The sequence below is a fragment of the Heptranchias perlo genome, chromosome 22 (genome assembly GCF_035084215.1).
Source record: "Heptranchias perlo isolate sHepPer1 chromosome 22, sHepPer1.hap1, whole genome shotgun sequence".
NCBI classification, from domain to species: Eukaryota; Metazoa; Chordata; class Chondrichthyes; order Hexanchiformes; family Hexanchidae; genus Heptranchias; species Heptranchias perlo.
In genome coordinates, this window is record NC_090346.1 from 44,095,607 (window position 1) to 44,239,785 (window position 144,179).

At 40.9% G+C, this 144,179-nt stretch overlaps 3 protein-coding genes across 8 annotated transcripts in view; 1 reads left to right on the forward strand and 2 right to left on the reverse strand.

Annotated features, from left to right (window-relative positions):
* Positions 1–617: 617 nt before the first annotated feature.
* On the forward strand, positions 618–21,658 carry b9d1 (B9 protein domain 1). The gene is made up of 7 exons (XM_068003432.1): positions 618–764; positions 6,824–6,892; positions 13,706–13,817; positions 14,025–14,121; positions 15,721–15,783; positions 19,257–19,324; positions 20,277–21,658. Exons 1-7 carry the CDS (start codon positions 702–704, stop codon positions 20,399–20,401), a joined length of 597 nt encoding a protein of 198 aa, XP_067859533.1. The 5' UTR covers positions 618–701; the 3' UTR covers positions 20,402–21,658.
* Positions 21,659–22,531: 873 nt separating this feature from the next.
* Positions 22,532–77,113, reverse strand: epn2 (epsin 2). 4 transcript variants are annotated; one of them, XM_068003427.1, is made up of 9 exons: positions 76,788–76,986; positions 64,021–64,817; positions 53,981–54,093; positions 39,181–39,288; positions 37,927–38,083; positions 37,084–37,248; positions 35,694–35,789; positions 30,116–30,334; positions 22,532–28,274 (listed from the first exon to the last, which is right to left on the reverse strand). In XM_068003427.1, the coding sequence occupies exons 2-9, from the start codon at positions 64,616–64,618 to the stop codon at positions 27,955–27,957; spliced, it is 1,776 nt and encodes a 591-aa protein (XP_067859528.1). In that variant the 5' UTR covers positions 64,619–64,817; positions 76,788–76,986; the 3' UTR covers positions 22,532–27,954. The 4 variants fall into 4 exon arrangements, with proteins under 4 accessions (XP_067859528.1, XP_067859531.1, XP_067859532.1 ...); XM_068003431.1 differs by lacking the exon at positions 22,532–28,274 and adding an exon at positions 28,456–28,986 and having other exon boundaries at positions 76,788–76,993; XM_068003430.1 differs by lacking the exon at positions 37,084–37,248.
* Positions 77,114–98,261: 21,148 nt separating this feature from the next.
* Positions 98,262–144,179, reverse strand: part of LOC137340951 (uncharacterized) — a 47,522-nt gene continuing 1,604 nt past the window's right edge. The window contains exons 3-8 of one of the 3 annotated variants that reach the window (XR_010966919.1): positions 136,409–136,508; positions 133,984–134,202; positions 124,170–124,325; positions 120,565–120,649; positions 119,163–119,332; positions 98,262–98,527 (exon numbers count right to left, since the gene is read on the reverse strand). Coding sequence is in view for 1 of the 3 variants with exons in the window: in XM_068003763.1 (XP_067859864.1) it covers positions 134,000–134,202; positions 136,409–136,508 (303 nt within the window). In the remaining 2 variants the exon portion in view is untranslated. Of the gene's footprint in view, positions 98,528–119,162; positions 119,333–120,564; positions 120,650–124,169; positions 124,326–129,759; positions 132,379–133,983; positions 134,203–136,408; positions 136,509–144,179 lie in introns of those variants that run through there. The other 2 variants (XR_010966920.1, XM_068003763.1) reach the window with 2 other exon arrangements.

Sequence of the window (144,179 nt, forward strand, 5' to 3'; positions counted from 1 at the left end):
CTTGGAAGTCATCACAGAAATAGTCCTGGCTGGTATTAAGGCTTTTAAGGGAGATCAGGCTGCTGGACCTGATGGCATTCAACTTAAGAGTGCAAAAAGAAATGGTGGTTGTATTATGTGAGCCACTGTTCCCAGAGGTGGGCCATGTGGGACCAATATTTAAGAAAGTCAATCAGAACCTGGGAAATATCAGCCAGTTTGCTTGCAGCTCAACATTGGTCGTATCAGAGTACAGATCAGCCATGATCTAATCGGCTGGAGGGGCTGCATGACCTACTCCTGTTCCTATGTTCCCAACTAGGAGGTCGTCTTCGCGCATTCTTGATTGGAGACTAATGCATGACATAAGGGTACGGAGAAGGTGATTGCGCCTAATTTATCTCTGGCATTGAAGAATTTAACTAGTGCCATAAATTTTGAACAATAATTAACCATAATTTTATGTCACCACGAATTTACAGAATATTTTGGAAAAGATGTTTAATCAAGTAGTGATGAAGTGCAGAATATTAATTTAAGTGAAAGAATTAATTAGGGAAGTAGCTAGATTCAAGATTGCTACAACTCTCTTGATGTGAGCAGAGCCTCACTGCTGTCAATCACACATCGCGCAGGCGCAGTGACGGAGGCGGGCGTTGACGTGGAGACGACGACGCCGACAGCAGAGTCGGCTGTGCATTAAAAGCTCAAAATCCAGGAACATGTTGGCCGTTAAACCTTCCGTTTTCCTCCTAATGGTCAACGGGCAGATTGAAAGCGCAGATGTAAGTATTTAAAAAAAAAAAATAACAATAGGCATTTTAACTCACAGCGTTTGGCGCATGACGTCCTCTGGGAGTTGTAGTTCTTTTCCTGAAACTCTCGCCGGAAGTGGGCGGACAACGGAACTCGGGGGGACTACAGCTCCCAGAACGCCCCGCGGCCCGGGCCTGGTGGTGGTAATCGCCAAGGCAACCAACCTACTAACTATTCGGTGAGGCTAATTGCACTGAGTGATCTTCATTATTTCGATATATCCTCATTCCTTCAAGGACCATCGTTACTTTGTGAAGAGTAAACGTGTTTTATCAAAATTTGTGTTTTATTATCTGATCTAAACTGTACCCCTGCAACATACGAAATTGAGGGGCTGGAAAAGACCAGCTGGTCTATCAAGCCTGCCCCGCCTTCACGGCCAAATATTTCCCTCTCCACCCTCTCCCTCCCACCCACTCCCCCTCCAGCAGCCATGTAATCTCCTGGGAGAGGCAAAAAAACAGAAAAAACCCAGGCCCAATAAGGGAAAAAACACTCTGTAAAATTCCTCTACAACCCCCCCCTTCCCCTCTCAGGCGAGCAAAACCAGTCTAGGAGATCACATGGACCAAGTGTTAGCAATAAAGACACCTACCTTCCATATGATGCGATCTCTGCCCCAGTCAGGAACTGGTCCAGCTCCCTCTTGAAGGCAGAGAGTCAGCACCCACCACACCAGCTGGCAATGTATTCCAGAGGCTTACAATTCTCTGGGAAAAGAAGAACCACCAGTCTATTCCTATTCTTCCATCGTTTAAACTCGTGTCCTCTCGTCCTCCCCAATTTGTTAAATTGGAATAATCTATCAATAGAGATGTTATCCAGCCCTTCAATTTATAGACCTCTATCAGGTCACCTCTAAGTCTATGCTGTTCTAAAGTAAATAGACCAAGGGCCTTGAGCCTATCTGAGTAGCTGAGGTTCTTTAAGCTAGGAATCATTCTTGTAAGGGAGTAGCAGAATAATTAAAAGGTTGGACCATTTGGAGTTATACTGTGTGTGGTCTAGCAAGCAATGGTTTATCTCTCCATTAGGATTTTTATTGTCCTAGGAATAGCTCTTACTATTACATTTCACATATATCAAAGCCATCAAAAACATGATCTGGTCATTTATCTCATTGCTGTTCGTGGGACTTTGCTGTGTGCAAATTGGCTGCCGTGTTTCTCTACATTGCAACAGTGACTACAAATCAACAATATTTCAATGGCTGTGAAGTGCTTTGGGATGTCCTGAGATTATATAAATGCAAATTCTTCACATCGTTACAGAGACCTGTCTACATCTGACCCAACCTCTGTCCTGCCTCTTTCTTTCCCACGGTCTTCACCGTTATTTTCCCTTTTCACACAGACTGTCTCATTTTGCCCCTTCCCCCAAATTTATTTCTTAGCCTCTACTTCTTCCTATTGTTCTGTATTGCATTAAGCAGTTTTAAATAGCTGCAGTGTAACAAATCCACTCCTTGACTACTTACAGCTTTCTGCTGATTTCCACTTTCCCAGATACTCTGTGTTATGTTGCCTTCTCTCCCACTTTCACACAATAAATTCCCCCCAAAACAGGACAACTACTTGAACAAACGTTTTTAACCAGAAAATGTAGCATAGCGACTGACATAACTGCAAGAAAAGACTATATTTTTCAACCTCCCTAATGATACATTGGGGAGTACATCTTGTGATTTGTTGCTGAGCTATAAGGATCAGGAAGGTCCCTGGTTAGTGATGTGAGGTAATCTTAGCTTGTATACCTGTTAGTGAGCTGCAGTTGGCCTCAATACCCCTGTGCAAGGGTCCTCATCACTAAAAATATTTGTGTATGGACCTTAGATGCGGATGAGATTGACTATGATGCTCCTAATTGGTGAATAGCCTGTTGACGCTCACTGGCTCATGTATAAAGAATGGCAACTTGGGGAAGGGACAAGAGGGCTGCTGAAATCTGGAATCATACTTCACCATTGGTTACTTCCTTCAGACAAGGAAGGAAAAAAAATCTGTGAATTGGGGGGGTAAGAGAGGAAAAAACTTTCTAAAAAATTGGTATTTATATTATGATCACTGAATCTGACAACTTCATAGGAACAGGAGTAGGCCATTCAGCCCCTCAAATTTGCTCTGCCATTCCTTTAGATTTGAGGCATTCTATTATGGCTCAATTCCATTTTCCCGCCTTAGCTCCATCACCCTTGATAGAGATGTTATCCAGCCCTTCAATTTATAGACCGCTATCAGGTCACCTCTAAGTCTATGCTGTTCTAAAGTAAATAGACCAAGGGCCTTGAGCCTATCTGAGTAGCTGAGGTTCTTTAAGCTAGGAATCATCAGCTAGGAAAAAGCTTCTTTCCCCTTTTCTCTCTCCCATTCTCTCTCTCTTTCCCCCCCCCCCCACTTCTCACTCTCACTCCTCTTCTCCCCCCCGCTTCTCACTCTCCCTCCTCTTTCCCCCCTGCTTCTCTCTCCCTCCTCTTTCCCTTACTAAACAAAAATCTATCAATCTTGGTCTTGAAAGCTCTAATTGTTCTAGCGTCCACAGGCTTTTGGGATGAGAATTCAAGATTTCTACTACCCTCTGTTTGGAAAAAGTGCTTCCTGATTTCACTCCTAAATGGCCAGGCTCTAATTTTAAGATAATGTCCCCTTGTTCTTGATTCCCCCACCAGAGGAAATAGTTTCTCTGTATCTACCCTATCGAATCCTTTTAACATTTTAAATACCTCAATCAGATCACCACTCAATTGTCATTTTTGTTCATGCCAAAAACTTATTTTCCTCAAAATTCTTACCATATTATAAACCTAATGTCCAACAAGAATTTAATACTGCTCTTGAATTTGGATAAGCTCATTTAATACTCCTCTCATTGTCTTGGACAGGATACAAGAAGGTTGCCATCTGAAAAAGCTTCTTTCCCCTTTTCCCTCTCCCATTCTCTCTCTTCAACCCCCCCCCCCACTTCTCACTCTCCCTCCTCTTTCCCCCTCCGCTTCTCACTCACCCTTCTCTTCCCCCCCCACCCCGCTTCTCACTCTCCCTCCTCTTCCCCCCCCCCGCTTCTCGCTCTCCCTCCTCTTCCCCCCCCCCCCGCTTCTCGCTCTCCCTCCTCTTCCCCCCCCTGCTTCTCGCTCTCCCTCCTCTTCCCCCCCCGCCCCCCGCTTCTCACTCTCCCTCCTCTTTCCCCCTCCGCTTCTCACTCACCCTCCTCTTCCCCCCCCCACTGCTTCTCACTCTCCCTCCTCTCTCCCCCCCCCCCCCACTTCTCACTCTCCCTCCTCTTTCCCCCTCCGCTTCTCACTCACCCTCCTCTTCCCCCCCCCGCTTCTCACTCTCCCTCCTCTTCCCCCCCCCCCCCTGCTTCTCACTCTCCCTCCTCTTCCCCCCCCCGCTTCTCACTCTCCCTCCTCTTTCCCCCTCCGCTTCTCACTCTCCCTCCTCTTTCCCCCCCCGCTTCTCACTCTCCCTCCTCTTTCCCCCCCCGCTTCTCACTCTCCCTCCTCTTCCCCCCCCCCCGCTTCTCACTCTCCCTCCTCTTTTCCCCCCCGCTTCTCACTCTCCCTCCTCTTCCCCCCCCGCTTCTCACTCTCCCTCCTCTTCCCCCCCTGCTTCTTACTCTCCCTCCTCTTCCCCCCCCCCGCTTCTCACTCTCCCTCCTCTTTCCCCCCCCCCCCGCTTCTCACTCTCCCTCCTCTCCCCCCCCCCCCCCCCGCTTCTCACTCTCCCTCCTCTTCCCCCGCCCCCGCTTCTCACTCTCCCTCCTCTTCCCCCCGCCCCCGCTTTATACTCTCCTTCCTCTTTCACCCCCCCGCTTCTCACTCTCCCTCCTCTTTCCCCCTCCGCTTCTCACTCTCCCTCCTCTCTCCCCCCCCCCCCCCACTTCTCACTCTCCCTCCTCTTTCCCCCTCCGCTTCTCACTCACCCTCCTCTTCCCCCCCCCGCTTCTCACTCTCCCTCCTCTTTCCCCCCCCCCCGCTTCTCACTCTCCCTCCTCTCCCCCCCCCCCCCCCCGCTTCTCACTCTCCCTCCTCTTCCCCCGCCCCCGCTTCTCACTCTCCCTCCTCTTCCCCCCGCCCCCGCTTTATACTCTCCTTCCTCTTTCACCCCCCCGCTTCTCACTCTCCCTCCTCTTTCCCCCTCCGCTTCTCACTCACCCTCCTCCCCCCCCCCCCCCCCCGCTTCTCACTCTCCCTTCTCTCCCCCCCCCCCCTGCTTCTCACTCTCCCTCCTCTTCCCCCCCCCGCTTCTCACTCTCCCTCCTCTTTCCCCCTCCGCTTCCCACTCTCCCTCCTCATTCCCCCCCCGCTTCTCACTCTCCCTCCTCTTTCCCCCCCCGCTTCTCACTCTCCCTCCTCTTTTCCCCCCCCCGCTTCTCACTCTCCCTCCTCTTTTCCCCCCCGCTCCTCACTCTCCCTCCTCTTTCCCCCCCGCATCTCACTCTCCCTCCTCTTCCCCCCTGCTTCTCACTCTCCCTCCTCTTTCCCCCCCCCCCCCCCCCCCCCCCCGCTTCTCACTCTCCCTCCTCTCCCCCCCCCCCCCCCCCCGCTTCTCACTCTCCCTCCTCCCCCCCCCCCCCCCCCGCTTCTCACTCTCCCTCCTCTTCCCCCCCCCCCCGCTTCTCACTCTCCCTCCTCTTCCCCCCCCCCCCCCCCCGCTTCTCACTCTCCCTCCTCTTCCCCCCGCCCCCGCTTCTCACTCTCCTTCCTCTTTCACCCCCCCGCTTCTCACTCTCCCTCCTCTTTCCCCCTCCGCTTCTCACTCTCCCTCCTCTTTTCCCCCCCCCGCTTCTCACTCTCCCTCCTCTTTTCCCCCCCGCTCCTCACTCTCCCTCCTCTTTCCCCCCCGCATCTCACTCTCCCTCCTCTTCCCCCCTGCTTCTCACTCTCCCTCCTCTTTCCCCCCCCCCCCCCCCCCCCGCTTCTCACTCTCCCTCCTCTTCCCCCCCCCCCCCCCGCTTCTCACTCTCCCTCCTCCCCCCCCCCCCCCCCGCTTCTCACTCTCCCTCCTCTTCCCCCCCCCCCCGCTTCTCACTCTCCCTCCTCTTCCCCCCCCCCCCCCCGCTTCTCACTCTCCCTCCTCTTCCCCCCGCCCCCGCTTCTCACTCTCCTTCCTCTTTCACCCCCCCGCTTCTCACTCTCCCTCCTCTTTCACCCCCCCGCTTCTCACTCTCCCTCCTCTTTCCCCCCCGCTTCTCACTCTCCCTCCTCTTCCCCCCCCTCTTCTCACTCTCACTACTTTCTCCTCTTTCTATATTGTATATTCAATGGCGTATGCTATGTGTCCGTGCTGTGGACAGGAGGATGATGGAAATGCACTCAAGTATTTTATAGTGAATTTTGTTGCTCTCCATGTCACTGTTGTGCACTTAATGAGGACTCAACCCCATAGTTATGAGTCGTCTAACAGTCAATTAGTTTCCCTACATTACAACATTGACTACATTTCAAAAGTACTTCATTGGTTGTGAAGCATTTTGGGATGTCCTGAGGTTTTAAAAGGTACTATATAAATACATGTTCTTCCTTCAGCGACTGTCCTCCACTGGGAGGAAGTGGATGGGGGTCTCTTTGGGGTCGAGATGGCTCCAAAATAACACATCCGGCAACGGCAGTTTGGAACTAAGTCAACCTTCAGTGCCAGCACTTGCTAATCTGCTACCTGAACCAGGCAAGTCTGCAGAACTAAAAGGCACAAGTTATACTGTACATTATAAAGAGTTCAGGATTGCTCACAACAGAATGTGCAAATTATCCTCAAAGAAATAAAAGTTGATTGGCAAATCTGTACAAGGAGGCACACGCACAACAATTTGTTTTTTCACAAAGCTATTTGAGTGTATATGCCATGATCTTAACAATGCAAGTGAATCCCAGAGCTGATACAGAACTCACAACGATGTACATGTATGGTATTTTAATGAATACTAAGCTCGCATCACTGTCAAGAATACAACTTCAAGGTTTGATATTTGACATTTTGAAACTTTTGCAATTCTATTTTTTTTGTAATTTGCATGTATTTTCTTATTCTAGTTTCCTGAGTTTGATGAGCTGTATTGTAAATACTGCTATGTGTATGGACATGACTGGGCTCCAACAACAGTGAGTATTAAACTTAGTTTGTTCAGATTAGCGCAATGACAAACATTTCTCCCATAATAAATAAATGATTGCAAGTTTATTTGCTATGACTATCTGATTTCTGTGTTTGTCCAGTGTGGCACAATTTGAACCCTAGTCCCTGGGATGCAGAGTCACTGTGGAATTGCAGCTGCTTTGTAGCACTATTCTTGCATTAAAGTAGCTAATTAAAATCATAAATCCAAATGAAATGTTATTTTAGTGGTGACATAAATGTGCTTTCGAAGAGAGTTTTCTATCATTGCAATCCAATGCATTTTTTAATGATTATGTGCTGTTTTTAGTCATCCAAGTATTTATCATAATTAATACAACATTTATTCTGTATTTCAAAACTTGGAAATTGTCTGAGTTCAGGCTTTTTCTTCTAATTTTGAATAAATTCTTAATGAGATAAGTGCAAAGTACAATGTGTTTCTCTTTATGCAGAACAATTTCTATACACCATATATACAAAATGTACTGTAGTATAAAATGAATTTTTAAAATGTTGTGTTATAATAATTGAACAGTTTGGGACACCTTCTTGACATTTATACTGACTAGACTTGTCATGTAGTTTGACTAATGAGGTAGCTTGATGTAGTGTAGACACATTAACATTTGGAAAGGTCATAAATTGGCACTCTGCAGTGCTGTTGCTTGCATTTCAGTAAAGCCTAATGGTGGGTATGTGAAATTTTCATACTACATCCATTTGATCTGTGAAAAACAGTTGTAGACTTATAGATTTTTAACCTTCCAAGCTTGGGTTGCATTTGGAGAGAGCATTTGGAACTATTTCAAACCGGCTGGAAATTTCTGGAAATGGAATAACTGCCAAGTTACGCCAAAATTGATGTCAATCTTCCCGTCAGCGAGTTATACCGAAATTTCCTGAGAATCATATGAATGAGACCTGATGGAAGAAGATGAATGTTTAATTTTGCACATGAATATTGGGGTGGGGTTACTTTTTTGTATTAATCATGTGCCTGCTGATGCACATTGCATAGTATCACTTAAGCCAGTGGACTTTTTCATTTTCAACTTTCAGCCCATATCATTTCTCATTTGTTGCTGTCTTGTGTTATATTGTGAAGTTTTTTTCTAAATTAATAATAAATTAATTGCCTCATATACATGGGTAACCTTGAAATGGATTATGGTATCACCGAGTTTTACATTGAACAGAGTTGGCTTTCTGTCTCTCAGTCAAAGAAAAGCAGGAGAGAATAAAAATCTACAAATATTTTTTGGAGAAAATTGTTTAAAATGGAGAGTGCTGGTTCAAGTCAGGCTCACAGTTTGACATGTAGTCATTGAATTACTCTTTGAGTCATTCTGGGATCCAGCAATTTCAGGTTGAGTTGCTTGCTTATTGTAACTGAACTTGAATTTCACAGATAAGTGATTTTATTTATAAATATTCTTTGAAATCATTCACCATATAAAAGAGTTGTGACAAATTAATGGGGTTGTACCTGAGTTACATTTCTTCACTTGTTGACGGATGCTTTAGATTAATTTGTTTGAAAATTAGCTTTTCCTCAAGTCATTTGTGCTTTCTAAAATTGCTTGATTAAATGCTTATATTCCTGTAGAATATGATAATGTCATGTCAGAATAATTGTTCTACCAGTCTGAAGCTGTTACTACTTGAAGGATTTCTCAGTCTTAATTACTGAGGGCAAGATTTTAATTTTAATCCATTTATCTTGCTAAAATCAGGGCAGATTTGTGTTCATGCCTTCTTCTGTGTGCCTGTAATCATTCTGAACTTCACTAGCTTACACTTCAGGGCAAATCTGACCAGGAACTCACTGTTGTGGATTCTTATGGGCTGTTTGCACTAGAGGGTATAGTTTCTGATTGTGTTCTGATCATGTGCTCCTGACTCAGAGCTTCGCCCACTGGGAACACATATCGGGGAAAGCGCACAATTGGAGAATTTACCTTTACGAGTTTTGTTTCCGTTTTGCAACAACTTGTGTATTGTCAATCTGGAGACTACTCCAGGATGCCTCACTCCAGTATCAGGTCAAGCCCTGATTCCAGATTTAGGCTGTATTTACATTATAATCTTAATGTTGGTATGAAATTAAACTGATTTGTACCAACGCTACAGTTGCAGTTTGAATAGACTCATAGGGCCCAATATATCCATGGCGGCGGGGGGTCAATTGGGCGCATGGGTAACGTGCCCGGTGAAATCAGTCTGCTCCGCGCGCAATCGCAGGCTGATTGGATCCACTTACCTGTTCTTCCGGATTCCCCACTGCTAAGCTGTGCGGCGGGCCGACTGCACATGCGCAGTAAGGTCTGTCAGCTGGAGGAGCTCTATTTAAAGGGGCAGTCCTCCACTGACTGATGCTGCAAGAAATAGGAAAAATTACAGCATGGAGCAGTCCAGGGGGAAGGCTGCTCCCAGGTTTCATGATGCCTCACTCCAGCTCTTATTGGATGGGGTGAGGAGGATGGGGAGGACAGAGATTTCCCCCCCCCCCCCCCGGCGGGTGGGAGGAAGCAGCCTGCCTCTGCCACCAAGAAGGCCTGGCTCGAGGTGGCAGAGGAGGTCACCTGCACCACCAACATATCGTGCACCTGCATACAGTGCAGGAGGCGCTGCAATGACCTAAGTAGGTTAGCCAAAGTGAGTACACTTACTCATTCCCCTGCACTCCGTCTGCCACATCACCACCCCCACCCCACATCTCCTTCTGCACAGCCAACACTACCCTGTCACATCACTCCTCACACCCACTCAAACCTCATCCTCATCTTACCTGCACTTACTCACCTCGCCAGTACTCATCCCGCCACTACCATTCAACCCAATCCTCATACAATCTCATGGCTCTATCTCATACCCACCCTCTCATGCATCTCTTTCACAGTCAGCCTCACTCAACCTGCCACTACCTGTGCTGCAGCCACAGGGCATGCATCACATATGTGCAGTAGGAAGCGTAAGGCATATGTGTCGTGAGCATGAAGGGGATGAACAAGGGTGTTTGAGGGTTTGTGATGGTATTTACCTATATTTAATTTCTGATCAACTCACATTACATATTATATTGTCACCACTACTGCCACATCTTTGCAAATCTTGTCTGGTTTGTGCAATAATTCCCTTTCCTGAGGATCACTATGAAGACCCACAACTGATGCCACCCATTGTGTCACCGCAGAGTGTATTTGCAGGGCTCTTTTGTGCAGACGACTGAGAGACGTCGGCGATGTCCCCGGTGGCACCCTGGAAGGATGCGGAGGAGAAGTTGTTGACGGCAGTGGTGACTTTGACAGCGACAGGTAAGATGGTGCTCGGGCCAGCCGGGAGCAGCTCGGCATGAAGGAGGCTGCAGATGTCCACAACTGCATGTCGAGTGACTCTGAGCCTCCGTGTGCACTGCTGCTCAGAGAGGTCCAGGAAGCTGAGCCTCGGTCTCTGGACCCTGTAGGGAGGGTAGTGCCCTCTGCGACGCATCTCTCTGCGGTTGCCCTCCCTCCTGCTGTGCAGATGGATGTGTCACAGCACTGTGTTGTGGAGCTCCACGTGTCAGAGGTGGCCGGCGAGGCTGGTGATGCTGTTCGTCCTCCGAGGAGGTCATGACTGCAGCTATGGCGGCCCCCATCCAGAAGATGTACATTTGAGGGGGTCTGCAAGGTAGGTACATGTGTCTGGACACCGGGGTAAGAGTGCAAGTTGGTGAATTTTATTGTTAGGAGGAGGGTGGTGGTGGTCAAACTTTGTCCAAAGTGACAGAGTGGCCTCCTGCAATGAGTGAGGGTCTCTTTCCCCCCCCCCCCCCCCCGCACCTGTCAAATGGATCTTTGCAGCTGCCACAGGCTGATGGCTGCAACATGTCCATTTGAACTGGGAGTGTTTCCCCCAGTACAGGAAACAGTCCCAGTCAGTTGCAAAATCCCATCCCTGCTAAAATAACAGGTCAGTCAGGTCTGTAAACAACCTGAAGTACCTGTTCAATTACTTTAAGTGGCTTTAATTGCCGGCGGAAGTCCCAGATGTGGGGGCTGCGCACGCATGTGAGCGCGTCAGTGGGGAGCCTGGAAATGGGGCGGGTTGGAGCCGGGCTCCCGACTCGCCCCGGGAATCCCCGATTTTTGCAGCCCCCCCCTCCCCCGACAGGAACGCACCCGATTGCGGGTGCGAAAATCGGGCCCATTGTTTCACCTGGTGAGTGAATTAGTAATGGTTCTTATGTATATTTGTGGGTCTATAAGGTGCTGGTGTAGCCTCTGTTGTTAGACATTGTTGTGCTTTATTTGAATTTCTAAGTGATTGTTTCTCATCAGACTATTGTTTAAAAATGCAAATTTCAAGTACTATTTGTAGTACTACTTTGAATATATGGGGTGTGTGTATATATATATGTATGTGTGTATATGTATGTATGTGTGTGTATATACACACACAAAGAAATTGTTGAAAATCTATTCTGCAAAATGAGAAGCACATTGTACTTTGCACTTATCTCATTAACAATTTATTCAAAATTATAGGAACAAAAAAGCCTGAACTCAGACAATTTACGTTTTGAAATACAGAATAAATGTTATATTAATTATGATAAGGATTTGGATGGCTGGCTAACAAAAACAGCACATAATCATTCAAAAGTACTACTTTTTTCTTCCTGTCCTGTGCAGAAGGCACTGATTCTTGCTTGAGTACTGCTCCATAACTATTGGCAGCCTTCCAGTACCTCATCCAAGTGGCCATTCTTCATGTGTGAGCCTATGCAGGAAGTGTGGACCATGGAGGGCAACGCATCTAACCCCGATCCAGTCCTCACCCAACATCCACATGCATGCCCTTTCCAGGAGATTATTAGACAGAAATCAAATGATTTTTTCCCCTATAGGTGCAAAGGTCAATAGGAGCGTTCCAACAGCAGTCCCAGCTGAAATCAGCTAAGCTCTTCACAGCCCAGAGATCCGATCTCAACCCTTCTGGAATGCATTGCTTAATGATATAACAGGCAAGGCTTTTATCCTTGACTGTGCCATTAAGAGAGCCCAGTTAGGTTTCACCACAGAAAATGTCTTACTTTATACTAAAAGTTAGTTCACATGATAAAGCTAAATTTAGGAACATAACTTTATATCTGTGCTTTCTTGATATTTTGACTTTTTAAATTATTTCCACATCTGTTCAAATACACTACACACAGACTTATTCCTTAAGGGAATACAGCAATAAAAAAATACATTTCCTATTGGAGCTGGTTCAATGTCAGGTTTCCCAACGCTGAATGTCATGGATAATATCTTGAGAATGAGTAAAACAAAGTGGAAATTTATAGTAACACTTTACATATTAAATCTTTGAAAATAAAAGCAGCAGCAGTGCAGACCAACAGCCATTCACTGTGTATGTGTATAACTTTTTCATACTGTTAAATTCATAATACATGAATTTCCATTAGGGGTTGTTCTCTGAAGCCTCTTGCCTTAACCATGTTAATTAAGTAAATTTTTACTCTGAAAATATGTTGATAGCATATAAACATTTAATTATCTTTTACATGGTGTGATAATTCCCAGAATCTGTTACATCTATGAATAATTAAAAAGCAACTAGTGATTATGACCATTTCCGAGTGATTATTCACATGTATTACTAAAGGTCACTCATGCAATAGTTAGTTCTAAAATGTCAGACAGGATAATGAATCTGCCTGTTGTTCCAGTTGGCACTTGGGTATTGTAAATTATTCCGGTGCTTGACTGCTTTCTCAGGATATTTTAACTTAAAAGAACATCTGAAGAAATGGTTACTTTAAAGCTGAGCCATGAGAATGATTAAAAAAATGTGAAATCTATGGAGATCGGGTATTTCTAACTTGCAGCTCCAGGAAGACAGTCAAATTTGACTATCTAAAGGAAGTAAATATTGAAACAAGATTTCTGTAGGCGAACTTGTGAAAGGGGCAATTTAAAGCCCTTCCCCTTACTCCAATCAGTTGTGCGATTTCCATATTTATTTCCAGAAATGCTGGTTATTACATTACAGTGCATTGTGCAGTACTAATTCAGCAAGCAAAAAAGATTATGCAGCTCATCCACTTTTCCATAATGGGTTGAATTAAGTGTCAAAATTTAAATAGCAAACCAGGGAAATTAGATCTTGCTTTTAATCTAACACCATCCACATGGTACAAAAAGGATATAGACCGTCACCTTTGCAATCAAGGTTTTGAAACATGGGGGCTTGAATAGTCAACATCTGTTAATGATCATTAAAAATAGATTGCATTCATTAGAAATAATTTTGAAATTTATACTATAGTGAAAATGCTCTCATTGTTGTATTCTTACTATCTCACATTTGAGGGCAGTAGAGAACCAGTAAAGAGTGCACACAATGCTGTTACAAGATTAAAGGTGAAGGTTAGCCATCCAGTTCTGCAATTTGACAATCTCCAGTACTTTCTATCTGCAGTTCATTTAATCCAGTTTACAGATGTCTGTTGAGATGATTGTTGTGGTATTGATGCGGTGTAGCATCGTGGAGTTCAAACAATACATTGTGGAGAGGTAGAATGCAAGTCCACATCAACAGCCAGTTGCCAAATTCAGCTATGCTTCCATGTGGAGGCACCAGGCTTGGAAGCCAGTTATAAAACATTAGCAGCTGCATAAGACATGTGGAATGGGAGATTATCTGCAGGAAAAAGAGGGAGGAAAAAGCTTACTCCTCCTTGCAATAGCAGTTGCTATTTTATTAATTGTTTGTTTTTGGTAGTTGTTCTTACATACTTTTACTTTTAGGGTCTGGAGGAAGGGATATCCCAGATTACCTCTAAAAGTAGGGATTGTAATCAATGCTTTGTGTGGAACTTCCCTATGGAGATCACATTCAAGAGCACCAACCCATTTGGCTGTAAGTTTGTCTCTTTTTAATCCAGCAAAACTTTTATTTTTAAACAAAAAGCTCGTAACTTATAAATCTTGAAATTGACAACCATGAGAATGTTACTTACCTCCACATTTCATGAAACAGGAATGTCTTCAGTAAGTGATACATGATAATTGTCATTTGAAGCCTGTGTACTAGCTCAGTACCCGTGTTTGTCTTTCTTTTCTAAAGGGCCACAGATAGTAATAAGTGTGTATGGAGCTGATCTGTTTGGAAATGATGTGGTCCGTGGCTATGGAGGTGTTCATGTTCCTATAACCCCCGGAAGGTAAGTCAAAGTTTATTTTTTTATTCACTGTACGTTCTCCCCAAATGTATGGTTAGTATTAGAATAATTTCAAAAGCTTTGTAGACCCAGTGACTACATATTTTTAAGTTAATTTCAAAAACGATCAAACATTATCCTTAATGTGGCCGGTGATTACCCAAGTGACTCTGGTAGGCCGGTTTAGAGATTGGCTGATTTTTTTTTTTAAATGGCAAAATTCTTCTATTACTACAAAAATCATTTTACAGCCTGAGCATATATACCCTTCCAGTTCCGAATAAGCCCTGCCACTCGCATTGGCAGAATCCAAAAGATGCATAATGGGAAGTTCGGTACCATCTCCTTGAAACTAACAATGGTAGCCCTACATCTAAATATCAACTTAGCCTAGACTTTCAATAGAGGCTCAAGGCTTTCACATTAGAAATTCTATGAAGCTACAAAAAAGGCAACTTGTTAGGCAAGTTTGAAAATGTTACTGTGAAATGTAATTTTTTAGAAGTATTTTTTATTTTGTTAGTGCCTTTTGCTATTTTATGATTATGTAATTTCAGCCAATCTGGTTGAAATGTGATACACTTGCCCTAAGAAGGTGGTGGTGAGACTTGTCTTTGAATAGTCCTTGTTGGTAATAGTGTGTTGAATAGGGAATTCCAGTAACCCAGTGACTATGGAGGAAAGAGGCAATGTGTGCCCAAGTCAGAATGGTGTTCCTACGACATTGATACTCTTGTCAAGCACGGGGCTGAGAGATGCTGTCGAAGTAACTTTCGAATCAAGTATGACTCCAGTCATTGGAGGGTTTTTGTTTCCATGCCCATGATCTCAATTTTGCTGGCTGGTGCCAGCCAACTACTGTCTTGATGTCGAGGGCAGCAACTCACCTCTTCGGGCATTCAGCTCTTGTGTTCATGTCTGCATCAAGACTGTGATGAGGTCTGAAGCGAAGTGGTTCTGTCAGAACCCAACTGAGCATCTGTGAGCAAGTTAATGGTGAGTAGATGTCGCTTGAGGGCAGTATTGATGACTGCTTCCATCACCTTACTGATGATTGGGAGGAGGCTGATAGAATAAATCTAACCTGGTCTTTTTTTAGTGGATAGAATGTACCTGGGCAATATCTGCCAGTGTCATAGCTGTACTGGAACAGCTTGGCTAGTGGGGCAGTTGCTCTGGTGCACAGGTCTTCAGTACTATAGCCGGGATGTTGTCAAAGCCTTTGCTATCTTCAATGCATTCAACTGTTACTTTTTAACTTGAACTGCTATATTAATAAGGTATTTTTTGTTGGTGGAGAGTTTCTCTGTACATTAAAAAAAACTGCATGTCATTTGTAAAGAATGTTGGAAGAAATTTGCAAATCGGCTGCAAGAAATTTGCCTATAATTAATTGTGACCGAGAAGTACGATGTGAATATAAGCAGCAGTAATGCTGCGATTTCTACTGCTCACTACCAGAACAAGGCATTAAACCTCCTTAAATCTCAAGAATTTATACACAGTACCGTTACAATTTGTAATTTAGTTGATGTTCTTATAAGTGCAGCATCTTAATAGCACAAAAATGTGTTTTTATGAAATATTTACTTTTTTTTGTAGGCATAAGAGAACCATTCCAATGTTTGTCCCAGATTCTTCATCTAGACTGCAAAAATTTACAAGGTAATTACACTTTTGAATATTGGAATTTAGTCAGATTATTTCAAATAAAACATTAAACTAATGGGCATTCACTTGCAGAACTATAAAATGTGAACAGTAAAAGTATATTGCCTGATTACTTCTAAAAGTAGTTTACAACTATTTTTTTAACCTTACACTGCCATATATATTTAATCAATTTGCCAGTATCCACTTCAATGTGCTTGTAATAGAAATTATTACTAGATAATCATCAAAAACTTCAGGATTATTTACAGTCTTTATCTACCCTCCCGCCCCTGCCTTGAACCAGTTCCCAAAGAACAACAACAGTAATAACACAGATTGCAGCAGTTCAAGAAGATGGCCCACCACCATCTTCTCAGGGCAACTAAGGATGGACAATAATTGCCAGCCTTGCCAGCGACACCCACATCCCGAGAATGAATTTTTAAAACGGTCAGGAGAGCTGACTGGTATCCCTCTACTACTCTATCAGATCAGAAGTACGTAACATTTCCACTGACTTGTCCTATTTTTTTTTTTTTAGCGTTCCATCCAGAGGGGAAATGCTCTTCCTTCACTCCCTGTCTCCCTGACTTCCTAGCTGAGTTTCAGTAGCTTGATACAAGATTTATGACATTAGCTCAGTGATTATTGTACTACACATGATCTCTGATATTTTTTGTATCTCCTGGAGGTGATGTCAAAATTGAGAACATGTTGGGGTAGATTTTCCCTCAGTGCGATTTGTGGCCAGCTGGTGGTGCTGACCTGCCGCCCGATATTGCCGACTGGAGGCCTGGTCCATTTTGAGGTCCAGAACTCATTAACATGGGCCCGGTGAGCAGAAAAGGAGCACCCCGGGCAGCTCACCAGCTCTGGGCCCCCTGTAATATCAGGCCATCCGGCCAGCCCCTGAACTGGTATACGTTCAGCGGTGGAAGATCCTGGCAGCGGCCCAGGTGGGCTTTTGGAGCCCCGAGGGGCCCTCCTGTTTCACCCGGCTCCATAAAAATAAATGAAAACTCACCTCTGGCTTCCTCTTCGCTGCATCTAGATGAGTCCTAAAATGGCAGTCAGGGTCCTATATAATAGGACTGCAATTTGCATATTATAAGGTCTTCCACACTGATGGCAGGAATGGGGTCTGACCCCCAAATTTTTTTGTGGCACCCGTTTCCACCCAGCGGGCAGCCTGATAATCTCCCTAATTGTGAGGGGGTGGGGGAAAAGGTTTAAACATGCCAATTTAACTTTCATTTAAAATTTACATCCAATTATTACCACCTTTTAATGTTACTTGCATGGTTGAAATGTGTCTTTGTGCCGCGAGCTGTTCCCAGCTCTGGGGCTCTGCGGTGTTGCTCTTGGTCTGACTGTCAAATGTGGGAGCAGCCTGAGCAGACGTCCCCTCAGTAGGAAGAGTCATAGATACAACTGGTATTTCACTTGTGACACTGATCATAACCTGGTCTCGACTTAATCACACGAGTTGTCAGGTGGGATTTTAAATGTATCCTATAAGCTCATGTATTCTATGTATTGTATTATTTGCTCTCTAAACTCAAAATTAGTGTGAGTATGATGTTAAATTGAAAAGAACTGATAAAGGAAAGCAATCCAAGAAATTGAAAAGACTGGTCTGTAGGAAGGATGAGAAAGCAAATGATCGAGCAGTCAATGCACAGCAGGTGAAACTATGGTAAGGAGGGAACTGAAGTAAACAATGAGAGTGAAAGGAATTAGGTGTGCGCAAGTTGGAGAAGTGATTAAAGGATTAGCTGTTAGTGGCCCAGTACTAGTGTGCATTTGAGTCATTAATAATGTTGTAAATTAGGCTCTGGGTCACTGAAACTTGCTTGCCTCAGTAACAAAGGTAAGGAACATAGACCCAGTATCAGGGTAGTAGATACTGCCCTGTAGATTCAGTTGTAAATTAGGGGAAATAAATTGTATTGGTATACTAGGGTAACAGAGTCTACAATATGTTACAAGCAGTAACTCATCAAAGGGCTGGGGATGCATTATGGTCACCACCTCAGAACAGCTAATTCAGTTTAACATAACTCATGTTCCAGTTTTTGTGTTGTTGCTGGTGAAGTTGTCATGATGGACAGGGAATGGCAGGCTGATGTGATCCAAACACATAATTTGACAAGCAGTGACATCAGAATTTATTTTACAAACACTGGGGAAAGTAGAATCATAGAATGGTTACAGCACAGGAGGCCATTCGCCCCTTTGAGCCTATGCAAGCTCTCTGCAGGAGCAATCCAGCTTTCCCCCGATGAAATGATGCCTTTATAGAAATTAAAAATAAACGATGTCATCAGATTTTATAGTGACAAAATTTTGTGACATACATTTGGATTCTTGTTATTGCAATGCTCTTGTTATAACAGATTTTTTCCCAGTACTGGAGTACAGTCACATTTTAATTCATTGTCCTGATGTGTTAAGACTATCGGTAATCAAAGCACAGAAAGAATGTTCAAATATGAGGTTTTGTACTTGGCTGGATTTTTAAATATACTTTCTCGAACCTGCTCCACTGAGATTTTTTTTCCATCCTTGCTGTAGCCTGGTTTATTGTGGCTATAAGCTAAGGAAGTTTTCAATTCACAAGAGGAGAAAAATGTGCCAGTCTCAGATTGCAAATACATTTTTTTTTGATCAGTTTGAATTTCTGTAATACTTATTATCCATGTTAGATTTTTACATGTCCTAGGAAGTAATTGAAGGCCTGTACCATTTTACTTTTCCCTTTATAGTTAATCAATACATTTTGGTAGGAGTTGTCTGCTTGGAAGGTCACTGTATTCAAAATGAGTGGTGGGTGTGACTTGGAGCAGCATCATAAATCCTACAGACGCTTCCTGCTAAAAGTCCTGGAGGCAGTTTGAATGGATCTGAGTGATAACAAATCACTTACCCTAAAATGAGAAGTAACAGCAGAAGCTTCACAAATTGCTTTGGGAGTCCTAATTTAATTATCTAAACTGTTTCCTGCATTATTTTGAGTCCTAGGTTTATCAACAGTAATGGAAAACACAAAGGGTTTGAAGATTACTGCATTTTTTTCCCTTTTAAAATTTACAATTTTCTAACTCTTCATTGTCTCATGAAGATACTGATTTTTTTTTTGCTGTAATAAGGGTCCATTGCATTGATCATCCTCTGGCACCTTGCTGAAAGTTGAAAGTTTACCCCATGGACTCATTCAGCAGGAGTCACTGGCTAATGGTCGTGAGCAGGAACCCTGGTAGATTCTCTTTCTTAGCCCTGGGGCTGCTGAGGCTAATTGCAGTCATCTTGCTACTGCCTAGGCTAATTGCAGACTAGAGCTTGAATCTGGGGCTATATGGCTCAGTTTGCCAAGTTGCCAGGGCACAGCAGGAATTTCTCTTCTATTCCCCAAAAAAGTCACCTCCTTAGGCTCCATTTGCGATACAATGTCCCTACTCAGTCTGTTTTGTTCTTTTTTTGTTTAGCTGGCTCATGGGACGGCGTCCAGAATTCACAGATCCTAAAGTGGTTGCACAAGGAGAAGGAAGAGAAGGTCTGTCTGCATGAAGTTCATTTTCCAGTTTTTGTGTTGTTATGATGGATAGGGGATAGCAGCTTCATGTGATCAAGTCACATGATTTAACAAGCAGTGGCATCTGAATTTATGTTACAAACACTGGAGAAAATGATGCCTTTATAGAAATTAAAAATAAATGGTATGTCATCAAATATAACAGTAACAATTCTGTAGCATCTAGTTGGATTCTTGTTATAACAGACTTTCCGCCAGTACTGGAGTACAGTCACATTTTAATTCTTTGCCCTGCTGTGCGCCTCCATAGTCAACAATATTGCTAATCAGGTGACAGAAAGTATGATCAGATAGGAGGTTTTGTACTTAAGTTAATTCAATTCCAAATCCCAGCTGCCATTGTTTGCACATCTGGCACGTTGTATGTTCCAGCACAAGTACGACTAACACTTGGATGGTGCATGTAAGGGATTTCTCTTCATGTTGCAACCTTGATTTTCCTGTTTTTAGGCCTTCGTTTCCAGGATTTTGTGTAGAGTCTACTGCTTACAGGTGTTAGTTGGCTGATTTGACCATGGATGAGGTGACTTGAGGAGCAGAGATACTACATAACCATGTCATATGCTGACAACAGAATTACTTTTCTTAATTTGTTTCAAGTCACTTGGCAATTTTTTGCTCTGTTAGAGCATGTTAAGTTGTTCTAACTCACTCAGCCTGCCCTGCCTCCCATAATACTTAAGACAGATGCCTATTTATTTAAAATACAGATCTTTCCCTATAGAGGCTAAAGATGGTAGGATGACATAAAGGAAGGGGATTCCTTTGCATTGCAAAAAGTGAACTTGTAATATTAACATTGTTTAACCTACTGTATTCCTTTAAAAGTTTCAAACTTTTATAGCAATTGTGTTGATGGAAACAAAATTAGAACAATATTCACATGCATTATGTTTTTCTTTTGTGTTTTTAGTTACAAGGGTTCTGTCACAAGGCTATGTCACCATCTCTTTCAACATTGTCACAAAGGACTTGAAGAAACTTGGATATGATTCAATGCCTACTAATATTCAGAATCCTGTATTATCTTCTGTCTGATGTCTAAGTGGAATCGCAGCCTGTACATGAAACATAAGTTGAATATTTGAATTGTATTTCTGTTTTTACTAAACTGTTCAGAAGACACTATTTTATAACATAAATGCTTGTATGTCTGTGTTCCACATTTCACATCACTGCAGTAGATATTATCAGGCTCAGTGCCACTCCTAGAAATGGACCTCACACACACCCGCCCCCATGATCAGGAAAACACCTTTTACTGCCCAATATCTAGTTAAATGAATAGTGTTACCTTGGGATCATAACATAGACCCCTTGTTATGTATCTTGATATTATATTGCACCTGTGTTCTCCTATCTTTAGGGAAGGTAGACTGAAAAGCACTCCAGGCATGAATATGAATGAACAGAATACAGTATTCACAATACAATCAATTCCCAAAGGTCCTTGTACCATAAAATATATGGCTTTATGACAATACCAACTATCCCTGAGCCCACCTTTGTTATGGGTTGTACACATAGGTATGGCCTAGGGTCACTCAATCTCCCTGTCCAAGAGTAAATATTTTCTCTCTTTCACTGAGAGAAAGAGATTATCCACTGACTCCTCTCTTAATTCTGCATGTTGAGGATTGTTCTGTCAAGCTGCCAATCAAAGTTACCACCTTAAATGAAAAGTTATCCTCTTTGTAAGCTGAATCTGACATTATGAATAGCACAATATACATTAAAACAAAAATCTCTTCCAAGCCATATAGGTAAAGTTGCCAAAATAAAGGGGTAAGGGCTATAAGTGCACAGCTGCAGAACATGTCAACTTTGAACTTGCCCACAGCAGATGCAGATTAAATCCCATGTTCCAACAACATGCCTCAGTCGTTCCTCAAAATTTCTCTACTTCTAGGCATCAGTTATGGCTCAGTAGTAGCACTCTTGCCTGTGAGTCAATGCTGTCCAAGAGATGAAAGGATGAGCTATCCAGTCCCATATCAAACATTTTGAAAAGGCAAAAGGGCTGCACCAATTGACTGGATTAAGACATAGAAAATTGTAAATTCATTCATTGATTGTGAGTGTTTTTCTTGATGTCATTTGGTAATGTGATTGAAATAGCGACACTTCAATCCAAAATTAACTGAACAGAGAATTGTTCAAGTTTATCCAGTAACTATAGTTATGATACAGGGTGCATTTTTACATGATAAATATCTATATTCAATGTGTATTATACAAGAACTTCACTACTTTTTTTTAAAAGCTCAATTTAATTAAAGAGACCGTAGAATTTGACCTTTTCTATCCATGTGTGTTTTTGTCACTAATAGCAATACTCTCAGATTTCACACATTTTAGAATTACGTTTGTATTAAAAGTTTTAATTTTGTTGAGAGATGTGTTTATCCCAATCTTCAGTTTTGCGCTATTTGGGAGGTGAGTGTAAAGGTGTAGCTCAAAGTAATTGATTTAGCTCTCAATTTCTTATCATTTAAATGTTAACTTTTTAGTAGGAGTGGGGAAAATAAATGTATGTTCTAATTATAGGAATGCCATCTACAGATTGCATCAGGTTAGAACTGAACGTTAAGGTGGTATCCTGAATATTTTGCTTGTTGACTTTCAGTGTTGAAGTAATTTGACAGTTTTCTTATCCTAGAAATGCTACCTTGGTTGATAGATATCCTGAAAGATGCAAAGAGCTTCTGCCGATAGCTCAGTGCGTTATTGAGGTACACTGACCAGGAAAATCCCTCAGTTTTATATTCTGTAAAGGCAATTCCAATGTTCAGTGAAAATGATAAATGCCTAATACACATGGATATTTCAATCCATGTCCTGCAAATCTGTAGAGAAAAGAACTTGTATTTATTATAGCAGCTCATCATTAGGATGTCCCAAAATGCTTCACAACCAGTGAATTACTTTTGAACTGCAATCACTGTTATGTTTTGTTAACAGTTAAGTCTACTCTAATGTCGGACATTTGCACCCAATGCCCAAGTGTCAATACTACAATAACACACATGTATAATGCAGGTTATATAGTTAAGCAAAAATAAGGCATAATCAAGAACAGAAATGTGGGATTTGCATAGAAATTCATAATAGTGCAGCATTAAAATTGTATGTTTCTTATGGAAAATAAATGAAGTATCAAAACCACAGTAACAGATACCAACAATTTAATTTCATTTAAGCAACAGGCCCCTGATCTTTGCTGCTGTTCAAATGGCATAAACAATAACATTGTGTGACTTGCTACAAAACCATTACATAGAAAATAAAAGATACAGAACATATGTTACAATAGTACAAATGATAAATTATATTATACAGTAATGACAGTTGAGCACAATACCATAAAAAGCAGCCTGCTCCCAGCATCATGAATGAGTTTGGTAGATATACAGAACATAATACATGAAAAAGGTAGGTTACTCACCATTATGTGCAGTAGTCCTTATTCTTTAAATGTAGTTATCCTTTGCCTTGTAATATGTAAGCCACATAACTGGAAAATCAAGACGTACTAGTCCCGCTACTGGGCTTTTTAGTTAAAATCTCAATGACTTGCTTTTCTCACAGCATAATACAAGTGCCTTTCACCTCCACGTCCCACCAGAAAGAAAAATGGGTTATCTTCAGTTTTCTTTTTAAAAAGTTGTAAATTAGCAAATGTGAGAAGACCAGACCGCATCAGCCAATATCTGGTATTGTAACCTAGGTACATTAAGCATTCTATGCTGCATTTTCACTCCGTGACATAATGTGGTATGTAAACACCAGTACAGGAGTGCAAAACCTAAAGCAGCTTTGGCTATATTACCTCCACTGTGATGCACTCAAGGTGAGGGTTTGGTGGTACTGTAATAATGTGGCAGCTCCAGGTTAACAACTAGAGTTGAAGCAACACCCAATCCAACCTGCATCATGACAATCACACTCCAAAGTGTTGTTAATAGCAAGCTATTGATAAAACAATTAATCCCATGTTTCAAGATTTAATCCACCATCTCTTTCATTTTTTTCCTTTTAAGCCAGTTCAAGTTTTGGAGAAAGCCAAAGTTCTCAATTGTGTGTGGTAACTATAACCATGCCATGTTATGCAAAGCACTCATTCCAACAGATTAGCTACAATAAAGAGACACTTGCATTTGAAAAGTTTCAGGCCTTTTAGGGCTTTAACATGCCGCCCCATTTCAAGGCACTGAGACACGGGTTTGCAGCAAGTCTGCCACTCTCCTAAGCTGCTGATTTCAGCTATGTTTCCCTAAAGCAGGAAAGGAAAGTCACCACTCATTCACTCTTGTGAACCTCTTAGTAGTAGGCTGAAAAGCAGTTTTGACAGTAGCTCAGTAACAGAGTGCTGGGTCACAGATACTACATAGCCTGGAGACCTAATAAGGGGAGGAAACAAAGAAGATATACACAAATGCTCATAAGTTTAAGCATTTGAGTTTCCACAAGTTCCAGAAAGTATTTTTAATTCAAAAAATTCTTAGTAAGCTCCTACATTATAAATAATGTAGATCAAAGTGGAATTTTTCTAAACTTGTGAACTCCTAGTTCATGTATCTTTATTAAAGTAGAAATGTCTTAATAAATTATCTCAATTAGAGGATAACAAAATAAGTGTGTGTGGATACTTTTGAATGAAAATGTAAAGCACTGAGTGAAAGCAATTATAAAACTAGCCCATATTGTATCCTAGACTAAATTCATATGTAAAACTATAGGTAATATTTTTTTTGAAGGAGTGCAAACAATAAAAAAGTATTGGTGACTGAGGTAGTTTTGCTGCGACCTTACTGCTCAATGTGAGTACCACCAGTCCTTTTTTCAATGTCCAGGATACTGCCCTCTGGTAGGGCAACTAGCCGTTTTGTTTTCTGGAACCTAGCTCCTATAAACATGTCTTTATAAGGTATTTTGTAGGGTTCTCTCCGGATTCACTAAAAAGGTCTACCAATGGTTTACACCACCTAAGTTTTCTCCAGTCTGATAGCCTGTATATGGGTAAATATGTAAACTCTTGAAATGCAGATACACAGCAATAAACAAATACATGGTGATGACCCTGGGTACTGAGACCACAGAGAAGAGAGCATCTTATACTGCATAACAGAAACATCATTTGACATTCTGCGACTAACAACGAGGTATCCTTTAGGTCCATGCCTACCAGCCATGGAAAACTGCCTGAATACTGGGTTAGCATGATCACGTAAAATATTTTGTTTTGGAGGAGCTCATTTAACCCTGGAACTACTCTCCAGGTCTTCCTAAAACCTGGTGAGAAACTGGGCATAGGGAGCGTCACTGTGATCACTCAAGATACTGTATCTCCTCCAAACCTGTCTGGAACATGGGCTTGGTCCTGATCTATCACAAATAAGGGATTTACTACAGAGAATAAACTCAGCCAAAGTCACACAAGTGGCAGCTAAGAGTGGCTGCCATATAAAGTACAGATTGGATCATGTGAAAAAAAGTCTAGATAGGCATGTGTGGGGGCGTTGGATTTCATCTCGCAGCAAGGGGAAGTCATGTGCGTTTCAATTGAGATGTCTTCCTTTGATTTTCCAGTTCCATGGTTTACTTAATTCATGGTGTGTTAAGGATACTGAGTAAAAAAGGACAAGCATTTAAAGTTCTTAACTATGTAAGTGACCATCAAAATCCTACTGTACGACTTCCTGTAGTAAAATTAATACATAGCTACATTACACGTGAAATTACACATTAACAGTTACAGATGACAGACTACCATACATTCACATTTATGCAAAGTTATGTAACAGAATGACAGCAAAGAAATTTTACAGTACATGATGAAAACAGTTGTCGATACAAATCTTACCAGAAGTTTTGTATAAATTTAGTGACTAAATGCAAGACTATACAAGTAGTGGCTGCACTCTTAGCATGCATACTCTCACGCACTCACATGAACCCTTCTAAGAACTCAAAATAAATTCAAAATATATGGACTTGTACAATATAAATATATATGTGGTAGGTCAAATAGAATCACGTTCCAAATGAACTTGCTTAGCATGAATTTTGTTTGTGGCCATTACCATATTTGGTATGTAGATGACCACTTTCTGTATAAAAAATGCACATACTAAAGTGTCAAATTAACTTCAAAAGTAATACAATTTTCATATTCAGAAATTTGGAAAAATTCTAAGTTACATAATGTGCCATACTTGTATTGCTAGTAATGACATTTTTTTCATATAAGGTGCACACCACTGTAGCCTGTATATGCTATAACTAGATTAGTTTGACATATGAATTATTCCACACCCATATTTTAAAGAATTATTACTGCAAGTATTTTCTTTCTCATAGCCTGTTGTCTGCATCTAAGCAAAATGATATCTGCTGGAACTCAGCATCTCACTTAGATAAGGATGACAGGTGACAAAACAAATCTATCCAATTTCTGAATGCAGATCTGTACAGGATAAAAATTTAAAAGACAGATTATTCACAATAGTTATCCAAAGTGGGCATGAAATATTTTATATGCATATTGGAAGAAATGGTACCTGGCAATTGATATCTACATTGAGCAAATATTGATCACTACCATTACAACGCCAGATTGCTCACTATCCACTGCCCTGTAAAGCACGCCAAGACATCTCTTTGTACTTAATGAATGCTACAGAAATGTAAATTATTGTTTTTCTTTATAAAAGTAAATGAATTTGGATGAGGAAAACAAATCCAAACTTTTCACTTCCAAGGAATACTAACTTGCTGTTGTCCATGTCTACGAAACTCATTTCCTAGCCAAAAAATAAGCATATGAACTTGGCAAAACACACACTCTCAAATATCATAATCCACTCCTGCCACCTTAAGAGAATAGAAAATTCCAATTGTTCCTCATCCATTAAAAGCAATGCATGGACTGGGCACTGTAGTCTACCCATTTAAGTTACTAAAATAAAAATGTAGGACTACTATCTATCTTCTCTGCATAGCAATTCATCCTTAAGTAACCTGGTCATCCATTCATTCAAAAAGAAAATCTGTTTTCAAATTCATTACAAAACTTTATAAATTGCTATGCACTTAGTGTTGAACCAACAAGACACACTGAACACAGTACACAGATACACTCAATGACTGGATTCCCTTTTCTCTTTCTAAAATACAGAGCTTAATCTTTCAACAATGAAGCAAAGATACAATTTGGACCGCACATTTCATGGCACCTGTCAACACAATGTTTTAAAGCAGATTAAAAAACACGCTTGCAAAATTTTACCAAAATCCCTAGACAGAAAGGTTAAAAATAGCATAAACTTTTGTAAACTACAGTATGGTTGCAAATTGCAGATTCTAAAACTTGTTTATTTTACCTTTACATGAAGACTCATCTATTAAAAAAAGCTGTGCAAAGTGTACAGGATTAACTGCATATACCGATGTCGAGTCTGAATTAGCTTAATGTTTGTTTTACTTAGTAAAATCTAAAAGAAATAAAATAAAAAGCACCTAGATTCCAAAGTTACATTGATGTAAGTTTTTTTTTCCCTTTAAACTATATTTTACTAAATATCTGATGTCTACTTTGTTGCATTAACAATGGTGAATACTAAAACCTCTCACCTAGACAAGTGTTTTTAAATATTCTAGCCATTGTCATCATTAACGAATCTTAGATTTCAATAACAGAAACAGACTGATGCATGCAGCTTTCTCCCACTTAAAAAAAATTCTCTCCAAGTTACTGAAACTTTTGTAAATAGTTTGTTCATTATCATTGCAATGATTTTTAATGATCACAACGTTACAAGGAATTTCAGTCCCAACATCAGTACTGAACCATGATTAATTAATACTGAACAATAACTGATACCATCTGCTTAAATAGCATCCAGTGCCTAGAACGTTACTTCAAACAGAGATTAAAAGGTGCATGCAACAGTCCAAATTCAAAAGCAACTTTGTAACAGCCAATTCAGAACACAGCACAATCAAAAATTCCTTACTGCTATGAACAGGTTTGCAAAATTATCTTCAATTTATCAGCTATGAAATCAGGGTTTTGTAGGTTTATTGGTGTTGTGATTTTGGTTATTTAAGTTCCATATTTGCTTTTTTGATTAGGAAGCAAACTTCCAATTCCTGAAAACAGTCATTGTGGCCTTCATAATTTTTTTTTCGAACAGGTCAATAGCCAAGTGACTTAAGTGAAATATGCAAAAACAGTGTAAACAGTGAATATACCACACAAAACACTATGTTACCTTTGGACAAACTGTAATATGCACTTAAGGATTGGAGGATTCAATAGGTGTGAATATTAGATTCACAATACTACTATTCAACTAAATGTTCAGTCGCCATATGATACCTCCATTGGCAGCAAATAGCTTCTTTAGAAAATAGTGAAAATTAACCACTGTCAATATGTACTTCATAAAAACCAGCACAGCAAAATCCGAACCTACTGTGAAGGTTTCCTCACCACACCCATAAATGCAGTCTAGAATACATTTAACTCAGCTAGCCACGCTCCTATCTAGGTTTTTTTTCTCTGTAATGAAGATATTTCCTCTGGTCTTTTATAATAGGAAAGGATTAGTTGTAGAGGTCTGGGAAGTAGGTGGAGGGATGCCTGTTGATATAAGTGGCTGGGGCATTGTTCCGGCAATGTTCATTCCTGTACTCATCTTACCAATTACTGGTACTGGTAACATGCCCATTGCCATTGGTGCTGACATGGAGGTGAGTGGCATTGGCTCCATACTGACTGCAGGCATGGTACCAAACGTAGACTGTCCTGGGGCCATCAAAGGACTTGCTCGCATTTGGTTCAGTGTAGGAGGCTGTGGCTGGTTAATTTGGAAGGGATTAATCTGAGTGACCTGGACAGGAGTTGAACCTACAAAAAAAGTTATAATTGAACATCAGTGAAATAAATTTATGTTTTTACAAGACACACAAATATTACTACATTAAATAACAAGTCTTTGAAAGTAGACAATCTAACTGCCAATTTTATACCTTTACAAACAGACTCTTATAATGGCCTTACTTTTATTTGGCTACCAAAGGATAGATTAAAATACTGCCTCTCCCCACAAAATATACACGATTGAATTCTTTAAGTATATCACAGCATAACGTAGGAATAACACTGAGAAACTCACTTGGGTTCTTTTACAATGGCAATGCACCTTTGCATTTGTATAACCCACTACAGGTTTAAAATTTCTAATTCTAATCCACATACCTTGGGTCTTTTGCTTGGCCTAGAAATACCATTTTGTAAATGAGAAGGAAAGAAGTTCATAAAAACAAGTTAGCATTTATATAGCGCCTTTAATGTAGAAATATGTCCCATGGTGCTTCACAGAGGTGTAATCAGACAAAATGGACGTTGAGACAAAGAAGGAGATTTTAGGAGGTGGATGATGTTATGGAAGTTGGCAGTAGGCAGTCTTTATGTTGGAAAGTGCATGGGGTTAGAAGCTCAGCTTGGGGTCGAATAGGATGCCAGGAATGCACACAGTCTGGTTCAGCCTGAGACAATGGTCGATGAGGGGAGTGGAATTAGTGGCAAGGGTATGGAATTTGATGTGGAGGCCTGCAACCTGTTTTAAGGCAAATCAGAGTAAGTACAGTGAGGAATGCAGGTTTCCTTTATTTCAGTTTGCCTCATATCAGGAATAGCTCAAGACTTACATTAAACACCAGGTTTTGACATTTAGGCTTGTGCTGGACCATAATGTAGAGTACAAGTTCAAACAATGTGCAGGTAGCCAATCTCAAGCTATCCAAACTATATGTATCCAGCACTAAGGTATTGGCCTTCATGTGATTAAGATGCAACAAAATCCCAGAAGAAAGCAGACAACCCTGCCTCCATACTGATCCAGCTAGTTAGGAGACCTCTAGTTGGATGAAGAACAATTTCTTATTTACTTTTTTTATGTGTAAGGACCTAGACTGATGCTTCTTATTCCTCTTTTCTTTAGTTGATTTATTCTTATCAAATTGAGTGCAAAAAAAGTGTGCAAGTAGGATGACCCTGAGGGGTCAGCACATTTAACCATGTTAGTGGTTAATGTTTGGGTCATTCATTTGTTCATATGCTCCTACAACTTTTCAAAATGGTACTTCCCCAACCTTTTCCTGAACCTGTTGCAGAACTCATACAATGCAAACTGCAACAGACTGATGAGGAACAGCTCCCACTGCCAGAGCAGTAATGTTCTATGGACTTAGAAGGAGCCACAATAATCACAAACACTTACTAAAATGCCAATTTCCTGAGCTGTTGTTTGACAAACAAGCCAGTTTAACCCATCTCTCAGATGTGGTGGAAAATAACCAAAATTTCTCATTGTATGTGCACATGTTCAAGTCACTGCTTTTAAAATGGAGAACATATAGTAACCATTTTAAGGAAAGTACAAATAACAACTGCAGCAAAACAAGTGTGGGGCATCGGGAAATCCCTAATTTAATTATTTCTGATTAGATCTGAAATTAGCCATCTTATGGTTGAATGCTAGTATGAAAGTCCCAAGAATGATGGTAAGCACAAAGGCTACCTTGAAACATACTCATTCTATTTTCAATAAATTCCATGATATAGAACTAAAAAGATACAAGTCATGACACAAAATCATAAGAGTTGTGATTTACAGAGCATCACCACTACAACTAGAACAGGGAGCGGAGTTCAACATAAAAGGTAAACATTTCTGAAATTCATACCTGAAGCCAGGAAAGGATTAGATATACTGGAAGGTTGCACAGGCTTTGATAACAGGGAATCCAGATTCACCAAAGCTGCATTAGGGCCCAGAAAGGAATCTGGTGTTTTCCGAGCTGCAGTCTGCTTTGATGGCCCTGAACTAGTGAGCTGAGCGTCAAATAAATCCGGGCTAATTGAACCACTGGGCTTAGAACTTCCTCCCAACATGTCAATCTCACCTAAAGTAAAAATTGACAAACATTTAACTCAAAGTTTTATAAAAACCTGTACTTTAAAATAATTCAATAATGCACGGTGCACAGCTATCCAATGTTAACAGTAATAACTTGAACTTGTGTCCTTTTATATCCACTGGTCTGTATCATTTCCTGTGTATAGTAACCTGTATTAAACTATTTACTGAAGTACAATACTGCATTTTTAGTATAATGCTAACTGTCCTCTGCAGGTATCAATAGTGCTTACAAATGCTGCATGCACTACAAGCTACTAGATCAACACATTTGACTATAAAATTCACAATGCTGCCCAACACCCTCACAGTTTTCATATTTAACATTTGTTTATTGATGACAACCATCACTGATCTTCTAAACATGGAAACAGCATTTATGGTTCGGAAGCAGCATAACATGAATGCTCCTTATAATGGGAAATTTCATAACTGTTGCTACTGTATTTTGTTTAACCAAGAACGTAATTTTTTCTCAATGTCAATATTAGCTCACAAGGTGATACTGAGATCTTCTCTTTGGAGGCTGGTTCTTATTGCTTTCATCAAGAAACAGATTTATCTCCTTGAACTGTAGGCCACATCTATAAATCCTGTAAGATTCTCCAAAATTTGATATAACATAGGTGATATTGCCTCAACATCTTCAGCTGATAAAAACTGTTAGAAATTTTAAAAATAAATTTTCTACTGAAGGTACAAACTAGCATACACACACGATGGGCACATTGGAAGCCTTTGTATTTCCATCTTAAAAATGATGACAGTGAAAAGACACAATACATTAAATTTGAAAATCTGAAAACTTTTAAATTCTGGAAATGGCAATACAGTCTAGGAATATACAATAAGCTTCAAAAATGTCAATTTTCAAAGATATGAGGAAAGAAAATCTGAAAAGGCTGCAATAGTCTGCAGCTTGGATGTGTCAACTTATTGTTTCTAAATGTAATGTTAGAGCAAACCGTTCCTCAAACATCTGCCTATAACATATTAAAAATCTGGTGTATGGCAGGCACTTCCTAGAACTCTATTTTCATAAATGGATATAGGACTTTTCTGGGAGTTGGATTTTTACAAATGGCTTTCACTGCACTGGACTGGACCAGGAGCTGTGTTTTAGTTATCAAAAGAACTTATTCTGTAATTGCTAACTGTATGCCTTATAAAAATTTTTTTGGGGGGTGGGGGGGGGGATTTAGATAGAAAATAGATCTTATTTTCTGTCAGCTTGCTTCTGCCCCAATTCTCCTATCCCTACTTATCCAACACCCCAGTACCTCTTTCTCCAGTATTTCTGCACCATGCTCCCACATCCCCTCCACCAATGATCCCAGACTGCAAAACACCCCCTGGTAGTCGCACGCTCACAGACCTCATGTCGCTGCTTGCTTTCAAATCTGACAAACTGGCGATGCGCACAGACTCCATAACTAACTACTTAGTACTTCCACACCCAGCAACACCCCCCCCCCCCCCCACCAATAGTCCCACTCCCTCCCACCCCCATCCCAGTGCTCTCACACCACAAGACTGCCACAGCCCAGTAACCCCTCCCACAACTTCCAGTACAAAGGGATCTGGGGGTCCTAGTGGAAGAAAATCAAAAAGTTAGTATGCAGGTGATCAAGAAGGCCAACGGAATGTTGGCTTTTATTGCTAGGGGGATAGAATATAAAAACAGGGAGGTATTGCTGTAGTTATACAAAAACTCAGTACCCACGGACCAGTTGAACCAGGAACACTTCTCACCACGATGGACGTCTCGGCACTCTACACCAGTATCCCCCACGATGACGGCATCGCTGCGACAGCATCAATACTCAACACCAACAACAGCCAATCTCCGGAAGCCATCCTACAACTCATCCGCTTCATCCTGGATCACAATGTCTTCACCTTCGATAACCAGTTCTTTACCCAAACACACGGAACAGCCATGGGGACCAAATTCGCACCCCAATACGCCAACATTTTCATGCACAAGTTCGAGCAGGACTTCTTCACTGCACAAGACCTCCAACCAACACTATACACCAGATACATCGACGACATTTTCTTTCTATGGACCCACAGCAAGGAATCACTAAAGAGACTACACGATAACATCAACAAGTTCCATCCCACCATCAAGCTCACCATGGACTACTCCTCAGAATCAGTTTCTTTCTTGGACACACGAATCTCCATCAAAGACGGGCACCTCAGCACCTCACTCTACCGCAAGCCCACGGACAACCTCACGATGCTCCACTTTTCCAGCTTCCACCCTAACCACGTCAAAGAGGCCATCCCCTATGGACAGGCCCTGCGAATACACAGGGTCTGCTCAGACGAGGAGGAACGCGATGGACACCTACAGACGCTGAAAGACGCCCTAGTAAGAACGGGATATGACGCTCGACTCATTGATCGACAGTTCCGACGGGCCACAGCAAAAAATCGCATAGACCTCCTCAGGAGACTAACACGGGACGCAACCAACAGAGTACCCTTTGTCGTCCAGTACTTCCCCGGAGCGGAGAAACTACGCCATGTTCTCCGCAGCCTTCAACATGTCATCAATGAGGACAAACAGCTCGCTATGGCCATCCCCACACCTCCACTACTCGCCTTTAAACAGCCACCCAACCTCAAACAGACCATCGTTCGCAGCAAATTACCTAGCTTTCAAGAGAACAGCGTCCACGACGCCACACAACCCTGCCACGGTAACCTCTGCAAGACATGCCAGATCATCGACACAGATACCACCATCACACGAGAGGACACCACCCACCAGGTGCATGGTTCATACTCCTGTGACTCGGCCAACGTTGTCTACCTCATACGTTGCAGGAAAGGATGCCCCAGAGCATGGTACATTGGCGAGACCATGCAGACGCTGCGACAACGGATGAACGGACACCGCGCAACAATCGCCAAACAGGAGGGTTCCCTCCCAGTCGGGGAACACTTCAGCAGTCATGGACATTCATCCACCGACCTTCGGGTAAGCGTACTCCAAGGCGGCCTTCGAGACACACGACAACGCAAAATCGTCGAGCAGAAATTGATAGCCAAGTTCCGCACCCATGAGGACGGCCTCAACCGGGATCTTGGGTTCATGTCACGCTACACGTTACCCCACCAGCGAACAAATGTTATCTGTTTTTAATATAATGGGTCATTTGCTGGCTCTCTCTGCCTTCCGGATGTTTCTGCCTCTCTCTGTTTTTTTTCTCTGTTTTTTTTTTCCCTGTTTGTTTTTTTGTTGAATGTGTATTCGGGGGTTCTGCAGGTGACACCTCTCTGTCTGAACACGGTGATTGCCTTGGCAACGGGCAGTTGCAGGGGCAGTCTGTAAACACCATGTATTGTTCTATATGTATAAATGCGTAGGCTTCAAGGAGCTCCTGAAACATTTACCTGAGGAAGGAGGAAGTCTCCGAAAGCTTGTGAATTTAAAATAAAATTGCTGGACTATAACTTGGTGTTGTAAAATTGTTTACAGTAGTTATACAAGGTATTGGTGAGACCGCACCTGGAATACTGCATACAGTTTTGGTCTCCATACTTAAGAAAAGACATACTTGCTCTCGAGGCAGTACAAAGAAGGTTCACTCGGTTAATCCCGGGGATGAGGGGGCGGACATATGAGGAGAGGTTGAGTAGATTGGGACTCTACTCATTGGAGTTCAGAAGAATGAGAGGCGATCTTATTGAAACATATAAGATTCTGAAGGGGCTTGATCGGGTGGATGCGGTAAGGATGTTCCCAAGGATGGGTGAAACTAGAACGAGGGGGCATAATCTTAGAATAAGGGGCTGCTCTTTCAAAACTGAGATGAGGAGAAACTTCTTCACTCGGAGGGTGGTAGGTCTGTGGAATTTGCTGCCCCAGGAAGCTGTGGAAGCTACATCATTAAATAAATTTAAAACAGAAATAGACAATTTCCGAGAAGGGAATTAGGGGTTACGGGGAGCGGGCAGGAAATTGGACATGAATTTAGATTTGAGGTTAGGATCAGATCAGCCATGATCTTATCGAGGGGCCGATTGGCCTACTCCTGCTCCTATTTCTTATGTTCTTATGTTCTCAACATATCACTCCCAGAAACTGGACTCCTTTTCCAATTATTCCAAGGCCAATGGTCCCTGCTCCCCAATATCAAACCCTCTCACTGCTCCCAGATCACCAGATCACCTTCCAGGACTACCAAACCATACGAACAATCCACTTCCACAGCACTGATGCATACCTTCCAGTCACCTGCATCATCTTCCCTACCATCTTCCTGTGCATTCTGCACTTTTAAAAAAGGGCAGACATTAAAATTATTGCAAATGGAAAAGTTTAATAATAACCATTGCAATGGATTGACAGTTTCCATGAAAATATGAACCTGAAAGAAGTTTTTTTTTGAAAGAACAGAAGAAAGTTTGATGGAAGTACTATAAAATGTTTCCTATTAATTGGTTGCACACACATGCCTTATTCAAAAGGAAAATAATTTGATTTTTATTGAGTTACTGAGTGGGCAGATGAGCTGAGTTCTAAGGATACTACGGTAAATGGGTCAAAATCCGATTAATTTTTTTTCCCAAAAATTATAAGAAACCTGCATAAATGATGAAAGACCAGAATTGGATTATCGTAGGCTGTATGATGCCATATATCTCCAGGTCATATGAAAATATCACTATTATTACCCTTTCACCAACATTACATTGCCTTGACCATGCACCTGTACTACAATGATTCAAGTTAGGAACATAGATTTTTTTAAAATACTAGTTTTTGTTTTAAAAATAGCGGCACTGAATTTAAGGCTGCACTTTAATCCTGGGGTTCTGTCTTTTGGAAACTACTTGATGTGACAATTTTATTTTGACAATAATAAGCATTTGAGTGAATTATAGCCTTGCAACTCACTGCCTACCATCTATAAATATAAAATGAATGTTCAATGGAAAGTTGTTGAATATCACAGTTAACTCTCAAATAAGGGAAATTAAACAGCTCACAAGCACTGCGGCTACAAGTCTGTGTAGGTCTCATTTACTTGTGGGATTAAAGTCCATATTCTAAGGCCTCACACTGAGTATTTTGTACTACAAAAGTGTGTCATAATCAACACATAACAATGGATTTAAATTACAGCATTTATTTGGAGGAAAATGTGTTGGAAATGGCACTTTTGAGACACCTTCTACTTGAATACGTTAATGTCAGCTGGGTTAACATCTAGCAGGGTTAAGTGACTACCATGCTGAAGAATCATTTTCATCTATGAAACAGAATCAAGAGGGAAAAAGACGCTGGAAACATAGAACATAGGTGAACAAAATAAACATTTTATTACCTGGCTTTTTTGATGAAGCTCGAAGGTCCTCAAAATCAGCAAAATCATCCTTTGCTGCACCATTTAATGTGCTGAAGGGATCAAAAGTTGTACTGCCTACAAAGATGAAAGGGGGGGGGGGGGGGAGTTGAGGAAGGGAAATCACAGTAGATTATAACTAAGATTTACTTCAAACTTCAATTCATTTAAATCAGCTTTATTATCTTGCAACATAAATAGTTTATTAGTGTTTAGACTGCGATTAACAAATTACACAGCTCAATTCTGTTAAGCAACGATTAGAATACTACAGTCAAAGGCAAGCATACCAAATTCACAGGATTTACGTAAGCTAAATCCATAGTTTTATTTTTGAAGAGTTTTCATTTAAGTATGTATTTGTTGAAAAGTGCAGTGCAAAGTTTTGCTGTCAATTGTCAAACTATCAAGCAATAACAGATTTGTTTTAAAATTTACTGTTTAATTTGTAGTTCTGCAAGTCTAAATCTACAATTCTAAAACTATTTAGACTTGAGTACAATTTGCAATTGGGTACATAGAGTTAAAGCAGAGGCAGTAACGATGTACTGTCCCTAAAAGTCTCTGATATACTTTGTAAATAAGATCAGACACAATATTTACTAAATGTTTCAGTTACATCTATCAGAACATCAGTGAGGCATCAGATTTAAAGAAAAACTGATAGGCTTTTGAAATTATGCAGCTTGAATGCTATATTAAAAGGCTGCATCAATTTGTGTAGCTAGGATCTAATTAAAATATGAAGTTCACTGAATGAATGCCATTAGACCCTGAACATACAGATAAATCTACAGCTGGTTTGATTTTAAAAAGTCATGTTGAAATGACAAACATGTCAGCAATTTCCAACTCATAATATTTCTTTGAAAATCAAAGTAGTAAACAGAAATAAGTCATAAGATTTTGTAAAAATAATTGAAATTCTTTCAATTTGGCAGAATGGGCACTATAATAGGGTTGCATATTGTCCTTTCACTTCTGGACATGGGCTTGAATTTTGGCCAGACAGATGCAATTGAGCTCGCTTTTCTCTTAACTTTACAGAAAACAGAAAGAAATTATTTTAAGCTGTCTTGACTCTGTGTCCAATAGGAAGTAAAAAGCTACTCATAATTCAGCACTAATTGATACTAAATCAAGTTTCATTCAGAGGGGTAATTCAAAGGTAGATGATGTTGGAAATAAAAAAGTTCCACTGGTGCAGCAGAGTATCTTCAGAAGATGATGTGAGGCAACTTCTAAGGGAAGAATAGAAGACCTTTACTATGCATATGCCTAGATCATACATGCCCTTAGAGTGCATGATATTGACAATAGGTGACAAACTGGAAAATTATAATTTCACCTCCAAAGGACTCAATGGGCTTACCAGAAATAGAATCGGCTGAAGGACCTGGTCCCCAGGGGTCAGCTAAAGACTTCACAACAGCAGAGGTGGTCTGCGAAGTCCATGGGTCTACACTTTTAGGAAGTGGCTGTGTGGCAGATAAAGCAGAAGCACCCCAAGGATCAACAGCAGCAGTCGGTTTGGTATCTAGAACCAAATAAGACAGAAACCTTGGTGCCATCTGAAAAAATGCATTTTATAAATGCACAGTTCAGGTGAGAATGAGATAATCAGTCAGATGTGACTCTAGACTCCCATCCTGTTACAACATAAATTGCTATTTGAACTTGGTTACCTACAATGAATGAATATTGCCAGTTCCTGGCCAGGCTATTTGATGAAAAACAGGATGATTACCACCTAAAAATAAGTCTTTTGAGTCCTACTTCAAAATCTAAATTTCAACGGATATCTGGCACTGATTAATTATTAAATGCTTCTCTGAATTGAGTTTACATACTATGGCACTTCCTACAGAATAAGTCCCTACTCACACATAAAAGAAATTATCCTATTATATTTGGCTGATTGTTTATGCTTTAAGTTGTACTTTAACTGCTTAATATTTTGTAGAAGCTATTCAGATGTCTCTTCATTTTCAATATATTTAACGGGTTATTCATCATTGTTTATTAAATTACAGTCTTCTAATAAAGTTATTTTTGCACTGAAAAAGTTTAAAATATTCAATAATTTGCATTAAGCAATATAGCAAATTTAATGCTAAAAATTTTAATTGTCAGATAAATTAATTTCCAAAAGGACCTGCAACATTATCACGACACGTAAACACAAAGGGCACTTTCACTGTGCAAATAATCTTACCAAGCGATTGCCAAGGGTCACATGCTACTGGGCTTCCTACTCCTCCCCATGGGTCAGGTTTCTCTGCAGGAACAGCTGAGACAGATACTCCCCAGGTTTCATTTTTGTGTGATGCTGCAGCTGGCAAGGGATCCATGAGGGTAACCAAGGATGCCTGCTATTTAATTGGGAGGAGGAGAAAAAGAAAAAGTTGCCTGACAGAAATACTGCAAAACAAAAAAAAAATCTAATATTCTGACCTAGGATAAATTCAGGCTGATACATCATTCAAAGTAGTTTTCAGATTTTTAGAATTCCAAACTGGAGCACATTTTTAAAAGTGTTTCCTCTCTATGTTACATTTTTTCTATAATTAAAAGTGAAATAATTCATACTCTGCTTTCCAGACTGAAAAATTATTGAGCAAGTGTTTTTTTTTTGAAAGGGGCAGATAGTAGGAAGCCTCCCCCACTGGTACTTATTCTTTCCTGTACCATCCACAAGTGAAAGGGCAGGCAGGCAAATTTCACCCAATATCACTTTAAAGTGGCTGCTGAGAGGTGTGCAAGAGGCCCAATGGAGGACTTTTGCATGAGGACTTTTGATGGAAAAGTCCTCCCTTAACAGCATGACTAATATCGAGAACTCAGCATATGGAGATTGATACAAACCAGTGTACCGCGACTCCATAATACAATACCAATCAGTATCCTGATCTAGTAGCTGGATCAGTTAATTTTTAAAAAATATACATCTGGCATAGATTACACACCTCTACTGCTAAGTAATTAAGTTATATACTCATCAGTCTCCATATAAATAATAGCAGCTACGACAGGGGATCAGCATACATGATTATTTTAATAAAGTTAAGATTTTAAACCAGTACTGCTGGAGGAGTTCAAAAATTATTGAGCCTTTTTGTAGAGTGTTCTTTTTTGTAACCAAATTTTTAAAATAAGTCATTAAATAATGTATACCCTCTTTAAATGTTATTATTTGCTAAGCGAACCCCCACCCCCCCCCACACCAACATAGTAGCCTTAAAATATTTCCCTTAATTTCAAGACAAACTTATCTACAGACCAATGGGAGTGAATGGGAAGGGGATTGGTCCATTGGGATTGGTCCATTGGGATTCTATACCAGCACGGACACGATGGGCCAAATGGCCTCCTTCTGTGCCATAACTTTCTATGATTCTACGACCATGAATATTGAAATAAAACTCACCCAAAAAAAAAGTTATATTCAGAAGCAGAGCATAACCCTCACCTTTTTCTTCTTTGGAGCTGTGCTACCCACTATTACAGCTGAATTTTTGCGACTCTCCTCCAAGGCCATCTGAAGCCGAAGATCATCACCACGGCGAAGGCGATCCTCCTGACGAGAATTACAGTACAAAATTAGTTACCAACAAAGAATCCCCTTAATTTACAATGACAAATTAGTTGAATTATTTTTTAGAACTTTGATTAAAAAGAAAATGGAGATTCCTAACCCAAGAGAGAAAGTGGGTACAAGGATAGCACTAAAGCAAGAGGAAGAAGAACCTGATCAAGTACATCCTATAGTTAGACTCAAATAACAGTCTAAGCCAAAAGGGCTGAATATTCTTTGCTTGTCCCTACCTTATGTTCGACTCAATTGTTAGACATTAATAAATGCATGTTTGAAGACTATCTGCTGGTATTTTAATCTGATCAGTGCACAAAAAACACACAACTCTTCTCTTGTATTCAGCTGTTGCGCTGTATATTTTTCTATTTATAAAATCCAAAATTCATTTAAGTATACCGATAAAGGAATTGGTAACCTACTGTCAAAATGACATTGAATGTAGTGATTTTCACTTACAATCCAAAATCTGGGGTTACACAAATTCAGCACAATGCAAGTTACTAGCATGTAGTGTTATCAAATTTTGAATTTTGTCAGTAAAATTCCTTTGCAATTTGTCCCAATGGTCAAGCATTGGATGATATGCTGCTCAGTTGCAAACCAGACATACTAAAAGTAAAAGCAGAACTAAGAACATATCTTCGCTCATATCTGAGGAGGCTCTTCTAGCATCTCTCATACGTTCCTAGATAGAATACAAGAGAAAGTTGTCATCAGGTGGACAACCCATTTCCTATATCTGGCTTTCAATCTCCCTTTCTCTGCTCCAACCTATCTTGTCTTATTCAATTACATCAATATTGCTATGGTCAGAGCTCCTCTGAACTTTCTTTCCAAATACCATAAAAGCTGTGCTACACAATCTTACTCATCCTGACATCCCCACTGTGTTGAAATTGGGATTTATCACTCATTACTATAACTCATTCTTTCCCTAGGCCTCAATCAGTCTTTTTTTCAGGTTTCTAAAATCTAAGCTTGACATCACCTAATCACTTTTCTCCGATTTACCTCATCTTTTCTTTTGCTCTTTTCAATCTTGGTGATGTCCTACATAATGGGCATTGGCCCTTTACCTTGGTTTCTCAAATTAAAAAAACCAGAGTATGCCTATTTTAAAAAGGTAATACCCAAGTTTGCTTGTAAGTTAGTTAATGTAGACTGTTATCCACAATGTCTTTCATCCCTCAATGTCTTACTCTTCCATACAATATTCCTTCAGCCAAGACAGTAAACAATCCAGCCTGTGGATATTTCACAAAGGTCAATTTTGTCCTTTGGATAACTTATTAAGAGGTGTGCTTCCTGAATGCAGGAAGATACCCCTTCACCATCACAGTGGAATTCACTATGTAAGGAAAGCTCAAATGAAAATGCCAGTGGGTCTGCCAGCTGAATACTCAAACACAAAAGACTACAATGCAGTAGGTAGTACAGCACAATTATATTGTCCAACCTATGTACTCCCAACTTGCTACTGTCTTGCATTAAAATAAATCAGGTCAATTCCAATCTATCTTTCATTCAATGGCAGATACAGGCATTCATTTTTAAAATAAAAGACCTATTACAAATCAATGAGACATAGGGATCCAAGTTTAATTTAAACATTAAATGAACAAAAATAAAGTCTTCGTGAAGACTGGTAGAAAATCCAGCACTAAACCACGAATTACCAGCCTTGGAGAAAGTTTAGCATTAATCCTGCTGTACACTGTAAACCTTTATTACACGGCATGTTTTCCATCTTACATTATATCAGGCAAACATTACTGCAAATGTATATTAAAATATTTGGGCTATAAATTGGGCCACGTAGTGCCCGTTTTATTTAGGCCCTATGCGGCCTTCTAAGGTCCCAAAATGGTGCCCGGAATGCAGGTGCATGCTTCCAGCGAGACATGCGCCAGACGCCATCTTGGTAAAGGCGTTTGTGCACACACAGATGTAAAGTAAGGAGAATGCGCATTAGATCAGTGTGCAACGCTGATTTAAAGGGATATACACCATTTTTGGCACTCAACGCTCCAGCCAATGCACTGTCTTAACAACGAACAGCTGAACATGTCGTAGATGGCCTGGAGGACCCCCCACCTGTGCTATTTAAAGGGACTATGCAGGATTTACAGGTTAGTTGTTGGATTACTGTTTCTGGCTGCTGATGCATTTGTACCTGTTTTTGGCTGTCTCCTATACTTGAGTACTAGGACTAAGGGACATAGCCTAAAATTTAAAGTCAAGACTTGCAGGATTGAAGTTAGGAAACACTTCTACACGCAAAGGGTGGCAGAAGTTTGGAATTCTCTTCTGCAGATGGCAATTGATGCTAGCTTAATTGTTCATTTTAAATCTGAGATTGATAGATTTTTTTTTAAAACCAAGGGTGTTAAGGGATATGGGGCTAAAGCGGGTATATGGAGTTAGGTCACAGATCAACCACGATCTCACTGAATGGAGGACCAGGCTCGAGGAGCTAAATGCTACCGCCACTTGCTGCTTCCTGTTATGCGCCACCTTCTCCTGCAAGAAAGTGGGACGTGTGTCGGTGAGTGTCCTGCAGGATGTTTGGGTGATATGCCTGTCATGGTTGCATAGCTGCCCGTGTGTGAGACCTTTGAGTTTTGGGTGTGCAGCTTGCAACGGTGTTAAATGTGAGGGTGAGAGGAAGCATCTGATTGGAAGAGCTGAGTACTGATTGAAAGAGTTTGTTGGTAGGTGGGTGATGGGGGGTGTAGCACGTGGAGCAGTAGATGCAGCTAGTGGTGCAGTTGGTAGGAGATGCCACTTGACAGAACATTTTGGAGGGGGAGGGCGAACAGCCAGCTGTCGTGGTGCACATAGGCACCAACGATATAGGTAAAAAAGGGGATGAGGTCCTAAAAGCAGAATATAGGGAGTTAGGAGGTAAATTAAAAAATAGGACCTCAAAGGTAGTAATCTCAGGATTGCTGCCAGTGCCACGTGCTAGTCAGAGTAGAAATAGGAGGATATTTCAAATGAATACGTGGCTAGAGGAATGGTGCAAGGGGGAGGGATTCAATTTCCTGGGACACTGGAAACGGTTCTGGGGGAGGTGGGACCAGTACAAACCGGATGGTCTGCACCTGGGCAGGGCCGGGACCGCTGTCCTAGGAGGAGTGTTTGCTAGTGCTGTTGGGGAGGGTTTAAACTAAAGTGGCAGGGGGTTGGGAACCTGAGCAGGGAGAGAGAGGAAAGCGTAACAGGAAGGGACAGAAGGTATGGAGTAATAGGTAAAGTGTTAAAAAAGGAAAAAGCAGGAACTAAGCGTCACAAAACAGATTTGAAAGTTCTTTATCTGAATGCACGTAGCATTCGTAATAAAATGGACGAGTTAACGGCACAAATAACTACGTATGGGTATGATCTTGTGGCCATTACAGAAACATGGCTGCAGGGTGACAACGACTGGGAATTAAATATGCCAGGGTATTTAACAATCAGGAAGGACAGGCAGGAAGGAAGGGGAGGTGGGGTGGCTATGTTAATAAAGGAAGGAATCACTGTAATACAGAGAAATGATATTGGGACAAAGCATCAAGATAATGAAACAGTTTGGGTGGAGATAAGGAATAATAAGGGGAAAAAAACATTAGTGGGCGTAGTATATAGGCCTCCTAATAGTTGCAACTCTGCTGGAAGAAGTATTAATCAGGAAATAGTCGGGGCATGTAATAAGGGAACAGCCATAATTATGGGGGATTTTAATTATCATATTAACTGGACAAATCAAATTGGGCAGAGCAGCCTTGAGGACGAGTTCATTGAGTGCATCAGGGATGGATTTCTTGAGCAGTATGTAACTGATCCTACAAGGGGGCAGGCAACCTTGGACCTGGTCCTGTGTAATGAGTCAGGATTAATTAATAATGTCCTAGTTAAGGATCCCCTTGGAACGAGCGACCACAACATGGTTGAATTCCATATCCAATTAGAGGGTGAGAAGGTTGATTCTCAAACAAGCGTACTGAGCTTGAATAAAGGAGACTATGATGGTATGAGAGCGGAATTGATTAAAGTGGACTGGGAAAATAGATTAAAGGGTAAGACGGTACATGAGCAGTGGTGTTCATTTAGGGAGTTATTTTACAACTTTCAAAATAAATATATTCCACTGAGGAAAAAAGGGTGTAAAAGAAATGACAGCCATCCGTGGCTAAGTAAAGAAATCAAGGATAGTATCCGACTAAAAACAAGGACATATAAGGTAGCCAAACTTAGTGGGAGGATAGAAGATCGGGAATTCTTCAAAAGACAGCAAAAAGTAACTAAAGGATTGATTAAGAAAGGGAAGTTAGATTATGAAAAGAAATTAGCAAAAAATATAAAAACAGATAGCAAGAGTTTCTATAGTTATATAAAAAGAAAAAGGGTGGCTAAGGCAAGCGTAGGTCCCTTAGAGGATGAGACCAGGAAATTAATGGTGGGAAACATGGAGATGGCAAAAATGCTGAACAAATATTTTGTTTCAGTCTTTACAGTAGAGGACACTAAGAATATCCCAACACTGGACAAACAGGGGACTCTCGGGGGGGAGGAGCTAAATACGATTAAAATCACTCAGGAGATGGTACTCAGTAAAATAATGGGACTCAAGGCGGATAAATCCCCTGGACCTGATGGCTTCCATCCTAGGGTCTTGAGGGAAGTGGCAGTAGGGATTGTGGATGCTTTGGTGATAGTTTTCCAAAATTCCCTGGACTCAGGAGAGGTCCCGGCAGATTGGAAAACTGCTAATGTAACACCGTTATTTAAAAAGGGTAGTAGGCAGAAGGCTGGAAATTATAGGCCAGTTAGCTTAACATCTGTGGTGGGTAAAATTTTGGAGTCTATTATTAAGGAGACAGTAACGGAACATTTAGATAAGCATAATTTAATAGGACAAAGTCAGCATGGCTTTATGAAGGGGAAGTCATGTCTGACAAATTTGCTTGAGTTCTTCGAGGATATAACGTATAGGGTGGATAAAGGGGAACCAGTGGACATAGTGTATTTAGACTTCCAGAAGGCATTCGACAAGGTGCCACATAAAAGATTATTACTTAAGATAAAAAATCACGGGATTGGGGGTAATATTCTGGCATGGGTGGAGGATTGGTTATCGAACAGGAAGCAGAGAGTTGGGATAAATGGTTCATTTTCGGACTGGCAACCAGTAACCAGTGGTGTTCCACAGGGGTCGGTGCTGGGTCCCCAACTCTTTACAATCTATATTAACGATTTGGAGGAGGGGACCGAGTGCAACATATCAAAATTTGCAGATGATACAAAGATGGGAGGGAAAGTAGAGAGTGAGGAGGACATTAAAAACCTGCAAGGGGATATAGACAGGCTGGGTGAGTGGGCGGAGATTTGGCAGATGCAATATAATATTGGAAAATGTGAGGTTATGCACTTTGGCAGGAAAAATCAGAGAGCAAGTTATTTTCTTAATGGCGAGAGACTGGAAAGTACTGCAGTACAAAGGGATCTGGGGGTCCTAGTGCAAGAAAATCAAAAAGTTGGTATGCAGGTGCAGCAGGTGATCAAGAAAGCCAACGGAATGTTGGCTTTTATTGCTAGGGGGATAGAATATAAAAACAAGGAGGTATTGCTGCAGTTATATAAGGTATTGGTGAGACCGCACCTGGAATACTGCATACAGTTTTGGTCTCCATACTTAAGAAAAGACATACTTGCTCTCGAGGCAGTACAAAGAAGGTTCACTCGGTTAATCCCGGGGATGAGGGGGCGGACATATGAGGAGAGGTTGAGTAGATTGGGACTCTACTCATTGGAGTTCAGAAGAATGAGAGGCGATCTTATTGAAACATATAAGATTGTGAAGGGTCTTGATCGGGTGGATGCAGTAAGGATGTTCCCAAAGATGGGTGAAACTAGAACTAGGGGGCATAATCTTAGAATAAGGGGCTGCTCTTTCAAAACTGAGATGAGGAGAAACTTCTTCACTCAGAGGGTGGTAGGTCTGTGGAATTTGCTGCCCCAGGAAGCTGTGGAAGCTACATCATTAGATAAATTTAAAACAGAAATAGACAGTTTCCTAGAAGTAAAGGGAATTAGGGGTTATGGGGAGCGGGCAGGAAATTGGACATGAAGCTGAGTTCGGATCGGTCAATGCCCTGTGGGTGGTGGAGAGGGCCCAGGGGCTGTGTGGCCGGGTCCTGCTCCGACTTCTTGTGTTCTTTAGATTTGTGGTTGGGATCAGATCAGCCATGATCTTATTGAATGGCGGAGCAGGCTCGAGGGGCCGATTGGCCTACTCCTGCTCCAATTTCTTATGTTCTTATGACAGTTGACCTCACTCTCCTTGGCCAATCATGTCAAAGCATTGAACAATTTCCTGTACTGCATCCATGTTCATGGTGCTATGCGTCTGGCATTGACTTTGTCCCCTGCTGCCTCCCACCGCCTCTTGAGCATATGTCTGGAGTGCCTCTTGCCCTCCTACGGATAAAGGATGCCCCTCTTTCTGTCCACCTCTTGCACCAAGGCCGCTAGCGCATCAGCAAAGAACCTTGGTGCACGCTCTCTCGCAGGCCTGGTACAAACTCAGATCGGCAGATTGGTGGGGTCTGGCGTGCAGATTGGAGGATGTGTGATTTAGTACCGTGCAACCTTTATTCAATGTTTTACATAACTCATCAGTTTGTAAACATAGGGACAGGACCTGCACCTGTGTTTTACATGTGCAATGTCTGATCTCCGTGAGGACCCATATCTTATATTTTGCACATAAGAGGTGCAGGCTGCCTTTACGAGTTGCAAGGCGCTCACTCAATATCGGGCTCCCCTGCTGGTGAGAAGTCATTCAACAGCGCAGCTAGGTCTGGCTGCTCGCACTGGAATCAGATAAATGACCAGGCAGTACGAATCTCAGGTGCTACTTGCATCGGAACGACCGGGCGTGGGTTAATCGCTCACCACGACCCCTGCGCCTGGATTCGGGGGTTATCGAATTTAACCCCCTCTGAATTAACTGAACAGGTGGAGGGTGCAATACCTTTATGTGTTTCAGTGAATGCAATCCACAACTAATGAAAACTCACTCTCTAACATCTTAATGTCCTGAGAAAATACTGTAAATTTAAAAAATGCAGAGAAGCTTAATTATTGGATTTTAATTCAGTCTTAATCTGCAGGTTTCTCATCCTACTGCACAACATTATTTTCTTCTATGAAAAATACATATGATTGAATGCTACCTAAATGTACATTGCATTCTGTATATTGAGATTTATGTTGAAAGTTTCACATTTGACAGTTTTATAATAGCTGATCACAGAAACAGAGAACAATGTCAACAGCTTTACAGTGTTTGGTTATTAGAAGTTGGAGATTCAAAATGGCCATAATACAGAGTTCATAGCTCTATTTACCATGCATTTTTCCCACCCGAATTTCTGTGCAGAGCATCACCATAGCAAAAGATGCAGATTGTTTAACACGATCTTCACTTAAGAGTCTAAAAGGAAATAGCAATCACATAAAACCACCAATACTCTGAACTCAGTTATTGAGTTTCTATGCATTCAACTTTTGCTTGGTATTTGACTAGCAATTGTAAAAGATTTATAGGAGGCATTAAGTGGAATGTAAGTAGAATACATAATCCAAAATGTTTAATGTAAAGATAAGGAAAATAATGTAAACAGTTCATATAAAGAATGCGTGCATAGCTGATTGTAGAATTAGAAGCGCAGGGTGCACTTCAATTTTTCATTTTAATATTTCGTCATAAAAATGTACTGAACAGCAATTTTACTTGGCAAGAGAAGTGGGAGCATGGAAAGTAATGAGAGCAGCCAAGGCCTGGGCCATCAGTGGCAATACCCAAATTGTCGTGGGACTGCTTTTCTGAGGTTAGTGAATCGAATATTGTTTGATGCAGATATGCCCTTGGTACTCTATCCACAAGAATCCTGGTGAGGCCAAAAACTATTGAGTAAGCTTGCTATCTGTGGCTCTTAAGATAATTCTTCAGGATGTTGCAGCATGTATATTGGGTGCCCTGGAAGCCTGCAAAGTAATCAGTAATGAACAGACTGGATTCTGCTCTGTAGGACAGGGTGTGACTTTATTTGAAAAAGCAAAGTGTCACAAGGCTCGAGAAACCCACTTACACTGTCTACTACGATTGAGTTGCAAAGGGGCAAGCAGCTGCTGCTGAAGCTCCACACCACCAACTGGTGAAACCACCAGTGGGATATGATGTGTCCACAATGTGGTTAGGTGGCAATGCATTCAAACTTAGCAGTTGTGTTACTCACCATTCTGCTTGTGAGGAGTTCCTAGTACCCAACTGTGCACCGAATGAAAGCTCAAACCTTTTCCTCTCAGTTATGACCAACCACTGACTATCCTCCTTGTAAACAATTCTACAACACCAAGTTATAGTCCAACGATTTTATTTTTAATCCCACAAGCTTTCGGGGGCTTTCCCCTTCCTCAGGCGGTGTGGAAGTGACAATTTCGAATCCTTCGCATTTTAAGATCACATAACAAAGCCTGGTGATTACTGCCTGTTGCCAAGGCAATCACAGTGAGCAGACAGAAAGGTGTCATCTAAAAGGCCACTGAATATACAACCCCCCAAAAAAAAGGAAAAAAAAAGGAAAAAAAAGAAAAAAAAAGAGACAGAACGAAGACAGTCAATGACCCGTTATATTAAAAACAGATAACATTTGTTCGCTGGTGGGGTTACATGTAGTGTGACATGAACCCAAGATCCCGGTTGAGGCCGTCCTCATGGGTGCGGAACTTGGCTATTAATTTCTGCTCGACGATTTTGCGTTGTCGTGTGTCTCGAAGGCCGCCTTGGAGTATGTTTACCCGAAGGTCGGTGGCTGAATGTCCATGACTGCTGAAGTGTTCCCCGACAGGGAGAGAACCCTCCTGTTTGGCGATTGTTGCGCGGTGTCCGTTCATCCGTTGTCGCAGCGTCTGCATGGTCTCGCCAATGTACCATGCTCTGGGGCATCCTTTCCTGCAACGTATGAGGTAGACAACGTTGGCCGAGTCACAGGAGTATGAACCGTGCACCTGGTGGGTGGTGTCCTCTCGTGTGATGGTGGTATCTGTGTCGATGATCTGGCATGTCTTGCAGAGGTTACCGTGGCAGGGTTGTGTGGTGTCGTGGACGCTGTTCTCCTGAAGGCTGGGTAATTTGCTGCGAACGATGGTTTGTTTGAGGTTGGGTGGCTGTTTAAAGGCGTGGGGATGGCCATAGCGAGGTGTTCGTCATCATTGATGACATGTTGAAGGCTGCGGAGAACATGACGTAGTTTCTCCGCTCCGGGGAAGTACTGGACGACGAAGGGTACTCTGTTGGTTGCGTCCCGTGTTAGTCTTCTGGGGAGGTCTACGCGATTTTTCGCTGTGGCCCGTCGGAACTGTCGATCGATGAGTCGAGCATCATATCCCGTTCTTACTAGGGCGTCTTTCAGCGTCTGTAGGTGTCCATCGCGTTCCTCCTCGTCTGAGCAGACCCTGTGTATTCGCAGGGCCTGTCCATAGGGGATGGCCTCTTTGACGTGGTTAGGGTGGAAGCTGGAAAAGTGGAGCATTGTGAGATTGTCCGTGGGCTTGCGGTGTATAGTGTTGGTTGGAGGTCCTGTGCAGTGAAGAAGTCCTGCTCGAACTTGTGCATGAAAATGTTGGCGTATTGGGGTGCGAATTTGGTCCCCATGGCTGTTCCATGTGTTTGGGTAAAGAACTGGTTATTGAAGGTGAAGACATTGTGATCCAGGATGAAGCGGATGAGTTGTAGGATGGCGTCTGGAGATTGGCTGTTGTTGGTGTTGAGTATTGATGCTGTCGCAGCGATGCCGTCATCGTGGGGGATACTGGTGTATAGTGCCGAGACGTCCATCGTGGTGAGAAGTGTTCCTGGTTCAACTGGTCCGTGGGTACTGAGTTTTTGTAGAAAGTCTGTAGTGTCGCGACAGAAGCTGGGGGTTCCCAGCACGATGGGTTTCAGGATGCCCTCGATGTATCCAGAGAGGTTCTCACACAGGGTTCCATTGCCTGATACGATAGGACGTCCGGGTGTGTTGGCTTTGTGTATCTTTGGGAGGCAGTAGAAATCTCCCACGCGGGGAGTACGTGGGATGAGAGTGCGTAGGATGTTTTGAAGGTCTGGATCGAAGGTCTTGATCAGTTTGTTGAGCTGATGGGTGTGTTCTTTGGTCGGGTTAGCGGGTAACCGTCTGTAGTGTTCCTGGTTGTCCAGTTGTCGGTATGCTTCTTTGCAATAGTCCATTCTGTTCTGTATGACGATGGCTCCTCCTTTGTCCGCTGGTTTGATGACGATGTTGCGGTTGGTCTTGAGAGCTTTGATGGCGTTGCGTTGTGCTCGGGTGACATTCTGGACCGAAAGCTTGTGGGATTAAAAATAAAATCGTTGGACTATAACTTGGTGTTGTAAAATTGTTTACAATTGTTAACCCTAGTCCATCACCGGCATCTCCACATCATGGCTACCATCGACACCACAAACTGCCGGCTCACAGTGGAAAGGATATCCAAGAAGATCGCGCATTTAGACACAGACATCAAGTTTTTACAGAGCTGCAAGAAAGCAGACAAGATCCCGAAAGGACTACAGATCACAAACCCACTCAAGTCCACATACAACTCGGATTATGCTGAGAGACTCTGCCGCCGTACCTCTCGCACACTCCGCAACCATCTCATACACCAACTCTACAGCAGACGCCACAACCTCGAAACTAAGATAGAGTCCATACTCTCAACCTGTACTCAGGACACAGCAGACCAGCTACGAGATACCGCCAGACAGACGAGGCAACGGAACTACGCTGCCGACATGAAAACCAAGAGCAGGAAGCTTGAGAAACTCGGCATCACCACCAGCATCGACCAAGCTTCCCCTGGTACCACAGTTGCAACCACAGGGAAGTCTATCGTCAATTTGTCCGACCACACCCTTCAACCAGACGAAATCGAAGTTCTCAGCCGAGGGCTCAATTTCTGCCCCACTACCAAAATGGACCCCACTAGTCTCGCGGCAGACACAGAGGAATTCATCAGGAGAATGAGGCTCCGGGAATTCTACCATAAACCACAAAATTTCAGCAGCGAACCCAATGAGACAATCAACGATCCGGAACAGCAGACAGAGGGATCCGCGATACAGCAACCGAAGAGGAAAGAGTCTCACTGGACTCCTCCAGAGGGTCGCTGCCCTCAGCTTGACATGTATGCTCAAGCTGTCAGGAAATGCGTCTATGCCAGATTCATCAGCCGCACTCGGAAGACAGTCCAGAATGTCACCCGAGCACAACGCAACGCCATCAAAGCTCTCAAGACCAACCACAACATCGTCATCAAACCAGCGGACAAAGGAGGAGCCATCGTCATACAGAACAGAACGGACTATTGCAAAGAAGCATACCGACAACTGGACAACCAGGAACACTACAGACGGTTACCCGCAGTCCCGACCAAAGAACACACCCATCAGCTCAACAAACTGATCAAGACCTTCGATCCAGACCTTCAAAACATCCTACGCACTCTCATCCCACGTACTCCCCGCGTGGGAGATTTTTACTGCCTCCCAAAGATACACAAAGCCAACACACCCGGACGTCCTATCGTATCAGGCAATGGAACCCTGTGTGAGAACCTCTCTGGATACATCGAGGGCATCCTGAAACCCATCGTGCTGGGAACCCCCAGCTTCTGTCGCGACACTACAGACTTTCTACAAAAACTCAGTACCCACGGACCTGTTGAACCAGGAACACTTCTCACCACGATGGACGTCTCGGCACTATACACCAGTATCCCCCACGATGACGGCATCGCTGCGACAGCATCAATACTCAACACCAACAACAGCCAATCTCCAGACGCCATCCTACAACTCATCCGCTTCATCCTGGATCACAATGTCTTCACCTTCAATAACCAGTTCTTTACCCAAACACACGGAACAGCCATGGGGACCAAATTCGCACCCCAATACGCCAACATTTTCATGCACAAGTTCGAGCAGGACTTCTTCACTGCACAGGACCTCCAACCAACACTATACACCGCAAGCCCACGGACAATCTCACAATGCTCCACTTTTCCAGCTTCCACCCTAACCACGTCAAAGAGGCCATCCCCTATGGACAGGCCCTGCGAATACACAGGGTCTGCTCAGACGAGGAGGAACGCGATGGACACCTACAGACGCTGAAAGACGCCCTAGTAAGAACGGGATATGATGCTCGACTCATCGATCGACAGTTCCGACGGGCCACAGCGAAAAATCGCGTAGACCTCCTCAGAAGACTAACACGGGACGCAACCAACAGAGTACCCTTCGTCGTCCAGTACTTCCCCGGAGCGGAGAAACTACGTCATGTTCTCCGCAGCCTTCAACATGTCATCAATGATGACGAACACCTCGCTATGGCCATCCCCACGCCTTTAAACAGCCACCCAACCTCAAACAAACCATCGTTCGCAGCAAATTACCCAGCCTTCAGGAGAACAGCGTCCACGACACCACACAACCCTGCCACGGTAACCTCTGCAAGACATGCCAGATCATCGACACAGATACCACCATCACACGAGAGGACACCACCCACCAGGTGCACGGTTCATACTCCTGTGACTCGGCCAACGTTGTCTACCTCATACGTTGCAGGAAAGGATGCCCCAGAGCATGGTACATTGGCGAGACCATGCAGACGCTGCGACAACGGATGAACGGACACCGCGCAACAATCGCCAAACAGGAGGGTTCTCTCCCTGTCGGGGAACACTTCAGCAGTCATGGACATTCAGCCACCGACCTTCGGGTAAACATACTCCAAGGCGGCCTTCGAGACACACGACAACGCAAAATCGTCGAGCAGAAATTAATAGCCAAGTTCCGCACCCATGAGGACGGCCTCAACCGGGATCTTGGGTTCATGTCACACTACACGTAACCCCACCAGCGAACAAATGTTATCTGTTTTTAATATAACGGGTCATTGACTGTCTTCGTTCTGTCTCTCTCTCTTTTTTTTCCCTTTTTTTTCCCTTTTTTTTCCTTTTTTTTTGGGGGGTTGTATATTCAGTGGCCTTTTAGATGACACCTTTCTGTCTGCTCACTGTGATTGCCTTGGCAACAGGCAGTAATCACCAGGCTTTGTTATGTGATCTTAAAATGCGAAGGATTCGAAATTGTCACTTCCACACCGCCTGAGGAAGGGGAAAGCCCCCGAAAGCTTGTGGGATTAAAAATAAAATCGTTGGACTATAACTTGGTGTTGTAAAATTGTTTACAATTGTTAACCCCAGTCCATCACCGGCATCTCCACATCATATCCTCCTTGTGGTTTGGGGAGGGGGGGGGGAGGGGGGGGACAGGGAAGAAGCATACAGATATCTTCAGTTCCAAGATGACATGCCTGGCGATGAACACGTGGAAGTAAGTCAACTATTTATGGCAGACAACGCAAGCCGAAACCTTAATTGGACAGGTCTGCAGTATTCTAAGGCACAACTGATGATTGACTAGCCTGGCTCACTAATGAAACCTGTAGAAGTAGCCTGTCACTTAGGGATGGGATTCTTCCCATTCAACTCCAAGTAACCCTGCAAACTACTGCCCTAATGGATAGCAGCGGAAAACTTATCAAGCAGTAGGGATATAGAACAGCCAGGAATTAAACAGTACATAAAAGGATTTTAAATAGAAATTAAGAGTTGTAAAGACAGAGAATGGCAAACAGAATCTGGTATAGAAGGCAGGAAGGAGAAAGAAACAGTAGGATTATAATATAATTTTCTTTCTACTGGACACTAATATGGTAAAGTTATGCAAAAATCTGGAAGCAAGTCTCATTTAAAATTTATTGAGCCAGCCACATCTGCTTCCTGCTTCAGGTCCTGCTCAATCTACAAACTTCCCTTCATTTACCAGGAACAAGAGTTTTTCTTAGTTTTAAAAATATTTCACCGTTTATAAAAAGGTGTAAAGATCAATAAGCAGATCTGTGCACTATACACAGGTTCTCATTGTCCATGAAGCAACAATTGACTTGAATGCAGTTTAGGTGACAACATGCTCCACATCCATTTTCAGGCTGAAATTGATGCCTAATTTTATCCACCTGATGTCTATATAGACTTATTAACATGATTAAAAGAGGTTTCTGTTTCGGTATCATGTGTGTAAAGTGATTAGAATAAATCCTTTAAAATAGGCACAAACTTACTTAAATGATATTAGTTAAATTTAAAAGGACTACAGTAACCAGTTATAGTATTTCAAACCTTTATTCACAACATTTCCTTATTTCACTGATCAAAAAAAAGTGAGTTCAAGTTCTCCTGAGATGATGGAGAGATTTTCACAGGTTGTATTTTTGTACAGAATACCTGAAGTTAGAAGACCCCTTAAATTCATCAACGTCAAACTGTTTTCTAAAGTCTTTTAGAAGACTTTGATGTATTTCCTAGAGTCCCCAAACTTTGTGGAACTTCAGAGATTTTTTTTACAAAAAATGCAGTCTGTTAAAAATGTATAACCTCAAGTCATGCACAGGTATAAACAAATCATTGCCCATTGTAAACAGGATCACACAATCTGATTGTCAATAAATAACATACTAGGGGCATGGAGTGAAACTAATTGTGTGGGATGTACCTGTTCTGCTGCTTCCCTACTCATGGCTAAAGCCAACTGCAGCTGAAGTTCTTCCTCCCCACTGGTCTGTGGTCTAGCCTGTTCCAATTCTGATGAAGCTCGTGGAGAGGTTGCTAAAAAGAAACAAGGGATACATTCACACTAAAGGTCAAAAAGAAAAGGTACTGCACCGCAACTTGATTGTGTATGACACTGCAGGTTTCACAAACTACAGGTACATGCAGTAAAACAGAATGTCCATTAACTTTTAAATGCAGTGAAAATACATCCACTTTAAAGCAAAATAAACACATCCTATCAATGTAGCTGTACCAAAATTCTAACAGATATTCCTAAAAGGAAAATAAGCTTAAATTAAAAAATGATTTTTCAAGTATATTTGGGTTTTGACATCAGCTAGAAAGGCAGTTTTAACTTTGATCATTCGTGTGGTGGAGGAAAGATAATGAGGCACTTTTCATTTTTACTTTTTAATTTATTTTCTATCATTTCAATGCAACCATGGATTCTAGAAAAATTGTTGGGACGGTCACACATTTATGTTTTTAAACTGTTTACTAATAAAACAATTTCTGTGGAAGCTTAAAAAACTGTACAAACTTCTACCCAGAACTCCCCAGGCTTAAAATGTGCTCAAACTACTTGTGAATTACAAACTGGAAGCCTAAAGATCACAGCATCAGAGATTACAGGAGAGCTGTTCAAAAATTAACAGCTCAAATGTATTATATACTTATATACTGTTGCACAAAACAGTGTGACAGGAAGTCATACCTAGCATAAAGGAACATGGTTGTGGTTGTTGGAGGCCAATCATCTCAGCCCCAGGGACATTGCTGCAGGAGTTCCTCAGGGCAGTGTCCTAGGACCAACAATCTTCAGCTGCTTCATCAATGACCTTCCCTTCATCATAAGGTCAGAAATGGGGATGTTCGCTGATGATTGCACAGTGTTCAGTTCCATTCGCAACCCCTCAGATAATGAAGCAGTCCGTGCCCGCATGCAGCAAGACCTGGACAACATCCAGGCTTGGGCTCATAAGTGGCAAGTAACATTCGCGCCAGGCAATGACCATCTCAAAGAGAGAGTCTAACCACCTCCCCCTGACATTCAACAGCATTACTATCGTCGAACCCCCCACCATCAACATCCTGGGGGTCACCATTGACCAGAAACTTAACTGGACCAGCCATATAAATACTGTGGCTACAAGAGCAGGTCAGAGGCTGGGTATTCTGCAGCGAGTGACTCACCTCCTGACTCCCCAAAGCCTTTCCACCATCTACAAGGCACAAGTCAGGAGTGTGATGGAATACTCTCCACATGCCTGGATGAGTGCAGCTCCAACAACACTCAAGAAGCTCGACACCATCCAGGACAAAGCAGCCCACTTGATTGGCACCCCATCCACCACCCTAAACATTCACTCCCTTCACCACCGGCGCACTGTGGCTGCAGTGTGTACCATCCACTGGATGCACTGCAGCAACTCGCCAAGGCTTTTTCGACAGCACCTCCCAAACCCGCGACCTCTACCACCTAGAAGGATGAGGGCAGCAGGCACATGAGAACAACACCACCTGCACGTTCCCCTCCAAGTCACACACCATCCCGACTTGGAAATATATTGCCGTTCCTTTATCGTCGCTGGGTCAAAATCCTGGAACTCCCTTCCTATCAGCACTGTGGGAAAGCCTTCACCACACGGACTGCAGCGGTTCAAGGCGGCGGCTCACCACCATCTTCTCAAGGGCAATTAGGGATGGGCAATAAATGCTGGTCTCACCAGCGACACCCACAGCCCATGAACAAAAAGAAAAAAAGTTAGTTATTCATGCTTAGAACAATAATCCTTACCCATGATCTTCAGGATCAACAAGTAAAATATTAATTTTATTTACATTCTAGGGGGCTTCTGTTATAATACTGTGTTTATACCTGCAATCGACTGTGGAATACAACCATATACAAGAAAGAATAGGTAGTGATTCAGTTTCAATGTCAGTAACTCGTACCAGTTTCACTCTCATAATTCAGGATGTTACCAGAAGGACTCAACTGAATTACTGCCTTATAATTCACTGCCAGCCATCTACTACAGACAGAGATTTATTACATCTGTGGATTTTTATATTCAACCATCTGTATCTTTAATGAAAAAAAAATCAAGATGCTTCACAAATGAAGATTGAGAAAAGACACTGAGCCAAGGAGAGAGAGATTAGGTGGAGTGACCAAAGGTTTGGTCAAAAGGATGGAGTTTGGAAAGGTTTTATTTTAACAGGAGGGGAGAGAAGCAGATGGCAAACGATTAAGGGAGGGAGCACCAAAGAAGTGGGCACCAAGGCAGCTGAAGGCTCTGCACCAATCATGGTATTTACTTCAATACTCTTTCAGACATTTAATATGTTTGGGAGCTAATTAAGGTCAACAGGACAGGGTCGAGCACGATTTAGTGTTGGACAGGATATAGTCAGCTGCGTTTTGGATAAGCTTGAGTTTACGGAGGGTGGACAACAGGAATCTAGAAAAGGCGGCGTTAGTGTAATTGAGTCTAGAAATGACAAAAGCATTGATAAGGGTTTCAGGGTAGAGAAGCTGAGGTAGGGACGGTGGTGGGCAATGTTGTACAGGTGGAAATAGGTAATCTTGGTAATGGATAGAACGTGAGGTTTTGAAGCTCATCTCTGTGTTGAACAGGGCACCATGATTTTGCAAAGTCTGTTTCAGCCTTAGCAGATGGCTGCAGAGGAGGATAGAACCATGGCAAGGGAGGAGAGTTTATGGCAGGGGCTGTAAACAACAGCTTTGGTCTTCCCAATGTTAAGTCAGAGGAAGTTGTAATGGGTTCAATACCTGACGTTGACCAGATAGTCTGACAGCATGAAGTTGTCATGGGATAAAGGCAGGTGATGGAGAGCTAGAGCTGGATATCATCAGCCTACATATGAAAGCTGACCCCATGCCTCCAGACAACATTACTGAGGGTCAGTATGTAGATGAGAGGAAAAATAGGAAACAAGGAGTCCCTGGGAGAATTCCAGAGGTGACACTGCAAGGGTAGAAAGAGAAGTCATTGTTGGAGGTGTTAGAAACTGAAATGAGGTCCATGTCAAACAGTTAAAATATAAAGTTTTGTGCTCCCAATGCTGAACTTAAATTTGGTGCGAGAATTCTAAATATGGCCAAACACATAGCTTAGGAGGTATGCAAACAACACTTTGCAGTAAGTTATAAGAATTGTTGAAATTCTCACCAACATTATTCCTTTCCTCTCCTGAGGGCAGAGTTTAGGTTGACAGGCATAAAAATTAAAGAAAATAAAAATTCCCCAGTTATTTTATGAAATACTGTTTTACTGTTTGGAAGATACTGTGGTATTATTGAAAATCATGTGTTCACGGATGGTTATTATAGCTAAGCATATATTGTATTAAATATTTTGGGGGTGAAATGTGTAAAGGGAAAAGGCAGCAGAATGGAACTAAGTGGATAGCTCTTTTAGACAGGGAGCATAGGTGTGAAAGGCCGAATGGTCTGCTGTGCTGTAAAATTCTATAATTCTAAAGGTTATGTCATCACAGAATACAAGAATTTATTAAAACTTTTCCAAATTGTGACAGTAGCATGGCAACAACTAGGAACAGTTTCAGCTAGAACACAGAAATATTTTGATAAATACTGAAAAAAAAAATCAGCAAAACCCTGCAGACAATATAGGCTAGTCACAATTAAAGCTTAATTTTAATGAAATTTATGTATTCCACTTTGTACATTTCAATTTGCTGTTATTGTTTCCCACTTTTGTAATTAATCTTTTATTCAACTAATTTTTTTGTCCAACTTTTAGCTTCAACTAGATGCTGCTTTTAAAAAACACAAGCATTCAGTGGTTCACAGTGCAACAGATAAAATGTGCCTTGATGTCAGTAAAAGTGGAATCGCATCGTATAGCTGGTGGGTAGGCGGAGGGTGGGGGAAAGAAGAGATAAATTGAAGCCTCTTTACACCCGCTCCCTCACATCTCTAGGGGTACAAAGATAAAGTTACGGTAAAAGGGTACTTTCATATATATTGAACAAATTCTTCCCATCATCCTGTTAAGAATCTATATAGACCGTTTACAAGCTTATGCAGCAGGCAATAACCTATTTATTATGCACATATTTTTACCCAGCCTCTTTCACCAACACCAATAGTAAGCAGCTAGGGAGTGAAGACCGGTCCCGTTAATCCAACCCAATCCAAAGAATATTCATGCACCGAATTCTCCATTTACAGTATAAGGACAGTTTAAATACAGCACCTTCCTTCTTTGCTTTATTGAATTATAACTGGCAATGTTCACATTGCTTTTTGTGGGAATACCACGGACAGAGAAATGAAGTACTGGACTTCCCCCTTTAATTACCCATTTTTGCCTGCCATTCTATTAGAAGAAAATGTGGGAGTGGGAGTAGATCTACAAAAACAGGGGGTAGCTCGTGTAGAATTAAATTAGAATTTGATGCAACATATGTCAACACATGATATTTCAAAAAATTACATTACAAAACTACAATAAATGTCATATATATGGTATTCCCATCAGACATTTAAAAATACTTAAATTCACAAATGCATACCATAAAGTACATTAAAATGCAACACGAACAAAGCTTGTAAAAGATTAGCAGTTCCTCATTTTCTTACAGCTACATTAACTTGCATCAGTGGAAGATGGCAGGAATTGTATCTATATCAGCTAACTGGAATCTTGTTGTAGAGAATGAACAGATATTAATAGCAAGTAGGGACAGTAGTACAAAATGGATCAATTGACATTGGGGCAAATTTTCACTTTTACCGGCAGGAGGAAAATGGGCAGTAGTGGATCAGCTGCCTGTTTTACACCCTGCCTGATTTTCCTTTTCATCGAAGTCAATGGGAAAAAAATCATCCCATTGAGTAGCGAACGCGCATGTGCGTACGTTCCCATTGATAATTAATTAATTAAGGAGATTTCTTTTGTTAATTACAATCTTAACACCACACTCACTGTTAAGATCAGATTCAGACTGTGTTGCTACTCTTGTATTATTCAAAATATCTGCAACATGCATATTTCTGGGATCAAATTGCTTTCAAAAATTCAAAATTTTACTAAAAAACATAAATGGAAAACTAAGCAAATTCAAGGCAAATTTCAAATATTTAAATGAAAATATTATGAAAATCCTGAAAACAGCTCCAAATTCAGTAAAACAGAAACTTGCCTTGGCTTTACTTTCTTCCAAACATCTAGAATTCCATTCAAAATAGTAACTATTGGCTGATCAAAATACACAGCAATTGATCAACATGACATCAGCCATATGATTACAAATGAGGAGAACTCACTCAGCTGAAATCCGTTCAATGGTAGCTTTTCCAACAGGAATGATATCCTAATTTGTCAAAGTTCTGTTTATGTGTCGTGAGAGATATCTAGCTTGAGTAGAGAATTTAACATTTTGTGCTGATTAGGAGCACTGGATTTATCCCAAATGCCAAGCAGATAGCTCCTGCAAATTTCTATTCACCTTTGATGACATCATCATCATCCAGATCTCCAACAAAAAACATTTTACAAATTGGCCAAACAGTGAATGAAGACTTGCGAGAGCTTGCTTGATTTCTAGATTTGACTCAGCCTCATGAACCACAGACATAGGTACCGGGTAAACAGCAATTCACCTCAATATTCTTTGGAAGACAAGCTTTCAGCACACAGCATCACAGAAGGACCAAGAGATTTCAGAGATTTCAAAGACAGATTTTTCAACTCTCAACTTTGAAAACCAAAGATTGAGCAATGTTACCTGAATTTTTCTTCACAAAAGTTATCAGAAAAACAAATCTCTCACAATAACCCAACAGAATAACAATTTGCACCATTTCTTTTGTCTCCAATAGCAAAGCACCATGAGTTGTGACACTCAACTTGTACATTACCACATGGGAATGACCATTGAAAAATATACAATATTATCACAAAGATCGATTCTCGCAGCAAACTTACAGAGCAGAGTGTAGAGGCATTAGGCAGCTCATGGAGACTGAGTTAAGCCAGTTCATTTTTTCTACGAGCTAGATTTTCAGCTTTTTGTAATGCAGTTGCTGGGAACAACTGCTCTCCAACAGATCTTTTTGCTTTCCCAACTTGACTATCCTCACTTGTCTGAATATGAAACTACAATTTGCTGTGCTTTTTCAGTTTATTTTTTCTTCTTGTTCCAAATAATGTGGCTTTTCTGATAACTGCCTGTTGGATTTTTTATGACTCATCCTTATATCCAAAGGCATCTATTTTCCAATAAATTTCACTTGCACTTCCTACCATTTTCACTCATTAATTCTCAAAGAAAAAGCATGTTATAGAAATAGGCAGATTTTGTGACTTTCAGCATTATAGAATCATAGAAGTTTACAACATGGGAACAGGCCCTTCGGCCCAACATGTCCACGTCGCCCAGTTTATATCACTAAGCTAGTCCCAATTGCCTGCACTTGGCCCATATCCCTCTATACCCATCTTACCCATGTAACTGTCCAAATGCTTTTTAAAAGACAAAATTGTACCCGCCTCTACTACTGCCTCTGGCAGCTCGTTCCAGACACTCACCACCCTTTGAGTGAAAAAATTGCCCCTCTGGACCCTTTTGTATCTCTCCCCTCTCACCTTAAATCTATGCCCCCTCGTTATAGACTCCCCTACCTTTGGGAAAAGATTTTGACTATCTACCTTATCTATGCCCCTCATTATTTTATAGATTTCTATAAAATCACCCCTAAACCTCCTACTCTCCAGGGAAAAAAGTCTCAGTCTATCTAACCTCTCCCTATAAGTCAAACCATCAAGTCCCGGTAGCATCCTAGTAAATCTTTTCTGCACTCTTTCTAGTTTAATAATATCCTTTCTATAATAGGGTGACCAGAACTGTACACAGTATTCCAAGTGTGGCCTTACTAATGTCTTGTACAACTTCAACAAGACATCCCAACTCCTGTATTCAATGTTCTGACCAATGAAACCAAGCATGCTGAATGCCTTCTTCACCACCCTGCAAATTAGAAGCACAAAACTTTATATTTAACTGTTTGAAATGGACCTCTTCAAAAGAACACTATCAGGTCTGTCAAGCATATCTTCCTTTCTGAAATCTATGTTAGCTACTTCTTATTATTTTTTCTTCACATAGATTGATTCCAGGGATGAGGGACTTTAGTTACGTGGATAGATTGGAGAAGCTGGGGTTGTTCTCCTTGGATCAGAGATGATTGTGAGGAGATTTGAGAGAGGTATTCAAAATCATGAAGGGTCTAGACAGAGTAGATAGAGAGAAACTGTTCCCATTGACAGAAAGGTCAAGGACCAGAGGACATAGATTTAAGATGATTGGCAAAAGAAACAAAGGTGACATGAGGAAAAACTTTTTTTACACAGCGAGTGGTTAGGATCTGGAATGCACTGCCCAAGGGGGTGGTGGAGGCAGACACAATCATGGCCTTCAAAAGGGAACTGGATAAGTACTTGAAAGGAAAGAATTTGCCAGGCTACGGGGAAAGGGTAGGGGAGTGGGATTAGCTGGATTGCTCTTGCATAGACTCAGTGGGCCGAATGGCCTCCTTCCGTGCTATAACCTATGATATTTAGCAAATTTCATCTTTAATTAAAGATGCCAAAATTTTCCCCACCACAGATGTTAAATTAACTGGCCTGCAATTACCCAGGTTAGCTCTGTCTCCCTTCTTGAAAAAGGGTACTACATTGGCCATTATCCAGTGCTTCGGCACACACCCACTCTCAACAGAAATCTAATATAATTTCTAGGGTTTCCACTATTTCTTCCCCATTTTCCTCAGGATCTTTGGATGTACCCCATCAGGCCCAGCACTTTGTCCTCCTTTAGGTTAACTTAACTTAATTTATAATATCTTTCATTTCGCTTTTAACCAATTCAGGATTTACCTTCTCCCAAATATCCTTTTATAAACAATGTTGAAGAATGTTATGTATTCCTGCAAATTTCCACTTACCCTCTGAGACTAACTCACTATCCCCTCCTTTCAAGAATCCAACCTCATATTTAACAATTCTCTTTTTAATGATATATTGTCCTTTTTTTAGGTTCTCTCCTCGCTTCCCTTATCCTTTCTTTATTTTCTCATTCTCTTATTTTCATTTTTATCATATTTGTAGACCCCATATGCCTTCCTCTTCAATTTGTTAGTTTCCAACCTTTTTATTTGTCCTCAGCATTCTGAAACATAAAAGTCTTTTTTTTTTAAATGGTATATATTTAATCTACAGATTTTGTAATCTTTTTTAAAAAATTCCATTGTTGATTGACAGTCCTTTGTGCTCATTTCTATTTCCACCTCACCTAGATCACTCATCTTTCTAAATTCTGCCCTATTCCAATCTGGTGTCTTTCTTTTTGTATTAACTTCTTCCTTTTCTACTTGAACCTAAAACCTTATATTATAGTCACTACTTTCCAAAGTGCTCACCCACATTTAACTCATCCAGCTGATCTATTTCATTACTCATAACTAGATCTGTCAATGCCTCTCCCCTTGTAGGCATATCAATGTACTGCTCAAAGGCAGCGACCTGCACATTTTAGTAATTCCATTCCTTTTTCTCCATTTACACCCTCCCTGTCCCAATCAATAAGTGGGTAATTATCACCGACTGACCACCCATTACCAACCCCAAATACTCATTATTCCATCCAAATATAAGTATTACCTCAAATAGTCGATTCCCCCAAGCCAAATTCTCACCACTCCACACAACTCACCTGCGTAGTCATTATTCCAATCCCCCCCAACTACTCACTACCAAAAGTATCCCCTACCTTTTCATTTACTTACAACCACTTCACTAAACATGATTCTTCCCCAGTTCCTCAAACTACTCCCACACCACATTTTGAATCCTTATAAACCCAATAAAATCCCTCCCAAACAGCATATTCTTTCAATTAAAATTATCAAAGCCATAACAAAACCACTTATGAAGCATCATATATTCTACCTTCCAATAAACCATGCCATGGGAGATCCATTGGTAATTTACATTAAAATCTTGTGTAGTCAGTACTCTCGCTATCTCTTGCCACTCCCACTCAACCCAAGGGTGCATGACTTTCTCCCTGCTACTGAACCCCTAATGCTACGATATTAAATGTATAGTAGCTCTGGACAACTTATACCCAGTTCTCTGGTCACAACATGAATGTAGCACTACTGCTTTTCTCAGTGAGGCCATGCAACCCCTTCCCATCCACCAAGATCCACCATCTACTTCTACCACACCCACCAAGCCCTCTCCCCAGTGCACCTACCCCCATCAAGCCCTCTCCCAATATTTCCAAACCCTAGCTCCACTATCCGAGTGCTCTCACCACTTCTATGCTCCTAGTACTCCCACACTTTGGAACCCACTTTTCCCACTACTCCAATATCCAAAGACCGCCCCCCACCCCAACACTGCCACAACCAACACCTCTGTGCTACTCTCTCACCCCAGCATCTTCTTCCCACTGCACCCATACCTCTAGATCATCTTCCCAATTCTACTGAAACCATATCACTCCCCTCATACTGCTTCTTCACACCTCTACCTACCTGTAATCTAGAGCATCTTCCATATAATTTTATTCTGGAACCTGGTCTTTAAAATGAAGTAAGCCATAAAATTCATTATTCATTACAGCTAAACAAACAAAATGATCAAGTCTACTGAATTATGATTTTCATGAAAATGTAGCCATTTTCATACAAAGTAAACCACAAAATACTGCCAACAGTGCCATGATACTTGTTTGAAAAATACACAATTTCAGTTATGTAATCACCATAAAAAACCCTAAAATATTGTGTGTTATAGCATAATATATAGTGTATCCTTTTATACATATTTTATATTAACACAACTTTACTCAAACTTACAAGGATGCAATAACCATCAAGTAATAGCAAGAAATTCCACAAAATTCAAAAAGTTTACTTACAACCATGGTACGAAGCAGGTGATCCTCCTGATTTTCCATACTCATGTTCTGAATAGCTTGTGGACAGGTTAGGCTGGCTAGACCCACGACCAAAACTAATTTGGTTGTTGCTTCCTACTCCTGTGGCTACTTGAGCCATACGTTCTTTTGTCTTAAGAGCCTGGGTTCTCTCCGACTTGAGCCGTTCATCGTCTTTCAACAAAGTGACAAGCTGCTTTGATTTCTCGCGTACATTTATGCCTTGATCTTTACCATCACGATCAATATACTGGAAGTCTTTCAGAGTTTGAATGGCAAATATGTTTTCTTTGCACTGTTGTGCAACTCTTTCAGATCCAGTTTTTATCATATAGTCTAACAGTGTCAGAGCCTTGTAAACATGTCGCCAATTCTTGCCATGATCGTTGAGACGTTTCCATATCATACTCATTATTTCTGAGAATGCCACTACATTGTAGGTTAGGTCTGCAATTTCAGTCATTAAGGAACTAGAAGGTCCCCAAGGGTCATTGGAGGTTGCCTCACGTACTTTAATTTCAGCTTCAGAATAGTTGTTAACAATGTTTTTCATCTGCCGTCTAATAGCTGATGTAGTCATGATGAACCCGGTCACAAAGAGAAATCTAGTAGAAAAAGGTTTCTTTCAATTACTCAATGGTACTGAAGATTTTTACACCCAACAGCTACTGTTGGGAACACTATTCATAAAATCTTTGTATATTTCAATGCGTGTTGTAGGTCTTCTGGTAAAATCATTTCCTCTCTTCAAAGAGAATTCTCATTGTTGGGCAAATTACCTGTGAAAGAAAACAGCTTTAAATAAGAACATTTATTAAGTCTACAGTATTTAAAAGTGTATTTCAAAAACCTATATTTATCAAATCTTATATAAAATACTGCCCAATGATTTTCTATGCATAAAATTTAGCCACATTAGTACCAATTAAACAATTTTTTAAAAATATGCTTGTAAAAATTATAATGAAAATGACCAATGTTAAAATCCGATCTTGTTGAGGTGTTTTCATGTTTAATAACATGAAATTATCATGGGTTAATGACCACCTCCAACAATATTAACTCAAATTCAACCAAGAAGGTCATCAGCATCAACTTTTTTAAAAAAAAAGAAAAATCAAATGTTAATCATAAACTTTTGCAACTTCCATATTTAAAAAGATCCATTTTCTATTTAAAAAACCACATTGCACTTTATTCACATGTTCAATATTATTTTCCTGGCAAAACAAATTGGTTTTCGGGCAGCATTATCCTACCATCAGGGCCTCGGAGCATCTACATTTTTAATGTTCAATTGAGAATCTAAATTTACTACTGGCGTCTTCATTTAATCCATAGAGGTTGCTAATCAATGTTAATTGGTGGTTATAGGGAGATAAAACATGGAACCAGAAAAGGCCATTTGCAAAATGCACTCCTCCCATGGACCACATACAAATTACTTTATCATGGCTCTACCCCACTTATTTAACCTTGAGGGAAAGGTCTGGTCAACTTTCTGCCTCCTCAAATATAATCAAGCAGAATTAAATTTCTATCTTTACACTTTTGTTATACAATTCTGGCCTTTTGTTTAATTATATATATATATATATATATATATATATATATATATATATAATTATGTTCCACCATGGAGAAGAAAAAACTCTTCTACCCTCAAGTCTTGTTTGAGGCTTGTTAATTTTGTATCCTATAGTTCTCTGCCGATAGTTCAAGTTAAATAGTATGTTTAAATACACATTATTCACTTCTCTCATCATATATCATCTGAAGTTAAGGCAGGAGTACACGGGTTAAATAATATCCAATGGTTGGCAAACATGCAGTATTGCTAAATGCATTCAGACATAAGTTTGAAGTACTACCGGGAGTGGAGGAACCATAAAAGAAACTAAAGATATTAATAGATTCATTTTTTGACAAGTGAGATGGGCCACATAATTTTAAAAATTGATTTAAAAGATAGACATTTCTACATTTTGTTTATATTGTTAGATACAAAACCAAATAGAAATATGTATGGTAAATTGCAAATAGTACATGCACATGTATTAGAAATTAATAAAAAGCAGAATAAAGATGCAATTTCATTGCATGGTTAGTGAGATTTTCTGGAGACCTGTCACTAAAATAAACAATGGGGACAGTCACAAACTGTGCTGAGAAAATGAAGTCACCTTATCATAGGTCAAAACTACAAAGACATCTTAATGAGTCCAACTATAAGGTACACCTGTGCAAATATAATGGGATATGTCTCAGAACTTGTAATTATGTATTGTCATCAGGCTTATTTACTGTACAGATACTAGTACACCATGTGAAAAAAAAATCACATTTAAACAAATACTCTGATGTTATGTGGCATCCTTAATTCATTACATTAAATTGTTTCTGTGATCAGTAAAGAGAATTTAGTGGAGTTCGAAGAAGTTGAAACCAATTCTAATCTGCAGAGTTTGGGAGCGACTTCAGCAAACAGGTCTAATCCCTGCTGATGTTCCTCAGTCTGACTACATTGCAGTTGATTGATTCTTTCATCACCAAACCTCCATTGAAGTCTTGAGCCGACATGAGTCAGAATTAAATAACGAAATTAATAAGGATAGCAAGAATTTTGAAGATGATAACATTGCTCCTGATCCTCTGACTCCAGTCACCTGTCTCAAGATGTTCGCTTACATTCAATATTACATACAATGCGCATCTAGCAACTTGCTTGACTAAAAAAATGTTGGCTAGTCTAGCAAAAATTGAAGAACCAATCGCTCGCTATTCAATTTTGAGAATAAAAATCCAAAATAACTGAGTTTTAAAAAAATCTTATTAAAGTAAAATATTGGATATGTTATATTTTTCTCATACTTGAAATTGCAAATGCCTTCAAACCATCTGGAAGTTTTTGCAAGTGTTTATAAGGAAAGTTCCACTATTGTTATAGTACATATAATTTTATAATTTTTTCCTGTCTGACAAAGTATAAAATTAGGCAGACTCAACAGTACAAAAATAAAGGATGGAATGTGATCTTAAAATGACATCTGCATGCCCTGGTCCAATTATTCCCCATCTTCTAACCCCACTCTACCCAAAGGCTACATTTGGTCTTGACTCTCTGTAAGCATCACAGGAAATTGACTAGTATCTTATTAAAAATTTTACATCTGAACCCACTTCTTGTTTACAAAACTTTACTTCCTGTTGTCACACTTTTGCCAACTTTTCCATTATAAATGCCAATGTCCATTTTGATGAAACAGCTCACATGAACTCATCACTGTGTAATTGCACAATCTGACCACCAAGTAGCACTGCATTATCTTTTATCCACAAATCATCCAAAATGCTTCCAGAAAAGTTTTTCCAATAAGATTTTTTCCAGAGTAACTGACATTTCTAATGTCCAAAATAAAGGTTTAAACAAAATACTCTTTTTAATTACATATTTCACAACAACATGATTAATTATATCCACAGAATTGTCTTTTGTGTATTTCAATGCTTTCATTAAAGTTTTTAATTGAAGGCCTCAGCCTCTCCCAAAACTCTGGGCTTGGAGTTGATTTTTTCCCCCTGAGTTATGATACTGTTAGCTGAACTTGGATTGTGCAGATTGACCATGTATAGTGTATCCAATTTCCCAGGATGTATCAGTACAGTTCAGCAAACTACACTGTTGAAAATTTCTCTTTGTATTTTAGCAGTTTCTTTTCAAAATTATCTGAAGAAAACTTAAAGGACAAATTTAAAAAGTTTTATTCAGGTAAAATTTACTTGGGTGTTTTTAAAACAGAGTCTTTGTGCATGACAATGAGAAAAAATTACAACAAATTGATTGCACACTTGTTGCATATTTCGTTTTGCAATCTATAAACTTCAAAAAGCGTATTAAGCTTAGAGAGAGTCTTTCCCCATGTTAATTTAGGTTAAATTTAAAAATACCAGTCAAATTTTGAAACCAACTAATTATCTCATGTTTTTTGCTAACAGGTAGAAGATGTCAATATTGTAATTGCTAATATCTATGAGGCAGAGAACAAGAGGGAGATATAGAGAGACAATCTTTCCTGATTCTAATTTGAATTCTTTCTTAAAGTTGAATTTTGAAAGCAAACAAAGCCTCCTTCAGGAAATCAGATAAGAGGCTTGGAGCAGAAGGAAACATTGGTGGGTGGGTGGGTGGTCTCACCACCTTACCTTGAGGGAAACGAATGGGAGTGAGAGGCTATTGGATGATTATGGGAGATGAGTGAAAGTGAAGCAAGAGGGAAGGGAGGATGTAGGGGTTGAATGGAGTTCAAAGGAGGAAGAGATAGGGGCAGTGATGGAAATGAGGACGTGGAAGACGACAGAACAGTGAATCCTTCCCCCACCACCTCCCAGCTGAAAGGAAAGAAAAATAGAAAAAGATGGAGAGATGCAGAAGAGAAAGAGAAAAACAGAAGCAGAAGAGGGGAGAGGCAGAGAAAAACCAACACAAGGACAAAAAGACACCAAACTCTCTGACTTATTGTGTGCAACATCACAGGAGATCTACTATTATACTAAAAATCTTATGTCTGTTGCACTTCCTATTTAGAAAACCTCATTTTCTACTGTCACATTTTTGTATCAATTTAACGAACCCATCTAAGCAAACTTGTCACGCAATAATTAAATCCTCTTGGTGGTGGTGGTGTTACACCTCAGATTTGCATTTTCAGCTCCTTAGCCTGTATTGTAGAGAAATTCCCATGTTCCAACCAACTGTACTTCTTTGATTCCCAAATTATAAGTTTGCTATTTAACTATATTTTTTTCTTAAATCTAAGTAATATTTAAAAATAAGGACAGAATGTATGATTTTAAAATGGAGACTAAATGATGCCTGTATGCACTGGTCCAATTATCCCATTTCTAATCTTGCTTCACCTGAAGACCATAATTGGTATCAACTCCCTGTGTGCAATGCTATGGATTGCCTAATATATAAAAAATCCTGAATTTGGCAATTTTTGTCACACCCCAAGTACATTGTATATACCTGGTGTTATTACTTCCTCCAGAGGTGGCACTGTAACCTATAAAACAAACATTACCACAATCTGTTATTCTTACTTGTTCCAGAGGTGGTGGTGTAACCTCAGCCTGTTACAACAAACAGCATTTCTTCAGATTAACTGAGCAAGACCATGGAGATCCATTCATATGAAAATTTGACAAACCACTTATGCTTTATTGAAATTCTAGTGACAGCGTAATAGTTATCGGTAAGACTATATTACAAGTATATTACTGGAAAGCATTCAAGTCTAGAATTTAATGTTAACTTAACACAAGGAAATGTATACAGTAGATGTACTCTTCAAAATAAAAGTACTAGATTTAGCTCAGCAGGAATGAATTCAAAGTCATCATAATTCACTCAAGAACCAGCTGAACTCAGCCAATGTACAATACCCTCCAATTACATAGATTACAGTGAAGCTCAATTATATATAATGCACGAAGAATAGACAAAACACCTATACATAACCAAACTTGCATACGAGGGGCTTACATATTATAAATAACTCAGGACATGGGGAAAATAAACCTGCAACAGAATGTGTAACCAAGTGGATCTCAGTGTACTCAGTTGCTATTCCACTAACATAATAATGTAAAGAAAAAAAAGACATAGACCATTTTTAAACAATACTCCAGGTTAATATTTTACAAAATTATTAACCACGAGTATAAGTGGGATGAAACTTCCCTCCCCGTCCATCCAAGTTTTAAACTCACCTAATGATTGGGGCAACTTTCCAAGCTAGGCTGAGGCACAAAGTTTTGGAGCTTGGCCTTGGCTCTGAGGGAGTCCCAGCATCACTGAAAACAGTAATTCCCAAAAGTGTCTACAGCCAAGGGTAATGAGTGACATAAGGTCTACCCTTAAAAAAGCTGCAAATGTATCCACCCTGCTTGTGAAGCCAGCCAACGGAGTTTGTTTTCAAATTAGATATATATTGGGGCTTGGAGTTCCCACAAATATGTAAACATAAGATAGGTCTCTATCCTGAAATAATCCTTTTAAAAAAGCACTTGATACAAGTATTGATGTCAAACATTTTAACTTGCTCAATAAAAGGGATACCATTTAGAATCAGCTTTACTACTATAGTTCAAGATTTCAAGATTATGTAAGATGGTGTTTATTTGCAGCAGCAGCTGTGCTGCAAAGAATCAGGCTGTTACAAGTGACTTAATATCAAAGTGGAATGAATTAGTTAATAAAGTTGTTCATAGCGATCAAATTTCATACTTGCCACATTTAGCATGGTGGTACAAGCAGGGCCTACGTACGTGAAACAGAACAAGGCTGCATCGAAGTCAAGCATATTAGGTTAAATCAATCTGATGATCAAATTATATAAGGAGTATGGCACCAAACCATCAAAAGTATTTTGTAAATAGGATCTGTGTTGTCACCAGGCTTATGTAGCATAGGGGTATCAATACACTTTAGGAAAAACTGAATTTAAGCTAATACATTTTGAAGTGTTATCTGATCACCTCAAATTGTTCCCTCCAACAATATTTTATCCTAGTATCATATGGCTGAAAATGCTCTCTTCAGTCACAACCTAAGATTTGAAGCACAGAACCTATAATTGTACTGCTGGGCATTTTTGTAGTTCAAGTGAACACAGCACAAGAATTTCACACTCCCATCGTTATGCTTTAATGAAGTCCTGGTTACAAAACTGCAGAATACAATTTGGACATACTATTTTACTGGTACTGCAAACATATCAGAATACAATAAATTATACTAATAAGCCCTTGGTCTGACTGAAACACCTCCAAAATTTCCTACTGTAACCCCACCATATATTTGCAAGAATACAAAATTTGTGATTTTAATTCTAACTTTTATGCCACACGTGTACTCTGGGTAGAGGTCAGGGAGCCTGCCTCCAGTGATAATGCCCCGAGGCCAGAAGGTTGGCTGGTGTTCATGTTAAATAGCAGGCAGAAGGCCCTCCCCCTACATCCAGGAGATGCTCGTCGATCAGGGGAAGGGGTGGGAAGCCTAGGTCAATTAAATTAACACTTGCCTACATAGCCTGCTATTGCATTCCAAAAGTAAGTGTTAAGCACTTTGAGACGTTATAACATAATAAGGTGCTATAATAAATGTAGGTGCTTAGTCAATTTAAGGTTTCCATTTGCAACAATCAACTAAAAAGTATGTGATCCAAAATGGTCATGGTTTGAGTGCAAAATATAGTGACATTCCATTATTTAAGAAGGGTTAGTCTAACATCAGTTGTGGGGAAGTTACTAGAACTAAGGACAGAGTGACTGAGCATTTGGACAAATATGAGGTGATCAGAGAAAGCCAGCGTGGATTTGTAAAGGGTAGTCATGTCTAACGAACCTAGTTGAATTTTTTTGAGGAGGTAACAAATGTGGTAGATAAGGGAGTGTCTATGGACATTATTTATATGGACTTTCCGAAGGCATTCGACAAGGTTCCACATAAGAGACTTAACAAAATTGAGAGCACATTGAATTAGAGGCAACCTACTGGCTTGGGTAGGAAATTGATTAGGAGGTAGGAGTCAGGGAGTAGAGATAAAGGGTCTGTATTCAAATTGGCAGGATGTAACTAGTGGTGTCCCCCAGGGATTCGGTCCTGGGACCGCAGCTTTTCACTATATCTATAATTGACTTGGATAAAGTAATACAGAGCTGTATATCTAAGTTCGCTGACGACACAGTAAATAATGTAGATGGGAGCAGAAAGTTACAAAGGGACCTTGATAGATTAAGTGAGTGGGCAAAACTGTGGCAGATGGAGTTCAATGTGGGAAAGTGTGAGATTTGGATTTAAGAAAGATAGATCAGAGTATTTTCTAAATGGCAAGCAGCTAGCAACTGTGGATGAGCAGAGATTTAGGGGTCCAAGTACAGGAATCACTAAAAGCTAGTGGACAGGTTCCTAAAATAATTTAAAAGGCTAATGGAATGTTGGCCTTTATCTCAAGAGGGCTGGAATATAAAGGGGTGGAAGTTCTGTTACAGCTATAAAAAGCTCTGGTGAGACCCCACCTGGAGTAATGCATTAAGTTCTGGGCACCGCACCTCAGGAGGATATATTAGCCTTGGAGGGGGTGCAGCGCAGATGATACCAGACTAAAAGGGCTAAATTATGAGGACAGGTTACATAGACTAGACTTGTATTTCCTTGAATATGGAAGATTAAAGAGTGATCTAATTGAGGTGTTTAAGATGATTAAAGGATTTGATCGGATAGAGAGATAGAAACTATTTCCTCTGATAAGAGTCCAGAGCAAGGGGGCATCACATTAAAATTAGAGCTAAGCCGTTCAGAGGGATGTCAGAAAGCATTTCTTCACACAAAGGGTAATGGATATCTGGAACTCTCTCCCCCCAAAAAGCTGTTGAGGCTAGGTCAATTGAAAATTTCAAAACTGAGATTGATAGATTTTTGTTAGGCAAGGGTATTAAGGGTTATGGAGTCAAGGCGGGTTGATGGAGTTAAGATACAGATCAGCATGATCTAATTGATTGGCGAAGCAGGCTCGAGGGGCTGAATGGCCTACTCCTGTTCCTATGTTCCTAGTACCAAAATGCTGTGTCATCATCGGACATGGGTTCATGACATTGATTAGCCACAACTAAAACGTATAATTTTAGCTGCCTCACCTATTTCCTTAACAAAAACAATTTAACATGGCTCAACTTAGGCACGTCATGCTTTGCATGCACAGAAACTGAAAAGTGAAATGCATGGGTGTGCTCTCAGCCACAGAATGGGAAAGGGAGATAATGCACTTAAAATAATTTTGTTTTTTTCTTGCAAAATTTTATTTTAGTGTAAAATATATGAAAAGGTTCCTAGGTGTTTACTTTTTCCCTTTAGTAGACTCAACGTCAAATATGTGCACCCATTGCAAAGCTAATAGGATGTTGAACTACATAGCCAAAACAGTAGAATGTAAGATGGGCTTTTCAGCTTGGAACTGTGGCATCTGAGGAGTGATATTATAGAGCTCGATCAGATTGTTAAGGGTAAAAGTTAACCCAGAATATTTCTTTCAATTAAACTGGAAGCAAAACTAGGCAACACAGGTTAAAACTAATAAACGGTAGTTTTAGGATTGATGATCAGTAAATTCTTCTTCACACAAAGAGTGATCAACACATGGAATAAACTTTCAGAAGAGTAGTGGAGGCAAAAGCCCTGAAATCATTTAAGAAACAACTTCTGACGCACAGGCAGTACAATATATCAACTTGACTCAGTTGCTAAGACTCTTGTCTCTAGGTCTGAAAGTTCTGGGTTAAAGGCAGTCCAATGCAATACTGAGGGAATTCTACATTATCAGGGTGCCATCCTTTAGATGTTAAACCAAGTAAGTTCTGCTTGATCCAGTGATTCATATTGAAGATCCCACTATTCGAAGAACAAGAGAGTTTTCTCAAGTGCTGGTCAACAAACCTCTCAAACAGAATCACCAAAAACTGATTATTCACCTAATTGCTGCTTATGAGATCCCGATGCTCGCAAAAATAAGTGCCACATTTACCTAGATAACAACAATCATTGCACTTCGAAGTTATTCACTGTATGTCAAGCACTTTGAGATTTAATAAGGTGCTCTATATATGCAAGACTGTGTGTGTGTAGTGGACATGCTTTTTTTTTAAGTATTGTAACAAACAATTCTTTACGGCATTAATCCTTTATGACCCGCTAAAACATATCACGAAAGTTACTGTACCCTTTTCTTCCTCCTACTATCTAGAGGCATCTGTCATGGCATTCCCACTGCATCCACACACTGTCACGCTGTAATCACAGTCTCGCACCAGGGGAGGTGCTGTAACAGTACCACTAGCAGGAGAGTATCATTAAGTGCGACAAGTTTATATAGGCAGTTTCTATTGTGAATGTGGGCAAAGGAATTTATACGGGAAAAGGTTGACAGAAGTCCGTGCAGACTTAAGATTTTTAATACATTATATTTTTAACATAACACACATGGATGCCCCTGTTGTAATCATACCTTATAGCTGGCAGGCTGCAGAAGAAAGCCCAACAGCTGCAAGACGTTGCTACAACCAGGATTCAGTGGACCACTTCTGCTGAGGGCCACAGGTGAAGAGAGGAAGGCTGCATTATAACTACCAATGATCTTTGGTTGTTACATTGCCTTTCGCTGGTGGTCTATTCGTTAGTTTTCAGCATTCACTGTGGTCTAGAATCCTGGGTCAGGCAAATTTGTATTTTGGATGCCAGTTTGGCTTAGTTGGTAGCACTCTTGTCTTGGAGACAGATGTTTGTGGGTTTGAGCCCAACACCAGAACTTGGATAAATAATCTAGACCGACACTTCGGTGACCCACCGAAGGAATGATGCACTGTCAAAAGCTTGTCCTTCAACTGAAGGATGTTAAAGGTGCAACAGAAAGACGGTACAGTTGGAATTCTGGAAGGTTAAAATTGTAGGGCCAATAGTTCTTCCTCATCCAAACCTATCTTGTGACATTGTAACAGCTCATCTAAAATGAGTACCATATGTAACACAATCTCCTAGTTTATAACAGTTCTGAAATCAGAATTGCTCAATTACCTTATACCTTTGTCACAAAAGTCAATCTAACTTGTATATAAACTGTTCGGTAATATTTTACTGTCATGATAAAGGATAATCCTTATTAACAGTCAACAACTACCAGCCACATGCAGTGCTCTACAAAGCTCATAGAAGAACATTGAAAACATCAAACAAAATGTTGCACTGTTGATACTGAGTTCCGAAGTAGAAGATGTTCTTTTACTCACAACACAGATCTTAACTCTACTTACTATATGGGTCTTTTATACTTGATGGATGTGAGCTACTAACCTTCCCCAAGTTCGAAAATGCACTGCATCCAATAAAATCAAATATTTATATGAACAAAAACCATAAGTCTTAAAAATATTAGTTAAAATCAAAACTACTATAAAATAACCTATAGTAAGAAACAGTCGCAAGGAGACAGCTGAAAATTTTTAGGTTCTGTAGGTGCTAGCACCATTGCACTTTCTACAGATAACAAATAAAACAAGTGGAAGCAAATCATAAATAGTTATTACATGTAAAATTTTATGCTGGGGTGTGTCTGGACAGATTCAATTTATGAACATATGAAAACACTCCTTAGTTACTGTTTAAGGTGCGTCAGATCTGAGAACATGATTGCGAACAGGCAAGAATTTACTCAATAGAAAAAGGCAAATATTTCTGTTCATACCTAATTATTTACAGAAGAATTCTTAGAATCTGGGTTGTCCTGTACATCACAAATTTCCTAACTCATCACTGTCCTACCAATAGCTTTCAATTTAAAACTTTATCATCATTCTTGGCTAAATATAGTTGACCTATATTCATAAAAAGTGACAACAAAATATATTCTCTGAAAGCTTTAAATCAATACAAGTCATTTTAACTTAATTTTCCTTACATTACAGCAGTGACTACATTTCAAAATTACTTTGTTGGCTGTAAAGCATTTTGGGATACCCTGAGATTGTGATGGGTGTTATATAAATACAAGTTCTTTCTTTATATGTTAAACTCTGTAAACACATCTTATAGTTTCATCCACAATATTTATATCCTTAGATCACCTCAACTACCCTGAAAAACATTTCTTCCAGTTTAAATCCTGTGAATTGTTCTTCCTTTGCCCAAGTACAGTGACTACCAAGGTTTACAGTGACTAAATAAGTCAAATTCTATTTTTATTACAGAGGATTCCAGGATTACCACCAGTGTTTTGGGGATCAGATTCCCCAAATACATTCGTTTTTATGTGAAAACTGTAAAATCAGTTGCCTTGGTAATTACCCAAAGGATGAACTGGAGAAAGACAGTCATGCCTTCTGTTATATTTAATAAAACAAAGGAGAGAAAAAAAACAACCGTCCCAGGAATACATAGTTTACAGAAACAGCTGAAAGTTAATGAACACCCAGATAAAATCTTTTGGGGAAAAAAATGAACGTCTAGTACATGACTACATTGCCAAAATGAACTTCTTTTCAGGAATTGCTTAATGTTTTTAAAACTTTTTTTTTAAAATTACTTATAGGCTTTGATTTTAAAAAACGATTTGATTAGGACAACTGTAGCAGGATGATGGTTTTTACAATCACAGTAAACTTGGGAGATTAGTCGGTAGGCCTGCTATTGAAATCATTTAAAACGCACCTCGTCATATTGACAGCTTGGAGCCACTGATTTGGGGGGGGGGGGCACAGTTAATGACAGAGCCAAGCCGGGGAATACCATCTCCAACTCTTTAACTCCCCGGGAGCCTGTAACAAGTGGAAAGTTTCCTTTTCTCTCTCTTCAAGGGGCCGCCCCGGTTCGAGACGCCAACAAAAACAAACCCACAAATAATTAAATCCCCGGGCAGGCCTGGCTGCTGGTGAAGCCTGCACCACCACCAACCAACCACCCACCCACCCACCCCTCCCCATAAATCATAGCCTGGCTCGTCTCCGGGTCCGAGAGTCGCTTCCACCCTCCCAATGGATAGGGAGAAAGATGGTGGGAGGGCAGTCGGGCGTGGGGGGGGGAGGAAGGAGGGATATGGGACCTGCTTCCCTCACTGTCTGTTGTTGCCGCCAGAGCTGCCCCCCACCCTCCCTTCCTTCTCCGGTCCGATCCTCTCTCTCTCTCCCCTCCCTCCTCTTACCTCCGTGTCAGCTCCGTCCCGCCGCACCCGCACGCGCCGGCGCCTAGAAGGTTCTGGGCGTTTTCCTTTGGGTTCTGAGGTAACGGCCGAGCGCGAGCGGCGCTGGAGCTGGAGTTCCTGCTGCTGCAGTCCGCCTGACGACAACATGGCGGAGGCGTGGTCTGCCCACACACACCGGGGGACACGCAGAGAACGACCGAAGAGGAGAGCAGCGCAAAAAGGAGGAGCGGGGATATACAGCCGTCTCGGGTAATACCCCCCCCCCCCCCCCCAGTTCTTCCTTTCTTTTTAATGGTACGTAGAGACAGGCCATTCAGCCCCTCGTTCCTGTTCCGCCATTCTATTAGATCATGGCAGATCTGTATCTTACCTCCACATCCGGTGGTAAGTAACACTTCGGTTTTCAGTAACTAACCCTCAGTTTTTCCTTCCTTTCTTCTTAATGGTACATAGGAACAGGCCATTCAGCCCCTCGTTTCTGTTCTGCCATTCAATTAGATCCTGGCTAATCTGTATCTCAACTCCATCTACCCGTCTTAGTTCTGCAACCCTTAATACCCTTGCCTAACAAAAATCTATCAATCTCAGTTCAAAATTTGAATCAGTTACCTCTTCATCAGAATCTTACAGCACAGAAGGAGGCTATTCAGCCTATAGTGCCTGTGTCAGCTCTTTGAAAGAGCTATCTAATTAGTCCCACTCCCCTGCTCTTTCCCCACAGCCTGGCAAATTTTCTCCTCTTCAAGTATTTATCCAATTGAAAGTTTTGAATCTTTTGAAAGTTGCCAATGAATCTACTTCCACCACCCTTTCAAGCAGTGCATTCCAGATCACAACAACTTGCTGCGTAAAAAATTTCTCATCTCATCTCTGGCTCTTTTGCCAGTTACCTTAAATCTGTGTCCCTCATCCCTGGTACCATTCTAGTAAATCTCCTCTGCACCCTTGACATCCTTCCTAAAGTGTGGTGCCCAGGATTGGACACTATGCAAAACATTTTCTTTGTTGAGTGTGTTTGCGGTTGAGTTATTCCCACTCTTTGTGCTTTAAATTTTTAGGGCTGGATGGGGAGGAGGAGGCCTCTCCCTCTGGTAGCTTGAGGTTGGTACCTACGTGGGAAAGATTGTAACCGAGGACAAGGTAGAATAAGAATAAGAAGGTGGGAACTTGCATTCATATAGCGACTTTCGTGACCTCAGGACATCCCAAAACGCTTTACCGCCAATTAATTACTTTTGAGGTGTATCACTGCTGTAATGTAGGGAACTCGGCAGCGAATTTGCGCACAGCAAGCTACCACAGGTTTTTGAATGTCTGTTTTCAGGAAATTCAGGGCCTCTGTGTTAGATAAAATATTGGTTTAATAGTGTTGTGATAGAAACATCCTGGGGAGACGGACATCATAAAATAGCAGAGCTACAAAAATTGAGCCTCATTTTTGGTTCAAACTGAAATTTCAAAATTTCAAAATTCCAAATTGCACACAGACAAATCAATTATGTCGGTTCCTTAAAGTCAAGGGGGGTGAAATGCAACTTTGGCATGGGTGTAAAATGGGTGATGGCAGATGGTCGCCTGCTATACACCCTGCCTGATGGAAAGGAAAATCAGGCAGTGAGTGTAATGGGTGGCCGATCTGCTACTGCCCATTTTGACCCTCTGCCAAAGTTGAATTTCACCCCCAAGATATTTAGCTTGAAGTCACAGTCACTTAGTCCAATGCTAATCTCCTTGGAAAAAACTTGGGGTGAAGCAACCATGAAAGAAATGTTTTAAATTAATCAAATTTTAATTCCAATCACTTGAAAAAGTGAACCATTAATAAAAATGACCTAAAAGATGGTATACGGTTGCCTTCATAGTGATTGAATTAGGATCAGGGAGTGATTAGGATTGAATTGATTAGGGAGTAATATTTGTTCAAAGTAGTTCCCTTTTTATATTAGAAACAATACTCATACCTGAAATTTCTTTTACTTTTTGAATATCAATTTTGTTGCAGCCATAGAATGTTCCTCTGTGCTAGGCTGCTCTGGTGACATCAATTTATGAAGCGTGTCTTGGAGTGTCTCCATTGTAAACGGCAGGGAGAGCAACTGCAAACCAGTCTGAGAGCTGGTCTGGAGCTGCCTAACTAGGAAACCACGCCACATGCTGGTAGCACCGCTAGTTTGAAGTCACGGCACCTGGTGTCTGCAATGGAGCCATTCTGGGATGCTGTCCATAAATGGCATCAATGAAAGGAGACTTTACAAAACGAAGCTCCAGTCAAGGTTCTGGTTGTCACTGCTCCTCTTTCTCCTCCACTCCCAAACAAATGTTGAGGAAAAGAGAAGTAAAAAAACACAAACGAACACAAAATGGACAATTTTGTAAGTCTCTGCACTGCTATTGGGTAGCGTTGCGGACTGTCGTTGCTTATTGAAAATTCAGATGAACTTTCCCTATGAGTTGAAAAATTGTGGGCATTGTGTCTGAATTTCCAGTATGCACTGTAGTCTGCAGGGCTCCCCACTGACAGTGTGGACAAGTAAAATTGGACCTATTAAGTTCAGAGATAATCAGCTTGGCTAAAGATTTGCCAAATCTGTTTTTAAATTTATTAATATTCATCAAATATCTTAAATAACAGGGTTTCCTATCATTCAGGTTAAAAACAACCTATGGTTATGTAATCATTTTTTCCACTTGTGCTTGTGAAATCTCACCCCTGTAGTGAATTGAGATTGGCAGCTATGTAAATTTAAAAATAATAAGGAGGCTTAAATCATCTATCTTAAAGTTTTTCAATAATTTATTTCCCTGAATGTCCTTGATAGTAATATAATCATGAATATTAGTTGACACGTATAGAGGACCTGCCGTTTACTGTTGCATACAATGACTATACAATATCCTAATTTGATTCCAGATTCTGATATTTTAATATCACTCCAACCCTCCCCTCAAAAATGGTGTAAAATCTAATTTGTTATTCAGTGTAAACCATAATAGTAAAATAGTACTGCCTGTTAAGTGGAAAGAAAGCGATTTTGGTGGAGTGAGGCAATGTATGAAAAGTAGTATGACAGGCCCCAGTAAAGGAAGGAAATGAGAAGTTTTATTATAAGGAGTAAAATGGAAAAGTAATAAGAAACAAATTAACTAAGGAAATAGAGGAACTTGAAAAAGACATGTAGTAAAATGGTGATGGAATTGAGCTGAAGATAGCCCAAGTCAAATAAAAAGTATTTCTCATTTAATTTAATAAATTTTTTGAAGTAAAAAAAACTGCATTTCTTAATTTGCCTCATCAGTAAAAATTGTAAAGATATTAAACCATCACTAATGATGTTCAGCCGATTTATTATATATTAAAAAAGCTGTGTGGATCACAACATTCCATCCCAACCTCCTATGTTAGGCTTTATCTATGGGAAAAACATTTTAAAAGTGTCAACATTTACCTGCAGTACCTGTTACGTCTGAAGGTGGCATCATGATTGGAATTTACAGTGACGTAACATTAGGGCAAAGCAAAAAAAAACATTAGGGCAAAGCACTCCACTGACGCTTTGTTTCAACAATGAGACTCTCCATCCAGCTCTAGTACACAGACAGTGGTTTTGAGATTATGTCGCGGTATTGCAGTCTTTTTGGAATCTTTTGTCCTCCTTCTTCCTCCTCCTCTTCCATCTCCTCTCCCTTCTCTCTATCACAATCTATCTTGTCTTTACTTTATAAATACTGCTATGATTAGTAGCCCTTTGAACATTCTTTTCTTATCCATCTTAGCTTCAAATACAACATCCTACAAGACTTCCTCCTCCTTCCATCCCCACTATGTTGAAAGCAAGACTCATTGCACATTCTGACTAATTTATTCCAGGATTTTAACACTCTGGGATTCATCACTCCCTTAGTCTTTCCTCTGTCCAACAATCTTCAGGCTTTTAAAAGTCAAGCTTGCACGTTATTATGGACTTTGCACTTGCAGCTTGCTTTTTGAATTAGAAAAAAACTATCCCTTTTCTATCCTTTTTGGTAAGATTGGGCAAGGAATTTTTTTTAGCACTTGTGCTGCTGAACTCTGCTCTTTGCCTCAAGATTATAGCATCAGAAGCAAAGGGACAGACATCAGCAGTTTAAATACACCAATCACGAGAACTTTTCTGTAACTGTCTCTGCATCAGGTAACAATTGATGATTACATCTGACAAGCTGAACCAACGAATTCCCCATCTTGTACTGCTGTTGGCCTACAAACCAGCTTTCAGCCAGCCAAGTGCCTTACTATACGACAGTGCTTCAGCTGTGCGCATTTCAGTGTTTTTCAACTTTATCCCAGTAATGTTTTTGCCTCATCCCAAGTGATGGCTTAGCACATCCCAATTGTGCATTGCTATGTCATTTACATTCTACAGATGCTAGATTCAGCAAAGTTATGTATATTGTGCTGATCTGCAGTCTAATACATTTAATATCAACATATGACTTTTTAGAAGTAATAAACAATAAAATGGTCTGAACTAAATTTCACAAAAAGCATATTTGCACAAAATTAGTCAGTAGTGCCGGAGGACAGGAAGCCTTTTTTTGTTTGACCTAGACTTTAAGCTACCAGCATGAACATGGTAAAATGTCTTTCAAAGACCCTATTTGACCTGGATTTTAAGTTGACAACAAGAACACTATAACATATCTTTCAAAGACCTTTAAGTAAAAGAAGGCAACTATTTCTAAAAGCATACCCTTTACTTTGGCTGGGATTAAGCTTTAGGAAAAGTGGCTACACATCAAGGAGATTGTGATGGTTTCATTTTGGTAGTTTTAACTTGTTAATCTATAATAATGTAGTATCAAAGATAACACAAGATATTCACCAAAATATTATATCAAATGCAAATTCTTGAGGGCACTTCAGTATTTTCAGTACATTTACAAAAGCTTAACTGCACCAGCTATATCAACATTGTGGCTACAAGGCGGAGGCTGGCTATCCTGTGATATGTGCCTCACCTCTTGACCCCTCAATGCCTCTCCACCATCTGCAAGGCTCAAGTCAGAAGTGAGCTGGGTATAGCTGCAATAACACTCAAGAAGCTCGACACCATACAGAACAAAGCGGTTCACTTGATTGCCACTCCTACCATTGAACTCAATATCCACACCCTTCACCATTCGCATACTCTGGCTGCAGCGAGTACTATCTACAGCATACACTGAAGCAATTCACCAACTTTACTTTGATAGCACCTCCCAACTCCCAACCTCTACCACCAAGAAGAACAAAAGCATGGGAACACCATTGCCTCTATGTCACTCACCATCCTTACATGGACATACACAGCCATTCCTTTATTATTGCTGGGTCACAATCCTTGAATTCCCTTCCTAAAACCACCATCGGAGCGCCATCAGCACAGGGACAGTAGTGGTTCAAGAGGCTCACCACCACTTTCTCGGGGACAACTAGGAATGGAGAATAAATGCAGCCTTGCCAGCATCACCCACATCCCAAGAACAAAAATACAGTACAGATATAATGTATTGGGTAATAGTGAAATAAATATAAGTTAGGTATCTTGGGCTTAATCTTCCAAAGTATTACACCAACACAATTTTTTTACACCTCTATGTAAAGAATTACCTTTACATACAAAACAGCTATAATTATCGGGGTACTGTATCTCCTTAATGCTATAAGTATGCAGGGACAGTATGGAGTACTGTGAGCAGTTCTGGGCACCGCACCTTCGGAAGGACATAAGAACATAAGAACATAAGAAATTGGAGCAGGAGTAGGCCAATCGGCCCCTCGAGCCTGCTCCGCCATTCAATAAGATCATGGCTGATCTGATCCCAACCACAAATCTAAAGAACACAAGAAGTCGGAGCAGGACCCGGCCACACAGCCCCTGGGCCCTCTCCGCCACCCACAGGGCATTGACCGATCCGAACTCAGCTTCATGTCCAATTTCCTGCCCGCTCCCCATAACCCCTAATTCCCTTTACTTCTAGGAAACTGTCTATTTCTGTTTTAAATTTATCTAATGATGTAGCTTCCACAGCTTCCTGGGGCAGCAAATTCCACAGACCTACCACCCTCTGAGTGAAGAAGTTTCTCCTCATCTCAGTTTTGAAAGAGCAGCCCCTTATTCTAAGATTATGCCCCCTAGTTCTAGTTTCACCCATCTTTGGGAACATCCTTACTGCATCCACCCGATCAAGACCCTTCACAATCTTATATGTTTCAATAAGATCGCCTCTCATTCTTCTGAACTCCAATGAGTAGAGTCCCAATCTACTCAACCTCTCCTCATATGTCCGCCCCCTCATCCCCGGGATTAACCGAGTGAACCTTCTTTGTACTGCCTCGAGAGCAAGTATGTCTTTTCTTAAGTATGGAGACCAAAACTGTATGCAGTATTCCAGGTGCGGTCTCACCAATACCTTATATAACTGCAGCAATACCTCCTTGTTTTTATATTCTATCCCCCTAGCAATAAAAGCCAACATTCCGTTGGCTTTCTTGATCACCTGCTGCACCTGCATACCAACTTTTTGATTTTCTTGCACTAGGACCCCCAGATCCCTTTGTACTGCAGTACTTTCCAGTCTCTCGCCATTAAGAAAATAACTTGCTCTCTGATTTTTCCTGCCAAAGTGCATAACCTCACATTTTCCAATATTATATTGCATCTGCCAAATCTCTGCCCACTCACCCAGCCTGTCTATATCCCCTTGCAGGTTTTTTATGTCCTCCTCACTCTCTACTTTCCCTCCCATCTTTGTATCATCTGCAAATTTTGATATGTTGCACTCGGTCCCCTCCTCCAAATCGTTAATATAGATTGTAAAGAGTTGGGGACCCAGCACCGACCCCTGTGGAACACCACTGGTTACTGGTTGCCAGTCCGAAAATGAACCATTTATCCCAACTCTCTGCTTCCTGTTTGATAACCAATCCTCCACCCATGCCAGAATATTACCCCCAATCCCGTGATTTTTTATCTTAAGTAATAATCTTTTATGTGGCACCTTGTCGAATGCCTTCTGGAAGTCTAAATACACTACGTCCACTGGTTCCCCTTTATCCACCCTATACGTTATATCCTCGAAGAACTCAAGCAAATTTGTCAGACATGACTTCCCCTTCATAAAGCCATGCTGACTTTGTCCTATTAAATTATGCTTATCTAAATGTTCCGTTACTGTCTCCTTAATAATAGACTCCAAAATTTTACCCACCACAGATGTTAAGCTAACTGGCCTATAATTTCCAGCCTTCTGCCTACTACCCTTTTTAAATAACGGTGTTACATTAGCAGTTTTCCAATCTGCCGGGACCTCTCCTGAGTCCAGGGAATTTTGGAAAACTATCACCAAAGCATCCACAATCCCTACTGCCACTTCCCTCAAGACCCTAGGATGGAAGCCATCAGGTCCAGGGGATTTATCCGCCTTGAGTCCCATTATTTTACTGAGTACCATCTCTTGAGTGATTTTAATCGTATTTAGCTCCTCCCCCCCGAGAGTCCCCTGTTTGTCCAGTGTTGGGATATTCTTAGTGTCCTCTACTGTAAAGACTGAAACAAAATATTTGTTCAGCATTTTTGCCATCTCCATGTTTCCCACCATTAATTTCCCGGTCTCATCCTCTAAGGGACCTATGTTTGCCTTAGCCACCCTTTTTCTTTTTATATAACTATAGAAACTCTTGCTATCTGTTTTTATATTTTTTGCTAATTTCTTTTCATAATCTAACTTCCCTTTCTTAATCAACATATTGGCCTTGGAGGGAGTGCAGCGTAGGTTTACTAGAATGATACCCGGACTTCAAGGGATAAGTTACGAGGAGAGATTACACAAATTGGGGTTGTATTCTCTAGAGTTTCGAAGGTAATGGGTGGTCTGATCAAAGTTTAAGATATTAAGGGGAACGGATAGGGTGGATAGAGAGAAACTATTTCCGCTGGTTGGGGATTCTAGGAGTAGGGGGCACAGTCTAAAAATTAGAGCCAGACCTTTCAGGAGCGAGATTAGAAAACATTTCTACACACAAAGGGTGGTAGAAGTTTGGAACTCTCTTCCGCAAATGGCAATTGATACTAGCTCAATTGCTAAATTTAAATGTGAGATAGATAGCTTTTTTGGCAACCAAAGGTATTAAGGGATATGGGCCAAAGGCAGGTATATGGAGCTAGATCACAGATCAGCCATGATCTTATCAAATGGCGGAGCAGGCACGAGGGGCTGAATGGCCTACTCCTGTTCCTATATTCCTATGTAAAACTATTCTTTTCATTACATTTTAGATCCCCCCCTTCCTAAATATTTTTACATCTCAATGTAAAAAAATTCTTTAAACACAAAACAATTATAAATATAGGGGTATCTCCTCAGCTCAATGATAACAATTCAGACTATATTTGCTGCATCTACAATGCTACTTTTCATACTCATTTTATTTTTTACTACAGTGAAAATAATGTTACGACTTCCAAAGATATGCTGGTCAATTTTGGTCAAGTTTGAGGCTGTTCCTGCAGTATTTGCAGCAGAGAGAATTGATTGCAGGACCAGAAAACAAAAAGGCAAGGTGTCTTAATGTTTTGTTCTTTCCATATAAGCAATGCACTGCAATTTTGTAAATTTGAACACATACCAACAAAAATAAATACTGTACATTGTTCTGAGTATTTCCAGTTCTTCCATCAGCCATTAATTTGATTTGAAAAACCTCCTTGTTATTTATTCTCCATATTTGTGCGTATTCTCTGTATGTTCTTGTGCACATCAAGATAATAAACAATAATATTGGTTACTGGAAATTTTCTTCAACATACACCCAAGGACAACATTGAGCCGCCTTATGTCCTCCACCAGATGCATTCCAGGATCTATGTCATCCTGACAATGTACTTCAGCAATACCCTCAGAAAAGCAGCCCTATAACTGTAATTTCATGACCATAATGGCATGATTTTTCAATTTTCCATATTATTTCTGCCTTTGATCTTTCTGAATTACTGCCCAATTTAGGACTAATTTTGCCAAAATTGAGGGCAGTTCTTGTGCATTGCATCTTCTGCAAACTAAATTGAAACTGTACAAACTAATTTCCTTTAGAAACCATTAACAGCTGTCAGACGAAAAGACATTTCATGTGGTCTGTCTGGGTTGATCTCAGACCTTAGTCTCAGAGTTTAAAAGATAATATTTTATAACTACACCACCCACTTATTGTAGATCCACAATTTTGAGAATAGACAATTAAATGGCATGGTCTAACTTTAAAGGGTCTAACAAAATAATGGGGGAGAAATTGGTCCTCTTTTCATCCGTTTCCAGGCAAAAAATGACATAATCGGGGCCTGATCTGCTTTTTAACCTGAGGCTTGAGTGTGGGAGTAGTGGTTGCTTCCCTGCCAAGCAAAACCTGCCGGGGACAGCAGCCAGGGTCAGAAGAGGCAAGTTTATAATTTTTTTCTTTATATACCTTGGGCATCCTTCCCGGAGCACTTAATGTGCTGGGACTGTTCCCCTGGGTCCCTGGCGGCAGCCTCCTGCCGCTCGAATTTAGTGGCTGGGCAGCTGCTTCCCGCCGACTTCCCAGCTGTTTTCATTGGGAAGTCGCAAGAGGCATATTAATGAAGCCCGGCCGTTAAAATCGGCCGAACCTCCCTGCTGCTGCTCCCAGATGGGCCGGCCGCATGCTTTGCAATATTCCCACTCAGGAGTTAAAATCGAGCCCATTCTCTCCTCATTTGCTCTAGCACAAGGGAAAGCCATCGTTAGTGTAGTATAACGAATGATGTACATATGCCTTGTGATCCATTATTGCTTGATATGTATAGTTGCAACCATCTAATTTAGAACTCATGGTATGCATTATTTTTAAAAGAAGAATGAGATTTTTTTTTACAAAGTTGTGACATAAACATTTTAATATGTTTTATTTAGAAAATAGCACAGCTGTAGCCATGTATGTATTTCACTTACGAATGTTACTGTGTCCTATAATGAGGCAAAGCTGAGTTTAAAGCAATTGCTGGATATACATCTAGTCATTAAATTAAATAACGCTTGTTTTTAATTTTCATTATACTTTCTACTTATGCTGTGAGCGCTGAATATAACTTCATACATAAAATTCAATATACTGTAGTCTTCACTTTAACTCCTCTGGTTAGAAACTATAATATTGCTTAATCAGGCTAATTTTTTCATGTATATAAATGAGTTACTTCAGAATATTTTTGACCACTTAGTCTGTGTTGTATTTCATTCCATATGATCATTATTTCCATCATATGTGTTTTATTGCTTTTGATGTTTTTATGTTTATTTCAAAATGTGATGTATATGTTCCAATTTTGCCCTGTAATTTACCAATTTTATTGTGTTATTTCACTGTATATTTTGTTTATTTCAATAAATCTCTTATTTTCGACGCATTGTGGTTAACTGAATTCAGTTTAAAAAAATGTTTCTCTGAAAATGAGAACTTTAAATAGTCACTCATTTGTTTCCTAGAACAGAAATAGACAAACTGAATTACGCCTACACTAAATATGCTACACTGCATTAACCATCTCTGAGAGAACAAGTTCATTCAACATTTCCATTCCAGTTGTCCAGAATTGCAAACATGTATTATTTTCCCTGTTTTTAACCACTAATAGAAAACAAAGCTACCTTCTTTATCCTTTTTGAATGATTGCTCACCATTCTAGTTTATTTTCATTTGAATCCCGATGAGCAATACTTCTTAGGCCTGGGAAGTTGATAGTCAAGTTTCCACAAATCTTACTTTGCAGAACACACGTCAAGTATAACCATATATAACACATACAAGTTTTACTATTGATCCTTGAGAGGCCCCTCCCAGTATCAGAAGTTCAGCTTTTGCATTTTCCCATCACTGCTACAGCAAGGTTCTTTGCATTAGTTCTCTGTAGCAGATTAATAGCACATTGGCAATCGATTCTTTTGATATTTTAGTTCTACAATTGTTTATTAAATAGGCTTTATTGTCAAATTAAATTGTTTTCCATGATTGTTTACAAGGTATGATTGATGGCATAATCAGTAAACAATTGTCTCACCTGAAGGCTGATTGCAATGCCAAGATGAACTTTTTTTTTGAAGGTGAGGAACATAAATGGTTGGAAATTGGCACTTTGATTTTGACATTGTGTCAGAAATGGAAATCATTCCCAGATTAAATACAGCACATATAAAGTAAATCATCCTTTACCCAATAGTATGCCTCATCCTTAATCTCAGAACATTTCCATTTTCTCACACCAGCTGTCCTCCTGGCCTTTCAGAGCAAGACTGCCAAGTTGTTTTTGTGCCATGAACTCATAAGCACCAGGAACTGGGTTCAGACTGCCCAAATTTGTTTCAGTTAAGATCTTATCTTCATCTCAACTTCTCTCCAACCTACAGATGTGAAAGGACAATATTCTAACCACAACGTCATTCAGGCTCCTGCCAGGCTGAAATTTGAAAATAAATCAGTAGTACATTCTTTGCTCTAAAACCCCTGGGTAAACAATTGTACTAAAGCAGGTAGAACAATCCTATATTAGCTGATGACAATCTGTGTGACCATTCACAGCACAAACCATTTCTGATCATTTCAGAAATCAAGTATATCAACAGAACTTTCATCAGCCACTTCCAAGGGACAATGTACTTTAAATAAATCTGAGACAGTCCATATCCTGAAGAAACGTTTGACAGAATTATAGGGTTGATTTTCCGATTATGGGAAAAATGCAGTTGCAGTTGTGATGCTTGTGTGTGCAGCTGTGCTGATAGAGTAGGCTGCAGACCGCAATGGATTGGGTGAGGTCATCTAATTTTAAATATCCTCCCTGTGTATTTTCCATGTGTGGAGGGAGTCTTATGGTAGCAAGTGGGTGGGGGATGAACCCTTAAAGCGCTGCTGCTTTTAAATGGCCGCTGTTCATTTTTCTTGCCGGTTGACTGTTGGAGCATACTATGGTGAAGATGTTTATACGCCCTGAAGCAGGTGTTGGGAACTGTTCCCTTCGATGATGAGAGTCTGGATGCACTGCCAGAGGAGGTACACCAGAAGATGATAATTTCTGGGACACTGCCACTCAAGCAAATGTGCAGTAAGCATGGCAGAATGTAGCCACCTGAGTGAATGCAGTCTCCTTGTCCATAGATTGTGGGAGCAAATGAGAAAGAAGTTCTCCAGACTGGGAAAGAGTGCCAAGGTAAGGTTGACTAAAGTGCATTCACTGAAAGGAAAGAAATGCCTATATTATGCATGCACCAAGCAGTGATCCCACAGCATGGAGTCACATGAGCATGCAGGAAAAATGATAAAAGGAATGAAGGAGGAGACACTAAACTATGATGCAAGAGTTAGGAGAGGTGACTGAAAGCTTGGTCGAAATGATTTTTTTTTAAGAAGACTGAATGAAATTGCAGGAATATGTGGAGCAAGGTCATGAAGAGATTTGAAACCAAGGACAAGATTTTAAATGTAATGCTTTGGTGGATAGGAAGTCAATGTAGGTCAGTGCCAGTATAAATGCCAATCATCAGCATTTCATAGTGACAGCATTTTGGGGGCCTGGTCAGTGTGTCAGCATTTACTGATAACAATCAGGACAAACTGGGCCCTTCTCTCTCCAGTGCCACTTCTACCTGAGGTTCCTATGGTATTGGACCAGGTCCCCCTCTATTCTCAGCCATTGCTAGTGTTATAGCAGGGATTGCAGTCTCTATACTGTAGGCAGATCTGTGCTGAGAACAGGAGTTCCCACTTATGGTATACAGACGTGGCAATCCCTACCATAGAACTAGTAGTGACACTGAGAGGAGAGAGGAACCTTGCCTGGTACATTGGCAGCTGGACTCAGGTAAGGGCTGGACTGAGTGATGGTGGTGGGGAATGGATGGCAAAGAAAGGGAGAAGTGGATGGCAATTGAAGGGGAGAGGGAGGGGGAAAGATGCAGCAGTTGAGAGTGGTGTTTTGGGGTGGGAAGGAGAATGCCAGCATTAACTGAGAGGATTGAGGAAGGAGATTGCCACCCAGACCTTGGGGTGAGAGGTGGTGCTAGAAAGCCAACTTGAACTGGGTTGGAGTGGAAGAATGGCAGTAGGAACTGGAGGGTTGAAGGAGAAAATAGGTCTTTGTGAAAAGGTGGGGAGTTGAATGGAGTACATTATCTCTGTGAACTTGGTCTGGAGAAGGTAAAGTTCTTTTGTGAATTGGGTTAGTAGGGGTTGCATGTAGGACAATGAATGTTGAAGTAACTTTTGGGTGAGTGATGGTCCAATTGATCTTCTGAAAATCCAAATGTCACTTTTGTTTTTCTTTTCTTCAGATTAAAAATCTCATAATTGCGAAGTATAGAAGTTCTTAAAATGATCCAGAGTGCATCATTTTAGATGGTCAAGCAGCACACACAGAGTTCAGATGCCATATAATATGGGGGATTCATTGTGGGATCTATTTAAATTAATCTACATGAATTTTGGCACTATAATGAGGCTCGTGCATGCTCTCAAAGCAACCTAAAAAAAACCTAAAACTGTCAATCCTGCTGAATCCAGAGCTCAGCATCTGATATTTGGGCCTACTTGTCTGGTTCCATACTACCACTCCCTGAGCACAACATTAAAGTATCGAGTTTCGGCTCTAAGACTCAAGTGAGCAGGGAATGTTGTTCAAAAGGACGAAACATTTTCCATTGAGAAGTCCCCTGTTAGATTAGCCATGATTATAATCAGTGCCGATGCCCTTTCAGCCAATATTTTTGGGAGATGTTAGATCATTTACAACCAGACACCAGGCTAAGTGCTAGAATATGAAATCGTTGTTATCACCTAAAGTTGAGTCACTTAACTGACTCAGCATTTTCATCTCTTTTACAAGAATTCTATGATTAGCAGCCTGGAAATTACCATGAACAATGTTATTGTACAAATGCTTAACACACTCATATCAAATAAATTGTAAATAGGTTAATGCCGCTATTAAAACAGTGGAGAGGGGAAAATGGCATGAATGCATTAAGTGTTAGTATGATAACATCACTCTTAGTAATTTCCAGGCTACTATTCCAGAGTCGTTTACTAATGTATGTAGAAACTACTAAGATGGGAAAACCAAGGCTGGCAATGTTTTGTTTTGGAGCCTCAGATCTTAGTCTAATCATAAAACTTACACAAGGCTACATAGTCAATATTGTGTTTACACTGGCCTCAGCTTTAACCTCTTCAACCCAAAAAACTCAAGAATAACAGGAATTCCTTCTGAAAACAATGGAAATTCCAGAAATATTTAGGTAGGGGTAGACACAGTAGACATTTTGCACGTATAGCGAATTATTTAGTATTTCTTGAGTGTTATAAACTTGAGATTCTAAAATTAAAGCTATATTTTCAACAGTTTGCTAATAGCTAAAATTACTATTAAACATTGAAAATAATGTACTTAAACATTAAAAAGTTTATATGGCCATGGGGGTCACATTACCTGTACATTCCCAGCAAGAGTCACTGGATAGTGATCAGGAGTAGGCCTCCCTTGAGCAGGAAAAATAAGGCCAACCATAGCATCACAACCAAAGAATTTTTATAAATCGTTTTGCAGTCAGTCACATTTATAGGGTTGCTCTGTGGAGCTCTGTGCACGTTTATTTCACTCAGGAGGGACATCATGGGATGCTATGGTTGTATTTGCTGTGTATGATTGGTGACATAGCTATTTTTACAGTCCATTAACTAACCAAATTTGATCTGTTTAAACACTTAAATTATCCCTCCAAACTTCCTCTCCTCCTTTCATGAAGTTCAGACTGATGTTGACTCTAGGGGTGCCAGCCAGCCTCCAGTACTTCACCCAAGTAGTTATTCTTCATGAGAATCCTGGAATTGAATATCAGTAGGCTATTCAGCTATGAATGCATCATAATTGAGTTTGATCCCTTTCCGATGCTATGCCCACACATGCATTTTTCAACAGGGATAACTGGATAGATGTCAGGAATCTTGTTCCCTTTGTAAAATGCTGTGGCCAATTATAGCTCCCCTATCAGGCTGCGATTAGCTAAATTGAACACAGTCATTAAAATAATCTATTTTCTAAAAGTAAAAATCTATAGAGGCCGTCTGTGAAAAGATTATAAAGACGCTATTGTACCAATGATGTTGTGGAGATACACTGCAAGAGAATCCGCTTGCCTTACAATTTCTGAACTTATCCTTGGGATTTTTCTAGCCTATGTCTTCATTTATCAAAGTGTCTTCATTTCACCCATGACGACTTGACTACTTCAAACATTTTTATCATCTTTAGTGATGTTAAGGCACAATAACAACGTGTTATTTCAGGGTGATACCTTGGACCTTTCAAAATACCAGGCGGAGGAGTATATCAATTAAAATTATGAAGATTAATCAAACCTTATAACAAAGGCAAGATATCAGGAGTCATATTACTACTTCTGCCCAGGAGTTAATTAAAACCTTAGCACAGGAATGCAAGTTGTGAAATGAGAAAATCTGGAAGTTCCTCCACCCCCATTGCTTTTTGAACTTTGCTACAGCTGATAAAAATGCAAGGCTGAAACACCCTGAAATAGTCAAACCTCAATAACATATATCTCATGTTTTTCATCTGTATAGTGCACAAAGGTTGCATACATCTATCACATAATGTTGTGCACATCCATCATATATTCCAAGTGCATTTTATATACAATGTGTTGCACTTTACATATAAAAGTGTACATGAACCAGTGTATCATTCTATGATGAAGCATACTTAACGCAGACATATAATGATTATGTCTTGCACAGAATTACTACTGTGTCATTGACACAGCCAGGAGGTATTTCAACTAGTCATTTCAAGTTGCTGCCTCAGATTATGGTGAATATAACTATAATTGATTGTATTTAACTTTTATACTTAATACTGCTATTTAATTTTCCTGTAAGATTTTCTAGTTATTGAAGTAAAAGACATTTTAATTTTCCTCACTTTCATCCTCAGTGCCAATCTTTTCTTCCATTTCATATGTTGCTGTTTGCAGAACCTACTACAGCAACTAAAACTAAATGCCTTTAACAACGACAATTCGTATTTATACAGCGCTTTAAATGTAGAAAAATGTCCCAAAGCGCAAAATCCACAAGCAATTGCCATAAAACTGTTTCTCTTTCCAACTTTCCCTGACCGTAGCTGAGGGTTCCTTTAATTTGCGATGGAAATGGCCAACTTGCACCATCCATGATCGTTGGGCCGGAGTAGGAACTGGCCCTAGTCAGGTGGGCTAAGACAAAAATGGCACCAGGGGCCCTATCTGCATATATGCATGAGCCTCTCGCTTGGTTCAGACGGGAGATTTGGACAACGCAGTACGTCAGTGCTTCCACCTGTTGCGTAATTTTGGTCCCGTTACCGCCCGTTTTTAAGCACAAACGAAGTGCTAGCGACGCGGAAATCGCCCCCTACAGAGTAAAATTTCTGTCGTTTACGCTGTTTCTCTGCCATTTCTGCCAATCTTCCATCAAAGTCATGGTGGGGATCAAGAGGAGCTCTGTGGAAATTTTAGGCGCACATCGCTAGTCAAATAACTTGTTTCCTTTACACTGACAGCAGAAAAGCTGGGTACATGATATTATAGAAAGAGTTCTTAAGGTGCAAGTAGCTTTATTTGTACCTCTCTCCCCACAACCTCTTATTTCCAATTATTTACATTATAATTTTTTTACCTCTGCTTTCAACAAAGGATTTCCAGTATTTGATTAAAGTGCCATTTTATTTATTTATTCTTTCCTCCTGCCTTCCTAAAGCTTACTTCTTTTTTCTCAGTTAATGAATAGATACAGAAAATGTCCCTGTCTTCCCCCTTACGTCGCACTGTAGATTTATAGTTCTTGCTGAGGCTGTATTTGGTGTAGTACTGCGCAGGGACGTTTACCCCTCCCTATCTCCAGTGACCAGCACCTAAACAAGTCTGGGCCTGGTTGATTGACCAACTCCATCTTCAACCTTGGAGGTTGGTATCAAAGAGGCTCATAAACATCCCCCTCTGACCCTGGAACAAACATCAATCCCACTCAGCAATACAATATAACCCTCGTCCCAAACTACACCATTGACTCAGAATTTTTATTTAATGGTTTAAACTGTATAAATATTTTTTTCCATGACTTGTGCTTCACATTTATTTGGAAACTTTATGCCTGGATGTCACAAGACGCTCTGGGCATTGTTCCACAGAGGTAGGGAGAAAACGACAACTTCCATCTATCTTGTCACACACATACACGCACAATTTGTTCATAACACTTGGATATACCCAGCACACAAAGGTTGGCTGAAATTTCTAATTCAGCCTGCAAACAGAAAACACAGGCGTATTTAGGGAAACTTCTTGCCGGCATTTTTAACATTACTGAGTTTATTGTGTGATTTTTTTGTTTCTAGAAATGTATTGCTTGATATGCCAGCAATGTTATTTCTTTGATGCATTGACTTGGGTGAAGGAACGAAAATGGCAGCTGAAAATAATGTGAAGAAATTACTTGAGTGATTTGATTGTTCGGTTCTGTGGTACTTCCTGATTCATGAATGAGAGCTCAGGTTTCTGCTAATTACTCATGCTTCATTGGTACTTACAGGTGTTAGTGGTTGTGATAATTACATGACCCCTCAGCTAAAAACTTCAGATCTATATAAAGCCATGAGTCTGACACACATAGCATCATACTTTTTTTAACGTTTAAATTTGGTTAGCAAACAGTGGTTATCTAAGCTGATTATAATTGTTTGCCATATGGACAACAACTACTTGCATTTATATAGCACCTTTAACGTAGTAAAAAGTCCCAAGGCGCTTCACAGGAGCGTTATCAAATAAAATTTGACGCCTAGCCACATAAGGAGATATTAGGACAGGTGACCAAAAGCTTGGTCAAAGAGGTAGATTTTAAGGAGCATCTAAAAGGAGAGAGGTGGTGAGACGGAGAGGTTTAGGGAGGGAATTTCAGAGCTTAGGGTCTCGGCCCCTGAAGACACGGCTGCCAATGGTGGAGCGATTAAAATTGGAAGTGTGCAAGAGACCAGAATTGGAAGAGCGCAGAGAGTTGTGGGGCTGGAGGAGGTTACAGAGATAGAGAGGGGCGAGGCCATGGAGGGATTTGAAGATAAGGATGAGAATTTTAAAAGGTGACACTTTCAGGTGTGACACCTCTCAGGCCACACTTTCAGATATAACACCTTTAAAAGGTATGATGCTAAGAATGTGCTTCATGTGAAGTTCTTAGCTGAATGCTCATATAATTGCCACAACCTCTACAATTGCAAAACCTGGCCACAAAATGCACTCAATATTTTTTTGAATGTGGAAGCATTCTCGTGAAAATTTCCGTTAGTTTCTTTTTGGATCATTTGGTAGTATGGTGCCTCGTGTCTTTAGGACATTTACATATGCATTGGTGATCCCCTTCAATTTATTCTTCTTAAATTTAGATCTGAACTACAGATATTTTCATATTCAAAAAATGTGTTTTCTTGCTGCTGGAGACATTGGAGGTTCCTTTCAGCATGACACTAGGCATACTACACTTTAGTTTGTACTGATACTGGTATTATCCCAGTGTGCAATTCAGAACCAGAGGGCAAACTTTCATACCAGCATCATGGAATCGAGGGAAAAGTACTGACTTGGTTAGGAAGTTGGCTGAGCGAAAGGCGACGGAGAGTAGGGATAATGGGTAAGTATTCACATTGGCAGGATGGGACTAGTGGAGTCCTGCAGGGATCTGTCTTGGGGCCTCAATTATTCACAATATTTATTAATGACTTAGATGAAGGCATAGAAAGTCTCATATCTAAGTTTGCCGATGACACAAAGATTGGTGGCATTGTAAGCAGTGTAGATGAAAACATAAAATTACAGAGCGATATTGATAGATTAGGTGAATGGGCAAAACTGTGGCAAATGGAATTCAATGCAGACAAATGTGAGGTCATCCACTTTGGATCAAAAAAGGATAGAACAGGGTACTTTCTAAATGGTAAAATGTTAAAAACAGTGGATGTCCAAAGGGGCTTAGGGGTTCAGGTACATTGATCATGAACAGGTGCAGAAAATAATCAATAAGGCTAATGGAATGCTGGCCTTTATATCTAGAGGACTAGAATACAAGGGGGCAGAAGTTATGCTGCAGCTATACAAAACCCTGGTTAGGCCGCACCTGGAGTACTGTGAGCAGTTCTGGGCACCGCACCTTCGGAAGGACATATTGGCCTTGGAGGGAGTGCAGCGTAGGTTTACTAGAATGATACCCAGACTTCAAGGGTTAAGTTACGAGGAGAGATTACACAAATTGGGGTTGTATTCTCTGGAGTTTCGAAGGTTAAGGGGTGATCTGATCGAAGTTTATAAGATATTAAGGGGAACAGATAGGGTGGATAGAGAGAAACTATTTCCGCTGGTCGGGGATTCTAGGAGTAGGGGGCACTATCTAAAAATTAGAGCCTGACCTTTCGGGAGCGAGATTAGAAAACATTTCTACACACAAAGGGTGGTAGAAGTTTGGAACTCTCTTCTGCAAATGGCAATTGATACTAGTTCAATTGCTAAATTTAAATCTGAGATAGATAGCTTTTTGGCAATCAAAGGTATTAAGGGATATGGGCCAAAGGCGGGTATGTGGAGTTAGATCACAGATCAGCCATGATCTTATCAAATGGCGGAGCAGGCATGAGGGGCTGAATGGCCTACTCCTGTTCCTATGTTTTCCTATTTTGGCAATATAATTGGTTTGCACTACCAGGCTTGGAATTGAAAGAAGTATGATATGCATTCACTGGGACATTAATATGTTAATGTGAATACCTGGTACAGCTGACACCTGATAAATGGATACCCAATCCATTCATTGAATTCCAAACCACTTACCATTCATTCCAAACATAATGCTTAGAAATGATTGAAGTACAAAATATTCTCATTATCTGCCAAATAATACTCAATGCACAAATTCACCCAACGTAGCTAGTCCACTATTAAATTTCGCTTGAAAACAATTTAAGAGTAAAATTATTAACAGTTTTGTATTTAAAAAAGCTTCATTGTGGTGTTTTAATTTTGAACTGTGAAATTAATTATGAAATAGGCCATTTTTAACTGCCGTTTAGACACCCTGGCCAAAATATACTTTAATGCTATATTCAAATGTAAAAGTATCACAACAATCAGAATTTGCTCCTTAAATTGTCACAGTTTTCATTGTTTCTATATGTAGGGTTCTCAGTCTGCATGTCAGCAATTCTGTACATCCCAGTTGGACACCTGTACTAGTTTTAGCATGCTGTCAGTGGACAGTGTGGATTTATGCTGCCTGATCAGGCAAAACGGAGCTCTGTGCAAGCGTCCTCAAGCGTATGCACAGAGCTCAGTTTATCGGCCTCCAACTGGTGGTGTAATCTTTAAAAATACGAAAGGGCTTGCCATCCTGTCAACTCCTCCTAACATTAAAAGCTTAACCTTTATTAAAAGGTGGTTCAGTAGACTGCTTGAAGACTTTCAACATTTAGCTTTGCACCAGCTGCATCTATCCAGTAACAAGCGTAAAGCTGAAGTTATGTGACTCCCCCAGCTGGTCTCGCACCGCTAAAGAAAATTCAAATTGCTTGTGGTTTGCTGCAGAGAAGCTGGATTTATGCTGCACTTCCTGCATCAGTGTGACATAGTTTTCACCAATGAAGGAAATGTAATATAACCGATCGCTTAGCTGACTGTATTTCCAAATGTTATGCACTGTCACAGGTTTAGAGCCATCTAGTTTTCTTATAACATTTTGGTAAATACTATGTAGAGCAAAGGACCCTCTCACAACACAGATTAAGGACCTTAATAATGGTAACCACAAATTAAAAGGAAACTCTCTAACAACAAATTCCAATCCAAAACTAATTGAGTTATTTGAGTTTTTTCTAAATGATAAATCCAACCCATAATGAAAAAGGTATTTTACACTATACTAAATTTGAAAGAAGGTTGTTAATTTCATGTACTTTTCTTATTCTATTACATTCAATTGTTTAACTACTGATTCAGCTCACCCCAACTTTTTTACAACCATCTGTTTCCTCTCTTGCACTGTACTCGATGTAGGATAGACAACTAATTCAAAACATCGCACTTGTTCTTTTTTGACAGTGTTAATGGAACAATTGTAGCCCCTTCTCGATCAGAATTGGTGACATCCGTTGAATAAAATCCATTTGTTCTATTAATAGTTTCAAGTACAGCTGGGGGCTATTTAAAATATTCAGAAATAATGTTTATATTTGTAGCCAAAGCAAAAGTGATGACTGCATTTTAATATGGAAATACAGAAATCATGCAATGCCTCACTAAAAATCTAATGAAGTGCTGTAACAAGTTTCAATGATTGCTTAAATCCATTTAATTAGTCAAGAACTATTATTTGAATACCTTTCCTTTTCAACAACGTTTGTTTAAATGCAGAATCAGAGACCAATTTCCTCAGTTTATATTTGAAGGATGAGTTCATTCCCAGTTTTTGATCAGATGGATGAGTTCATTCTCAGTTCTAAGCAGAGGGATGACTTCATTTTTAATCAGAAAGTGACTTCATTCCCAGTTTTTCTCAGCAAGGGGAATTCATTCCCAGTTTGGTGCCAAACTGGAACTGCTGGCTTTTTTGGTGACGCTTTCGCATTCTGTAAAGATAGAAGCATGAAAAGAAACGTGAAAACAAAAACATGTTATACTTTTTCACTTAGGTCAACCAGGTGTCTGATGTGTGCAGAAACCCTTCATCATTCTTGAGTTATCAAACGAAACAACCGTGAAATCCACAATAGCAAAGTTTCCCTCTGCCCAACATGGAGTGTACATTCTCTCATCATAAAGATGCACCCCACCTACCTAAGCTCAGAGAATTTAAGCGCAAGTTGGCAGGAGCCAAGGCTTAGGGACCAACTGTGTATATGGGTCTACTGGAATGTAACCTCCTTAAAGCTGCACAGCTTACTAGCACACAGCACTGCTAAACGTTCTGCTACTTTCAGCGCGTATTTGACCCATTTTAGCAAGGTCGCAAGGAACTGTGTCTAAACTAAAGTTAGCAGTTGTACCAACCCTTAGATACTGAAAATGAATTGATATATGGGCTAGGTGGCCCTTGTATCTTCAAATAAATTACCTTTGAGATGTCTCTTTTGAGCTATATATGGCCAGAGTACTGCACCCTGGGGCAGCCACCGTACCCCACTAGTTAGCCCATTGTTCAAGATGGCTAGTCAAGTGCACTATATCCCCAGGCGAGGGTATCAACAGCACCTTGGTGAAAAGAAGCACTGCAATTCTATCAGAAATGCCTGGAACACTGGTTCTTCAATACAGAGAATGCAATTGCCTAGGATTTCCAATTTAAACACCAATGGCAACCCATTCATTTTAAATGGGTAACTGTTGATGCCATGATTGGAAAACCTAGGCCAATATGTCTATCCTGCTGGGTCACTTATGTACAGTTTTTGAATGTCATAAAGTAAAGTATATTTTGTTGGATATTGTTTGACATTACTGAATAGCATAATGTCCCTTTTAAAAATGAGCAGCTAGCACTATTTAACAATATTATCATTTTATTCACAGAGCCTTCTCGGTGCCATGCAATAGATATTTCTTGATTAATCCAACTCACCTATTATCCTTGTATAAAGGCACATTCATCATTCCACCTGGTACACTGTACTACTGAAAATGAGATCTCACACTGGTGTATTGGAATCAAATAGATTATTCAATTCAAATAATGGCCTTAACAGTAGAAAATTTAATAAAACAAATATCCATCCCTGCAATCTTGAGTAAAAGTTCACTCACTGTTTCAAGCAATATGTGTTTCCTTTTCATTCACTAGCCTTAATACTTTTTACAGTTTTTAAAAATAAAAACACTTGCCTTGTATTTCAAAAGAGAGATTTGCATTTATATAATGCCTTGTTACATCTCAGAAATATCTTAAACCATTTCACATACAATTAATTTGATTAGAAATGACTATATTTATGTAGGCAAATGTGGAAGCCATTTTGCACACATCCATCAAACAGCAACATAATAAGAAACAGTTACTCTGTTTTTGGTGGTGTTGATTGAGGGAGGAATGTCAGCCAGAACACTTGAAGAACTTCCTCAAATGGTGTCATGGGATCTTTAACATCCACTCAAACCCTTGTAACAGGTAGACAGGACATTAGTTTAAAATGTCATCCAAAGGATGGCAATGAGGCATATCCTCAATAGGAGTGTCAGCCTAATTTACATGTTCAAATCCCGGAGTGAGACTTCAACCCACACCTCTGACCCGATGTAAGAGTGTTATCAACTGAGCCAACCTGACCAAAATACTGAAGTGAAAGTAGTTCCCTAAATTTAAACTATTCTAATAATAACTACTCACACCCAAACAAAAACAACTGAATTATGCTGAGAGGGTTGGTCTTGTGGAGGGATGATCTTAATTGATCATCATTAGCATGGACAGTATAGATAATCGAAACCTTAGGCCTTGAATTTCCACAGCGGTTCTCCCAATCATCCGCGGAAACTCTGGAGAAATGGTGTAAACGGTCTTTACGCCATTTCTCTCAGGTTTCCGTAAATCTTCTGCCGAAGTTATGGCGGACAATCGGGAGAACTGCCGCAGAAATTCAATCCCTTAATGTCGCTTTAGTTTCCAGTGATCTATCTGTAAGGTTAACTTTTGCTAAACTCAGTACTGACCAGTAGATCTCTGACCATTCTGAATAATTTAGTATGGGGATTGAGTCCTGCAATGTTCAATAGAATGGAAGAGGAAAACAGCACTGATAAAGTCACAGTATATTAGGAATGATTTGCCAAAAATTAATTAATCTCTAGAAAATAGCATAGTTTGCGAATCATGGATTAAAACACATTGTTAAAAAATATTAATTTTTGAAAAGTTTTGAATGTTTACTTTGACTTCAAACAATCCCACTATAAGCACTCCTGCATTGCAAAGTTGTATGAGCAGTGATCATAAGTAGGTCATTTGAACTGGGCCAGATTTGGTTGAGTTCAGCTTCCCACACTCCCACTCTCCACCATTCAGTGTGCTTGGTTCAAATCAATGTAGACACTTCTGTCCCACCCAGGAATACCAACAGAGATAAGACCAATTATTCCTTACAATGAATAATTAAGAAATCTGAATCCAAAGCTCAGACTTGGAGATCCAGTAAAATAGTTTTCCAAATACAAAGTATGAACTATCCATCGAACTCAAGCTATCATGTTAGTTTGCAGGAATTTTGCAGAATAAGTCCTGAGCAATGAGTGCAAACAATGTTACAGGTGTATACAAAGCAGCAAGATCTGGACAACATCCAGGCTTGGGCTGATAAGTGGCAGGTAACATTCGCGCCGCACAAGTGCCAGGCAATGACCATCTCCAACAAGAGAGATTCTAACCACCTCCCCTTGACATTCAGCGGCATTACCATCACTGAATCCCCCACCATCAACATCCTGGGGGTCACCATTGACCAGAAACATAACTGGACCAGCCACATAAATACTGTGGCTGCAAGAGCCGGTCAGAGGCTGGGTATTCTGCGGCATGTGACTCACCTCCTGACTCCCCAAAGCCTTTCTGCCATCTACAAGGCACAAGTCAGGAGGGTGATGGAATATTCTCCACTTGCCTGGATGAGTGCAACTCCAACAACGTTCATGAAGCTTGACACCATCCAGGACAAAGGAGCCCACCTGATTGGCACCCCATCTACCACCTTAAACATCCACTCCCTCCACCTCCAGCACAGGGTGGCTGCAGTGTGTACCATCTACAAGATGCATTGCAGCAACTCGCCAAGGCTTCTTCGACAACACCTCCCAAACGCGCGACCTCTACCGCCTAGAAGGACAAGAGCTGAAGGCACATGGGAACAACACCACCTGCACTTTCCTCTCCAAGTCACACACCATCCTGACTTGGAAATATATTGCCGTTCCTTCATCGTCACTGGGTCAAAATCCTAGAACTCCCTACCCAACAGCACTGTGGGAGAACCTTCACCATACGAACTGCAGTGGTTTAAGAAGGCGGCTCACCACCACCTTCTCAAGGGCAATGAGGGATGGGCAATAAATGCCGGCCTCGCCAGCGACGGCCACATCCCATGAATGAATAAAAACAAAATGGCATGAAAATAACTGACAATATTTGAAGCCTTTCTGTGATGCCAAATACATTTTTCCACAGGCAGTAACTCCTCATTATTGTTAACAGAGATTTCATTAGTAGAATAAAATTTCCTTCATGCTGAATGTTTTTGGAGCTGAAACATCAACAATGTGAGGGCATGATGACAGCTTAATTTTGTGTACACGAGTGACAGTTCAATTTATACACAGCATTTTCCAGTGTGAGATGCTGAATGGCTTTGCCCAGTTTACACATAGGCTAACAACAGAGATTAAGGGATTCGCATCTAGCCTGTGATATTCAGTTGAAGCTTGATTAAAAGGCCCCTTGACAACAAATCGAGATTATCCTTGGTGAATAACTCACGGTAATGAATACATTGTTGACAGGAGCAGCGATTTCAAAAGAAAAAGGAACTTGATTTACTAATCGTGGCTTGTCAAAAATCCATCTTATAAAAATATAACCTATTCATTTCAAGATTAAGTTCCACTATAAAATAATTAAAGGTAGTTTTTTTTTTATTCGTTCACGGGATGTGGGCGTCGCTGGCGAGGCCAGCATTTATTGCCCATCCCTAATTGCCCTTGAGAAGGTGGTGGTGAGCCGCCTTCTTGAACCGCTGCAGTCCGTGTGGTGACGGTTCTCCCACAGTGCTGTTAGGAAGGGAGTTCCAGGATTTTGACCCAGCGACAATGAAGGAACGGCAATATATTTCCAAGTCGGGATGGTGTGTGACTTGGAGGGGAACGTGCAGGTGGTGTTCATAGAGTCATAGAGTTATACAGCACGGATAGAGGCCCTTCGGCCCATCGTGTCCGCGCAGGCCATCAGCCCTGTCCACTCTAATCCCATATTCCAGCATTTGGTCCGTAGCCTTGTATGCTATGGCATTTCAAGTGCTCATCCAAATGCTTCTTGAATGTTGTGAGGGTTCCTGCCTCCACAACCCTTTCAGGCAGTGAGTTCCAGACTCCAACCACCCTCTGGGTGAAAAAGTTCTTTCTCAAATCCCCTCTAAACCTCCCGCCTTTTACCTTGAATCTATGTCCCCTTGTTATAGTACCCTCAACGAAGGGAAAAAGCTCCTTAGTATCCATCCTATCTGTGCCCCTCATAATTTTGTACACCTCAATCATGTCCCCCCTCAGCCTCCTCTGCTCCAAGGAAAACAAACCCAATCTTCCCAGTCTCTCTTCATAGCTGAAGCGCTCCAGCCCTGGTAACATCCTGGTGAATCTCCTCTGCACCCTCTCCAAAGCGATCACATCCTTCCTGTAGTGTGGCGACCAGAACTGCACACAGTACTCCAGCTGTGGCCTAACCAGTGTTTTATACAGCTCCATCATAACCTCCTTGCTCTTATATTCTATGCCTCGGCTAATAAAGGCAAGTATCCCATATGCCTTCTTTACCACCTTATCTACCTGTTCCGCCGCCTTCAGGGATCTGTGAACTTGCACACCAAGATCCCTCTGACCCTCTGTCTTGCCTAGGGTCCTCCCATTCATTGTGTATTCCCTTGCCTTGTTAGTCCCTCCAAAGTGCATCACCTCGCACTTTTCCGGGTTAAATTCCATTTGCCACTGTTCCGCCCATCTGACCAACCCATCTATATCGTCCTGCAGACTGAGGCTATCCTCCTCGCTATTTACCACCCTACCAATTTTTGTATCATCAGCGAACTTACTGATCATACCTTTTACATTCATATCCAAGTCATTAATGTAGACCACAAACAGCAAGGGACCCAGCACCGATCCCTGTGGTACCCCACTGGCCACAGGCTTCCAGTCACAAAAACAACCTTCGACCATCACCCTCTGCCTTCTGCCACTAAACCAGTTTTGTATCCAAAGTGCCAAGGCACCCTGGATTCCATGGGCTCGTACCTTCTTGACCAGTCTCCTGTGCGGGACTTTATCGAAGGCCTTACTGAAATCCATGTATACCACATCCACTGCGTTACCCTCATCCACATGCCTAGTCACCCCCTCAAAAAATTCAATCAAATTAGTCAGACATGATCTTCCCTTGACAAAGCCATGTTGACTATCCCTGATTAATCCTTGCTTCTCCAAGTGGAGACTAATTTTGTCCTTCAGAATTTTTTCCAATAATTTTCCTACCACTGATGTTAGGCTCACTGGCCTGTAGTTCCCCGGTTTTTCCCTACTCCCCTTCTTGAATAATGGTATTACATTAGCGGTTCTCCAGTCCTCTGGCACATCCCCTGTGGCCAGAGAGGTTCTGAATATATGTGTCAGAGCCCCCGCAATCTCCTCCTTTGCCTCACACAGTAGCCTGGGATACATTTCGTCCGGGCCTGGGGATTTATCCATTTTTAGGCCTGCTAAAACCGCCAATACCTCCTCCCGCTCGATGTTAATATGTTCGAGTATATCACAGTCCCCCTGCCGTATTTCTATGTCTACATCGTCCTTCTCCATAGTGAAAACAGATGCAAAAAATTCATTTAGAACCCCTCCTACATCTGCTGGCTCCACACACAGATTGCCATTTTTGTCCCTAATGGGCCCTATTTTTTCCCTAGTCATCCTCTTACCCTTAATATACTTATAAAACATCTTAGGATTTTCCTTTATTTTGCTCGCCAGTGTTATTTCATGGCCCCTCCTTGATCTCCTAATTTCTTTTTTAAGTATCCCCCTGCAGTTTTTGTACTCCTCTAGGGCTTCCTCCGTCTTTAGCCTTTTGTATCTGCCAAAAGCCCTCCTTTTTTTCCTAATCCATTCTCGTATATCCCCTGACATCCAAGGTTCCCTGGAGTTCTTGGAACCACCCTTGACCTTTACGGGAACATGTTGCCATTGTATGGTCTCAATCTCCCTTCTGAAAGACTCCCATTGCTCCGATGCGGATTTTCCTACAAGCAGCTGATCCCAGTCCATTTTGGCCAGATCCTGCCTTATCCTATTAAAATCGGCCTTCCCCCAATTTAGAACCTTTATTTCCGGCCCCTCCCTGTCCTTTTCCATGACCACCTTAAATCTCACCAAATTATGGTCACTGTCACCAAAGTGCTCACCTACTAGCACTTCTTCCACTTGGCCGGCCACATTCCCTAGAATTAGGTCCAGTACCGCCCCCTCTCTTGTAGGACTTTCTACATGCTGGCTCAAAAAGCTCTCCTTTGTTGTTCCCATGTGCCTGCTGCTCTTGTCCTTCTAGGTGGTAGAGGTCGCGGGTTTGGGAGGTGCTGTCGGAGAAGCCTTGGCGAGTTGCTGCAGTGCATCCTGTGGATGGTGCACACTGCAGCCACGGTGCGCCGGTGGTGAAGGGAGTGAATGTTCAGGGTGGTGGATGGGGTGCCAATCAAGCGGGCTGCTTTATCTTGGATGGTGTCGAGCTTCTTGAGTGTTGTTGGAGCTGCACTCATCCAGGCAAGTGGTGAGTATTCCATCACACTCCTGACTTGTGCCTTGTAGATGGTGGAAAGGCTTTGGGGAGTCAGGAGGTGAGTCACTCGCCGCAGAATACCCAGCCTCTGACCTGCTCTAGTAGCCACAGTATTTATATGGCTGGTCCAGTTCAGTTTCTGGTCAATGGTGACCCCCAGGATGTTGATGGTGGGGGATTCGGCGATGGTAATGCCGTTGAATGTCAAGGGGAGGTGGTTAGACTCTCTCTTGTTGGAGATGGTCATTGCCTGGCACTTATCTGACACGAATGTTACTTGCCACTTGTGAGCCCAAGCCTGGATGTTGTCCAGGTCTTGCTGCATGCGGGCTCGGACTGCTTCATTATCTGAGGGGTTGCGAATGGAACTGAACACTGTGCAGTCATCAGCGAACATCCCCATTTCTGACCTTATGATGGAGGGAAGGTCATTGATGAAGCAGCTGAAGATGGTTGGGCCTAGGACACTGCCCTGAGGAACTCCTGCAGCAATGTCCTGGGGCTGAGATGATTGGCCTCCAACAACCACTACCATCTTCCTTTGTGCTAGGTATGACTCCAGCCACTGGAGAGTTTTTCCCCTGATTCCCATTGACTTCAATTTTACTAGGGCTCCTTGGTGCCACACTCGGTCAAATGCTGCCTTGATGTCAAGGGCAGTCACTCTCACCTCACCTCTGGAATTCAGCTCTTTTGTCCATGTTTGGACCAACGCTGTAATGAGGTCTGGAGCCGAGTGGTCCTGGCGGAACCCAAACTGAGCATCAGTGAGCAGGTTATTGGTGAGTAAGTGTCGCTTGATAGCACTGTCGACGACACCTTCCATCACTTTGCTGATGATTGAGAGTAGACTGATGGGGCGGTAGTTGGCCGGATTGGATTTGTCCTGCTTTTTGTGGACAGGACATACCTGGGCAATTTTCCACATTGTCGGGTAGATGCCAGTGTTGTAGCTGTACTGGAACAGCTTGGCTAGAGGCGCAGCTAGTTCTGGAGCACAAGTCTTCAGCACTACAGCCGGGATGTTGTCGGGGCCCATAGCCTTTGCTGTATCCAGTGCACTCAGCCGTTTCTTGATATCACGTGGAGTGAATCGAATTGGCTGAAGACTGGCTTCTGTGATGGTGGGGATATCGGGAGGAGGCTGAGATGGATCATCCACTTGGCACTTCTGGCTGAAGATGGTTGCAAACGCTTCAGCCTTGTCTTTTGCACTCACGTGCTGGACTCCGCCATCATTGAGGATGGGGATGTTTGCAGAGCCTCCTTCTCCCATTAGTTGTTTAATTGTCCACCACCACAGTACCTGGGTGGTTACTCTGGATAGGAATAATGTTTGGGGTGCACATATCTCTTTGAATTATTGTGCAATTTCAGTTTCTACAAATATATTGGGCCATAATTTGCTGCAGCAGGGCATCTAACAGCATTTGCCTTTAGTCCTACTTGCCCTTGCACGTTTAGGTTTTTAATTTTTCTTTGCGTGGCAAGTTGCTGAAAGTGCGAGCTGATAAGAGCACAGCGAGGGAAACAGGGCATCTCGGACCTGAGTGACCAGGGCAAGCAACTGTGTATCTCCTTAACCAATCGGATTGAAGGATTGTGAAATTAACAGCGCAAGGACTGAGAAGGCAGTGTAAATTAGAGTGGGTGAATTCAAAGCCAAATCGGGTACAGAAACAGAAATAAAGAGAGGGAAAGAAAGATTGGATTAAGAGAGAGAAAAAAGAGACAGAAAGGAAAAGTTTTTATTAAAAATTTAAAATGTTCAAAATCTCCAACAACAATTAAAACGTGAAGGAATGAGACTTGTAATCGTTAACTTTCAGTGTCAGAAAGGTTGACTGGTAACAAATAACACTTATCACGTCGTTAAAAGGGTACTTATATTGAAATGGACAAGACTTAACTTTCTGTGATGAGTTTAGTTCGTATCTACTGTGCAATCAAGGGCAATTAGGGATGGGCAATAAATGCTGGCCTTGCCAGTTATGCCCACATCCCATGAACGAATAAAAAAAAATACAGCAACTGCACGCCGTTCAATGCATTTGAAAGGGGAGGCAGACAGCGAGATGCTGTTTACGCAAAGTTGACGGCGGAGTGGCACATCTCGGAGAGGAACTTTTGGATTTCCATGTTTAACCGCGCATCTGCCCCTCGCCTGGAGTTGATGTACCATTTGCGCATAAATAACGATGAACACTATTAGCCTCACCGTTATTTTGACAGCAAATTCTGGCCCATTGACTTTTGTTCAAAAATTGCTATTCATCTGCATTTACTGCAAAAGCCCAGAACTTGTTGAATCTTCATTTGATTCATTGGGGGTGAAATTGATCTTGGGCAGTAGGGTAGAATAGGCAATAGTGAATCAGCAGCCCGTTTTACACTCCACCCGATTTCCTTTTTGCATCGAAAGATCAGATAGTCATCACAGTAATCCAAAATGACATAGCACAAACCCTTGCAGATCTCTTTTGCTCCATAGTTTAATTCTGTGATCACTCCTAATAATGTGGATTCTTCCCTTATTTGTCATTTCCTGTGGTTTGGTTACTTACCTCCTGAACATAGGTCAGTTCCCACCCCACCCCCACCATGAGGAATATGAATACAGAAATATGAATTATCGAGCTTTATTGATTACAGGAACAGCCATGGTAAAAGTATATCCCCTTAGCTGATCTGTTGGTGCTTTATCAGCTGTACGTACGGACAGATCAGGAAATAGCAATCTCACCTCACTGTGAGTATGCAGCTGAAATCCCTTCATCTGTGGCGGGCATCTTGCTACCTTAACACAGATGGCTTTGCTAACAGGAGTATAATATATAGGCACAATTCCAAAGTCTAGCACACTTCCTATTGGCACTTCTCCAGGAATTCAGCTCATCATGAGCAATTGTAACCATGTGGGAATTCTGCCAATGACTTTGCTGGAGCATTTCCTCATTCTACCGCATGACTGTCGGTGCATTTAGAAGTAAAGGTCATCAGAGACATCGGCATTCTGTGCCTACCCTGCGCAACTCACATCAACCGGTAAACGACCACAGCTGATAAGTTTTCATATTGCATAACAATGGTGGTTTTGTTTGAAGTGTTTGGAAGCTTGTCCACTTACGTGGTTATCTTAGGCAAAGATTGTCCTTTCATCATTATCCAGGTTGTTTGCTTGTCTCCATTGTATACAAACCTTGATGATGTGTTAGTTTCGTGATGAGAATATTGCACAGGAGATTGATGTACTTTAAATTTTTTTGTATGAAACCTGATGTTTTAAAAATAAATCTCTAACATCCTGAATTCCCAGTAGCTGAATCCCTGGACAATATGTTCAGGCAAGTTTTTATTGGCCACCTAATGGGTGAACCTGTTTCACAGTTCCCTCTCCATTTGCACCCTGGTAGAGTCTTGTATTAAATGGAATGCTTACACTCTAGTTATTTTTAATCTTGGCAAGTGTTTCATATGTTAAGATCATAGAAGGAAACATCTTTCATCTCCATCAACCCCAGTCATTCCCATAAAAGCTTGGCTATTGTTTCTACTCCCTAACTACTTCTTAAAACTGCAAGCGCAGCACAAGTCTTCTAACATCCCTCAGTGTTGAAAGTTTGAGTAACCTCAAACTGCTTTTACATTGGTGTCAGTAGGATGTTTGGGCATTTCCAAAGTGATAAGTCTCACACAGATGGCAGCAACCCCAATGAAAACCTACTGGATTCAATATGCCTGCCATTGAGGGAGACCTGATGAAAAATAACTCTAGAGCAGCACCCTGCCTGAGTGGTCCAAATAACAACTTGCACCTTTAACGTAGTAAAACATCCCAAGGCTCTTCACAGGAGAGTAATCAAACCAAATTTGAGACCAAGCGACATAAGGCGATATTAGGACACTTGATCAAAAGCTTGGTCAAAGAGGTAGGTATTAAGGAGTGTCTTAAAGGAGGAGAGAGAGGTGGAGAGGCTTAGGGAGCGAGTTCCAGAGCTTAGGGCCTAGGCAGCTGAAGGCACGGCCGTCAATGGTGGAGCGATGAAAATCGGGGATGCGCAAGAAGCCGGATTTGGAGAAGCGCAGAGATCTCGGATGGTTGTAGGGCTGGAGGAGGTTACAGAGATGTGGGGGGTGCGGTGGTGGGGGGAGGCCGTGGAGCGATTTGAAAACGAGGATGAGAATTTTAAAATCAAGGCTTTGCCAGGCCGGGAGCCAATGTAGATCAGCCTGCATTGTTACAGAGTTATTGCTCCAACATCCCTATGGTGTGCTCAGCAGCGACTCAAGTGTTGGCATTGGGCCTCGTTATATGCACTCTGCTGCTGTGTCAGGGTTACTAATATGAGACATGACTGCAAATACTCGCCACAGCCTCCTTACAGCTATTCTCTTTGGGACCTTCAATAATGCAGGCGTACTGAACCGTTGCATAATGAAATAATCATGGGTGCTTACTGAATAACAGGTATTACATAGAATTTACAGCACAGAAACAGGCCATTCGGCCAACTGGTCTATGCCAGTGTTTATGCTCCATACGAGCCTCTTCCCACCCCTCTTCAACTAACCCTATCAAGCATAACCTTCTATTCCTTTCTCCCTCATGTACTTATCTAGCTTTCCCTTAAATATTATTAGTAGTATTATTCCATGGCATCACACGTTGTGGTCAGAAACCACCGGTACATGGAATAGTATACTTTCCTGTACATATGCATTCATGCTCACACGTGGAGCTCCAATAGTCACATGGGTTGCATCTATTAACAATCCTGGAATCTTGGGAAGCCTATCAAGTGGTAACAGGTTCTGTGCCCTCTCCAGTAGGAAACTTATTGCAGCTTCCTGGAGGGTCAGGTGGTTTCTCCAATGTAGACAGAAGCATAAAATTACAGAGAGATATTAATAGATTAAGTGAATGGGCAAAACTGTGGCAAATGGATTTCAATGTAGGCAAGTGTGAGATAAAAAGGACCTAAAAAGGATAGATCAGAGTACTTTCTAAATGGTGAAAAGCTCAAAACAGTGGAGGTCCAAAGAGAGTTAGGGGTCCATGTACATAGATCATTAAAATGTCATGGACAGGTACAGAAAATAATCAAAAAGGCTAATGGAATGCTGGCCTTTATAACTAGAGGACTAGAATACAAGGGGGTTGAAGTTATGCTACAGCTATAAAAAGCCCTGGGTTAGACCACACCTGGAGCACTGTGTTCAGTTCTGGGCACCACAACTTAGGAAGGCTATATTGGCCTTGGAGGGAGTGCAGCGTAGTTTTACTAGAATGATACCTGGACTCCAAGGGTTAAATTACGAGGAGAGATTACACAAACTAGGGTTGCAGTCCCTGGTATTTAGAAGATTAAGGGGTGATTTGATCGAAGTTTTCAAGATATTAAGGGGAACTGATAGGGTAGTTAGAGAGAAACTATTTCCGTTGGTTGGGGAGTCTAGGACTAGGGGACATAGCCTAAAAATTGGAGCCAGGACTTTCAGGAGTGAAGTTAGGAAACACTTCTACACGCAAAGGGTGGTAGAAGTTTGGAACTCTCTTCCTCAAACGGCAGTTGATGCTAGCTCAATTGTTAATTTTAAATCTGAGATTGATAGATTTTTGTTAACCAAAGGTATTAAGGGATATGGGGCTAAGACGGGTATATGGAGTTAGGTCACAAATCAGCCATGATCTCATTGAATGGCGGAACAGGCTCGAGGGGCTAAATGGCCCACTCCTGTTCCTATTTTCTTAATTCCTCCAACTTTTGTCAGAATGTACAACTGCAGGGATTTCTTACCAGGGGGTTTCGGTGCTCTTTCAAGTCGACTTTCATAAGGTTGGCTTTTACTTTTAGGAGTGGTAAAGCAGTCCCAGCCAATTCACAGGCAACTAGGAGACCAAAGCAGTGAGCCCAGAACTTGTCCAATGCAGACTTTTGGGTTCTGATGGATGAGGAGAGACTGCTGGGCTCACATGGAAGGAAAGCCTGTGAAAGGTTTTCCCAGAGCTATATAGAGGGCAGTGGCAGTGGCACTGAGTACCACCTCCCTCACCCCCAGGACACCTAACCAGTGCAGGCAAAAATGAAATGACCTGACAAAGGCAGGCAAGGTAAGAGAACGGTCACTGCCTCCTTTTTACTTGGGTACCTTGAGACTCTTCCTCCCCTCTCCCCCACTGATCATTATCACTTCTTAAATGGAATTACACGTCATCATGCGTAATGCACTGTAGTTCAATGTCTCAACTGGTCCACCTACCATCTGTGTTTGGAATTCCCCTCACAAGGCTCATCTGCATACAGCCCCTCTCCTGTGATAGGGTCCTCCCAGCACTTATCCTCTCTATTAAATCAGCAGTCTGCTGCCACCTGGGAGATATCCTTCAGTTGCTTGCCTTCACCTAATGCTGTGAGTCTCGTTCCAGGAAAAACTTGCTCTTGGACCTGGGAGAGGCAGGCCACCGGCAGCAGAATCCTGGACATCAGAGACCTGGTGCCATACCAATGGCAGACAATGGAGCAGACAAGGGAGGCACACTGCCTTGGCAATGGGAGATTGCAAGGTCAGTGGAGCAGTGCCACCTGCAGGTTGAGGGATGCAAAAACAGCACCTGCACCTGTTACAGCACTTAAAAGAACCAGCTGGCAGAAAACCGTAGGGCTATCTCTATCTCAGCCTGCGTGCTGCACACACATTCTTAGCTCATTCTTCTTCCACTGATCAATCATAGGAACAGGAAGCGGAGAGGCAGATGATGATGATGTGGAGGAGGAAGCTGACGAGAACAGGGATGAGGAGGAGGACTAGGATGAAGAGGAGGAGGAGGGAACAAACTGTTTGTGGACTTTGATGGTGATGATCCACTTACCTTAACTGGTCAATGGAGAGTAATATCGGGCGGGCTGTAAACCAGCGTTCCACCCGATCCTGTGGGCTACCCACCTGGCAAGTTAGGTTAAATTGTCTCCATAGTTTTGATTTGCCCTGTTTGATGAGCTCATTAGATCTCGTGAGGTCTAGTTAATGTGCAGTGGCATGTTCAGTAAAAAGGGGTGCAATTTCGGGGACCAACATCCTATGCTCCAAGATTTTTTTTAAAGTTCGATGTGTGCATTTGTTGACTTAGATATTCTTTCTCTACATTTTTGGCCACTGTACACATGCAAATGTTCTGTGCTGTATAAATGTACAATTTGCCTGAACAATAACAAAGTACTCAGTGGTTGGGTTTGGTACTGGATGGAATATAACTCCCTTGAGTTTGATACTGGATGGGATATAACTCCCTTGAGTTTGATACTGGATGGAATATAACTCCCTTGAGTTTGATACTGGATGGGATATAACTCCCTTGAGTTTGATACTGGATGGGATATAACTCCCTTGAGTTTGATACTGGATGGGATATAACTCCCTTGAGTTTGATACTGGATGGGATATAACTCCCTTGAGTTTGATACTGGATGGGATATAACTCCCTTGAGTTTGATACTGGATGGAATATAACTCCCTTGAGTTTGATACTGGATGGGATATAACTCCCTTGAGTTTGATACTGGATGGAATATAACTCCCTTGGGTTTTGCATTTGGTGGTACATAACTCCACGATTATAATGTCTCTCATGAATATCCGTCAGTTGTCTTCTAGCAATGTTGGTTGGTTTTCCTCTTTCACATTGCTTAAGTGCCTATTCTTCTTTGGCAACAGTTAAGATTCAGGAACCATGGGACCTTTGCTGGCATCTGAGCTGGGGCTACAAAAGGTGTTTTTTTTTTCAAAATCCATGCTCCAGGTCTTAGATTATGTACGAGCAATGGCATAGACAATCTAGTTTGATTTTTTTTCTCCCCTCTTCTAATTTTCTGTCTAGTTTTCTTCCCTTAGTTTTCTTCTGCTGACAGCAATAATGTACGCTGGTGAATAGTGACATATGGCCCCAACTATCCAGTACCAAGTTATCATTCTTCTGGCATGAGTCTGGACAATGAATACCGAGTCAAGCCTGATCCTGTTCTTATGTAACCTCCACACACACATTTCCTGCAGTACTGATAGTTGATGGGCATTGGAAACATTACCTGATCTTTCCCCTCCCCATCCTTGGTGCCACTGAGACCAGTAGTACCATTCCCTACCCTTTCCTAGTCTACCTTAAGTTGGCTAACTTGGCACAGAATATGATCACACCTGAGACTTTCCTTGTTAGTATAGCTCAGTACAACACCACATGGTGCATTTACTGGGCCATTGGGGAGTTTCTTTTATATTACTTGATATACAAATTGAGTATTTGGATTATTCAGATATTTAATTTTAATTTCTTTGGTGCTCTATCACAAATGTTCCCGTCTTGGCTGCTTTGTCTGTGTAGAGTATGACGAAATATTATCCCTTAGATAAAAGCTTTGTGCAGTACCCATTTTATTTCTAATGAAGAGGTGGATTATCCATAGCAAACAAAAGAACCCTTTGTTTAATTTTATTGAATTAAAAAAAATATGCTCTTACACAAAGATACATTCATATCCCGTGTTTTACTGCTAGACGAATAATCAGCTGCTTCTCTAAATGTAGACAGAACCGGGTATGGTCTGAAATGTATATAAACTACTAATTTTCCCTTAACCATGACCTTCACAAGACCCTATAATATGAGAAGAGTGAATACTCTATCCATAAACACATTATTAACTGAACAAAGTGTATAATTCATATTGTCCAGATGCAACAGCTAACAGATGTTACACATGGCTATGTTTCTGTTCAATTTTGCACCAATATCCTCCCCTCCACTTCTGAAGGTACTGACTCATACTAGGACATGAATCCATTGTTGCCAGTATCTCATCCAAGTAGTCATTCTGAAGCCAACTGTGGCATCACAATAGATGCCCTGTTTCAGATCAGCTAACTCAGCACAGACGAGGAATTTAAAATTGGTCCCTTTTAGTCTACATGGCTTAGTGCTGCACTGGAAAGTATCTTTACCCACAAGACCATCAGGGGACAAGCTCACATTTTTAAATGCTCCCAGGCTTTTTTGTAACTTTACCTAGTATAAGTTGGAGTTTTTGATGAACACCTCTAGGGACCGTTTTCTTAGCACCTGGGTTAATAACATGGTTAGCTCTACAGGCTCCATATGTGAACAGCATCATTCAGTCAGTCGTACTATGCAAACAATCATTACCTTTACTTTAGACTGTAATTAATGTGATGAAAATCCCCCATTGATAATTTTAGGGAAAACGTCAGCAAATGGAGGTGTCCCATGATATACTCGCAACAACTTTTTCAGTAGAAATTATCGACAGGAAGAATTTCACCGCTCAAAAGGTGAATTTACATCTGGGCAACCCCCCAATTAATAACGGCAGAGTTGTTTCATGCATGTGCCTCTTTTGTGACTGTTTTGCCATCCTTTAATATGGCTGACCTTCGAAGAGGTAAAAATCAACAGTGCTCTTTTAGCCTAACTTGTATTCTCCTTCATTTAAAAGTCCGGCATTCTCTCCCTCTTTGAGTTAGCCACACCATTTTTTCAGCCAAGTGGTGTGGTGCCCATCTCCCAGCCTTTGCTAATGCTGTCCTTCAGTGACTTCTAAAAGATCTTAAAGATTGTCCTGCATGACTCCATGGGGAAGGAATGCAAGAGTAATCCTGTGGGAAATAGGCTTTTATTAATATCTAAAAACTTTGGTTGGAAAAACCTTGGAAACACAGCCAGATTAACACCCGAAGAATGGATGTGAATAATTAAACATCTTTAAACACTTCAGCAGAGAAAGGCATAGGTTCCGTACTTTTTCTGTCATATGAAAGAAGATTTTCTGCTCCCGCACACGAACAGGCACGTGCTGAGCATCTGGAATGGGAGGAGGGGGAGGTTAGAAATTGGGCTGCGAGTTTAAGGTCACAGATGCGCTGGGAGTTTGCTGCCCAGAATTTTCCAGCAAGTCAGGGCTGGGGTAATAGGAGGCTTGAATTATTTTCATATAGTAAAGAACAAAGAAACAGCCTCAGTCCCAAAGCACTTTACAGCCAATGAAGTACTTTTGAAGTTGTAATGTAGGAAACGCGGCAGCCAATTTGCACACAGCAAGGTCCCACAAACAGCAATGTGATAATGACCAGATTACCTGTTTTTAGTGATGTTGGTTGAGGAATAAGTATTATCCAGGATAACGGGGAGAACTCCCCAGCTCTTCAAAACAGTGTCATGGGATCTTTTGCCTGAGAGGGCAGACGGTTTAATGTCTCAACTGAAAGATGGCACCTCTGACAGTGTAGCACTCTCTCAGCACTGCACTGGAGTGTCAGCCCAGATTGTCTCTGGAGTAGGATTTGAATCCACAACCTTCTGACTCAGAGGCGATGAGTGCTATCCACTGAGCTATGGCTGAGTGCAATAGTAGGTTAATAAAGAACAAAAGAATGAAAGAAAGACATACCATAATACTGTATAGACAACAATGCTTAATTTTTGTCCACTGTAGCATTTTTAACAATGCATCATCATCTCTATAATGTTATTGAAATAGCTTTTGAGGTTTAAGCACATCATGGAATGAACTTATCCACGTCACAAAAATGTGTAAGTGATCCCTCCTGTCCCCTGCCATGTCAAGTGTGTGACCTGACTATGGGAGATCAGGAAGGGTTGGGAATGAAATCAGTTCTGAAATCCATATATGAATGAAATGGCACAGTTTCACAGCTAGTAAGGACAAAGATATCAAACTTTGAAAATGAATTCTATCACATTTAGTTCCCTTTTCCCAAAATGCAACATGAGATGAGGAAGAAATAACACAAATTCATAACTGCAATCTTAACATTAACAAGAGTTCATTAAATTACTCTGTGCATTCAAATGATGTTTCGTTCCCAAAATAATTTTACATTCAAGTACAGATCAAGTTGGGGCACATTTCAATTGTATTTCACGAATTATAATCTTATTTATTTATAAAAAAGATTTTGAGAGCTCTGGAATTATATTAGCATCTCTACTACAGAGATCTATAAACTTGTATCCTCTGTTGTATTTATACTGCATACTTTATATTTTTTGAAATAATCACTTTTAATCCTTCTCCGGACATCTTCAATAATCTTTTGATGAATATTTTTCCTGTGGATCACTACTAGTGTTCAGTACAGTCGAAGCTGGCACTACTCTGTAGTGATTTAGATAATATATCTTGTCACTTTGTAAGCCTTTTTGCCATTGCTGAGATTTCTGTTATTGCCAGTCTGCTGCCATTAAATGTGTTATTATCATTTCCCTTCTATCGTTGCCAATGGCAGATTGATGTATCTCTTGCTCCATAAGTCCTTGTCCTTGTGGAAATGTATGGTATCTTGGAGATGGCTAAGTGATATTTTAGCATGTTGGATGATTAATCTTTAACTGTAATGCATAGATTATGTCATGAATTATTTCAGCTCTGCTTCCCTTAATATTTGTTTGGCATATTGCGTATGTTATTTGAGAACATCAGAAGGGAGATCTGAAAATCTAGAACTACATCTACAGATTTTCTATTCATTCCAGTAATTTAGGTTTTTACCATAAAGTAGTAGTAAACTGGGAACTTTGATTGATAGTGACTTGAGAGCTCTTCCTATGTGTGACACTTATCTCAAGGTTAAGTTCAAGCAATTCTCTGTATTGAAGGAATCCCACAAGGCTTTGAAACACCAATTGTTCTTGGATTGTTTCCTTGTCTATTATTGAGACCTTTTTATTTATAAACAATTACCATAATTTATTTCAGACTTTTATTAGTCTTGTTCACAGATTCTTTCTTCCACTTTTCCCAATTTATTTTCTATATTTCCTATTGCCTTTGTTTCTAAATTATGGTTCTCAGTGATTATAGGTACTGACTGCTATAAACTGGAAGCAGTTAAGGCAAAGTGGTCAAGTTTACATATATGATACCAAACTAGAGGGGAGACAGATTTGGGGCAACTAGAAATCGACAAAAGGAGTTCAACAAAATTTGTAAATGGACAGAATGGTAGTAGTGAAATTTAATACAGGCTAGTAGATCTACCCTAGCTTTGTCCACAGAAAGTTAGGACAAAGAAAATTTCTCTGGGTGCTTTAGTGGTGCTGTAAATATAGGTATGGGGATGGTGACATGCAGCTTCTGGAGTTTTTAACTCTGTTACTAGCAGTAGAAGTGGGATGGATGAGCTAAGATTTGTATTTATTTTGTGAACTTTTGAAGGGAGCAGAATTCCCTCAGCCATTCCGCCAGACTCCCACTGTAACTTGGCAGGAGTCAGGCGAAACGGCTTGGAAAAAGGTCAAGACTTGGATATGATCTTGACTTTAGTTGGGAAATTCCAGTTGGCCTTGTAAAGGGGTGGTGGAACTGGGCCCTTCTGGGAGGTCCAGACTAGGAAAACAACTTAGAACCCAGAAGATGGGGGAAATAGTTATTCCAGCATTTCTTTTTAGTATAGGTCCCCTTACAAAGAGGGCTGAAGGGGGCATGAAATGAGGACTCTGGAGGGGCCTGGGCACCCTCACTGGATGGCAACTGAGCGCCAGAATTTCTGCAGCACGGAATTGGCGAGTGCCTGAGATGGCCAGCATGGGCACTCACCTCCCAACTGATCCCACAAACTGCTGGGATCACATCCCATGCTTTTTTTGAGGCCGCGATCTTGCCAAAGATCCCCTACATGGTGTGGTAGCAGGGGAACCAGCAAGTGCAGCAACTTCTACATAGGGAGGAAGAATAAGTGAGCGTATCATACTGGGGTGTTCTAGTGCAATGCCTAGTAACTGGCCTGTCAGCAAGTCTCCTGCCTCCCCTGTAGTTCAATCAATGACAAGGCAAGTGTGAAACCTGAAAAAAGGCAAAGCGAGAAAATATGAATTGCTTGCCAAACTAAAAATAAAGTGATAATTGGAAATGGAAATTCTTTGCAATGAAAACTGCCATTGTTATTGTAGGCAATGCAAGAAGATCCATCACAAGACGACTTGCATATGGTATGTTGGAAGAAATGAACAACCTTTCCTCATTCCATACTTCTTTTGTTGTGTGTAGGTGGCACAGCAACAGTGTGCTTTTCCTGACCTGCCCATGTAGAGAACTGAAAACCTGATCACATCTCTTATGTTCCATATGCAGATCCAATCTAGGTGTAGCCTCTCTGTGTCTGTTCCGTGGAAATATTGCTAACTGTACATTATTTGATACTATTTCAAGAGCTGAGTACTGTTTCAGGACATTACGAATAGACTTTTCTTGATGGTTGGAAGATGGTGGGGTCAATAGCACAATGTTACTGATACTGGAAGATAATTGATTAGTTTACCACTGACAAGCTCCTGGTAAGTCAATAGAAAAGTCGTATCTGTTATCCTTATTGATTAAACTATCACAGCACAAAAATTGCTTTCTTAGATTCTAGATTAACGTCAAGATCACAACCATAAGACACCTTCATGCATATTTGTAATATTATCACTGCAAATAAACACAAGTACAATATTTACATGTACAATGTATTAACCAGGAAACTGCACTAATTGCGGAGGAAAGAGCTTAATGCATTTTCCTGTTTCATACATAGTAACTGGGAAAATATTTTTCTAATCCCAGTGTCCTTTGATCTTAGAAATATATAAGCTATGGAAAATAAGTAGTAGATTTCACCCTCACCAAATTTCATGAAGTTTAAGAAATTCATTAATGGCCATCATTGGGAGCAGCCAAGGAAAACCAAGAAGCCAAGTTGCTGCTGGAATGTCCAGGAAGTGAAAGGTAAGATGTGAGGATTTATGATTCCACATGTGGTAGGCTCCATTTGCTTGGATCACATGGAGAAGAAACTAAAATACAAAATATGGTTAAAGTATTAAGGTGAAATTGAAAACATTTGTCTCTTTTTTTGTTTAGCCATCTATTTTGACTGCAATGGAGTCTCCATACATCAATGTTGATCCCAAGTGGAACTCCAGCATCTACTCCATTGTTAAAGCTGCGTCTAAGAAGCTCTTATTGCTCGTTTGAGATAGAAAACTCCTTTTTTTCAATCTCAGCATCTCTTAACTCTATAAAACCTTGACTACTTCTGCCATTTCTGGGGGCCCTCTTCCAGGACCCCTTTTTGCTCTGGGACCGGATACAGGAAAAAGCTTGTCATCTGATGGATGATTGTTCCCTCAGCTCCAGCCTCCAAAAACTCTCTTCCTCTGTCACAACCTTTCTTGTCTTTCTCTATTTTATTGATAATACCATTGTCAGTGGTCCTCTGAGCTTTGCTGTATTGTTCCTACAAAGCTTCAAACACTCTTCCCCCTTCTTACAACATAACCATGTTGAAGTAAAGGCTCACTGCCCAGTATCCTAATCTAATTGATTCTTCCCCAGAACTTCAAAACTGTGAAGCACCTATTCCTTTTGGGGGTGCCATTCCTAATGGGTGCCCACCACTGTCCCTACAGGAAACTGATACAGAAGGGTCCATTAGGACCTTTCTGCCTCATTTATATGGCTGCATCTGCTTGTCAGTGTAACCGCTCTGCCCCCTCCCCTATGGGATCCCCAGGAAATCCTTGGGCCTCATAAAAGGGGAAGAGATCTGGTGTATATCAAAGTAGCAATGGAAAACCTGGGACAGGGTTATCTATTTGCTCCCTCAGCCAGAGAAGGATGGGGAAATAGCAAAAAAAAGGGGTAACCTTCTGCAAAAAAAGAAGTAAGTTCAAATAAAGTTAGAATTTCTTATAGACACAAATGGGGAAAGGGGCTGAAATCATGGACTGTTTTAATTTAAATATTTATTGACATTTTACAATGTCCATAAATAGTCTGAGTGGGAGTTTAAATGACTCATGAGCAATGCTACAAGAATTCATTTGAGAATTATTCATTTCCACTTGTCATTAGCTTCTCACTAATGGATTATATTCTCTGTCTCACTGTTACCTAACCTACATCCTGTTCATGTGCCCGCATGTTGCATTGTGTATAATTTAGTCTGTCAGATTTTACTGCACTCTGCGTCTGTATGATAACCCAAATCTTCTTTAGTCAAATTATTGCCAAGAGTTACACTTACGCAATAATGACAGCAGCACATCACCATCGGTTCCTTAGTTTCCACAATGGATTGGATCGATGTACATGACCCATAGATGTACACACTGAGAAACAGAATAGTACATTTAAAGACTTAATTATAAATTTCTAAGTGTTTATAATACACATCTTTCATTTGTAATCAATAAGTTCATTTTAATTTTACTGTCATTTTCAGTATCAATCAATTGTAACCTTGGTTGTTGATGTCACAAACATTTCATTAGTTTTATTTTTGAGCACCTAACCGTTTAATATTTATCCTCCAGCAAAGCCACTGATATCACTATTGGTTCATTATACACAAAATCTTATGGATTTTTGAACATTTTCAGTGTGTGGGCTTGTGAGTGATTTCAAAAGTCAGATTTTTAACCAGAGACGAATGACAGGTGTACTAAATTCTGTTCAGTATCTTGATTTGGATCACTCACTGTGGTTAGCCTAAAGCTTTTATACTGATCGTGAAATGAGTGCCTCTTGTACTGATTGTGAAATGAGTACCTTTTATACTGATCGTGCAATGAGTGCCTTTTGTACTGATCGTGAAATTAGTGCCTTTTATACTGATCGTGAAATTAGTGCATTTTGTACTAATTGTGAAATGAGTGCCTCTTGTACTGATTGTGAAATGAGTGCCTCTTGTACTGATTGTGAAATGAGTGCCTCTTGTACTGATTGATTGTGAAATGAGTGCCTTTCTTTCAACTCTTGGATCTAAGAATTAATATGGAACTAACACTTTCAGACATGCAAACAGTGACACTACTTAGTTATAAAATGTTGAGCTAACTCTGTGTAGAGTGTTTTAGATCTTTGAACAGAGAGGGGCCTACTGGAACACAAGTTCAGGGCACTGTTCGATATTCATCTTTAAACCATTTTGAAGAAAGGTTCACCAATAGCCCTGTGAATGCAATGGCACTCCTAAACCTTATGGAATAAAGCCTCAAAGACACATTCACTTCCAGGCAAGTCTTTAGGGACTTTATTCTGTAAAGTTTTCTGGCCACCTAGTGTTTTGTATAGAGTATCCTGAACTGAATAAGTTTCAGTGTAACATTCACTAGTGGTGCAGGTCACTAACTTGCAAAATATTTGCCACTTAGTTGAGCGATCTTGATACTCGGGACATTTTCCTGCATACAAATGAACATTCTTCTGTTGAAATTGTAACGAAACTTAATTAGAAGACACCGCCATTGTTTGGTTTGTACCAGTATATACTTAATAATTAAAGTTGAAGAGGGCTTAAAGAAAGGACAGTTCAAAAAAAAATCTGTCAGAAAGTAATACAATACTCGAGTAAAAGTAAGGTGATCCTTTTACAGAATGTTGACGTCTCGTGTATCTGTCAGGAGATTAAAGCTATTATGTAGGATGTAGTCGATTCACAATTTGAGTCTCAGGCACTTCAATACTCAGACCTTAGAGACTCTGGTTTTCTTTGGATTCAAAAGAAAGACAAAATGAAACCAGTCTTGACGACCATTTGTATAGAATTTATCTAATTTTAGCTCCAACAGTAAAGTAACAGTACAGAAGTCTATCCACATTAGCAGACCGCCTGTAAGTCCCAGAAATGTTTCATACATATTCAGATTTTAATGAAGAGCAGGACACTTCAGATTTTAAGAATTTGTATTTGTAAATTATTTTTTCCTTGATAACTTTCAATTTTAGACCTTCTGATAATCTTAGATCTTACATCCATACAGAAGGATGAAAAAAGCCAAGATCTTCTGAGCTAGCATAAGAGCATTTCCATATTCTCCAAACCAATCAGGTGACATGTTAGATGAGTTCCTGTTTCAATTAAGATTGAAGTACAAAGATAAGTATCATCAGGCTATTATTAATCTTTGTTTGTATCCAGTTCTTTTAATGCCCTGAATTGTAAGAGACTCATATAATTATTAAACATTTGTTATGCTTGATTAAAATTCTTCTTGAATTATATGCATTTAAGACTGTACATTAAGCATTGCATCAGTTAGCTAAAGTAGGGTTTTCTTGTGCAGCACATGAAAGATCTGAATCCTGTCTAATAATTGAATCAATGATACACACAATTGTTTGCAATTAATAAGAAATGAATGTTATAATAAAATGTCTTTCTAACCTCACAACATAAGCCTTAATATTGCATGGAAATCAATGTTATTAACTTTTTGTTAGTTTAATGCTATTTTACATCTTACTTAAGCAGCAAGCTCAGCGAGTAGGGCCGTTGTCGATTGGTAGATTGCTAATTACCAGGAATTTTGAACCCGAGCTCAGAAAAGGCCATTAACAACCAGCAATTCTTCATGTTCTTAAATTTGCATTTCTACTTTTTTTTTCTCCTTGACATTCCCTGGCTGAAAGAACAGGTGGAGACTCTGCTCATATATCATCTGCCAATTTTACATTGTAACAAATTGCAGAGAGTTATAAGAACATAAAGCATGTAGCAAGAAAAGGCTATTCTTGTTCTTACAACTCCCTGCAGCTTGTTACAATGTAAAATTGGCAGTGAAATGGGAACAGTCACACCACTAGCTCTTTTGGTAACATGCAATCTGCCATATCATGGAGTCTACCCAACCCCATTTCATCTCCTAACGGAAGGTTCTACGAAGTCATTTTTTTCCTGCACATCAAAGATAAATCAAGTAAAATTCCAGACTATCTATGATCTTGATTTTGTACCTTACACATTCTAGACCTGTTAATTCCTTGGCATGGCTTTTTCAAGGTCTCATGACCTTTGTAACCATTATATTCCACATAACATTCAAACATCTCGGTCTGTGTAGCTGCCTCTCAATAGAGCTACAGTGAAGGTTTGGAAGCCAAGTAAAAATAACACTGCATCTGAAATAGAGCTGTAAAAGAGCATGTTGTATTGAGGGAGAACAAACCAATCCTTATATCCCTAAAAATTCCATTCTTAACCAGATATTCAGTCGCTTTTTTTTTTGGACGTATTGACAGCCTTAACTGCTATTGCTTTCCCAATTGATTTCTCTCTTGCTTTAGAAACAACTTGCTTCCATTCATGCATTTCCTAGATCAGGAACTCACCAAACAGGGAATGCTGAGCATGAACCTGAATCACATCTCTCTGTAGAACCACACTACACCACCGAGCCACCCTCACAATCAGATAAATGTCAGTGAAAGTTAACTGATTCCAGAAGACCCCCCCACTAGCCATCAGGAATGACACACATTGAACTGCTAACTTTGCTATCACTTATGTAATGTAGATTGCTGCAAAACTGGAGATTTTCCTCATTGCAGTTGTGCTCTGACTCCTGTATATCCTTTCGCGTGTTAAACATTACAAGGTCAAGATGCAGTGTACCTGCCGTACATCACTATGAGATGGATGTATACATTACAGTACAGTTCTATGTGAAAGACGGTGTTTAACTGAATTACTAGCAGTAAGCTCGATTTCAATATTTTGTGATGTGTTGGCAAATAACATGCATATTTCAAATAGTCATTATTTCATAAAAATCTATAAATCCACGTATATTAAACAAATAAGCAATATCTCACAGTATGTAAAATCTACATGAGGAATTTAAATTTTACCCATAATATCATAAATGGTCCAAATGGATGGCAAGAGAAGTTGGCTTCAGACTGTCCTTTCAGGCAGAACCCATGCAGCATCAATCCAAAGTATGCCAAATGCGCACACACAGTCAACCCGGACTTCACCAGAAAATACAAGAAAAACCGCTGGGTCTAGAAGTTAAAAACAAGAGCACAACAACTAGTCGAGGACTAACCATGTACAACATTTTCTATTGAGTTAATAATATCTTTCAGTATATTTCTTTTTTCTTTTGCTTCTTATCCATATCCTTTGTTCTGAACCTATAAATGTCCAGTTTGGGAACAGGCAAACCTGCCCCTGACTCTGCCGTGATGTGTTGATATTACTGTGTAAACTGGCCGATGAGTAGGAGATCTGTTTTTGGAGGTTAAAATGGATGGGAGGGGGTTGATTTCCCCATGGGGAGATGCTTCACCCAGCAGTTTAGCGAGGAAGCAATGAAATGTCAGCCATTGTTTGTAAATTGGGATAAAATGGGTATTATTGAATTGAGTATGTAAACTGCGTTCCGGCACACTCAAGTTAATGACCATAATACATTCTCTTACATCAGTTATTTCCTGCACGTTCAAATGGTAGAAAACTGATGGTTCATATTGTTTATTTTAGGTGTCAGGCTTGGCTCAGCAGATGGCACTCCCACCCCTGAGTCAGAGGTCATAGGTTCAAGGTCCACTCCAGGCCATGAGCACGTAATCTTGGCTGACACTCCAGTGCAGTACCGAGGGAGTACTGTATTGTCGGAGGTGCTGTCTATCGGATAAAATATTAAACCGAGGTCCCATCTGCCCTCATATAAATGATCCCAGGGCACTATTTAAAGAAGAGCAAAGGAGATCTCCTGGTGTTTTGGCCAACATGTATCCCTCAACCAACGTCACTAAAAATGGTTTAGTTGGCCATTTATCTCACTGCTATTTGTGGGCCCTTGCTGTGTACAAATTGGTTGCTATATTTCCCTACATTATAACAGTGACTAAACTTCAAAAATGCTTCATTGGCTTTGAAACACTTTGGGACATCCTGTAATCGTGAATGGCGCAGTACAAATGCAAGTTCTTTCTTTTCATTTAAAGTTCAGATGCCATTTTATATGTTATGGATAAGGAAAGCAATTCCATTGGAAAAGAAAATAGGGTATGGTGTAAAATGGACGGCAGATTTGCTATCAGCCCGAATTGCGATGCTGGTGTTCACCGATTTCACCCAATGTGTGGTGGTACAGTAGGAGGTACTAGAGGATAAGCAGCGTGATCAAAGAACTCAGCCTTTAAGCTCGTCTTTCAATTGTTGTGACCAACCTACTGTACTCCTGCTGGTGAACCGCAGGTTAAATTTATCTTTTCTCATAGGAGAAAGTTAGGTTGGGTGGTTTTAGTATTCCATTGTAAATCTGATTCCTTAACTTTGGAAAATACTAGGAAACACCTGGTACTTTGTGAGGATTTCCTTTGACTTGAAGCATTGATCATATAGGGCTGTATCTTCTCCTGTCATAGCAAACATTCTTTCCAGCCCTTTTCTGGTCCGTATCAAGTAGTACTAATTTAAAACAGTTGAGCTTCTCTTGCATCCAGTGCATACTTCTTTGGTCTGCATGGTTTTGCTTCTAGCTCCTAAAATTTCTGCTTTGATATTTCACAGTCTCCGCCATTGATCATTTGACTTACTTATCAGAGAATGGTTGTTTCTGTGCCCTCTCCTACTTTTCTTTATTCTGCTTGTCAATAATGTTCAACGTATAGTCCTGGAACTTTTCGGCGTAAGGGTGGTGCAATGTTGATTTCTTGCAAGCACATTTGCGGGGCAACTAATTTGAGCCGTGAATTTCCTCGACCATTTGCGGCGCTTGCGAGATAAACCCACCGAAACCCCCTGCCGCTCATTTACACAGCTCCGCTCCCCATGCAAAAAGACTGGCTCGCGCGGGTTTCCTGCACTTACGTCGGTAATACGCTGGTATAGATTTACGCTCAGCGATTCAGGCGCAGCATGAGCTGAAGTCACCCGACATCGGTGTAACTGAGATTTCTGGGGGCGGGGGGGGAGGGAGGAGGTGAAACTCATCTTGGGCGGCTTTGCAAACAGGCGACAGCTGCCCGCCCGACCCACAATCCGCCCGACCCACAATCCGCCCGACCCACAATCCGCCCGACTCACAATCCGCCCGACTCACAATCCGCCCGACTCACAATCCGCCCGATTCACAATCCGCCCGACCCACAATATGCCCGACTCACAATCCGCCCGACTCACAATCCGCCCGACTCACAATCCGCCCGATTCACAATCCGCCCGATTCACAATCCGCCCGACCCACAATATGCCCGACTCACAATCCGCCCGACCCACAATCCGCCCGACCCACAATCCGCCCGATTCACAATCCGCCCGACCCACAATCCGCCCGATTCACAATCTGCCCGATTCTCTTTCCCATTAACTTCACTGACTTGACTTGAACTGCAGGTATATCCAACATTCCATCACTTGTGTTGCAGGAAATAAACAAAACTACAGAAAGAATGTTTTGCAGCAGTGACGGTGTAAACATCTCTGAAGGGATGTAGGCATTGAAGACACAAACATTTTTTGGGAGGGGGGGCGGGGAAGAGAATCTGGAGCAGGCTCCCTTAGAAAATCTACGTTTTTGCTATAGTTATTTGATGCATTTCCCAGAAATTTGGAGTCCACTGAAATGTTGTCTATCAAACCAAAAGTATTTTACCCTGAAAGTTAGCCGAGTAAATCTGTACAGTTAGAAAACTTTCTCTGACATATTGAAGGAAAATGCGTGGGAAGGAGAAGAAAACATGTAACTTTTTATTCTGTTTCTTGAACTCATACTATAGTTGCATTGTAAGACTGTACTCCCCAGCCCGTGTTTTTATCATAACTTATGAAAGATAAATAGTATACAACAAATTCACCAACAAATTTGAATTAAATATTAAGGCTTTTAAAACTGAAGCCAAGATTTTCTGCTGCATGTTTTAGTATACGGTAGCAAAATATGAATCATAGTCGATAATAAACCAATCCTGCCCCCTAGTGGAAGCCTTGAATATTTACTTATACCTTTGGTTCTACTTTTTATTTGCAGAACCATTCGGAGTAAAAATGCATGGCATGGAAAACTCGCATCCATCTTAGAATGAAATCCTGAGATTCTTTTTGACGTTAGTAGTAGCGAGAGTATTCTAAAGGGCATCACTTCTCTGTCTCGGGAAAGTAGAGTCAGCAGGCATCCAAATACCGGTTGAATTTTAACTGTTGCACTGGCTACAGTCTCTGCCAACATTAAAAAGATTAAAAATGAGGATTGCCTGTTCATTTTTTAAGCTCTGCTTCACATCAGCTTTAGTTTTAGAGCAGTGGGCACAAAGCCAAAGGGAGGTGGGACTGCCTCTTGGAGTGGTTTCTGAACTTTTGCCTAAGTGCGCTTTGGGTAATTTTACAACAGAATCATAGCACACAGCTTGTGTTGACGTGAAGCAGAAATCACTTTAGTCCAAGCAAATATGCAATTTGTCTGGCCTATGAGGAGACATCAGCTGGGTTGTGCCTTAATTGGCTCCTGATTCCATTGTTAAAAAAAATATATATACTGGAATATTCCACAGAATCACAATCCACAGAAAGCTCAACCATTAAATTAAATCCACAGAAAGCTCAACAATCAAAGGTTCTCTTCCCACGATCAGGCAGAAATGAACAAGTAATTTAAATCATATCAGTGGAAAGAAAAATCGGGCAGGGTGTGTAACGGGCGGCTGATCCACCACCGCCTGCCTCACACCTCGGGCAGGGTGTGTAACGGGGGGCTGATCCACCACCGCCTGCCTCACACCTCGGGCAGGGTGTGTAACGGGGGGCTGATCCACCACCGCCTGCCTCACACCTCGGGCAGGGTGTGTAACGGGGGCTGATCCACCACCGCCTGCCTCACACCTCGGGCTGGGTGTGTAATGGGGGCTGATCCACCACCGCCTGCTTCGCACCTCGGGCTGGGTGTGTAACAGGGGGCTGATCCACCACCGCCTGCTTCACACTGCCCCCCCTGGCCCCCGCCTCCCCCAAAGTTGAATTTCACCCCCAAAATGTGGTGCGAACACATCACAGCATCATCACAAAAAATATCAAACTAGCCTCACTGTCCTGTACAAACTGGCCTATCAAACAGGTTAACTTTTGTAACTTGCCTTTTTGGTAGGATCTTGAGGTTCTTTCCTGTGGCCACTTTCATCACAATACCATCTTTCCGAGGAGAGACATGCTGAGAAGACTCATACCTGTTATTTTACATGTTCTGGAAGGTATACCTAAATAACTTTGTCTACTTCAGACTTGACAAAATACGTAAGACCTACTTTCCTGTTGCTTCTCAATCGTCCAACTGTCAATACAGTTTATTACTTCTAAATACATTTGGTAGATCCAAGAAACCACAGTCCAAACGTTGAATTAAATTGGTACAATTAACTTGTAGCAGTGTGTTTTAGATTTTGGAATTGTTATAATGTAAGAATATCAGTTCTTTGTGTATGATTATCAAACAACACTTGATACAGGACATGACACAAATGTGCTAAAAAAAATTAGATTTGATAGGATTTGAATGTTTTCAAGGATGAAGTATTCTAATAGATTAATCTATGTAAAAATTAATTGTAGAGGGCAAGTGATAGTATAGGTTATTTTAATACGTTTTCACTCAACTATACAGCCTCTACACTAGTACGCAACAAAATATCCTCTCTTTTTAACCGGGTGACACTAACATTCTTCATGTTCGTCCCGGCTAAATCATCTCTTACGGAGATCAAAGCAAGGCACAACTCATTCCACTTATCGCTTGTTCAACAGCAGAGAGTAAAACATCTCTAAAGGACAACAATCAGTGCCTTACAATCAGAATGGTAACAAAGCGATTTTTCACCGAATTTGGGAATGCTATTTAAAAAAAAAATGTTTTTACTTGCAACTTCTTGTTTGTAGCTGGAGGTTTGGGGCAATAAAGCACAGTTTGCTATCGAATTTATTTTTCATGCCATCTGTTAAAGTATTTCACAAACTGATTAGACTGAAAAAGTGACTTGAAGCTGAAAACTCACCTTACGAGAGGTAAGCAGACACAAGTGAGACAAAGCACATCTGTTGTCCCAAGAGGTGGAGGAAGCTGAGCCATGGAGGCCAGAACCTGATTAGCATGACGTATACAATTAGACAGACACACACATATCTACTTTAACACTCGGATACACACAGTCATAGCTACACCAGTTTTCCCTTAAGACTATGAGACAGTTTTTCATCTTGTTTGATGCTTGTTGCTGGGAATATTTTATAAGGCAAGTAATTAATTCTTTGCACTAATCATGTTACTATCCTTCGCAGCTTGCTAAGTTTTAAGTTGAATGATCTGGAATCGCAGACTCTAGTGAAAAAGAATGTCACTCATAACGTATACAATCAGACATACTGAATAATTTCTACCCTCAGAATATATAACAAATAATATAAAACTTATTAATGTGAGTACAGAAAAAAATGAGTCCTGCTCTGAATCATTTATTTTGTCTATTAATACAGCTTTAATATAGTTCTGTCTGGTGAACTGAAATTCTAATAGCACAGTTATACTATGAATTGAAGGTTATATAACATATCTTTCATGTTTGTTTTTGCCCATAACAAGCTGGACTAGTATCAGGTTATAGTGAAGTGTGGCTGTAGGAGATCAATTTGCTCATTCTTTCTCCTTCACTTTAGTGGGAAGATCTTTCTGTTTGTAATATTTGAGTCTTTTTAATATGAAACATTGGATGGGCCCAAAATATTGTGAATATAAAGGGGACCTCAGTTAGCTGTATTCTTTAAAGTGTCCCTTTGTTGTTGTAGGGAGATAGACAATATACTAAACTGTCTGTAGGCACTCACTAGGGGGCCATTCAGCCTAGCCAGTGATATTGTTTACCTGCATCCATAAATCAATTACATCAGAAATTCACTCATTTCTTTGAATGCTAAATGCATGCAAAACTTGCAGATGGCTGTTGTAAACTCTAGGGTTGTTCTCAGAATCAAGCTGTTTTATATGCAAGTTAGGTATCCAGTGTAATCAACCTGTCAGAGTGATCATCCAAGATTCACCAGAATGGTACGGTCGATAGCACACTGAGAGGCTACACACTGACAAGTGTACAAACTTATTATGGCTGAAGAACCTATTTAAACTAAAACCGTTCCCCATAAATGTTGTTGGAGCATCTATTATAAACACGATGAAGGGGGAAACCTGTATTTCTGGAGGAAAACGTAGCACAATGATGGTGCAACACCATACCGACTTGTATAGTTATCTATTGAGGAGTCAAGGGAGCTCCACATCGCCACTCCCAAGGGAGTAACTATTGTCTGCTCAAGCACTCATGCAACTGGAGGACTTGACCCGGGGTAAGCAATCGTGTCTAGGAGATGGGGAAGGCACAATTCAAACCAGATGCTACGGCAGTTCCCATTGGTTACGACTGCATATACTTTATGCCATGTGGTTTGCATGATCAGGTTATCTCTATTTGCCTTCTGCGGGCTAAAGATTTCAGTCATCTGTTTGAATGTTTTTACATATGCAAAACAAAAATAATTATAAATGACCTGTATCATCAGCAGAGAAAGCTGGCACTGAAGGTGAAACAGAAAATATTTCCTAATTCCAGAGGTTGTTTGCCAAACCTAGACAGCAATAACATATCAGGATTGAACATACTTTGAACAGAATTAAAACCGTGGATTAATGTTAACAAGGCACGCCCCCTCCTGATTCACTAAGTTCTTTAGGCCCTTTACTAAATGTATATTTTTAAAATTTTGATATCCAAAGTTTGCAAAGATCTGCCAGGGAAACAGATTCCTAGATATATAGACTCCCCTAGACCACCTAGGAAATGCCTTAGATGCACAGGCCTTCCCCCCCAAACGTGGAAGGAAATTGAGTTATACCTCCCGCTACCTCACCTGACCACCTTTAAATCAACACAAGTGAAGCAGAATTAATGGATCAACACAACAATTACAGTTCCAGGAACATAGGGCACTCCAGCACTTTTGACAGCTGTGTTTGCCTATATACCAACAGTCAATGCACAACAAAGTTCGTTCTTTGTGAAACACTGAGATGTTTCTGAAAGACATGACTGCTGCGGAAATACAAGCTTTTGGAGTCCATTTTAACTTTTGGGTGACAACACGCCCGTTTTGGCTGAAAAGGTCAGAGCCATTGTGAGACTCCGGCCTCATTTAGAATCATACAGCACAGAAGGCGGCCATTTGGCCCAACGTGTCTGTGCCGGCTCTTTGAAAGAGCTATCCAATTAGTCCCACTTCCATGCTCTTTCCCCATAGCCCTGCAATCCTCTCCTTTTCAAGTATATATCCAATTCCCTTTTGACAGTTATTATTGAATTTGCTTCCGCCACCTTTTTAGGCAGTGCATTCCAGATCATAACAACTCACTGCGTAAAAAAAAATTGATGTGTTACTGTGGTGGTTCAGTTGGTAAGAGATCCACATGGTGTGATATTGAGTCATGGAGTTTCTGCTCAGAAGAATGGCATTAAACAGAAAAGGCAAATATTTTTCACCAGTTGAATGAGTGATCCGAGTCTACCTCGATCTTCCTGATCAAGTTGGTTAGAAGACTAAACGTAGAGACCCTTGGTTTAAAATAAAATTGTTCAAAATCTTTCCAATCTTCCGCCGTAAAGACTGAAGGTAAAAATAAGAAACTGCGGATGCTGGAAATCCAAAATAAGCACAGAATGTTCCAGAAAGAGAAGAGAAAAGACACGTTTGCAATTAGTCTGTGGCTAAGAAGATGGAGCAACCCGCTGTGCATTTCCAGGATTTTCTGCTTTTATTTCGGAATCTCCAGGATTCGTGGATTTCGTTTGCATCTCTACCAAATGCCTACTGTGCTCCTTTCATTTCCATGAACTCTCAAATACCTGTTGGATGATACTGATGTTATGGTGGTTTCTGAGATGAACAGAGCTTGCCCGGCTGCCAAAGGGGCTGGACAAATAGACCAGGGTCATTTTCTGTGAACGTGATGTCAAGTATTCACAATCCTTGTTTGAAGACTCCCAGCAGCAAGAAGGAGATAAGGGATCCAAGGGAAAACTGCAAATTCAACATTTCAAAGCAGAAATTCCATCACTGGGTTGGTTAACAAGCTAACAACTTACACAGCTCAGTATTATGAAGTATACAACACAGCATAAAATACTCGAATTAATCAAAACTAATTTTGAAACATTCCGTTCTGCTCTACTTATTCCTTCTCATTCCTGTCATAATGCAAGTTTATTCTTCGCATGTTAAAAGTTCCTATAAGGTCATTTTCCCTGGCTAAATGGGCAGCCAGCCAACCTGCCACTAGGCTTCCGTTATTTGATCCATCCACTAGAAGGAGCACATAATACATCTAAAGTGACTTTGTTTAAGTATTTCCCAGGGTGAAAGCCTGCCAAACATCTAGAGAAAATGTTTCCACTTAGAGAATTCAGGAGAAACTTCTTTACCCAAAGAGTGGTTAGAATGTGGAACTCGCTACCACAAGGAATAGTTGAGGCGCTATCATAGATGCATTTAAGGGGAAGCTGGATAAGGACATGAAGGAGAAAGAAATAGAAGGATGTGTTGATAGGGTGAGATGAAGTAAGGTGGGAGGAGGCTTATGTGGAACATAAACACCGGCATAGACCTGTTGGGCTGAATAGCCTTTTGTAAAAAGCCAACTCTGTATTTCAGATCATTCGGATTTCAAAAACACATAAAATGTAAACTTGCATTTAAAAAAAATAATTGCTCCGAGATCATCAAAGCAACACTTAAAATAAATTCAGAGATGGAACTACTACGACACCAGTTAGGTACATGCATACAAGTAGTTATGAAGATACAATCATACCTTCGATGGACGGCACAGGCACGATGGACCGAATTACCTCTTTCTGTGCTGTATAATTCGATGTATAATTATCATCAGATGTGATTGTATTCTGTAGCTGCAATTTTCTCAGTAAACTACAGTTTCTAATTAAAGCTGCAATCTCATTCTTTTCCCATGGATGTACTCGTTCCTTTTTAATTGGTACCAACTGCATCAGTCCTACTTGTTATACTATAGACTGGGGAACGGTGTTGAACTGCATTTTGTTCAAAACTCCTCCTCAGCACCTTTCTAAAAGTCATAAATGAAGCCACCTCCAAGAGACATTTCTGCGGCACTGTAAGGATTTGCTGGCTGCGTCATAAGTATGGCCAACTTCTCCAGTCCGATTTATGTTCCTTAGCTATTTTTCAGAGAGTGGAAATTATAATACTTGATTAATATCAAACCACCATCAAATTCACAACAAAGCAAATTTGTGTGTCCAGCGGTTATGCAACTTTATTTTTCTCTTTAATTATGTACAATTTCTTTCCAGTGCTTTAATTCTTTTCTCTTTCCTTCCTAATAAAATGAAAACATATCGGATTTTTGCCAAGTGTTGATTATAGTGGCCAGCAAAGGAATGACTGCGTTGTTTTAAAATGGGTGCATGTGATGGTAATGAGCAGGATTACACACAAAGGTACAGAGAGCTCTGTGGATTCCTCCCCAGCCATTGATACTGGTGCAAGTATCCAGGTGAACAGGCTACAACTTTCAGAATTGCTTCTGCCAAGTAAGAGCTTGAAACCTGTATGGTGAGTACATGAAAAGAGAAAAAAAAAACTTACATTTATATAGTGCCTTTCACGACCTTAGGACGTCCCGAAGTACATCACAGACAATGAAGTACTTTTTTGGAAGTGTAGTCACTGTAGGAAACGTGGCAGCCAACTTGCGCACAGCAAGGTCCCATAATCTGTTTTTGTGAATGTTGGTTGAGTGATAAATATTGACCAGAACTCCCCTGCTCTTCTTCGAAATTGTGCCATGGGATCTTTTATGTCCACCTGAGAGGGCAAACGAGGCCTCGGTTTAACGTCTTATCCGAAAGATGGTACCTCCGACAGTGCAGCACTCCCTCATTACTGCGATGAAGTGTTAGCCTAGATTTTGTGCTCAAGTCTCTGGAGCAGGACTTGAATCCACAACCTTTTGACTCAGAGGCAAGAATGCTACCGCTGAGTCGACACCCGAGGCATAATTCTTGATATTGATGTGAGGTGAAGCTGGTCTCATGGGTCCCAGTGTGCCAGTCCTAACTGCGATTCCCAGGAACCCCAGATTTGCTGACCAACTGGAACCTCCTCATCTCGCTGTCTGCCAACCTGCCATGAATGACTTCCTCAGTTAAATTGATCTCACCAACCTTGACCTATCCGTGACACCAGAATAAATACAGTCAGCAACCATTGTAGGGCAGAAACAGTTTTGCTGACTGCAAGAAATGCATATCCACAATTTCGGATTTAAGTTCACTTAATCCCAAACGGAATTAAGTTTGTATTCTATTTTCACCAGACAATGGAGAGTTTATCTTCTGATATCTTCAATTGAATTTGACTTTGATTGAATATTAATGTAGTTTAATTCCTTTTTTTAAGCAAATTACCTAGCTGTATTTATTATTCCAGGTGTTAAAACATCTGTTAGAAGAGGCAATGATTAAAATAAATAGATAATCCATTATTTAAAATCTTGTATTTGCCTACATTTCCTATTGTCACGGATTTTGGTCACACTTTTAGGCAAACATTTAACATTGAAACTGCCCATTTAAACATTTAGAATGAAATCCTGTATGTAAACAATTGTCCATAACAATGCAGTGCAAGCTGTGGCCAGTAGGTGGCACTGTGAAGTGAGTTTCTAGATTCTCTCTCCCAACTCTGTGCCACCATATCATTAAAAAAAAGCTTTATATTCAGCAACTGATCATGGACAATGCCATGGGAAATTTAATAGTCATTTAAAAAAATACTCCTGGAATTTCCATGGGGGGGTTCTCAGCTGGGAGATGAATGGAATCTCCTAAATGGAACGGCTGAATGACCAAGAACAGCTGTTTACGCTGTTCCTCCAGTCTTTCCACCGATCTTCTGCCAAAGTTACGGCAGGAGATAGGGAGCACCCCACAGAAATTCTGCTGTATAATTATATTGTTTAGAAGGAACAAGAACAATTTGCATTTATCGAGTGCCATTAACAAAGAAAAATATCTCAAGGCACTTCACAGAGGTATGTGGAAGTGAATGATCCATCAACGCTGTCTCGTAAAAAACCTCCAATGTTACCAGTGCCAATGTTATCACAAATACACTTGTCTCATTGAACAGTATTGGGACCAACACAACTCATATACATTACACGTGACAGTCAACTATTAGAAACATGTAGGCAACAACGTAAAGCAGCCTTGCTCAAGCTCAGTAAGATAAAATTCAGCTGAGGCAGTTGCACTGCAAGTATTTATCGAGAGCGTTGCAAGCTGGCAGCATCGAGTTATACTGCCAGCTTCATGGCACTCTGTTATCAGGAGAATGAAGGAGCATTCCGCATGTGCATAAGTAAGCTTAAAAAGTTGGCCTTGCACTGCAAACACTGAAGCCAAAGAGGTGTGAGATTACACTTCCCACGGTGGTCTCGTGCCTGAGGCTAAATCCTAGACTACATATTATAAACAATTTTACAACACCAGTTATAGTCCAACGATTTTATTTGAAATTTACAAGCTTTCGGAGGCTTCCTCCTTCCTCACATTTACCTGAGGAAGGAGGAAGCCTCCGAAAGCTTGTAAATTTCAAATAAAATCGTTGGACTATAACTTGGTGTTGTAAAATTGTTTACAATTGTCAACCCCAGTCCATCACCGGCATCTCCACATCAACACTACATATTATGCATCGTTGAGAAGCCAACACAGCCTTGGAGCATTGCAATAGGTACAACACCGCTGCTTTAATAGATATTCTCCCTCTGGGCAGAACTACCCTTGCACTTGTATCATTGCCTGATGCAAGCTGAAAATTGTTATCAGTTGAAACCAGGCAGCAGTTTTAGGATCCTGAGTATGATGTAATATTCCTTAAAGAAAAGATGACATGTGCAGATTGAATTGAGGTTTTTTTTTTGCAGCATAGCACTTGGTTATATTTCTCTCCTAGGTTCACCTACCTGATACGCCAGTGACTGATCCAAACACTTCTCAGTACTTACTTTCTGAAGTACAGTATGTAAAAAGCAGAAGCAACAGAGGAATGTTCTCAACATGTTCTAGGTGTGGTCGAATATTCTTAATCCCCCTGGGTAATTTGGCCTGCAACGCAAATGTTAGAGTAGATTTACAGCACGCCCTGCATCCTTCATTGCAATTGAGAAAATAATTACTACCCAAACATTCCACAAGATAATTCATGTCGTTTCCGGGATATGCAAATCAGGGGAATTACACTGGGAATTGATTTACATCATGACAGGAAATTTGGAGAGATGTTGGTTGGGCGGAGGGAAAAGAGTGGGAGGAATGTAAATCATCATTTCCTCATTTTCCTTTCGTGCAGGTACTGACTTACATCGGGGCACTGTCTTACAGGTGCCAACCATCCTTTGGTACCTTGTCCAAGCTGTCTATTCTCACCTATGAAGAATGGACACTTGGCTACGGCATTAGTGGGCTACCAGAAGCCACAGGACCATCCCCCAAACATCAGCTGATGCCTTTAAAGGAAAGAGGAGAAAAAGTGGCAAAACTGAAAACATGTGCAACAAACGAGATTAAACGATGTGACACTGAGGGGGGGGGGGGGGGGAAGAGAGGGGGAGGGGAGAGAAAGAGATGGGAGAGAAAGAGAGAGGGGGAAGAGCAAGGAAAGGAGGGAAAGGGAGAGAATCAGTGCTCCAACACGTAGTTTTTGTTGTCTGCTTTACAAACTTTAAAAGTGTTATCAAACTGGGAGGGGGGGAAGAGAAAGAGAAAGTGTCTTAAGAACATAAGAACTAGGAGCAAGAGGTGGTCATAAGGCCCCTCAAGCCTGCTCTGTCATTCAATAAGATCATGGCTGATTTTCCACCTCAACTCCACTTTCCCGCCCTATCCCCATATCCCTTGATTCCCTTAGTGTCCAAATATCCAGCGATCTCAGTCTTGAATATATTCAATGACTGAGCATCCACAGCCCTCTGGGGTGGAGAATTCCAAAGATTCACAACCCTCTGAGTGAAGAAATCATTCCTCATTCTGGTCCTAAATGGCTGCCCCCTTATCTTGAGACTATGACCCTTAGTTCTACACTCTCCAGCCAGGGGAAACAGCCTATCAGCATCAAGCCCTCTTTCAATGAGATCACCTCTCATTCTTCTAAATTCCAGAGAATATAGGACCATTGTACTCAATCTCTCCTCATAGGACAACCCTCTCATCCCAGGAATCAATCTAGTGAACCTTCATTGCACTCCCTCTAAGGCAAGGATATCCTTCCTTAGGTAAGGAGATCATGTTAAAATTAGTTCAATTTTCAAAAAAAGTTGAAGTCTGAAACCAAATAATTACCTCACCTATTTTTTGCTGACAGAAAATTTCATGCTAAATATTGGTTTTGTGTGCGAGTGAGTGAGTGAGAGAGAGAGAGAGAGAACGCTAGACTGTGGCAGTCTTCATTTAATGATACTTCAATTTTAAATAGAAACAGTAGAATTTTGAAACCAGCTGATTTTTCTCACCCACGTTTTGTCGACAGAGATGGTCAATGCTAATCATTTACACCTGCGAGACAGATTCTAATTCCATATCTTCTGTGGTGTCAGGTTAGCTACCCTTGGATGTAAATCAGATCCTGCAATTCCTTATAAAGGGTTCTCTACGAAATCTCTTGTGATTTTCTGTTATCCTTTTTGTCTTTGAATGACCTCACCTACTGACTATCAAAATTAAGAAGTGGAAACCCTATAATTGGGTTAGATAACAGAGAAATCTTCATGGAAGCTACAGGATACATACTATTAGGGCTAACAAGCCCCAAATCCTACTTAATGCTGCAGAAAGTGACTAGAGGAAGAACTGATGTGCCCATAAAGGAAAATCATCAATTAGTCATGAAAGAGGCTCATTAGAGTAGCACTCTATTTTGCAATTCAAAGGGCATTTAGTCAGAACTTATGCATTAAGAGCTCTTGCAAAGCTAATATATGGGACAGAGCATCTGTGAAGTAAGATTGTTAACTGACATTTATAAATACAAATACATTAAGTAGAATAAACACTGGCTCAAAATGATATACTTTTAAAACTCAGACAGAAAATTGATTCCTTATCAAGAGCCAGTGCTTAGAGTTCACTTATGAAAGCTCCTTGATAATAATGAATTAAATAAGGCTGCATTTTCATGCAACGGCTATAATCAAATTTGTAGCTAGATATCTAATATCAAGCAATGCAGTAATAAACTTTGGAAATGAGATACATAACCTTGTTGCTCCACTGCAATTTGAAAAGTGGAAATTAAATGATCTGATCCTATGACAAAACCACCCAACTGCAAGGAGATGTAACAGTTCCAACCTATCTCCAGACCCATCTTCTCAGCACAGCCCTACAAACACATTGAAGAAATGTGTGTGTTTAAATTCCCTTTTATAGACAGGCTAACTTCATATTTTAAAACATATTGTTTAAAACACATTTAAAACATTTTGGCTTTCATCGCAAGAGGATTTGAGTACAGGAGCAGGGATGCCTTACCGCAGTTATACAGGGCCTTGGTGAGACCACATCTGGAGTATTGTGTGCAGTTTTGGTCTCCTTATCTGAGGAAGGATGTCCTTGCCATGGAGGGAGTGCAACGAAGGTTTACCAGACTGATTCCTGGGATGGCAGGACTGACGTATGAGGAGAGATTGGGACGACTAGGCCTATATTCACTAGAGTTTAGAAGAATGAGAGGTAATCTCATCGAAACATATAAAATTCTAACAGGACTAGACAGACTAGATGCAGGGAGGATGTTCCTGATGGCTGGGGAGTCCAGAACCAGGGGTCACAGTCTCAGGATACGGGGTATGCCATTTAGAACCGAGATGAGGAGAAATTTCTTCACTCAGAGGGTGGTGAACCTGTGGAATTCTCTACCACAGAAGGCAGTGGAGGCCAAGTCATTAGATGTATTCAAGAAGGAGATAGATATATTTCTTAATGCTATGGGATATGGGCCAAGTGCAGGCAATTGGGACTAGCTTAGTGGTATAAACTGGGCGACATGGACATGTTGGGCCGAAGGGCCTGTTTCCATGTTGTAAACTTCTATGATTCTATGATTCTAAAGGGATCAAGGGATATGGGGATAAAGCGGGAACAGGGTACTGAATTAGACGATCAGCCATGATCATTTTGAATGGCGGAGCAGGCCCGAAGGGCTGAATGGCCTACTCTTGTTCCTATTTCTATGTTTCTATGTCTATGTTTCTATATTATTCACTGGTGGTAGTGTTCAAAATAATGAAGATGTTATAGAATCATAGAATCATAGAAGTTACAACATGGAAACAGGCCCTTCGGCCCAACATGTCCATGTCGCCCAATTTATACCACTAAGCTAGTCCCAATTGCCTGCACTTGGCCCATATCCCTCGATACCCATCTTCCCCATGTAACTGTCCAAATGCTTTTTAAAAGACAAAATTGTACCCGCCTCTACTACTGCCTCTGGCAGCTCGTTCCAGACACTCACCACCCTTTGAGTGAAAAAATTGCCCCTCTGGATCCTTTTGTATCTCTCCCCTCTCACCTTAAATCTGTGCCCCCTCGTTATAGACTCCCCTACCTTTGGGAAAAGATTTTGACTATCGACCTTATCTATGCCCCTCATTATTTTATAGACTTCTATAAGATCACCCCTTAACCTCCTACTCTCCAGGGAATAAAGTCCCAGTCTGTCTAACCTCTCCCTGTAAGTCAAACCATCAAGTCCCGGTAGCATCCTAGTAAATCTTTTCTGCACTCTTTCTAGTTTAATAATATCCTTTCTATAATAGGGTGACCAGAACTGTACACAGTATTCCAAGTGTGGCCTCACCAATGCCCTGTACAACTTCAACAAGACATCCCAACTCCTGCATTCAATGTTCTGACCAATGAAACCAAGCATGCTGAATGCCTTCTTCACCACCCTATCCACCTGTGACTCCACTTTCAAGGAGCTATGAATCTGTACTCCTAGATCTCTTTGTTCTATAACTCTCCCCAACGCCCTACCATTAACGGAGTAGGTCCTGGCCCGATTCGATCTACCAAAATGCATCACCTCACATTTATCTAAATTAAACTCCATCTGCCATTCATCGGCCCACTGGCCCAATTTATCAAGATCCCGTTGCAATCCTAGATAACCTTCTTCACTGTCCACAATGCCACCAATCTTGGTGTCATCTGCAAACTTACTAACCATGCCTCCTAAATTCTCATCCAAATCATTAATATAAATAACAAATAACAGCGGACCCAGCACCGATCCCTGAGGCACACCGCTGGACACAGGCATCCAGTTTGAAAAACAACCCTCGACAACCACCCTCTGTCTTCTGTCGTCAAGCCAATTTTGTATCCAATTGGCTACCTCACCTTGGATCCCATGAGATTTAACCTTATGTAACAACCTACCATGCGGTACCTTGTCAAATGCTTTGCTGAAGTCCATGTAGACCACGTCTACTGCACAGCCCTCATCTATCTTCTTGGTTACCCCTTCAAAAAACTCAATCAAATTCGTGAGACATGATTTTCCTCTCACAAAACCATGCTGACTGTTCCTAATTAGTCCCTGCCTCTCCAAATGCCTGTAGATTCTGTCCCTCAGAATACCCTCTAACAACTTACCCACTACAGATGTCAGGCTCACTGGTCTGTAGTTCCCAGGCTTTTCCCTGCCGCCCTTCTTAAACAAAGGCACAACATTTGCTACCCTCCAATCTTCAGGCACCTCACCTGTAGCGGTGGATGATTCAAATATCTCTGCTAGGGGACCCGCAATTTCCTCCCTAACCTCCCATAACGTCCTGGGATACATTTCATCAGGTCCCGGAGATTTATCTACCTTGATGCGCGTTAAGACTTCCAGCACCTCCCTCTCTGTAATATGTACACTCCTCAAGACATCACTATTTATTTCCCCAAGTTCCCTAACATCCATGCCTTTCTCAACCGTAAATACCGATGTGAAATATTCATTCAGGATCTCACCCATCTCTTGTGGTTCCGCACATAGATGACCTTGTTGATCCTTAAGAGGCCCTACTCTCTCCCTAGTTACCCTTTTGCCCTTTATGTATTTGTAGAAGCTCTTTGGATTCACCTTTGCCTGATCTGCCAAAGCAATCTCATATCCCCTTTTTGCCCTCCTGATTTCTCTCTTAACTCTACTCCGGCAATCTCTATACTCTTCAAGGGATCCACTTGATCCCAGCTGCCTATGCATGTCATATGCCTCCTTCTTATTTTTGACTAGTGCCTCAATCTCCCGAGTCATCCAAGGTTCCCTACTTCTACCAGCCTTGCCCTTCACTTTATAAGGAATGTGCTTACCCTGAACCCTGGTTAACACACTTTTGAAAGCCTCCCACTTACCAGACGTCCCTTTGCCTGCCAACAGACTCTCCCAATCAACTTCTGAAAGTTCCTGTCTAATACCATCAAAATTGGCCTTTCCCCAATTTAGAATTTTAACTTTTGGGCCAGACCTATCCTTCTCCATAGCTATCTTAAAACTAATGGAATTATGATCACTGGTCCCAAAGTGATCCCTCACTAACACTTCTGTCACCTGCCCTTCCTTATTTCCCAAGAGGAGGTCAAGTTTTGCCCCCTCTCTAGTCGGGCCATCCACATACTGAATGAGAAATTCCTCCTGAATACACTCAACAAATTTCTCTCCATCCAAGCCCCTAATGCTATGGCTGTCCCAGTCAATGTTGGGAAAGTTAAAGTCCCCTACTATTACCACCCTATTTTTCTTGCAGCTGTCTGTAATCTCCTTACATATTTGCTCCTCAATTTCCCGTTGACTATTTGGGGGTCTGTAGTACAATCCTATCAAAGTGATCTCTCCCTTCTTATTTTTCAGTTCTACCCATATGGACTCAGTGGGCGAACCCTCGGATATATCCCCTCTCACTACTGCCGTGATGTTCTCCCTAATCAAGAACGCAACTCCCCCTCCTCTCTTACCTCCTGCTCTATCTTTCCTATAGCATCTGTACCCTGGAACATTGAGCTGCCAGTCCTGCCCCTCCCTTAGCCATGTTTCAGTAATAGCTATAACATCCCAGTCCCATGTACCCATCCATGCCCTGAGTTCATCTGCCTTGCCCATCAGACTTCTTGCATTGAAATAAATGCAGTTTAATCTAGACTTCCCTTGGTCTTTGCCCTGCTTTCTCAGACCATCTGTCCGGTCATGTTCTGTACACTCTCCCTTACTGCCTTTTGTTTCTGTCACCACTTTATTTCCCACTGACTTCCTGCATCGGTTCCCATCCCCCTGCCACATTAGTTTAAACCCTCCCCAACAGCACTGGCAAACACTCCCCCTAGGACATTGGTTCCAGTCCTGCCCAGATGCAGACCGTCCAATTTGTACTGGTCCCACCTCCCCCAGAACCGGTTCCAATGGCCCAGGAATTTGAAACCCTCCAGCTTGCACCATCTCTCAAGCCACGTATTCATCTTTGCTATCCTGTCATTCCTACTCTGACTAAGGTAATCCACCCATTTCTAGAATGTACCAGCAGAGGGCTGTGAGGTCAAGACAATGCAAATCACACAGAGAGTGGAAAACTGACAGACACTTTTAAAGAGAGAATTGTATAGATTTTCTCACAGATAGTGTATATATATTTTTAATGTGAATATTAACCCTTTCAGTACTCAAATCCAAATGAAGATTTTGAAGTTGAGTAGTTGAGGTGAATAGCATAGATGCATTTAAGGGGAAGTTAGATAAACACATGAGGGAGAAAGAAATAGAAGGATATCCTGATAAGGTTAGATGAAGTAGGGTGGGAGGAGGCGGCTCGTGCGGAGCATAAACTCCGGGATAGACCAATTGGACAGATTGGCCTGTTTCTGTGCTGTTAAATCTATGTAATTCTATGAATATAGACATTTTCTGTCACACAACACGTGAAAACAATATTGACTCAATTTATGAACATAAAAGAGTTTTTAGAACAGGAAAGGGCTATCAGGCCCAATAGTCAATTCCTGTTTCATCGGTTTCTAACCTGCCTACCATGGGGTAAATTCTCTGGTCGACAGGGCCCGTGAGTCGGGCGCGTGGAGACCAGAAAATTGGGCATCAGGCGTTGCGCCCAATCCCTGTAGGAATCCCACCCTCCCCCATGAGCCAATTTCCAATTGAGTTTAATGCCCGCATAGACTTTTCCTGCACATCGTTTGCAGGAGCTTCATTTTGATATTTAAATCAATGCCAAATACATGCAAATATGAGTATGCATCATTTCTCATTGTTTACAACAGGATGGCACTCTGTTCTCAGCCCACTTATCTGGAATTGGCAAGGTCCATGCACCAAGGAGCTTTTAAAGAGGCAAAGGTTTTTAAAGAATTATCATAAAAATGCTACACTGTAGTACAAATGATTTGGGCTAGAATCATTCGCTCTGTAGTAATATATTTGCCTTTTAAGTCTTATACCAGACTGCTCATTTTGGTGCTAACATTACATTAAAGAAATTGAGGGTAAAAGCTCGACAGATTTGCCAGAACACTTAAGAAAACAATGGCAGAGGACCACTTTGTAGCATTGCCTTTTCATTGGGGGAGGATTTCCAGCGTTTGCTACTTACAGTAAAATTGTAAATGTATTCTTAATATATAATAGCAAACAGAATAAATCTTCCCCCCGACGGCATTGTATTTTGCTCGGAATTAATAATCAGTTTTCCAACCTCAAGGATAAACATCCTGTGGTAGACATTA

Coding starts and splice junctions, on each gene's coding strand:
- b9d1 (XM_068003432.1), top strand. CDS start 702: ATGTTGGCCGTTAAACCTTCCGTTTTCCTCCTAATGGTCAACGGGCAG. Junction 6,893..13,705: donor ATGACTGGGCTCCAACAACA/GTGAGTATTAAA, acceptor TTTTACTTTTAG/GGTCTGGAGGAAGGGATATC. Junction 13,818..14,024: donor GAGCACCAACCCATTTGGCT/GTAAGTTTGTCT, acceptor TCTTTTCTAAAG/GGCCACAGATAGTAATAAGT.
- epn2 (XM_068003427.1), bottom strand. CDS start 64,618: ATGACTACATCAGCTATTAGACGGCAGATGAAAAACATTGTTAACAAC. Junction 37,249..37,926: donor TGACCCTTGGCAATCGCTTG/GTAAGATTATTT, acceptor ATTTGGTTCTAG/ATACCAAACCGACTGCTGCT. Junction 35,790..37,083: donor TTCAGCCGATTCTATTTCTG/GTAAGCCCATTG, acceptor TCATCTTTGTAG/GCAGTACAACTTTTGATCCC.